At 46.1% G+C, this 144,179-nt stretch overlaps 4 long non-coding RNA genes and 1 pseudogene across 5 annotated transcripts; 3 read left to right on the top strand and 2 right to left on the bottom strand.

Moving 5' to 3' along the window:
* Positions 1–47,781: 47,781 nt before the first annotated feature.
* On the top strand, positions 47,782–53,382 carry LOC139052632 (uncharacterized). Of its 2 annotated transcripts, none has more exons than XR_011509998.1 (3): positions 47,782–48,024; positions 49,922–50,049; positions 52,076–53,382. It is a non-coding gene; the product is annotated as an uncharacterized lncRNA (long non-coding RNA). The 2 variants fall into 2 exon arrangements; XR_011510000.1 differs by lacking the exon at positions 47,782–48,024 and adding an exon at positions 48,897–48,998.
* A 13,690-nt stretch (positions 53,383–67,072) lies between these two features.
* Positions 67,073–69,621, top strand: LOC139052643 (uncharacterized). Its single transcript, XR_011510008.1, has 3 exons — positions 67,073–67,152; positions 69,289–69,363; positions 69,428–69,621. It is a non-coding gene; the product is annotated as an uncharacterized lncRNA (long non-coding RNA).
* Positions 69,622–69,926: 305 nt separating this feature from the next.
* Positions 69,927–72,295, bottom strand: LOC139052638 (uncharacterized; annotated as a pseudogene).
* A 14,996-nt stretch (positions 72,296–87,291) lies between these two features.
* LOC139052630 (uncharacterized) lies at positions 87,292–88,128 on the top strand. Its single transcript, XR_011509996.1, has 3 exons — positions 87,292–87,512; positions 87,612–87,791; positions 87,994–88,128. It is a non-coding gene; the product is annotated as an uncharacterized lncRNA (long non-coding RNA).
* A 9,620-nt stretch (positions 88,129–97,748) lies between these two features.
* LOC139052641 (uncharacterized) lies at positions 97,749–113,084 on the bottom strand. The gene is made up of 4 exons (XR_011510006.1): positions 113,017–113,084; positions 111,519–111,627; positions 103,255–103,313; positions 97,749–98,733 (listed from the first exon to the last, which is right to left on the bottom strand). It is a non-coding gene; the product is annotated as an uncharacterized lncRNA (long non-coding RNA).
* Positions 113,085–144,179: the final 31,095 nt, after the last annotated feature.

Below are 144,179 nucleotides of genomic sequence, written 5' to 3'. Positions count from 1 at the left end.
TAGCCCTTACAATTCCATTGCCAAAGGCGAAACGTTTCAGTTTGCACAGCCATCTTTGTTGTTGGCGTTGGGTGGCCTTCGTGAGGCCACGTTGTTGCTATGTCTATCGAGCGACAACGCCCGAGGTAGCTTGGTGATAGTAGGCTGTGACGCCACAGACGGGTTGTCTGCCATTTCTAGCGCGTTGAGCCTTGCACCATGGATGTTGATCGTCTCCATCATGTGGTTGATCTGTAGCGTTACCCTGTCGTAACCTTCCTTGAGGGTCCCTACTGTGATCGCAAGTTTGTCTTGCCCTTCCTTTAGTGACGCGACGGTAGTTGCAAGCCCGTTGAGCAGTTCCTTGATTTCCCTAATGTCGCTGTACGTGCTCGATGGATGTGTGTTTGTCACAGCTTTTCTCTTATGCGGATTGCGCGTGGATTCCGCGACCGGTACTTCCACTACCATGGGTTCTGATGTGACTTCCGTTTGATTAATGTCGGGGGGTGGTGGCGTTGTGAGTTGTCTGATTTCCTCGACAAGTTGTGTGATTGTTTGCCTTAACTCTTTGTTTTCGTGTTCTAGTCTTTTAATCGTATTTGCTATTTCTACTTGCTCTGGCCGTGCCATCGGACTCACCTGGCTGGCGGGCTGCTGTTGGTGCTGCTGTTCTTGTCATTCCTGTTGTTGGTGCTGCTGAACTCGTTGAGCCCACGTCAACCGGTCATCACCACCAACTCGTGGGCTGGGGGCGAATCGTATCCTTGACGAGGATCTCTGGCTCGGTTTCCGGGAGCGTCCTCGTGATCGTGAGGACAGGCGACCGCGGTTCCTCGATCTCTAGCGGCACCACTCGCCGGACAAGCGAGCATCTGCGTTGGCGGCCACGTCGTTGTTGATGGCGCTACACTCGGCGTCCTTGAGCGGCGGGAAGACGTGCTGACTAGGGACGATTGGTCCTGATCTCGTGGTGCTTTTGCTTGCGTTTGCTGCGATTTTTCTTTCAACTCGCCTTCTTCGGACGACGTAGGGGAGTTGGAAGCGGTTCTTGCAATCCTTGCTTGCCGTGACATGATTTCGCTCGCAGAGCGCACATTTGATCGAGGTGCACACATGATCTGCCTTAGGGTTAGCTAGTCCACAGCCTTTGCAAATTGCGTCGTCGGGCGAGGGGCATACGTCGGCACGATGGCCTAGTCTGCCGCACACATGGCACATGGCGATCTGCTTGCGGTAAAGGGAGCACTTGATCAGGGCGTTGTCGTATCTGACATAGTTCGGGACTCGAAAGCCGTCGAAGGCGATGATGACCGTGCCAGTTTCCTTGATTCTCTTTGCCGCCAGAGAGAGTGGGTTGTGTTGGTTGAAGATCTTGCGGTTTACGGAGGCCTGCGTCTCATCGAGCGGAACCCCTCTTATAACGCCTTTGCATGTTTCGTGCGGCGCCATCCTATATGCAGTGGTTTCAAACATTTGCTCTCCTATGGAAGTGCTGCGGATCCTGAGGTATGTTGCTGCGTTCGCGTCGGACGGTGTGCTGACCACCATGATGTTCTGCTTCAAATTGGGGCATATCGTGTCCTCGATTCGGTCGGTAGATTCGATGCAAGAAGCCATGCAAATTGCTTTGGTGACCGTAAGTTGGCCTACCTTGGCTATGTTGATACCGCCACGTACGCGAATCACGATCTTGATGTCATCTTGCACACTAAACAAAAATAACGCGAAACGGGAGTAAACCGCTCGTCCTGTATCGCATTCCAGTGTCTGGGTATTTTTTACTACGTACCAGTCGAGGTAAAAATTTACTACCATGCTGACCAAGTTTTTTGTATGTAGAAACGAGAGTAATTTCTTAATCTGTGAGAAGGTTTTTAGGGACGATAGTGGGACTATATTTTTACTTCCATCACGAAGTTCTAGCGGCTATTCCTGAGAGTTATTTTTCAAGCTCATTCGCGAGTTTCTTGCGTCTGATGTGAGAGTATTTTTTTACCTCTTTCATTAACTTTTCTCAGCTTTATCTGATAGTAATTTGTCAAGCCCATTCTGGAGTTTGTTGGAGGTGATGTGGGATTACTTTTTCACATCATACATCCAGTTTTCTGGGCTATTCCTGGGAGTTATTTTCAGGCCTATTCTCGAGTTTGTTGGTACTTATGTGGGGGTATTTTCTTACCTCGTTATCAAGGTTTCGTAGCCCTACCTGAGAGTAATGTTTCAAGCCCATTCTGTGGTTTGTTGGAGCTGGTCTCGGAGTATTTTTTTACCTCGTTCATCAGGTTTTCTCGGTTCTTTCCGAGTGTAATTTTTCAAGCCCGTTCTGGACTTTTTTGAGCCTGATGTGGAAGTATTTCGAAGACAATTGAAAGATTACAAGGATGATTTCATGGATCCCAAGCATGAGTGATTGTTTATTAGTTCTGACATGTTTCTTATATAAAAGTCAGGCATGTGTTAATCATCACAAAACTATAGCCTTATAAAATGATGTGATAAGCATAATAAATATTTGTACTAATACACAGACTGGGGGCTGGTAACTGCCCATTAGATCTCTCATAGCAAAATAAAACACAACACAACACATTCAATGTGCAATCCCACTAAAGTACAGTGAAAACAAGCAACATACAATATAAAATCTAACTGATAAATATACAGTAAGTACTATAGACGTTCACATTAAACCCACTGAGTATGCAGGTCATTCCTTCAAACAGGCAGTTGTCCAGAACATCGGTGTGCAGTGCATTCAATGGATTAGTATGAACATAACTATGCAACATAAAAATATTGCACTTAAGGCCAAATGGCATCTGCTGCTAACGGCCATTACTGCGCCAGACAAAATGAAACAACCATGTGGTAAATACAGCAAGCATTCGTACTATCACATTAGTGCCGGCCACTGCCCACCATATCTCTCACTGCAAAAGGAAAACTATCAACGCATTCACGATATAGTGAAACTAAAGCAATGAAAACGAAATGACACACAATACAAAATCTAACTCACAAATACACAGGCAGTACTAGAGATGTTCACATTAGACACACTGAATATGCAGATCATTCTTTCAAACAGGCAGTTGTCCAGAACATGGGTCTGCAGTGCATTCAATGGATGATTATGGACAAAACTATGCAACATAAAAATATTTTACTTATGGCCAAATGACATCTGCTGCTAACGGCCACTACTGCCTCAGACGAAATGAAACAACCATGTGGCAAATACAGCAAGTATTCGTACTATCACATTAGTGCCGGGAACTGCCCACCACATCTGTCATGGCAAAATAAAAACTTTCACAACACATTCAAAATGTAGTGAAGCTAAGTCAGTAGTAGAGATGTTCACATTAGACCAACTGAATATGCAGATAATTTCTTCAAACAAGCAGTTGTCCACAACATGCGCGTGCAGTGCATTCAATGGATCATGAACAATACTATGCAACATAAAAACATTGCACTTAAAGGTAGCTAGCGTCTGCTGCTAATGACCATTACTGCCCCAGCGAAATGAAACAATCGTGATAAATACAGCAAGTATTCATAGTATCACATTAGTGTCGGCAACTGCCCACCATACCTTTCATTGCAAAAGAAAAACTATCACAACACATTCAAGATGTAGTGAAACTAAAGTACAGTGAAAATAAAGAAGTGACACAATATACAAAATATAACTCTTAAGTATTGCAACAAGCAAATGAGAGGGCACTAGAGATTATCATTAGACCCATCGATAGCATACTGACCTTCAAACAGCTAGTTGCCCAAGACATGGGTACACAGTGCAATGAATGCATAGTTAGGAAGGAAACTGCAACAACCATGAGCAACATGTTCTATAAACTTTCAAACTTTCTAAAAAATCACCTCACTCAGATAAGGAAAGTGGCGATTGCTAATACACACGACAAAACATATATGTGAAAACAGCCATTAACTGATACTAAAGCCCCTCCATACACGTTTCCGCCGACCAGGTTAAGTACCGCCAACCTACCCTCTTCCTCCACGCTCCTCTGCCACTCACCCCCTTAGCTTCCGGCGTCAAGCGGAACTTCCGTAGCTGCAGCTTCCTGTTCCGAGTGGAAGTAACGCTACGTTTTTCTTAACGTTGTTTACTTTCGCGTAGATGGAGAGGCTTTAATTGAACCAGCTGCGGCTTAAACTGTGAATGCGATTCCATCCAAGTACCACCGCCTATTGTAATCAGCGATCTGATCGTGTTCGCTGTTTCGCGTCAACCTGCGACGGGTTGTGCCACGAGAGACAACGTACAGTGGAATGTAGTGCCTGGGCGCTTGGAGACCATTGCCGTTTTTCGAGCATTTAGAAAACAGCAACCACGAATTACTACTTCAGCGGAATACAACAGCTTGTCGCCTTTGCATTCTTCTCATGGTGACTCCCACAGCTCTGCTAAGCACGCGTGGGCGTTTGACCATCGGCAGTCAAAGCGGAAATTCCCGCAGCACAACTCCAGGAAGCGGTAACGCCGGAACCGGAAACTTTGAAACCGGAAATGCTGGAAGCGGTTTTGGTGTGAGGGCAAAAGGCGGCGCACAACAAAGGTTGTTGCTACTTAAGAAAGCGGCAGTGGCGCGTGGATGGAGGGGCTTTAACTGATACCACTCCCCCTTGTGCTCAAAGAAAACGTATGCAGCCCTTTTTACACACAAGAGGAACATGTTGCACAACTGTATTGCAGTACTTATGGGTACAAGCCAGATTTCAATTTCGTTGCCTAAAAATTGTAGTGCTTCTTAGATAGACTAAAAGGTAATTGAGTGGGTTGCCCTTGTCTGTTCTAGGCATGCAGTTGTGATGGATGCCATATGCTTATGTGACAAATTGAACATAGTGCTATAGGTACGATTACAAGGATGTATATTTGTAGCTGCCCTCAAACCCCTTCATGTTGCCAGTCAGCATGTATGGTGTATCTTTGTATTGCTCATCTAACACTGTTTACACACAGAGGGCATGTCTGAATACTAAACCACCTTATTCTCCACAGTTACTTTAAAGTGAATGCATTGTGACAAAGTGTAATGTGAGAAGTCCACGATAAAGAAAAAAAAGAAATAAAAATAGATAATTCAACTCCCCCCTGAATTACCAATTTCTGGGCCATTAAGTTTTGCATAATACACTTGTGGTGATTAACACAGAGCCACGTTGGCCTAACCCTAGTGGCACAGGACATCCTTCAAATTATCAGTTGGTACTTCATCATTGAGCATGCTGCTGGTGCTCTTGCCCCCGCTGAGAATACCTGTGTCATACTAACACACATTTTGTTGCTAAAGGTCCATTACAGAGATACTAAAGAGAAACAGTAAATCATTTTAGACTGATGAAACAATCTTTCAGAACTGTATTCATGAACATTGTGGCAATAAGCGGATTAATAGATGAGAAAATGAAGATTTAACTTTCATTTTTCAAGTTTTATGCAGTGCCCGCACATCAGCGTGGAGTCATACTTCAACTAAGTATATTCTTTGACGCCTCTACAACAGAATTCATCAATATTGGCCAGTAGAACATTAGCTAGACCCGAACAGACACCATCAAATTCCATATCACAGCGAGCTGGTGCAGGAATCATAAGGTGGTGGTGGCGACACCAGTTTTCGTTTTTGCAAGTTATCTGGCTTACCAAGCCAATTCTCATGGTGGGAGTTGTTTTTTCGGTGTTGTAGAAGAATGATTTAATAAAGCTCAAATAAATTTTCTCTTTCGTGTCCCTTTAAAGCAAGCACTGCGCTACATGGCTTGGGCAACCTGCCAGCCACAGAACCCACGAGTGCTTTTGTTAGGCAAAATAATTTTTACAGAAACTTTCTTGAGAATATGCATCTGAAAAATTTTTTGCCTAGCAATAGTTCTTGTAAAAATTCACTAAATCCAATGCTTTCACCTGCGGCTTTGTGTAGCTCAAATCCAGAAAGCAGTGCTCAATAAATGTCAAAATCCGGTGGGCCTTTTTCGAGTAGATAACGTGGAAGGCCCAGAACGAAGCGAAAAGGCAGGCCAGGCCTGCCAGCAGTGACGATGTCACAAACAATCGCTGCGCATCCATGTGCAGCGCCTCCCTTCAACCTCTTCTTTTGTAAAAGGAGCCTTAAGGAGGCCCCCCGCGAACTGAAAGCCTGAGTTGTTAGCATCCAGGCGCAGCCTCTTCAGCAGGCCCTTTTCAACATATACACCGTCGCCGATGTCTACCTGTGAAACAATAGAAGAAGCACAGATTAATTTTCTACGCTTTTGATCAAGGAAAGGTTAGGAAATAGGGTAAGGTTTGCAAAAACGGAAGTAGCTGCTTCTTGTTGATACGGTTTAAAGAACAAGGTACCCTTACGTATACCATACATGCGTTGTGCTGAGCTGTGTACTTTCACCTAAGACTAGAAAGTATTGGGAACTTCAATGCGAAAGAAAGACATTCATCTGCCTAGCTCTACGCGAATGCGTTCCACCCCTTGGCACAGAATGAGATCTCGCGATTAGCAGGTATTGAAAGCTTCAAGCCTGATTGAGTATTAGGCCAAGGGTCAAGCTGTGCTCGATTATAGTCGGATACAACTTTAGAAAAACAGGGGCGTTTACTCCTCCGAGGCGGATGCACACGAGCATCCACTAATGGGTGCGCACTCTGGACTGACGTCATGCGCCGGACGGCCGGTGGCCCACCGTCGGAGAAGATGGCCGCCCGGGCTTCGAACCGGGCCAAGTCGCGTCAGCTGTGCGTGTCAATGCCTCGTCACAGTGAATTTCCAAACAGTTTGTCATTGTCTATCATGCCGGAAATATTACTGCGAGCTTAGGATGCGGCATCTGTGCCGCGTGCGTTTATTCTAAGCCGTGATCCGGCGAAGAAACATTGCAGCGAGCATCGCTGATGCTGCGCTACGCTTTGCCTGAAAACAGGATGCCTCGGTGACTGCTGCAAACACACATCCTGCCTGTTTGTTCCATGTCTTTTTTATTTCGCTCCCGAGTGAAGTTAGGGCAAGAAATGTTTGCCAAAGTCTGGTGCCTGCTGTCAGCGGCGGGTGAGTGCGTGTACCGTGTCGCTGCATTTTTCGTGGGACGGGGTAAAGTGATGGAGCAAAACCATTCTGAGGAGAAATTAGAAAAGCGTGCGCGCGTGAAACAAACCTACGAGCGTCTCAACAGAAAATATTTGCAAAATAAGCCTCCAATGCAAAGATTTGTCGCCGTCAACTTAGCGTCAATGATCGTTGTCAGCAGTGAGATAGCCAAGCGTCTAACGGCGGTGTTCGAGCGTTGTGTATAGCACCGTCGATTGATTTCTTTCCACCAGTGCTCACCGCGCACGCAAGCTGTAGAAAGCGTGGTAAGGCACAGTCATGCATAAGTTGTGTTGCCAGCGTTCCTGCTTCCATGCGTGTTTGCACTTACTCATATTTGTCCTTTTATTTTATATTAGCATTTGTTTTTGCTAGTTTTCTTTCAGCAAAGTCTTTACACATTTTCATTAGCCAATCTCATTCAAAGGACTAACTCCTGTACACTGCAGGACTGGCCTCTTCCATCTCATTAAAACCTTCCTCACTGGTCTACCTCGTCTTCTCAATCTGCCTACTCGCTGCGTTTTCTGTCCTTGTTTCTTGTGTTGTTGCTGCAATGCGATTAACCAACTTGCTCAAAACAAATTTTGATCGCCTATCAAAACAGAAAGGTTCAGAGATACATTTTCTTAAAAGAATCATGTGGGTTGCACAGTAACTTTGCCTCTTAGCTCTGTTCATGTTTATGCGTCAGTGCATGTGGCAGCTAGGCAGAAGTGCACATGAAAGGCTGCATATTGTGAAACACCTTGCTATGCTGTTGCATTATTCATGCATTCAGTCTTAGTAAACAAACGGTTCCGCTGCCTATCACATATGATGGCGAAAATTTTCAGCACGAATAACAATGTGCAGTGGGGTGTGATTTCTGTCTGACGCTTTCGCCGTTGCAAAGACATTTTTCAGTGAATGGAGCCCAGCAAAGCAGTGCACTGAGAGCTTTTGCAACTTTCACCATTTATTACTTCACAAATGACATTGTCTGAACCTGGCCGTTGATCGACATGCCGATGGCTTGTGAATTAAATATTTGCCTAAAAAAAAACCCATTCAACTTCACTCAGCATTTTTTAGCACAATGCTAGCAGAGCTATTCAGGGTGAATAATTGTGCTTACATTGGTGTTACTTGTTCGGTCCGATAAACAAATACAGCAATGGCTGCGGTATGACTGTGATTTGACGTGCAGACTGCTAAAGGTGCCTTTGAAGCGTGCCCTGGCTGTTATTTCATCACAGGGCCCGTCATGATCATAGGTGGCTGCCAAATAGAGTATTTTGGGCCTTCTGACATTGGCATTATTCATCTCAACGGGCTGGAAAAAACAGTAGGGGCAGCACAACTGCACGCAAAGCACAATGTGCTTTGGCGTGCAGGCTGCTAAGACTGGCTGTCAATTTCATTCACGTTGCTTACTGCTTTTTCGTGTGAAGCTGGACAGTGGCTGCCCGAATGAGCATTTCGGGCCCCACATAGTTATTCAGGGTTAATAACTGCATTTGCATTCTGATTTTCCGGCATTTCAGCACGTTTTCATGCCAACGCTTATATTCAGCATGATCTGTTTGATCTGTTTTTTTTAGAATTGGGCTTCCATTAAAAGGAATATGTCATCAAATGAACTGCTTATTTATTTGAGAGGTCACGGGAGAATGCTTGGCTGCTGTGCTTGACACACAGTACACCGCTTCAGTGATGGTATGTGTGGCTGGCAAGAGGTCTGGACCTCGCTTCACGCAGAGTCAGAGACGAGGAGAGTTTTCTCTGCGAATAATTCTTTATACAATCTTTACATGTTGTCGTCGTTATCAGGGCAAAGACCAACAGAGCAGCTGGAAGCTGCTTAAATAACACCCCTCAGTCCAAAGATCCCCCAGACAGCCCCCAAGGGCGAAACAAGGTCGAGAGAGAGAGGGTCCGGGCAGCCTCCGGGGTCCTAACGCCGCTCTCGGTGGCAGGCGCTTCTTTGAACCACGCTGCGGCGTCAGGACGATTTGGCGGTTGGTCAGAATGGTGCGCCGGGCAAGTTTTATGGCCCGCATAGGACAAAGGGAACCAACTGCAAGGCACCGGGTCGAAACACAGCCCTCCTTTGGAAACTGTCCCAAACACAGCGGGAGTCGTTTGTGGTGCGGGCGCCACCGGACGAACGAGGGGGAGGAGTTTGCATTGCTGCCGGGACGGGGAGGAGCCGAATAGCAGTCCGTGATCGGGTGGCTGCTTCCATCGTGGACGCCGTGCAGCCGCGAGGAAACCAGAGCCGTGCACGTAGTCGTGTCCGAAGCAGGCAGGCACCATGCGGGGATGAATGCTGCCTCCACGGTCGACAAACCACAGCACTGGCCTTCCGCCAGGCAAATCCCAGCGCACAAACATAACACTATATACGCTTCGAGAGCTCGTTAGTGATCTTCTCGATCGTCGGTATCTCGTTGTGGTGAAAGAAATCGTGCACATGACCTCAGCGCACATGTGTCCTACTTCGTGCTGCATCTTCTTTTTTCCACATTTTGTGGGTGTTTTCGCGAGGGCGTCGACAGTTTGCCACCCGAAATATGCGAAGCTTTGACCTCCCTCCTCACCTTTAACATGGTGCTTTTGCTGACACTGAGCATCTTGGGTTTGTAATGGTTGCGATAAATGCATTGTTTTATATAAGTACTTGTACAATAGCAACTGATTCATTTGAAGCTCGGAACAGGAGTAGTAAATGTGCCGTGTACATGTAAACAAGCACAAATGCCATGCAGAGTTGCTCTTTCTACTTTTGCCCCTTGCAATGAAACTAAAGAACAGACGACGGGCAGCGTTGTGGAAGGCACGGGGTTATTTTTCTGTCGCGATCTGACATGTGCTGTACCACGAGAGCTCTACTAAACCAGTCATCAAAGTCTTTATTTATACCGAGAATTGCGCGTTTCCGGAGCACGATTTTTTTAGCGGGATTATTTTAGTCGCGGAGGCAATCGGACGTCGCGCTTCGGTCATCTGGGTGGGGCCTCCCCTTTTTTCTAAAATTGTATCCGACTATAGTGATGCACAAGTGCTCGAGAACTATTGAACAAGACGCAATTGTTTTCGATTTACTGACTGCACTTGGGTGTAAAGCTTTTGTATGAGAAATGAATAAACCACATACGCAAGCAGCATTTTCATAGTTAGAACAGTCTTTAATAGGTACTGATGCCTTCAATTTGGAAAGCCCTGTATATTGGGCCTCATCAAACAAATTTCATAAAAGGTTTGGCAAGGTAGAAGCATATAATTTTAGAGTCATTACAAGACAGGTGAAATGAGTTATTTATTGCAATTATTACTCAAATTTGAAATTTAGACCACTCATCCCAATGAGAAATTGATGCAAGCAGTTTGTACATGCCACATAAGCATTTAGATATGAAAAATGGGGATTAGAGAAAACCTTCCCTCGGAGGTTCATTATTGCAAGCAGTCATGCCCTCGAGGAGAAATAACCTCTTTTTCAGTAGGCAGAAATGAGGCTCGAGTATTTTATTGACACATATATATGCCCACGCATATATGTTATCTCTGTTGTAAACCTTTTTTTCATGTATATGCAAGGTGTGTGTGTAACATGTCATTGTGCAAAAAATCAAATCCATAAGAACCCGACAAGAAGCTAAACAAACAAGAGAGCAATCCCAGTGACAAGCCATGCTAAACAAACGAGGTAGCCATCCCAGTAACAAATCGTATCAAAAATTTTACTGACATGAATTCTGACCTTTGAAACATAATGTGTATATGAATACTATCTACATTAGGGCGATGGGCAACCTTAAACAATGGTTACGCCAACATCAGAACGTTGTGGATGAGAAAAGAGTGGAATCAAATGCTTTGGCAGAGCATGCAGCAATGACTAAACACAATAGTGACTGGATAGTGTCTAGCGTAATCGGCCAGGAAAGAAATTGGAAGCCATGCCTGTACCCGGATTTCCTGGAGATGCAATCAACAGGACACACGTTTATCTGAAACCAAGGAGCCCACGCCCATCTTATGCTAAAAATTACTTAATTAAATATGCACTTCCACTTCTTTTAGCCTTATTGTGAACAAGGCTTCCACATGGAAGCCAAAATGTATTGCTTTTAATGTTGTATTTGGTTGGTCTATGTCTTTCTTTGTCATGTTTCATACCAACCACACAGGCTTCTATGAAACTCTTGATGATACAACTTTTGTGCGAAAGCATTGCTGAAGGCACTTTTGCCTAAACCATTTCTTTAGGTGGTACAACGAATTTTTCTAGACACTCTAGAGCACATTATTCAAAGCACGAAACCTCAATTCATGATTCTTAAAAAGGCATTTTGGCTAGATTAGTATAGTCTATATTTAGTATATAAGGCATAATTACTCAAGCGCCCAATTATATTTAACTCAGAAGAGGCTACTTTAGGTAAATTCTTTAAACTGAGGGCACTCCACCAAAACATAAAATTCGTGATCAGCCACTAGAAATCCTGAAAATGGCAATACAGTAAAATGATTGCATATTACACAAATGTATCCTACAACTCGAAAGGCAGCGCCAGTTTTGTACGCACCTTTGAGAAAGCACACAGATCACGTGCTTTATTGTCATGCTGTCCAGCTTCCAGCAGTGCAGCAGGTTCCTGCTCGATGTAGGGATGCCTCCAGAATCCGCATAGCCTTCAAAAGTAAGAAATGTTTAATTTATTGTGCTGTGAACCTGGGAATTTGTGATTCACCAGTGTATGTGGAATTGCAAAAAGAGCCTCACGCAGCCAGCTGCATGAATTTGCGTCTGGTTGCACAAATGTCTCTTTGTTATATCTAAGGAGGTTACACTGATATTTTGTAACAAGTGAAGTTTCAGGAAGGAACGAAATAAGCAACAACAGGCTACCAGGACAATCAAAAGCAAAACTCTAATATGCACTAAAACGTGGCGCATTGGATTAAACAAAAATATTGAGCACATGAAAAGCATTCTGAAAGCTAGATCGCGATTTTGTAGCGATGCTATTCCTTTTCGTTATTCGTTAGTGGTCTGACCGCCGCCCCGGCCCGTGCTACGTACTGGAACAGCTGGCCGTTTCGGTGGGCGACAAGAGTGGTATAGAATCGAGGGGTAAGTATCGCTACAAAATCGCAGTCCTTACTTTATTACGCACTGCCGTGTAACCTACGATTGCAAGAGCTGGCATCCCTTTCGTAAGAATTGGTTGGTCTATGTCTTTCTTAAAGGCCGGTGTCTGAAATGTCTCGATTAAAAATAAACTTCGTTACTGTAATATCGGCCTATGTCGGGTCTGCAACATAGAAGACAAATACGTGAAGACACTCAAGAACATAAACAATACACAGGTTCTCGCGACGTGGTCCTCCAAACGAAACTGTATACATACAAAAAACTTCATACAAGCTTCTATCTGCTTAAGCGTCAAACATAGGAATCGTGTGCCAACGCGCGAAGCCCATGATACATCGACGGATACATTACACATGTACTGTACTTGCGGGAATGCATATATAACGAATAACTTCTTGCCAAAAAACTACCGAACGAACAGCAACTTTCAGTGTTTTCATAATTGTGTGCCCATTCAGGCATAGCAATCAAGGCGGGTAGCATATATTTTACAGCAGAATGCAAGCACGCTGTAACATCAGAGGAAGCCTTCGTGAAATTGCTTGCTAAATGTGCACAGCAAGATGGCCAACCTACGATCAGAAAGCGCTTTGCTCTAGCTAGTTACACAACGTTCATTACATAAATCATAAGTTCAAGAATGCGCGCAAGGGCTAAACTTGCTTACCTTTCAAAAAGCCTTGGCCAACGCTCCTTCGTCTCAAAGGTACCGAGGCACCGACGTTTTTCTGGCGCAAGCACTGTAGAACTTCCGATGAACTCCAGCTCCACAAAAGCACAACCTTCAACAGTCTTCCCTACACTACGATTTGAAGCTCCAGTACCAGACTTTTCACGAGAGCGCGGGCAGGCAGCTCGGCAGAACAAAGGCAGCTCGGACGGGCGCTGTAGAAAGACACTCACTGTCGACACTGGTAGATCGCATGAACCACACGGCGTTACACGAGTCCGCAGGGTTTGCGATGGTTACTGCACACGACAAGGTGCACATTTTGTCTAGGCACTTCTAAAATATAACTCAAATACCGCCTTACTGCAAGGTGCATTCTCTACAACCAACGTGGTATGTCCACCAAACAAATACTACAGTGGCGCCACTCTGCGGTTTTTAGAAAAATGTATCGTAAATGAGAAAATTACGTGTTTTTTCCTAACAACAATTGGTAGGGACACTTTAACAAATTTCTTGGGTCCAAAAGTGTGAACTTTGTATAAATATGCACTTTTTTATACGAAGTTTAAGAAAATGTACTGTATATATTAAAAAAGAACGAAGTAGATGTCGCCTTCAAGATTGGCAACCGCTTCAGTCGCATGCGGTTTGCAAAAGCACGGCCTTCGAAATCAGACTTTGTCGCTCAAACGAAGCTGTAGCTGGGAGGAGGGCAGGCATTTAGGCCCCAATTGTTGGGTTTACAGTGCCTAGGTAGGCTTCCTTATTTATGAAGAATATACAGGGACTTACGCCGAACCATGAGCGAGCTTTAAGCAGGGGACACACGGTACGACTCGGCGTCCGATCCAACGTGCGTGTATCCGAACGGTCGAGCGGCGCGTAAGCTCCGCCCAGGTCCCCCCCCCCTCCCCCCTAGCTTGAGTTCAAATTCACTGCACAACTGCTTCGCTTTACGTGAACACTGTGAATAAAATTATGCCCCTGCAAGTGACAGAACCAACAGAACACTTCACGACGGCGCGTTGTCCCCTGACGGCTCCGGTAAGAGCCAGCGATAAGGCCGGCAGGCATAGCTAGGCGGACGCTGCGGCCGACGGCGCTTGATTCAGCCCGAGCTCGATGAAGAGGGCTTATTTTTGCCAAAACAGTTAACGCTGTGCACTTAGGTAGCCCGTAATCAAATACAATTGGTTTACTCGACGCAGTCGTTGCGAAGGGCAAACGTGCAAGCGAAGCGAGCAGCCTCGCTCGGACGGTCGGTGCATAGAGATCGGTGTGTGCTGTTTGTCCGCGGAAAGGCCCTCGCGTCGCGGCTCCCGATTTCGACGGTAGCTTAGTGCTAGTGTACTAGGCGCTGTTTTGCATAATAAACACATATTTGAGATAACATTATTGAACTGGTAACTATTTCGTGTCGGCAACAAACTGCAGCAGGCAAGGGGGAAAAAAAAAAGACGGCGAGAAACTGGCCTGCCAGCGCCGCCTCCGTGGAGGGAACGTCAGAGAACATCACGTTAGCTGCGGCCAAACGACTGTGCGGAGAGTGCGGTTGTCGGACACATCGCACGATGAAAATCTGCCCGGTTTGTCGCACGCCAGACGTCCGATCCGGCGCTTCGGCACGGCAAAACACCTCGATTCCGGCTGCCGTTCAGGCGCGTCGGACGCCGGATCGGACACCGAATCGGACCGTGTGTCTCCCGCTTTAGTTGGCGAACACGAGCCCATCAGCGCGCCGTCCGTGCAGCTCCGTCTGCTTGCAATGGTGGATGGCCTACGGGCTTCTTTGACGCCTACTGAGCACAAGTTCATGGTCACCGCTCGTATACAGGCTTCCTACAGCGCTAGCTGTCGTGTTTACGAGATTATGTGCCCTCATCTTGAATTGGTGAGACCGCTCGACATGATCGCATCTATTTCTAGTGCGTGAGGCTTTCCATTAACTGTCACTACAACTAACCCACGTTTTGTTTATTTTGTGCTACAGTGGGTCGTGACGATTCCGTTCACAGCTTCAAAGTGGACAAGAGACGGTCGTTTTCTCGCTCGTAGAAGCATGAAAAAGTGGGCTTGTGCTTGGCAATGAACTTTGACCGACACGCTTGCCCCCGGCTGGAGCAGCAGACGCGACAACTCGCTGCTTGTAGGCTGCCGGCCGATGGCGGTATCCCTCGCGAACGGCAAGATATTTACCTGCCGTAGAGAGGATCGGTCCAGGAACGATTCTTGAGGCGGTTTTTGTCGCTGAATGCGAGCATGCCCACGCCGGTTCGCCGTGCAGAGCGGAATCGGAACATTATTTTTCGATGAGTTCGCACTGACGCAATGCAGTCGATTGGCTCGTCGGTCGTGCAACGGGCGGCGCGCCGGCAGGAAGCCGCGTCCACTTGAGACACCTCTTACGCGACGTATGTAGTACATACGTTCCAAGTTTCCAACGTTCTGCCTTTCCGCTGGTGGATGCACCGCCACGGCATCGATCCTTGCTATTTCTGCCGCGGCCGTGCCTGTCGCCGAGCATAGGCTTAACTGGATTGGGCGGAGCTTGCAATCATCGAGACCTTGGGGAGTAAAGCGGTAGTATTTAATCACGTGATCTTCAGGTTGGTTCCAGGACACGTGGTTTTAAACTCTCAATAGATGGTTTTGGTCACGTGGTCTAAAACTCTGTACGTCGTAAAGCCGGCTCATGACATCTTTACTACGTTTCTCAGAGATGGTGGTAAAACGATGTAATGTAACGCATTTTACTGCCTCATGCCAGAGTAATTTTCTGGTGCAAGGTAGTCTTCAAAGCTCATGAGCCGCAAAAACCCCAATGTCGGCTAACTTTAGCTTACAGTGTGCGGCAGCGCGGGTATCCTGCTTGCTTTGACCAAGGAGTTTCTGGCTGTTGAGACAGTTGCGTTCGTATTTCCTCCCTTTCGTTGGTGGTTAACGAGGTTGGGCTGGCTCAACGCAGTCTTGATTACTGACGGGCGCGGCGCCATGATAGTCCACCCTGCGTCTGCGGTGAAGTCTTCCGGGCTCATGTCTTGGCCATTCACTTCGTATGCCATCGCTGTAGGGTCGTTGTTGGGTGGAAGGCTCGTTTGTTGTGATCGCTGGAGGCCACCACAGCCGGGGTGGGCGCGGGGACGTCTGGGGTCGTCGGCGGCTTGGTCGGAGTCGAGACGTGCGTTAATGGCGGCGGCCGTACTCGCCGCTAGGCTTAGAGCCCGAAGTGGGGCGGCGAGAGCTGAAATCACTCGTAAAAAAGTCCAGAGGTCACGCACTTGCCGAAATGTGAAGAATTCTTGAAGAACTTCAAGAATCCGATTCCGAGTAGAAAAGGCACAAAACTGGGCAAAAGGCACATTTAAATTGGCGAGAAAGCGGGAGCTGGCGTGGACGCGTCCGCAGCAAGTACATGCTTCTTCTTCCTCCTCCATTGAATATGTGCCACGCACAATTTCATAAAGACGCAAGACACCTTGTGAAATGAGGAAAAATTCACGTTTATTTTATTCTTTGTAAATGCTCGTCGCGGGCTTTTTGTGCATTCATCCAATGTTGGCACCAGGTAAGCAGCAGTAGTTTCCGCAGGAAGCTCCACCAGACGACGTGAGCTGAAAAAATTACAAGCGTTATTTTGGTATTAACATGTAAGAATAATGCCTGTAGAGGCGAAGTGTGCGAAAGTGGTTAACGGGTGGCATTATAAACAAAACCAGTTCGTATTTACACACACGGCGTAGAAAATACCCGACTCATCCCAAGCAATACCGTACACACCACGAACATTCTAATTCTAAGCATTCCCCTCTTCCCAATACTTATTTCCTGCACTTTAATAGCACGAATGCGCGGGCAACGGCGCGTTTCGCGAACTTGGCTACAACCGACGCGATAGTACGCTACGAATACACAGAGGTGGCCACAAGATAGGCTCTCAACCAGAGCATGCTGGACGCTCGCAGAATTCCTTCTACTCGCACTCAAGACAAAATGCGTGGGTGCCGTTCAGAAGACAGTATTTTCGAGTTACTAGTTCCTGACGTTTGAGCTCCTTGGCTTATCTCTTGTGCGTTCTGCAGGCGCAAGCAACGCACTCCCGTGTCATCACTCTTGACGATTGCTCGTCGCGTTATCGACAAGCGTGGGTACCGAAAGAAGGCTTAAATTGTTGCGGGGACATAAAAATTGCCACAAACTTGTCGCAGTAGGATTCAGCTCGCGCCAAACTAACTTTGTCCCCACGGCCGAGCTGCTTTTCGCTGCGTCACAACAGGCGCGGTGAGCGGGCCTCATAACATAAAAGTACCGAAAATAATTTTCAACAACGTTGGGCATCAGAGAAAGAAGCGCCATGAACTTGTCAGTGCATTCAAGCGCGAAACTGCGCACCACGGCCGAGCTGATTTTCGCTAACCGAGTCACAGCGCCAGGCACGCCCACTGCGCTCGAAAGGTAGCCCAAGAAGTAATGAAATTAGTTTCATTAATGTTGGCAGTCAGAGAAAGCGCCAAAACTTGTCGCAGTAAATTTCAGTACACGCGAAACTGCGTCACAGCACTCTGTGCGACTACCGTGCCCAAAAACTACCGAAATTAGTTTAAATAATATTGGGTCTTATAGGAAGCGTCGCAAACATCTCCCAGTACGATTAATTAATTCAAATTAACTACTCCACGACGGCCACGCTGTTTTTCGTTAACTGCGTCACAAGTCTAGCCTAGGCGCCAGGCAGTAAGCCTAACTGCTTGAAGTGCGTCTCATACTGTCGAACAAAGTTTCTCACTTTGACGTAGTCCAATTGTGCAGTGCTGCCATGTCGAAGTTCCGAAAGAACGCAATGATTCGCCGGGAGGCCACCAAACCAGGCTAAATCCCAAAATAGACAAACAGGCAGACGGGTGTCCGAATAGTCCAACGCTCAGAAGCGCGGCCGGTCCCTCTCACTTCGGCGGTGTGTCTGACGAATGACGCAAACATTTGGCTCGTCATTCGCCGGTTCGCCTGTCGCTAGGCAACGGAAGTAAGCCGCAAAGTTTAATTGAATTTGGACGCAGATATATTTATATTTCCGGGAAAGAATAAAAAAAATGAAACAATTTCTGTTAATCTCATTTCACATTCTTTTTTTTCGATGCCAGCGGCCCCAATTCGTCGATGTTAATACTATAGCGTGACATGTTTCCTCTTTCCAATTTTCGCCGAGTGTCCGCTCTTGTTCAATTCCTTTCTCTATGCTTGTGATCAGTTTCAAAGGTAACGCTTAGGCCGCGGATGTACTCGTCAAATCTTTCGAGTGCCCACGTCAGCGCTAGCGCTTCTTTTTCGATCTGGGAGTGTCGCCATTCCGTGTTCGTGAGAGAACGGGACCCGAAAGCTATTGGTCTACGGTGACTACATTTCTGCCTTTGAAAAAGGGCAGCTCCCAGTCGGAGGAAGGACGCGTCCGCTGAAAGGATGGTAAGAAGCGTTGCATCGTCCATGGCCATATACTGCGCAGAACAAATTAGCCCTTTCAGCTCGTTCAGCGCTTTTGCTTGGTCACACCCCCAAACCTATTCGCTATCTTTGTGCAAAAGAACACGCATCGGAGCCGTAGTTTGTGCCAGGTGAGGTCGACGCATACCCTCAGTTCCCTCGACTGTTTAGTTACCAGGACTATTCCTGCACACCAATCCGTGAGGCCGTCTACTACTCTAATTATTCCCATGCCCACGAGTCTCGATTTCGTACTTTAGCCTTTCCATGAGCGGTATCGGCACTTGCCGCCGAACGGTTATGGCATGTGGAATCGCGCTCGGTTGTAGCCTGCTAGTGTATTCTCCTGGCATAGTGCCTAGACTACGACCCATGCGCGGAAAGTGTCTCATACCGTTGCTTGTCTGCAGTAAGTGAGTCGGCAAATTGAACGATACCTAAATCCACTAAGGCTGGCAGCCGGAGAAGTACGTCACAAAGAGGGCTTACGACATAGCACGTTTGACGAGCAGTCCTCCGTTTGTACGCAATCTCTGCGACAAATTTGCCTAGAACATTGAGCTCGTTGCCGCCAGCCCCCTGTAGTACCTCGTCTGCGTTATCCAGGAGGATGGGCAATCCTGGAAATGTAGAAGGTACAACCGACACTTCTGCACCCGAATCAACTTTAGCAAGGATAGGCACACAGTTTATCAGAACCTGCACATAGCGCGCTATCCCAGCGGCGTTAATCGCGCCAATTAACGTTTCTAAAGAATTAATCGTTGCGCCAAAAAAGGAAAATAAAGACTTGGAAAGGAAGAGTACGAAACGAAAGATTGAGCGCTCAATCTGTCGTTTCGTACTCTTCCTTCTCAAGTCTTTATTTTCCTTTTTTGGCGCAACAATGTATTCTTTAGATCCCAACCAACTCGCCCAGCAATAAGTTCTACTCAATGAAAGTTTCTCCGGTACCATATTCGACAGCCGAGACACGTACAGTCGCGATCAATTTGAAGGTAATCGCGCGAGCATCGACCGGCGGGCCTGCCAACAGCATAGCGGCCGATTTCGGAACTGCGAAGATAAAAATTGCGTGGCCTTCTTCCCCTATTATGCTCTTCCAGGCTGCAACCATCACCCCCAAGACCAACTCGCCACATTTTTGTGTTTGTTTCCCTTTCATGTCAATGATCTGTGTGCGTCGCTTCCTCATGCATATTTTAGCTAACAATGACGCCTCTGCGCAAAAGCTCATAACGCAATCGAAATTAATTCGCAGGTTATGCCCTGAATGGTGACGGGAGTGACAGCTTTTCAGGGAACACCAAAAGAGAGAGAGGGGAGCTATCTGATGTTTCCCCCTCGACTGACGGTGATAATGTAACGTGGCGCTGCTCCTAGTTTTGGTCACCGCTCGAGCGATCACCTTCAAATTGATCGCGACTGTACTTTTCTTTCCGCTGCCCCAACATTCACGAGACAGGCTTTCGCAAAATGTCGTTTGTTACCACAGTAGTGGCACTTGAAAGCTTTGGCTGGGCACGTCGACCTCGGGTGCGCGTCGCCGACGCAGTAGGGTAACCATCCCTCTTTGTGCTGCGGGTGTTTCTGGTGGACCAAGGCGTCTACGATGGCGCCTTGGTCCTGGAGTTATGGCGGGCTCCTGATGTGGACGCCTTCCGGTCGAAGGCTCTGCTGCTGCTGTTGCATGGTTTCCTTGAGGCTACCTGTTAGGCCGCTCATCTCTCGAACAGGAAGAATGGACGGCGTAGGGCTGCATGATTGTTTTGTATATACTTTTGAAGTGCCGCTAGTTGCACGTGCGTTTTGTGAATGGAGAAGCGTCCACCCCCCAGCGCCTCGGGCGGCAAACGATTCTGTTTGTGAGGGGTCGGACGGCCCGCGTGGTGTCGGTAACGAGCCGAGGCGCGCGCCGCCGCGGGGGGCGCGGTGCAGAGGCGCAAAACGGATTCGGAGCAAATGCTTTTGCGCGGGCTTTGTTGACATTCCGCCGATGGTCATAATAGGGCCACGCGGACAAAGCTCGAGCGGGACGGTTGTATACGCGACGTTGTGGCGCCGGCTCTTGAGTCCCCTGCTAATTGGAGACGCAGCTGCTAGCAATGTTGACCACGTCTGGCGCGTACGGAGCGGGGGGTTCGCGCCCCTCGCATTCGGACGGCAGCCACGTGCATCTTGTTTTGAGCACTGGGGAGAGCCCGCTTTGTGTCGTGTTGCAACATGCAGTGCGCGCCGTAGAGAGGGGCGCGGTGTCGTTTGAAGAGCACCCGAGTCCGGATGCCGCCAGCGGTAATTAGTTTTCTACCAGGAAAAACCTTGAGGGGGACGACGGTACGCGGTGTTGGGACACCAGCGCCCGAGCCCCCCCCCTTGCTGGCTAGAAACGCCGCTGAGGTGCGAGATGGCCTCAATAAATCATGCATGCCTGGCGTGTTTGAAGAGGCCGTCACTGACCACGTGGAAATAGGAGGGGGAGAAGAAGATGTGGGAAGAGGGAAAACAGGGTGGTTTTCCAATAGATTCACTTATGAGAGTAAGCCCATCCCTTTGGGTCGTGGCTTAAGAAACTGTCAACTCTCATTGGCAATTGCTTCCGTGGGATGGGCTAACGACCCTACCGCCCTTTTTCTTTGTCTCTTTCCCCTATAACAACCGAGACGAGGTGCTTGTTCCTCAGTCTAGGCTGTAATCACTAAACCTGATAGAACAGTAAGACTCCGTACGATGCAACGCTAGTCTGGGCCGTAACCACTTAGTGGTAGAACAGTGAGACTCGGTTGGTCGTATGTAGTGACAGTTGTCCTAGGCTCTAACTTAAGTGAAAGTAGAAGAGTAAGGCGCTGTTTACTTGTGTGTTTTGTATCAGTGTTCTTTTGCTCACTGTGTATTTGACTGTGTAAATATTTCCGTTGCAATATATCTTCAAGTTTTGTTACCTCCAACCTGCCTCCTGCTTCATCAACGCCGATAAACACCTTGAAGAGACTTTGGTCGACTTCAAGGAGAAAAGAACACAATCACAAAAAACTTAACTGGCGCAGTCGACAGGATCGGCGAGCTCTACAACATCGAATCCTGGACCAGTGGTGAAGGGATCAAGTCATCCAAAGAGCACCTCCTGCACCTTTGAGAAGATCCCACAGCAGCCAAGCCCGGCACCGTGGAGGAGATCCGGAAACGACAGTGCATTCAGCAAAGGGTGAGCAGGATTTCTTGCGTCTTTCTCAAGTTGGCATGGCAGTTGATGTGTAGAGCAAATGGTGAGGACACGCAGGGGCGCAGAGACAATGGAGTCTAATGGAGTTGAGGGTGCGACTGTGGCGGAAATGGATCGGAATCGGGAGTTATCAAATGACGATAGGCTAAATTCCGATAAGTCAAATGAAATGAGAGAACCCAGTCAGAGCCAGGAATTTTCGCAGCAGGCATCTCAGCCTTTGCAAATTCCGAATGATACAAGAACGCTTGAACTTGAAATTCAAAGGCTCAATGCTCAGACTACCTGTATACAACTTCAGATTGAGTACGAAAGGCTGTTGCAGGCAAAGACGAATGCTGAACGTCTCAATGGCACGTCGTCCAGCGCTGAGTCGGAGCGGGGCGATCGGAGGCGAATGGGCTTCGACTCCGTCGAGCAATGCGCAAAAGTGCTGAAAGGGTTCCGCCTGCCGTGTGACGCGGATGTACCCTTATGGTTTGAGGAGGTAGAAAGACTTTTTGCTACTTACGGGGTACCGTATGAGAGTCGCGTGCATTTAGTCATGCCAGCTCTAACTGAGCGCGTTCGCTACCTACTGCGTAACCTCAACCAGGAAGAGAGTACAGATTACGAGTCTGTTAAACAGGCAGTGTTGATGGAACTGAAGCTTTCTCCGGCAGAGTATCTGCAAAGGTTTGAGAGAGCAGTGAAGCGGAAGGAGGAAACGTGGTCACAGTTCGCGTCGCGAGTGAAAACGTATTTCTCCTACTACCTTCAAGTAAGAGGAGCCGACACTGTAGAAGTGATGGCAGAACTCATGGTTGCGGATCGTATAAAAGCGGGCCTTAGTATAGAGGGTCTTGAATACGTGATGCTACGAGAAGGCGAGGAATGGCTTAAGCCGCCTGAGATTGCCAAAGTACTGCAAACTTTGGAACAAGCGAAAGGCAAAGGATATGCCTCAAAGCCATCAGCGGCAGAGATGGGGCAAAAGCCGACGCGAGTGGCGAAAAGCGCCCTAAAGTGCCACGTATGTCACAGCTCAGGCCATTTCGCTAAGGATTGCCCGAAGTCTAGTGACAAGGGAAACCAGCCAAAGAAGGCTACCGAGCCAAGGCCGAGGGCACAAAGGGTGGTGATAGTCGACGAGACGGGAAGTGGGATACCTGATGGAGTCCTTACTGCAAAGGTAGAGGCCTTGAAACACAAAGGTGAAGGCATGACTAACCTACAGTTGATCCCGATCTCATGCGGAACCGTATCTACAGATGCGATTCTAGATACGGGGAGTGAAATAACTGTCATACGCGAGAGTCTGCTTCCGCAATGTATTGTGGAGCCTTCAGGCACGATACGATTGGTGTCTGCATTTGGTAAAACTATTGAGGCAAAGCTAGCAACGTTGCCGGTAAAGTTAAATAGCCCGCAAATGGCAGCGGAACCTCAGAACGTTGACCTACTCTGCGCGTTGACTAATGAGCTCGTCGAGGGCACAGATTGTTTGTTGACCAAGGAAGATTGGGAACATTTGTTGAGGGCCAGCAGCTCTCTGAAATCCATTGTAGCACCGGCCGAGCCTGCTCAGATCATAGAGCGATCAAATGAGAAAGCCGAGGCAGTGGCCTGCAACGTTACTTTGGAAGAGGAAGGTGTTTCTGGAGAAGTTGAGCTGATTGGTGACGAGAGGGATGCGTCAATAAGCCAAAGAGAAGAGTTCCGCAGATTGCAGCTAGCTGACGCTACCTTAAAGAAAGGGTGGGAAGATGCTCGGAGTGGGAAATCCGGCATGTTCGTCTCTGATGGACTCTTATACCACTGGGACTCAATAGTAGGCACCCGAGTGAGACAACTAGTTGTTCCGAAAGACAAGCGCAGTGAGGTGATGCATTTGGCTCACGAGTCACTATGCGGAGGGCACCTAGGCCCGAAGAAAACTAAAGCGCGCATTAGGTATAATTTTTTTTGGCCTGGCATGGAGAAGGAGGTATTAGAGCATTGTCGCTCATGCCATGACTGTCAAATTCGCTCTGACAGGCGTCGCACGGACCGAGTGCCTATAACTCCTCTCACTAGGCCAGAGCACCCTTTTCAAATTGTCAACGTAGATATCATTGGACCCTTAGACACACCGTCAGCGAGAGGCCATAGGTACGCGCTATGCTTGGTGGACATTTGCACAAGGTGGCCAGAGGTTGTCCCACTGCGCTCTTTGACAGCTAAGGCGACTTGCGACGCGTTGATTGAAATTTTTAGTCGTACTGGCGTTCCGGAAATGATCTGTTCCGACCAGGGCACTAATTTCAAATCACAGCTCACACAGTCGATGCTCGAGAAATTAGGTTGCGCACCAAGGTTCTCAACCCCAGAACACCCAGAGAGTAATGGAGTCGTAGAAAGATGGAACAGGGTATTGAAAAACATGTTGTTCCATGTCATTCAAAGAGACTCGAAAAATTGGGACAAATTGATCCCGCTTGTATTATGGGCTTATCGGGAAGTTCCCCATGAGGTTACCGGAGTGGCTCCGTTCCGTCTGTTGTATGGAAGAAACCCCACGGGACCGCTTCTAATACTACAGCGGACGTGGACGGGAGAACTGACGGTACCTGCAACTTTAAGAGAGAACCCCGCTAAGTATTTACAGCAACTTCGGGAGCAACTCGAGACCGCTGCTAATATCGCTGAGCTAACTAGTGCAACACGTCAGGACAGCTATGTTGGTGCGTATAATCGCAACACCAGAGACAAAGCTTTTAAGGTTGGCGACAAAGTGCTGGTATTCGACAACGATCGGAATGGTAAGATGGCACCTAAGTGGCTGGGCCCGTTCACAGTGGTTGGACGTGAGCGACGGCATTCTTATCGGGTTGAAACAGTAGAGGGTAAAGTGAAAAGTATTCACGCCAACTACATTCGACCATACTATGCAAGAGTCAGCCATATTGGGGTCATTTTCGATCAGGACCATGACTTTGGGGAGGTAGAATATGCTCCGCAACCTACCACTATAAGGCGCGAAGAGTTGGCGGTGACAAGCGAAAAGGTTGCTCATCTAGATGCTGATTCCCAGACGGAAATACAGGCTGTATTTCAAAGGCATCGTGCACTCTTTGACGGCATTCCGGGTATGGCAAATGTGGGTCAACATAGGATAGAATTAGAACCAGGGCACCAGCCAAGGAAGACGTTCCCTTATCGGATACCTGAGCTGTTAAAGAAAGAAGTCAGCCGGCAAGTTGGTGAACTTTTGGCTTGGAAACTGATCTATCCTACTGAAAGCGAATTTGCGCATCCGGTAGTATGCGTAGGGAAAAAGGATGGGACAATCCGCATGTGTGTAGATTACCGCGCGCTAAATGCCGTCACCAAAGTGGATGCGTTCCCTATGATGAATCCTCAAGAATTGATTTTCAGAGTGGGAAGAGCACAGTTCATTACGGTGATAGACCTTAGGCGCGGGTACTGGCAGGTGCCGATGGAAAAGGAGAGTCAGAATTTCACCGCGTTTGTAACGCATGAAGGTCAATATGCTTGGAAAGTGATGCCGTTCGGGCTAAAAAATTCAGCCGCGACCTTTCAGAGAATGGTGAACAAGCTCTTATCGCAACATCAGACATACGCCACGGCATACCTAGATGATATTGCCATTTTCTCTAACACGTGGAAGGAGCACTTAAAGCATCTCGACATTATCCTTCAGGTCCTAGAAAAGGCTGGGCTGAAAGCCAGTCCGGAAAAGTGTCAGGTTGCACAATCCCACATTCATTACCTCGGGCATATTGTCGGTTCAGGGACGCACGCACCAGATCCAGAGAAAATAGCTGCAATTAAGAATCTGGTGCCACCACGCACTAAAAAGGAGCTACGCAGCCTGCTAGGACTGTGCGGCTACTATCGCGAGTACGTCAGAGAATATGCAGAGGTGGCGAGCCCGCTCACGCGGTTAACAAAGAAAGCGGTACCCAATAGCATACCCTGGCCGGAGGAAGCTCAGACGGCATTTGAGACACTGAAACAGTCCCTGTGCGAGGCCGCTGCGCTCAGCACTCCGGACCCATCTGAGCCCTACTGGCTTTTCACAGACGCATCAGCTACGGCGGCGGGCGCTTGTTTGGCGCAAATGACAGCCGAGGGAAAGGAGGGGCCTATTGCCTTTGCCAGCCACCGCTTCACGCCGACTCAGACGCGATGGTCGACAATTGAGAGGGAAGCGTTTGCTATTATATGGGCCTTAAAGAAGTTTGACTACTGGCTTTTTGGTGCCGAGATAAACGTTGTTTCCGACCACAATCCATTGTCGTACCTTACAACTTCGACTCCACACGGGGCAAAATTGACAAGATGGGCGCTGGCTTTACAGCGATATCACGTGTCAGTGCGACATCGGAAGGGTGTCAGTAATGGTAACGCGGATGCTTTGTCCAGGCTTCACAACAGCTCATGGAAGCCAGCGTAATACTATAGTGCCATGCCAACTGGGTGGGCGTGAATGTTCCTGCTCACTTGGCGCTGTATATTGCGGACTTTGTGAGTGCCGATTCAAGACCCAGAGACACTAGAGTGCTCTTACAGTTTGGAACTGCAATCGTGTGCTTAATAGTTTGATGACATGTATTGTGTATTTCCTTTTACTCTCTTCTTGCTTTGTTACTTGAAAGTGTTTGTTCTTGTGATGTAATTAGGCTAGGGTGTGGTTAGAATGTTCATTACGTAATCGCGGCAGTGATTTATCGTATCACTGAGCGAAAATCAGCCCAGTATACTCTTTAGGGGGAACGTGTTAGGCCGCTCATCTCTCGAACAGGAAGAATGGACGGCGTAGGGCTGCATGATTGTTTTGTATATACTTTTGAAGTGCCGCTAGTTGCACGTGCGTTTTGTGAATGGAGAAGCGTCCACCCCCCAGCGCCTCGGGCGGCAAACGATTCTGTTTGTGAGGGGTCGGACGGCCCGCGTGGTGTCGGTAACGAGCCGAGGCGCGCGCCGCCGCGGGGGGCGCGGTGCAGAGGCGCAAAACGGATTCGGAGCAAATGCTTTTGCGCGGGCTTTGTTGACATTCCGCCGATGGTCATAATAGGGCCACGCGGACAAAGCTCGAGCGGGACGGTTGTATACGCGACGTTGTGGCGCCGGCTCTTGAGTCCCCTGCTAATTGGAGACGCAGCTGCTAGCAATGTTGACCACGTCTGGCGCGTACGGAGCGGGGGGTTCGCGCCCCTCGCATTCGGACGGCAGCCACGTGCATCTTGTTTTGAGCACTGGGGAGAGCCCGCTTTGTGTCGTGTTGCAACATGCAGTGCGCGCCGTAGAGAGGGGCGCGGTGTCGTTTGAAGAGCACCCGAGTCCGGATGCCGCCAGCGGTAATTAGTTTTCTACCAGGAAAAACCTTGAGGGGGACGACGGTACGCGGTGTTGGGACACCAGCGCCCGAGCCCCCCCCCCCTTGCTGGCTAGAAACGCCGCTGAGGTGCGAGATGGCCTCAATAAATCATGCATGCCTGGCGTGTTTGAAGAGGCCGTCACTGACCACGTGGAAATAGGAGGGGGAGAAGAAGATGTGGGAAGAGGGAAAACAGGGTGGTTTTCCAATAGATTCACTTATGAGAGTAAGCCCATCCCTTTGGGTCGTGGCTTAAGAAACTGTCAACTCTCATTGGCAATTGCTTCCGTGGGATGGGCTAACGACCCTACCGCCCTTTTTCTTTGTCTCTTTCCCCTATAACAACCGAGACGAGGTGCTTGTTCCTCAGTCTAGGCTGTAATCACTAAACCTGATAGAACAGTAAGACTCCGTACGATGCAACGCTAGTCTGGGCCGTAACCACTTAGTGGTAGAACAGTGAGACTCGGTTGGTCGTATGTAGTGACAGTTGTCCTAGGCTCTAACTTAAGTGAAAGTAGAAGAGTAAGGCGCTGTTTACTTGTGTGTTTTGTATCAGTGTTCTTTTGCTCACTGTGTATTTGACTGTGTAAATATTTCCGTTGCAATATATCTTCAAGTTTTGTTACCTCCAACCTACCTCCTGCTTCATCAACGCCGATAAACACCTTGAAGAGACTTTGGTCGACTTCAAGGAGAAAAGAACACAATCACAAAAAACTTAACTCTACCCTTGGCCAGTGCCGTAGCCAATGTCAGCTGCGGATCCATCTGCAAGGCCTCGGATAGTTTCACGCCCCGGAGCCCGACGACAAACCTGTCCCGGATGAGCCTCTTCATATCCCCAAAGTCGCAGCGATATACCAGCACGTGAAGAGTGGTTGCGAACTGATCCCCCGATTCTTCTGGCCGTTGATGGCATCTATGAAAGCAGGTACTTTCATAAACAATGTTCCGCTGTTTGACGAAATGACTGTCGAACTTCTGCTTGACGACATCATACATTTTTGCTTCATCGTCGGTCAGCTCAAATGTAGCAAGGACTTCGCGGGCTTGGTGTCCCATTGTGTAAAGTAGCGTGCGTACCTGGGCCTCTCCCGAACTTTCGTTCAGAGCTGTGGCGAAGCGGTAGTCATCGAAGTCGTCGATCCACGCCGGCCACTCTGACGTTTTGTCAAAGTCCAGCGGTGGTGGCTGCTGGAGCCCCGGGATTACCGTTGCGGGCTTGTTTGCCATTTTCTGGAAATGCTACCGTCCAAGGCCTCAGCGAGATAGTTGACCATCGCCCACTTTTGACACAATGTGATGACACTGCATACGAGCGCGACGCGTGTGCCTGTCGGAATAAACAATCGACGAGCCGCGCTCAAGGTGAATAATGGAAAAGGCCCTTTGTTTATTGTGCTGGCCGATAATATATACTCGCGCGGGGGGGGGGGTGTGGACGACGTCATGTGGTAAAAGTAGCTTGGCGCACGCAGTTGTCTACACAGGCAGGCGATAACAGCACAACTTCTTAAGATGCGGTAAGACATTTAAAGATGAATACAATGTACCCTTCACCTCGTTCTTCCCATTACCATCCCCCATCGTGACCCTTTTTCTTCCCCTTCTATTATGTAGAGTAGTAGGCCAGATGCTCCATTTTCCGGCCGACCTGTCTACATTTTCCAATCATCAAACTGCTTCTTCTTAAAGATGATAAGGAATAATGGCGAACAGAGGAGTTATACGCATGGCCGGGCTTTTTAAATTATCCATATGGTATTAGTTATAGTTGGGCTGTCTATAAAGGCCAAAAATCTTTAAAAGACTGAATCTAGGTTTTAAAATTTTTTTCTTGGTGTTTCACAAATGTACTTGTTCTTTCAAAATTAGTAGTCGCAGAGCTTTTGAATTTTCTAGAAGGAGGACAGTTGCATGGTACATATTTGGAACTAGAACTATGCAGAGAGCTAACAAGATTAGAGCTAGAAACATTATTTCTTTTTTGTCATGGTGCGACTGTCACTATGGCATGTTCTTTGTTTACTATAAACTGCCGTTAGGTTCTCGCTTTTCATACTAGTTGTGCGAGACCCTAACTCACATGACCAGAAAATGTCACTCGCGTGCAGCAAGCAAGTGTTTGAAAGAGCAACTAGAGTGTCCTGAATCGCGCTTAGAGAATAGTAAAATGTCAAATTGCTTGATTTATGAAAAACATCATATGAATGTTGTCATTTTCGTGCCACGATTAGTGTAGTCTTTCTATCTGTGTGTGTGCGGTCCTTCCTTCGCTGTTTTGCTTTGGCATTCAGTTCGAAGTCACTTTTATTGCGATCGCAATTATATTGACACTCCATGCGCACTTCCGCCGACATCGTCGCCATCGCCGTGAAGTGCCGTATAAAGTCTAAGGGTGATAACACTGTGGCCGCGCGCTCTACGTTGTATATGCGAGTGAAGGCGCACAAGGGCAGTCGACAAACACGGCTCAATCTCGCCCGCGCGAGAGAGATGAAAACGGGGAGGAAGCTCGCCGTCTTCCGTCGTGCGCGAGAAACCCAACGTTTCGAGGCACCGGAGGGAGGGGAGACAGGGGGTCGGCGTTCTGCTCCCGCTGCGACTGCGCATGTGGCGGCTGCTCGCGCTCGCGTGGCCGTATCTTGAGAGCAATCTGCGTCGGGGGCAGTCTAGCCTAGGGGCGCTATTCTCGACACGCATGGCGGCTGCACGGCCGCCATTATCCGCCATGTTTACTCTCTGATTGGCAGTCGAGAGGTCACGTGTTTTGAAATTTTTGCCGGGAAGCGGAAGTATTGCAAAATGCAATTTTGTGTTTTCATCAAGATGAAACGTGACGTGGAGCTGCAAATTTTATGGACTAATACATTTTTTTGGTCCTTGGCAGATATATGGTGATGTTAGCCCTTCAAAAAGAATGTGGGCGGTAGCGTGCAAAAGCCAGTGCAGTGCATCTGCAATTGCGGGAATATGTGGTGGCGCTCCAAGATATGCGCCATGCCAGATTGCTGATTGGCTGAAGGAATATCTCGTGCGGAGCGTCACAGGAAGGGCTGTTTCGTAAACGTCATTTTGACGATGCGTGACGTTGCGCAGGGCCGCCATTGCTGAGATTTTCCGCCATAATTTTTGCTGCGACGAGCCGCGCGAATTATGCTAATGGGCAGCCATATGCAATGGCAGCCGAGAGGAATGCGTATCGCCACATTTTCCCCGTCGTTTGGCGCCACGAAAATCTTTTGTTCATAACGCGTGCTCATAGTATTTGCATCGCTCTCGGGTGGTGTTGACATTTGTGTTTTGGGCCATCGTTTTTTAAAAGAACGCGTTTATACGAAATAATATTGGTTGAATATAGCAAACTTTCAGCAATGTTGTCCACTTTTCACTGCTGCATTTGTATTGTAATCGAGATTAATGCCTTTTCGCACAATCAAAAGTTATGACAACGGCCTTTTTCTAACTTACAAAAAGAAATGTACGCAAGGTGGCGCCTTGAAGTTTCCTCCCGCGGTGCGAGTAACCAGCGAAATGAACAAGAGATGGCAGCGCCGGCGCTTGGGTCGCTCTAGTGGATATCTCTGGCGCGCGCAACGCTATCGGTGATATTCGGCCGTTTCTCAGCCAGCCGAGTCGGGCTGAGTCACTTGCGTTTCACGAAATGGCGATAACGTGGCCTAGAACGTGCGCGCATCACCACTGGTAGGTCGCGTCGCGTATGTTGTCTCAAGAAAGAAAACAAGCGCGTTGGCGCCAACATGCGATGACTCATTCCATTTTCCAGGGACACGCATCCGAGCTAGTGAAGCAGACGACGGCTTGTACGCAGCAGACGACGGAAGCGAGAAGCGTTTTCGACAGAATAATCATACGCTTTGAGATAGCTGCTTTATTTTTACCACGGAGTAAGACATATAGGAGGTGAAACTCCCGTCAGCGCGAGCGAGCGCGGGCGACCAGATAAAGTCACAATCGTTGCATGTGCCGACGCTACCCTATGCAGTGGCGGCACCATGCGGCGCGTCGTAGAAGCCGCAGCGGAAAAAAAAAAGCAGCGCCCGGCAGGCGGCTTCGGCAGCTCCGGCGCTCACTCCGACGGCGCCCGCTCAAAGCAGACGACAACCAGAAGCTACGTATCATCTTATAGCTGTCATGGAGAACGCGTTTTATTTTTTACTGTGCTCAAATGGCTGAAGCGTAGCAGCAGTTGCTCTTCGGGCTACAAGCGGTAAAGAAGCGCGCGACAGTGCCCTCAGTAGAAGTCAGGCGCGCGCGGCCGAACGGGAGCAACACACTCGACCGGTTGCCCTGGCAACCGAAACGGCGGTAATTCCTTGCCATGCCGCCAGGTGCCGCCAGCATGAAAATATATCCGCGGGCTTGTGACCTCTTCTGGTCGCCGCAAACAGCGGAGTTTCCACTCCTAAAGATTTCTTGCTCCGTGATTTTTACTGCGGAGGAAAACTGTTTTGCTTTACCGATAACGCTACATTCAGTGCCTTCATTTCAGTTTCTTAGGCGAAATGTCAAGTTGGCGTCACGTTACGTAAGCAAAACCGGGCCACCAGCGCCATCTTGTTTGCGTCGCGCCTACGTCACGCATCGAAGAAAATGGCGGAATGTCCAGAATAGCGCCATAGGTGCGATTTTGTAGCAATTCTATGACTTTTTTATGCCTTTTGCTGCCATTACCGCGCAGCCATTGGTCGCAAATGACCGGGCCGCACCCATTTTGTCTGTCAATCACGCGACGTCAGGAACCCGCAACAACCAGAAACGTCATAGTGACGTTGACGCACTCATTATGCGGAGCATAATGCATGGATTTTCGGCACGGCCAGAGGTAGGATCGTTTCTAAAGGAATAAAAAATGGTGCCCCTCTCATCGCTAGGGCCGTGGCTCTTCGCCATCGCCGACGTGAACGCGGCGAGCCAGACGACGCGTTTTACATGCCGGATGACCATTTTCGACGGCGTTTTCGCCTCCAGAGGGAACGGGGCGGTTGTTGTGCGAGGAACTGGCGGGGGAACTAGAAGCGGAGCGAGCAACGGGACTGTCGGTGGAGCGGAAAGTGTTGTGTGCGCTGCGCTTCTTTGCCACCGGGAGCTTCCAAGCGTCCCTTGGGAGCGAGTAGACGATCCGTGTGTTGCAGTCGATGGTCAGCGAGTGCGTGCGACGGGTAGCAGAGGCTGTCGTGAACATAGGGGCCCGCAACAAGTGGGTCCATTTTCCAAAGACGGCCGAGGAAAAGGCAGCCGTGAAGGAGGGCTTCCTTCGGCGCGGCGCTATCCCCGGCGTCATCGGATGCGTCGACGTCAGCCTCTTAGCCGTTATGGCACTTAAGGGTGAGCGCAAGGCTGCATTCATGTGCCGCAAGGGATACTACGCCCTCAACTGCATGTTCGTTAATAAACCTCACATTTTCTCGTGTCGACCCTTTCTGAAAGTTATGTTGCTCTAGTCAACGGGCACTTTCTCTGTTTACGTTTTACCTGAGATCTGCGACGCGGACATGAAGATTTTGGCCTTGGACCCTCTGCGACCGGGGTCGGACCACGACGCTTTTGTCTGGCAGACGACATGGTTGCGCCGGCGGTTCCAAGTGGGGCGCATCGCGAATCCCGAAGAATACCTCCTCGGTGAGACAAAACGTTTTTTGGCGCAGTCACGCTTCAGTAGCGCAGAATGCCGTGTCCACTCCAACCCAAACGTTTAACCAAACTACAAGAACCTGAGTAAGTCGGGAGTAAAAAAAGAAAATGAAGACATTGACTGCCACAATTGGCATTGTTCGAAGTCTTAAGTTACAAGCAAATTATGTACCTGCGAGGAGCAGACGAAAGCAACACGTATTAGTGCTGCTACTGCACCCAGTGCCTGCCAGATGCAGAAGAAATGCACACATTAGTGCTGCTACTACTACTACTACTGTCATTCATAGCACCAACAGGTGTTGAATTCTTCTGCTTGTGGCAGGCACCGATAGTGCACTTGTATATTGGTTAAGTTTGTGTCGGGTATGAAGATGCTCAAGTCATGCTTTTACTTGGGACTCACAACCTCTGAAGTCTACCTTTGTTGAAGGATGCTGTAGCTTTCCTCAGTTGTACTACTGTATTAACTATTTCCATCTGCGTGCAGGTGACAGTGGCTAGCCCTTGGAGCCGTGGCTCCTGACCCCAGTTCCCGGCCATCCTCCAGTGCAGACAGCCGAGGGGCAGTACAACACAGCACATGCCGCCATGCGCGCTCTATAGTGGAGAGGTGCACTGGGCTCTTAAAGAGCCGTTTCCGCTGTCTTCAGCCATATCGCACCCTCCTCTACGAGCTGGAACATACAGCCAACATTGTCGTGGCATGTGCTGGGTAGCACAACCTTCGCTTTTCTGAAGGCGACATAGACTCAGGCGACGACAGCGATGACGACCGCAGCAGCGGTTGTAGTAGTGAGCTCGACGGTAACGGCGACCCCAATCCGCACGGTCTGCCCCGAAACATGGGGTCTAGAATGCATTATTTGAGAGGGCGGGCTGTTCGTGACACTGTGGTTGGGCTGTTCGTGACACTGTGGTTGGCACGTTTGACACAACCCGTGCGTAGCACATGGTTCCCTGAGGAGTGTGCAGCGGAAGCTGCGACGTTAACAGCAGCGTCAGCGTCGCTAGGTGTATGCACACAGTTGTAGTGTAACACATGCCAAATAATAGCATTGTGCATTTCATGCTGTGAAATTGCAGACACATTTCGCATGCCAAGTTGTAGTTGATGTCTACGTAATGCAAATCATTCATGATTTGTTGAGAAATGTAAAAGTTATGTAGTGAAGGGTTATGTAAAGCCTGCATTTATAGTAGCTGAAACAGTATCTTTAGTGGTGACATATAAGATTGAAAGCAAGCTAAAAATAATTCCATTTTCAAAGTGTCTGCCGTGATTTGCTTGTTGCTGCTGTCGTCACCTAGATGCCCTGCGTGCCATGCATGTAGTGCAGTTGTCATAATTATTTTTACTCGTATCGGTGAGAGTTTCTTGTTCTCTTACGCATTGACGGACATAAGCGCCTGTCTCCTCGCTTTCTACTCGCGCAGGGAAGCTCACAAAAGCCAAAATGTACAGTGCACGTCACGCCTTACGCTCCATAGAATGTGCTGTTGTACGCACAGCTTCTAGGTCCTCCACCATTTTGTCTCGCAACAACCGCAAAGTTCCTTTCTAGTGACGAAAATGCCATCCAACTGGTCATCCGACATTGTCAAACGCTGTGGCTCCCGTGAAGTGTGTGCACGCATGAGTAGTTGATAGATTTCAACAAAGTGACCTCACTTGTAAATAGCAGAACACAACAATGTTATACAGTAATATTTGTACAGTGAAAGCTAGCTCTAGAAATGTAGTTGCGATGTGTAAATAAAAGCACTAGAGGAAAACTGCACCTTTTTGTATTATTTCAGCATTCAACATACACTTTTGTTACAGTAACACTTGTTTATGTACACATCACATGCGACAGTCTCTGCATTGAAGAAGTGTGAGAACCATGAGTACTGCAGTAGTAGATACATTATACAACATATCAGAGACACGTTGGAATAAATATTGCATCACATTGTTCTTGTATCTAAAATATTCACAGGTAACTGCATCATAAAATATAACAGGTAACGGCATGCATCGTTTAAGAAAACTGTTGTACGCTGCACAAGTACAAAGTAATAGCAACTGGCTTAAACTGCACCAGAAAAACAATGTGCAGGTGCTTAAATCACACACCAACAGAAGAATATTTCTCGCAGCGAAATGCATAGGCACATCACTACATGTGAAAGGAACATGCTGTTGCAGCATTCTGAAACTGAAAGAGCCATAACATCGTACTTTGATATTCAGTAAGAGAAACTGCATAAATATTGCACACAAATTGCACTACAAGGGCTAAACATAAAATGTATCACACCCTGAAAGATCACTGAATTACAACAAAACATTTGATTATGAGACCGATGTACAAGAAAAGAGACATTCCAGCTCTGTATGTAGCGACACAAACAAATATGCATATGCAACAAACAAAAAATACACAGTACAAATGAAATTAAGGAGCATAGGCAAGGAATGTTCGAACCTTTTTCTGTTTTTTGTTGTGCATATTGACAGGTTGCTTTCGACATTGTATTAAGGCCTGAAGCTTTCACCATTTGATGACAAGGATTAAATTGTAGAACACTTGCAGTGTGGCGTCGTGCTTATATTGTCATGGCAATACCTCGGCACCTCAAAATTGCGGTGCCACAGCCAGAATGCCCACATACACCAGGCCTACTGACACTTGTGCAGGTGAGCCTGGTGGTGTGGACGCTCTTGCTGCTGAAGTATAGCTTCAAGAAAAAATTAATGCTGCAATGGCTATGCTTCTTGTGGTTGCATTAAAGGGTGACTTCAGCAAATATTTCTTGCAAACTAGCAATATTCGCCCTTCATATCATCATTAATACATCAGCAAATTTTAAGGTAATAAGTTACAAATTCCTTGCGTATGCTATCTTTGCTTCCTTTAATTATGTGGGGTTTGAGAGGGGGGAGGGGCTTGGCCGCTACCATGCTCCAGTGCAGCCAACAGCAGCTGAAGCAGGTGCTCATTAGTCTCATGCGACTGACGCGCCACTTCGAGGCGTTGCTGCTGCACTTCCCGCATACCCACCACCTCCTCCCTAAGGTGCCGCAGGCTCTGCATGTGGGCCTTGTGGTGCTGTTAGCAAAGATGTGTAATTAGTTTAATTACAGAAGCTCAGTAACAAGGCCTTCGTGTGTTGCATTCATCCGCATTCGCAGGCTATTGTCTTGTCATTGTATAATCAAGCACTAGAAATATCATTTCTGGTCCATCAAACTTGTGGCGTCTCCTTCCATTAAGATGTGTTACATGGCTATACCTCCTTCCTTGAACTTAACACCACTTTATTTCTTTTGGCCATATAATTGCGGAGATATTTAAACATGTTATATCATGCGAGTGCGTGCAAGATATCACCACAGCACTACACGTATACATTATGCTTGTTCACTGAATAATATGATTTTTAGAGAGGCCATATGTTCATCAATTTCATACGCAGAAGAATATACATCTGTGGCCTTACACATACCTACCGGTTTTGCTCCAGCATTTCTTGGTGGAAGCGGGCCTCCTCTTGAGCTCTGGCTTCCGCCAACTGGCCCTGTCGAATGTATTCGGCAGTAGCCATCACCACGGCACCCTCGAGCTCCTGCTGCCTGGGCTGTCTACGGGATGTTCGTGGCTCTCGAGGGGTAGGCTGCGGCACTTGGGCGGTTGGCTGCGGCACTTGTGGGGTTGGCTGCAACACCTGGGGGGTCGGCTGGGGCACCTGGGGCGCAGGCTGTGGCTACTGGGGGGTAACCGGTGGCTCTTCATACAAGACAAAGGCAAAGGCTGCTCATTCACTATTATCCGACCGACACAGCTTGATTGTACTAACCAGTCACTTTTAAATGTCAGAATAGCTGCACAGCTACAATAATGATGCACAAAGCAGGTAGTTAGAGCAAAAGATGCCACAGAAAGCTGCTGGTAACAGTAACGTATAGGAAGCACAAGGAATCTCTATTACAATATCATGTCATTTGTAGGCTTGCATATCTGCTCCATGAATAAGAGCTGTTATCCATTCTGGACACAAAAGTAATAACAGGCACAGTGGCGTATTTCACACCAAGATCATACAGAAACTGCAAACAATGCTACTACAAAAACTAGGTCACTGCCTTACGTGTAAGGCCACTTGGCCCAGCAACAGCTCCAGGGCCCGACACCACAAAGGCAGTTGTCGCTGGTGAATGCCTGCGGGAACCGCTGGGCCCTGCAGCTTCCTCCTAACTTGTGTCCTGCAGTGAAAATAGTGTTCAGACATTGCGAGCACTGAGCGCAATGCGCATCATTTACACAAGTTGCTGCTCAGAGTACATAACCTATATTGTCACTTGCACAAAAAACGAAAAAAAATGGGTCAAAACATTTTGCAACATTGTGTTACAATGTAATGCTGAAAATTTGTGAGGACACAGTAGGTCACACAAACAGCACTTTTTAAACCCAATGTACGCACCTCGCTATCGGCGAAGAATTGAGGGGAGGGGGAACAAGGACATCATCTGTCCTCGCGAGAATGTCAAGAAGGCGGCCGTCCACGCCACCCGCTTTCCCGCCTCCAGTAGCCCTGAAAACACGGCAACAACAAGTACGTGAAACGACTTTACTGCCAGCATCATTAGAAAGCTCTCCTCTTCTCGCTCGCAGCCTTGGCCGCTTCTTTTTTAGCTTTATGGGCCATTTTCGCCCAATGGTTCCTCCACCAGCTGGTGGACTTCCCCGCTGGCCCTTGTCCGTTCAGGACTGCCGCCACCTCCTCCCACAGCTCGTTCTTTCGAGCAGCAGTCATACGTGGCGAGAACTGTGTAGAAGCTCTCGCCAGGTATGGGTGCTGCTCGATAAATTGCACGAGAATTTTCGCCTGCTCTTTTGACACCCGTGGCCCGTTTGCTGCCATTTTCTCTTTGTCAACTTGGGAATTTCAGCCGGCCCGCAGTACAGTAGGAAATGTAGAGGCAAAGATTCTGTATAAGCTTTGCGCCTGTATAAAGTGCTCACTACGACTTAATTATTTCTGCCTTTTGTACCACTAATGTAAATAAAGGTGAAGTCACTGCTCACATTTAACGTTGCAGCACCTTCTTTCTCGGAGCGTAATCAGCAGCGGCTGCCCACAGGAAGTATTACCGTTGCTGCGATCACTTTGACGAAGCTATTGTTCTGTCATGGCGGTGCCCTATTCAAAGGTGCTGAACGCCTTGACAGTTCTCGATCCACTAGGCTGCGAAGTTTGTCCTCGGGCGTTACGGATAATTCTTGTTGGCCTTTCATAAAGAAGAAATTATCACACGTCAGATATGCAGCGAAAACCGCACGACAATGCAAGTACTACACGAGCAATATTTACCCCTCTCACTCCTGTATCTCACGGATCCTACAAGCAGCGCAGATTCTTCTCAGACACAAGTATACCACTGTGGGTTGCAATTAGTTGCGCTGCGTTACGGACACGCTAGGGGCTGTCAGCTGTACGGGTAAACAAAGGCTGCATTTTGCGTCCGCTCAATGGCATGGATTGGATTCGCATTCGACTATTATGTGGCTACGGCTTAGAAAAAAGGTGTAATTGCGTTTGCATTGTTTTGTACGCCGTGGCAGCATTTGCGTTGCAAGGTAACAAAGTGAATTTGCTTTACGCAGCATGGAAGTCTGCTTTTATTGAGTGTCGTTTTACAAAACAAATTTGCTATACAGTGCCGGAAAAAGAGAACACAAAAGAAACGTCCGGCCAAGGAAGGGAGCTTCTGATTGGACGATCAAGGAAACGTCGTGCTTACGCAACCGCAATTTCCAAAATCGCTGACGTCACGCGAAAAGGCATCGGCATAAAAAAGGCATATCTACAAAATCGCGGCCTATGTGCGTCGGCAGCTGGTAGATTGGTGCGTGCTGTGTGTTCTTGGCGCTCACTTAGCGTTGAAGCGATAGACAGTGCGAATGTCACTTCGCTCGATGCTGCTGCCGCGTTTCTTTACGCCAGCGTCTTCACAGCGAGTTTCCGCGGTCGTCGAGAGAGAGAGATGGGTTCATGTTTGCTTCTGCGTGCGTCCCGCCATGTTTGCTATTTAGTTAGTGTGCGTATGTTTACAAGTTTATACGGTCGATAAAACTGCTAGCTTTACTTCTTATCATCATCATCAGCCTGGTTACGCCCACTGCAGGGCAAAGGCCTCTCCCATATTTCTCCAACAACCCCGGTCATGTACTAATTGTGGCCACGCCGTCCCTGCAAACTTCTTAATCTCATCCGCCCACTTAACTTTCAGCCGCCCCCTGCTACGCTTCCCTTCCCTTGGGATCCAGTTTGTAACCCTTAATGACCATCGGTTATCTTCCCTCCTCATTACATGTCCTGCCCATGCCCATTTCTTTTTCTTGATTTCAACTAAGATGTCATTACCTCGCGTTTCTTCCCTGACCCAATCTGCTCTTTTCTTATCCCTTAACGTTACACCTATCATTCTTCTTTCCATAGCTCGTTGCGTCGTCCTCAATTTGAGTAGAAATCTTTTCGTAAGCCTCCAGGTTTCTGTCCCGTAGGTGAGTACTGGTAAGACACAGCTATTATATACTTTTCTCTTGAGGGATAATGGCAACCTGCTGTTCATGATCTGAGAATGCCTGCCAAACGCACCCCAGCCCATTCTTATTCTCCTAATTATTTCCGTCTCATGATCCGGATCCGCCGTCACTACCTGCCCCAAGTAGGTGTATTCCCTTACGACTTCCAGTGCCTCGCTGCCTATTGTAAATTGCTGTTCTCTTCCGAGACTGTTAAACATTACTTTAGTTTTCTGCAGATTAATTTTTAGACCCACTCTTCTGCTTTGCCTCTCCAGGTCAGTGAGCATGCATTGCAATTGGTCCCCTGAGTTACTAAGCAAGGCAATATCATCAGCAAATCGCAAGTTACTAATACCCGTGTCACACGGGCGTTTGGAAGGCCTTCCAACCGATAGTCAGTTGACTCAAAGGTCAAGTTCGAGCTGCCACACGGACCGTTTCGAAGGCCGCCGAGTCAATAGACTATCGAGTCAACGGAGCACCTTACAACTCTATCGAAATCTCGATGGCCTTTGAGCAACGGAAGCGGAAACAGCGCGAACATGCCTTCTTGTTCACATTGTGCTCGTACTCACGGTTAGAAAGAACAAATCAAACCAAATGCTCTTAAAATACTATATATGAGTGTTACTCATTATTCAATAAACTGTTTTTGCCACTTAACATGTGCGAACACACACCAGAACGGCAGCCTCATCGAGCGGCGCAAACGTTGCCGCAGTTTCGCTACTCAGCAACTTAAAAACTAAACATATATGTATGGCAATGTATAAACAAATTTTTTAAAATGTATAAACAAACATAAAAGAAATTATAGTGCTTTTAAATGGTTTTAATCTTGTTTACCTTTTCGTGACAAGAAAACGAAAATAAAGATCCGCAGCGCCACACAATTTTGCGAGAAACGCCTGAACCACTCAACGGCCTTTCAAAAGTGCCGTGTAGCAGCGTGACAACTCCTTTGAGTCGATAGAGTTGTGGCGCTTGAAAGGCCGTTGACTGGAAGGCCTTCCAAATGTGCCCGTGTGACACAGGTATAAGGTACTCTCCATTAACCTTTATCCCCAATTCTTCCCAATCTAGGTCTCTGAATACCTCCTGTAAACATGCTGTGAATAGCATTGGAGAGATCGTATCTCCCTGCCTGACGCCTTTCTTTATTGGTATTTTGTTGCTTGCTTTATGGAGGACTACGGTGGCTGTAGAGCCGCTATAGATATCTTTCAGTATTTTTACATGCGGCTCGTGTACACCCTGATTCCGCAATGTCTCCATGACTGCTGAGGTTTCGACAGAATCAAACGCTTTCTCGTAATCAATGAAAGCTATATATAAGGGTTGGTTATATTCCGCACATTTCTCTATTACCTGATTGATAGTGTGAATATGATCTATTGTTGAGTAGCCTTTACGGAATGCTGCCTGGTCCTTTGCTTGACAGAAGTCTAAGGTGTTCCTGATTCTATTTGCGATTACCTTAGTAAATAGTTTGTAGGCAACGGAGAGTAAGCTGATCGGTCTATAATTTTTCAAGTCTTTCGCGTCTCCTTTCTTATGAATTAGGATTATGTTAACGTTTTTCCAAGATTCCGGTACGCTCGAGGTCATGAGGCATTGCGTATACAGGGTGGCCAGTTTCTCTAGAACAATCTGTCCACCATCCTTCAACAAATCTGCTGTTACCTGATCCTCGCCAGCTGCCTTCCCCCTTTGCATATCTCCCAAGGCTTTCTTTACTTCTTCCGGCGTTACCTTTGGGACTTCGAATTCCTCTAGACTATTTTCCCTTCCATTATCGTCGTGGGTGCCACTGGTACTGCATAAATCTCTATAGAACTCCTCAGCCACTTGAACTATCTCATCCATATTAGTAATGCTATTGCCGGCTTTGTCTCTTAACGCATACATCTGATTCTTGCCGATTGCTAGTTTATTCTTCACTGTTTTTAGGCTTCCTCCGTTCCTGAGAGCATGTTCAATTCTATCCATATTATACTTCCTTATGTCAGCTGTCTTACGCTTGTTGATTAACTTCGAAAGTTCTGCCAGTTCTATTCTAGCTGTAGGGTTAGAGGCTTTCATACATTGGCGTTTCTTGATCAGATCTTTCGTCTCCTGTGATAGTTTGCTGGTATCCTGCCTAATGGAGTTACCACCGACTTCCATTGCACACTCCTTAATGATGCCCACAAGATTGTCGTTCATTGTTTCAACACTAACGTCCTCTTCCTGAGTTAAAGCTGAATACCTGTTCTGTAGCTTGATCTGGAATTCCTGTATTTTCCCTCTTACCGCTAACTCATTGATCGGCTCCTTATGTACCAGTTTCATCCGTTCGCTTCTCAGGTCTAGGCTAATTCGAGTTCTTACCATCCTGTGGTCACTGCAGCGCACCTTGCCGAGCACGTCCACATCTTGTATGATGCCAGGGTTAGCGCAGAGTATAAAGTCTATTTCATTTCTTGTCTCGCCGTTCGGGCTCCTCCACGTCCACTTTCGGCTATCCCTCTTGCGGAAGAAGGTATTCATTATCCTCATATAGCTGCCCCCTAATTTGCTTTCGTGATCGATGCTTCGCGTTTTGGACGAAACTGCGGCTTTTTTCAACATACCGCGAGTTCTTCTATGGCGTGCGCATAGAAACACAAAGATCAAGGAATGAATCTCAGGTACATTACCACCCTTGCCATAAACCACTTGCCAGACTTCGGTTTTCTGCATCTGCAACACTGAAGCAGGCAAGAAATATGTCCATGGCATGGGCGAATTACTCTCCGAAGAGCATGCGCCAACATATCCAAAGAAAAAAAAACGAGCGCACAACAGCTAGAGATCTCCCTAATGAGTGTAAGATCCACTACACAGAAAAACAAAGTGGTGACACTGAAAGCGAAGCTTCTGTCGAACAGAAGTTGTTTTCATTTGATGAAAGCTTCATGACGTGGGGGTGGGGGGCGAAATCGAGATTCGACGATGGGGCATGCCCACTTTCCGGCCAACGCGACAGCTAATCTGAGGAAAGTAAGCATTTCAGACGTGGCACCTACTCAATTGCTATATTATTTAACAGCTACAGACATGTGTTATCAAAATAGCACAAAATAAGAAAACCAATATTTTGAACCACAGAAAGTTTCACCACCTTAAAGGCTTGAACAATGTTTTGATAATACATGCATGAAGTTGTTGTAATGTGTTTTTGAGGATTAAGAGGAAACGTTTTCGTGGACTAATTAGTTATGTATATTTATATTTTCCTACGTTATTGATACTAATTGTTGACTGGAACCACAGCTAACCGCGTACAGCACACCGATGGAGTCATTAACCAAGTGCTTCTCTTAGTGATTGTTAGCACGCATGCAGTCGAAGATGCTTGCTGATGTTTGGCTTTGTGGAGTTGATCTGTAAACCTACTTATCGGGTTCATTCGTTGCAACTATTCCGCAGCCCTCTTTAAAGTACAAAGTTGCAGAGCCTTTCGGCGCGTGGCGCTCAACACAGCGGGCTCGTCCGCTCGCGTGAGCCAGTGAGACAAAAAAAAAAATCTGTCACAATAGGCAATGCTGTCCGCTTTCAAGGCAAACAAGTTGGAAATTGCGTAAACGAGGAGCGCGTTTGATCAGGCAGTCCGAAAAGATTGCCGTTCCTCATCCGCATTTCCCTCAGCGGCTAGGTAAGTATGATTTCAGAATGTAGGACTAAAATTCAAATGGAATAGTTTTACATTATAGCTGCCCTGGCTTTGCGGCCACAGCTGAGCCATGGATGTTTTCGGGCCACAACAACTGCGGCACTGTAAAAGATAGTGTGAAAAGAAAACCATCAAACAAACAAATTATATCTTTAAAGTAGGGAATGTGGAAGAAGCGCAAAAAACGAGGCCAGAGACGTCGAACACACAAGAAAAATTAGAAAGAAACCTAAGAAAAGGAAAGTGCCAAACAAGGTGTCGACGCTAAAGACGACAAAGTCGACGTTACATGGTTGTTCGATTGATTTGATCAATAACTGTAGTTTATGTCTGTATTCTATCTCCTTGTTGCATTTATTATCCACCTAATTCGTATTTTAACCCTGTCGTGTATTTCACGGGCAATTGCGATGACGTCCATCGCACTGCAACGCATACGGGAGGCTCGCGTTCAGAGGCCTCCGCAGCCACGAATCTGTGTTGGGCCACTTCCTTGCGCTAGGGGCCCCGAACGTTGCTCCACGTCCTGCGATTCCTTGTGTACTCGATACGAACCACCACATATTTGGGTGGGACGGGCCTCGCGAGTTCCGGCGGCCTTATTCGTGTGGCCGGCTTCGCGCATGCCGAAACTCTCGTTGGCCCGTCCATCGAGCGCACGCCACCTCGACGCGATTGCGTCTGCTCCCTTCACCGTCGACGAGCTCTCTTTCGACGCGGCAGCGTGTCGCCATACAAAATCCCTCGGGGACAATTCGGGGACTGGCGATTTCAGCGTGCCAGGCGCAGCGGCTGGCGAATTTGGACATGGGATGACCACGACGACAGAATCGCCCAAGATTTGCCCCGGTATACTTCGGCGCGTTGTAAGTGGCCCGCAGCAACATTACCTTGGTTCTGTCCTGCTACGTGGCATTTTCGTATTTTTAAATCTCGTTGCATCAAAGCTGGGACACCCCGAATAAATATAATATAGTCCAAAAATAAAGTTCTTGGCGACTGCACAGTTATGTGAAGAAATCCGCGTTAAAAAACAAATTTTTATTTGACGTGCCGGCCGGTGGTCAAGCGAAAATGTCGAAAATAAATGTGATATACCTTTTAACGTGGATTTATTCAAAAAAAGTACATAGGAGATTTGAGGATTGTCATTGCTTTAAAAGAGGCTAAAAAACGCATCAGCTAGAGTTATCTTTGGCAACCACACACTCGATAATCAATCACGCATAAACAACCATTACAATCTAGTGTAGCCAAAATTTGTTGAAGCGTTTTGATTAAGTGAGACAAACAGGTCATTAAAATATCCTAGAGCTCTAAGGTGAATTTTCAGTGACGTAGGCATTTTAGGACACCATTTATAAGCTAACGTGAAGTAAATCATTTATCTAGACGTTTCAAGTTTGTCTAATGTCCGTGAATATGTCTCATATTCACGGACATTAGACACTTAGAGCTTGCAGCGTCGGTATAATTGCTATGGCAATAAAAGTACGACTCTCAAAACTTGAATAAATCAATAAAGAAAGAAAGAAAGAATACACAGTGAACTTATCTACACGGTGTAGAGGATAGTGGTATTATAGGCAGAATAAACTTGGAAACGTTCGCTTGCTAACTGAATTAACAAGCATAGGGCGTCAGCGCGCACGAGCAAACATGAACAAACCACACTCGATTGGCGCGGACACTCGCTGTCAAAACGCTGGTCTGAGCAAGCGCGGCAGCAGCAGCGAGCGACGTGACCTTCGCGCCGTCCATCCATTAAACGCAACAGCAATGAGGACACAGCGCGCACAAAGGTGTGAGCCGTCTGCAGATTCCTTCGAAGATACAGCGTGCGCGACCGCGGGCGGCCGTACAAAGTACGCTCTTGCTGGTGGAGTCAAAGCATGCTGCCTCCCCGCTTACCTCCATATATGGCGTGCGAGATGGAGCCGCGATCGTTAGTTCCCCTTGCGTCCGGTCGCGAAATACGCACTTGCTGTCCGAGCACAACGCCGCCGCCCCTCCTTCCCTCTACATCCGCTCGCGACCTTTCGCGTGACGGAAGACGGCGCGTTTGCTCTCCGCTTTCTTCGTTAGCGCGCCACAGATCGAACCGCGACCGTCGGCTTTCCTGGCGTGCTTTCGCTCACACACACAGCATACGACGCGCGGCGGTGGTGTTATCGCCCTTGCACTTTATGCGGAACGTCACGGCGACGGCAAGAATGAGCTTGCAGCGTCGGTATAATTGCTATGGCAATAAAAGTACGACTCTCAAAACTCGCTCGACTGCACCGCATATTTTCTTTTATGTTTACCATAATTCTTGAAACTCGCCTTTTGCATTCAGTACAACCCTACATATTGAGCTGGAATACCCGAAGAAGTATTGATTTCTTACAATGTAAATTAGTACACATAACTGAATAAATAATAAAATTCACTGACTCATTTTTCAACAAATTAATTTTGCGCCCATACTGTAATACGAGAATTGAAGCTCGTGGTTACACAAGGCACGTCCACTTCGAGCTAATTTTGAAACTATCGCCACTTTTGAGATAAGCGCAGTCAAACTTGCGGTAAAAATGCACTGTTGTTCCACCTACTTTTTCACAAAACTCCTTTTTATGCATTGAAGCTCATAAGTTAATGCAACGCCAATGCATTTCGTCGCAAACTTTGGGAACCCATATCTCGAAATTGTTGTCATCCTCACAATTCGGTCCAAGTAGATACGACCTTAGAAGTCACAAGCTCCAATTTGTAGGGTGTGAGACCGAGCTAGTTGGTATTCCACACACTAAACATTTTACACCCTTATGGGTGTTAATAGGGGTGCTTTCGGCATTTACACCCATGCCCACACCTTTTTAGCACCCTTTTCGGCCAAAGCACCCTATCACAAGGGTGGATACCACACATAAGGTGTGACTTTGCTCAAAGAAGGGTGTTAAATCGACGCCTGAAGGGTGTTGAACGTATTGATGCATAAATCTGAGTAACGTGTACACGTCCACGCATTGAGCAATGTGTGTATGTATTGTATTTTTAATGCGAAAGCGTTTCATGGCCTTTCAGGTAGGAAAGGTGGCGTTCTCCGCAACAACAATCCATACGGGACCCTGCTCATGCCAATCTTGTCATTTCCCTTGAAAGCATTCAGAACCGCGCCGCCCGTTTTATTCTCTCAAATTATTCACTTCATTCTAGCGTCACGTCCATGAAAAGAACACTAGGTGAACCTGACCTTTGGTTACGTCGCAAATACTTCCGTCTCTGTCTTTTTCATAGAATATGCTAATGTAACCCTTCCCGTAAAGAAAATATTTTCACCACACCAAGTTCTCGTCTCGCATCGACCATCAACACAAAATTGATGTGCCATTCTTCCTTTTTGCCAAGAACAGCCACTGAATGCAACCGCCTTCCCGCCTCAACAGTCTCAATTTGTGACACCACTAATTCAAGGTCACCGTTCAAATTATCTTATGGTTTGATTTTCTATTTTTGCGCTGCATTGAAATTATTGCATATTTTCACCACTTCTTTCTGTTGTGCCTACTAGGCCTTGAATGTATATAATAAATAAATAAATAATATGTGAAGTCATCACCGTCTTGTATGACGTCAGTAGTGATACAGAAGGTAGTAAATATAACAACGTTAAGTATGAGCAATTATGGGTAAATAATGTGAAATAATGTGAATAAGGGTGGAATAAATTGCATTAAGGTTCGTACAAACTATAGCACGGTGGATTACGGGAGATAAAGGTAGTATTGTGAAGAACACGTGACAATGTATGAACTAACGTATCATGGTCACGTGACAATTGCAAGTGTAGATGCGTGAAGCGATTAAGTTTTCCCATTCCTAAGTGACTGTCGATATGTCTTCAAGGATTCTGGTGTTACTGGCATGACGGCCGCTCCAAAAATGTATCATCCAGAAAAAGAACGCCCTTTCACTTACAATTCCATTATCATTATTTTTCGTGCTCACAGGAATATTAACATGCAATTAAACACTTCTAGAAAAACTGCAGTAGCAGAGCGAAAACACGAGAGCAACTTGCGCAATTCTGCACTAATATTTCGGTGCCCTTAATAGCCCAACAAAAAGTGGTGAAATGGAAGAAGCTGTTTGGATACATTGCTGAACAAACAGGGACGTGCTGTTGGACGAGCCTCTGCTGTACAATGGCATCAACATACAATTTGCATGGTGAATCCATAAAGAAGACTTATAGAGGCGAGATCACGTTGGAAGTTCTCAAAGCCGAATTTCCACGTACGTTGCCTAATTCATTCAGAGGCTTACTAAGCTACTGATCTGCTTTCTAAGTGCATCCTCAAATACAGCTTGTAAGGCTGAGCCTATATATTAAGGGCTGGTGTCGTCAAAGCTGTAATTTCTTATCCAGAGCATACGCACTTGCAAACGCAGTCTTCAGTCTCCTCATGAATGTTTACGCGTCGCTGTCGCACGACCAAGATGTGAGCGTCTTTATCGAGCGTCTTTATCGCTGAAACTACGCTGTGACCTCGCAAAGTTGCTTCGTTCGGACGCAGCGAATAATCTAATCGCACCAGCAGAAAGCGCCGATCGTCTCGCTCACGGTCCCGATTTGTGTACTGTACCCTCAGTGATGCAGCACAGACTGCGCCCCCCACACCAAAATAAAATGCCCCGCACGAAACGTAGTAGTAACTACCCGCCTCACCGCTCTAGTTAGAGACCACAACGAAGCAGCAGCAAACAGGCGGCCATGCGAGCAAGCAAACCTGTCAGAATAAACGTTCAATTTGCGCGGCCACCCCATGCCCAATGAAAAGCGACCGGAAGTGACGGCGCTGTACCATCACTTCGGCGCGTGGCAGGACGGGAAGGCGGAAGCTGCGCCATCATGCTCGTTTTCGCGTGCGTTCGCGTCGCGCGCTGTGCGAAGTAATTTTAAACGTGTGATTAGTTTTGCGCGCGGGGTAGAAAAAGATGTGGCCCATGCTTTGTGTATTACTCGTGCCCCACTTCAAAGCAAAGCGTTCGTACGCACTGGAAGATGGATCCACGAAGGCTGAAACGAGAAGTTGCAACGTGCCCGGTCGGTAGTACTGGCATGATGGAAACTTTCAGGCAAGTGCCCGTTTATTTGGTATTTGTTTTGTTCGCTTTAGAAATATCTCACTGTGATCTCGTAGCATAATTCATAATTCGCTAATGTAAGAGCAAGAGCAGCTGCACTCCTACTAGGGCAAGTTAACTACCTCGATCGCGTCCCGTGTGACTAATGTTTGTCAAATCAACATCGGGCGTGGTGCGCCTGCATAGTTACGCTTTGTTTCTCAGCGCTTGAACGTTCATTGATGTGATTCTCTTGTGCGTTCAGCGCGGCTGCTTGTACAACGCCTCCTTTATTAAATAAAGGAGGCGTTGGCTTGTAATACGGTCGTTCGCACTTCAGTTAAATGTGGTCGACCACTTTTGCGTCGCGTAGAAAAAGGACTGGCCTAGCCACCTTTCGAAGGAACCGGCGCGGTATTGGTTCTCCCTGATGCGGTCGCGTGCTGCTGTTGCTGTTGCCGGACGCCTTCAGCATTTTTTCGGCTCGCTTTGTCTGTGCGTGTGCGCGTGCTCGCGCTCGGCTTGATTTGTGTGTGCGTGTGTGCGCTCAGCTCAGCTCGCTTTGTGTGTGTGCGCGCGCGCGCGCGCGCGTTCAGTACATGCCGGTTTGTATGGGCCGGCGTGTTTGCGCGTGCTAGTGCGTACGTGTTTTGTGAGTGTGTTGTCTGTGGGTCGCTGTGTGTGCGTGCACGTGTTAGCGTGTCTGCCTGCATGCATGTATGTGTGCTTGTTTCTGTTCATCAATGTGCGCGTGCGCGCTTTTGTGTCTGCGCTTTGAGAGTGCGTATACTTGTGTGTGCGTGTGGGTGCGTTTTGTGTGCGTGCGTGTGTATTGCATGAGGCCGGTAGAGTTTTACTCGTAATAAAACTCTTCCGATTTGGTGCAGCGAATGTTCCCGCCTGAAAGGTGAGTTTGGTTTCAAGCCACCCTGGACAACTGCTGTATGAGGCGCCGTTTCTCGGGAGGACCAGTGGGAAGGCGCCAAGTATACGCTTCGTCCTTTTTCCTCCCATGCACTGATAAATCAATAGCCTTGTTTTTTATTGTGAAAGGCACGGTACATCCAGAGCATAAATAAATGATTTCTTAATCTGGTAGTGTGTTTTAAAGACGTGGATTTCCCATTAGCCCACATTTCTTTTGATGCAGACAACCGCTGAAATTGTTAGCGGCAGGTTATTCGAGACGTTCTACGTATATAGCAATTGTCTTCAGGAGCTTTAATGAATTTTGAAAATTTGAAGTGTTGTGCTTTAGAGGTATCATATACAAGCTTTAGGTCTCCGAGTAATTTGCATGCCCTTCGAGAGCTGTCGCCTATAGCCCTATTGAAATTCGTAACTACAGTTTGGAGCACTGGGGAAGCTAGAAGGCTTGTCCTGGCTCTCGAGAAAGTGTTTAAGCTGGTGGTGTAGGTTGAGGAGTTTGGGGTTGGTAACACAAAGGATTTTTTATGCCTTAGCAGTAGGAGTGAAACAGGATAAAAAAAATGTATGTGTGTCAAGCACAGGAAGCTGCTCATATTGTAGAAGGTAGAAGCATGTGTGTGCATGTGTGTGTGTGTGTGAATTCTCTCCTCAAAAGGGAGTATGTGTGTAAGTAGCTATTTCATTGCTGGTCTGTTGGCCAAGAATTGGCAAGAAAACACAATAATCAATTTAACTTGAAATAATAAACTTCAAAGCATACTGGCGTACTGGCGACAGCAGCATACAAGCATGCAGCTGTGTGACAATCTTAATGCATGACTGCAACATCTGGAAGGAGGCTTGCTTCTTCAGTAAGCAGCACAAAGTCCATATTCTTGGCTTTTCTCATTCAAACCAAAACGAGGCTCATTGCCAATGATCTTGTCTTTTGCTCTAATAGCATTTGTTTATCTTGTACTTAGAGCGTCGTTTCTCGCAGGTCATGCAGATGGTAGCAGCAATTTCACAATGCCCAGCCTTGGCGCCCCCCATCAAGAGCAAGCCACTTGCGTTCGCCTTCAGACAGATGGTTAATGTCTTCTTGAAAGCGGTTGAGAAGACAACATTGTAAGTAGATATAGTTGTGTAGTGTAATATAATAAGTCAAGTTATAATTTAAAACTCAGGCTCCTTGGCCGCCTAAGCTTGATATGATGTGTGGTTGTGTGTGGTTGTAAATATTGCCGATGGTACAGTGCATACTGCAGGTATGACTGCTGATCCAAAGTATACATTTGCATTTTCTTGATGGTCTTTCATAATGAGGATTTTCTTTGTGCAAGAATATTCACAGAATGCCGGGGCATTGTAGCATCATATTCTTTATTGTGCATTCACTGCTAATTTCGTATGACCTTCCTGCTACCAATTTATTTGCAGGAAAGGAGTATTTGTTTACTCTCTGCAATGAGCTTGTTATTTGCTCATTGCATTACACTCTTCTACCTTTAATTTATTCCCATATAATTATCAAAACCTTAAAATTTCAGCTGTTTTTATTTTGAATACAATATCAAAATCAAAATGCACCGGATTGCAATCTAGACTGCAAGGGATTTGAAGAAATTACAAGAAACCAGGACCTCTCGAGAGCGTTAAAAAACGTTTCCGCGGGTAATGTGCCTAATTGTACTAAGCTAGCTGCTCACGAAAATTGCAAGCATATTTCATTTCACATAGTTTTGCAGGATATAGCAGGCCTATCATAGTCTCTGAGCACAACCTTACCTCATTTGCATCAAGAAAATGTCTCGTGCTGAATTTGGGACAAGTTTTGAAAAATGAATGTATCATAATTTTGAAACTACACAAAGTATTGGTTGAGGCTAGACAGTTTTCAAACAACTTGACCATGTTGAACTTAGCCATTACAGGACGGAAAAAAAAACATGCACAGGAGCACTCAATAAATGAAATGTGAGGCTTGTGGTTATTTTCCACATGCAAAATGTACTTTTAAGCGAGAGAGGGCAGGTAGCCAATTTACAACCATTGTGACTCATGCGGATAGTAGCAACACAGGATGAGAAATGGTTGTGTCTCTGAGGTTCATTGAATATGTGAATACTCATATACAGTACACCCCCCCAACCCCTATGAGGGGTAACCGTGCAATATGTTTTGGGCAAGAAAAACGATTGTTCTAGGAGACAAGAAATTTCAGGCTCTAGTTGAGAGGCTACAGAAAGAAGGACCATGTAAATAGTCACAGATTAACATAAACTGCATCGGAGTGGCATCACAGTTTAGAGCATGAAGTGGGAGCATGAGGAAGGATCATAAGTTTAAATAAGGGAATACTACTTTTCAGTGCATTGCCAAGCTAACCCATTGAAAGAAGGGGGCGTGCTCTAAGAAAAATAGTTGATCACACGCTAAATTTTCGAGGAAAGCATGCCCAAATGCCCATTCTTACTAAATTAGTAAATAAGAAATACACGATAAATTTTAGGATGCAGAAAGTGTCTAATAAACTGCATTGTAGAGTTGGATATTGTTGGGCTGGATGCATGTATTTCAGGGCAAATGAGAATGCCAGTGGGGATTCCCTCATTTTCATTTTGTGTGCAGACTCTGTAAAACAGTTCTCTTTGTCTCCTAGTGTAATAATGTTGTGTAAAAACAGTCATTTTTTAATGCCTTGTGCATTTGACTCTTAATGTGCCATATCCCGTAAGCTTCTCACCTGCAGTACTTATAAAGTGTAATGCAGATATATTGCAGATTTCATAATGTCAATGTTGTATTAAGGTCACATACACACTCTTGGACAAATGTCTGTTGTTGAGAGATGTCATTGGTAGTCTTTAAACTTTATTCACTCTTATTTTCTATGGTGAAAAGGCTACTGTAAATTTATGTTTTTGCTGCTGTATGTACCTTGTGTTCACAATGACATAGTGGTTTAGCATTCACAGTAACATGCAATTCTTTAATTTGCAAAATAGAAACTTCTCCTACCTTTCACTTGTCTTGCCCAGTTGCCTGAGCGGTGCATTCTGCCCAGTCACATTAATTATCATTTTTATGCAAAGTACGTGTGTAATTGCACGGGCTGAATTCTCATGATTCTCTTCTTATTTTGCTAATGCAGGATGCAAGATTCCAGCAATGCCATGCGCTGCATTTCTTGGTGAAGATGCTCAGAGAATGGAGTCCCTGCACCTCGTGGTTAACCGTGAACATTTCTTTTTCTTTTGGAAAGCTAAAGGCCATTTGCTGCATCACTTGCATTTTTGCAGCTCAGATGTGTACTATATTTTTCTAATATTGAATCAATATTGGCTGTTCAGTATAAAAAATGACGTACAGCGTGAAGGACAAGGACTGCGAGAGACACACTCCACTGACTTTCAACAATATTTTATTGCGTTGCCACATCGTGTGTGTATACACAGAGGGGTCATGCGCAGAAAATGAAAGCAAGTCGCAAGGGGTGTTCTAACAGCAAGTCATTGTAAAAAGAACATGGTCACTTGAAAAAAAAAACATCACAATTTCTATCTGTTTAGATACAAAATTTCACTAGGGGTCAGCGTGATGGAGGGGCAACTAACGCACACACTACCCAGTTTTCTGGTGAAATCAGCTTCAATAATTTACCGGGTGAGCTGTGTCTCGCTGAAACTTCCCTATCTTAAAGAGGGGCATGCAGCCGCAGTCCCGGCAATGAATGCCCAAGTGGCCTTGAACAGTGTTATTGACGTTGTTATAGTGCTCTCTTAAACGATCATTTAGGCGCCTGCCTATCTGTCCAATATATTTACTGCCTCAAAATGGGAATTTGGGAAACCACATTCGTTGCACACATCGCAAAACGTTTTCTGTGCCCGGCAGAGCAACAACTCTGACGTGATTCAGGCGCGTTTACACACTTACAGAGCCTTGCCAGCTTTTCCGGGGCTCAGAAAAGGACTGCGATTTCTGTAGGTTCCCTAATCTTTTTTAGCCTATGGGAGACATCATGAACATACGGTAGCACTGCAAACCTGTGTCTTTCAACCGGCTGGTTCCTTGACCGAGCGCGCTCATCATGTTTTGTGCACTTCAGAAGCTGTTCTGCTATGCCTGAAATTAAGGCCAAAGGGTAGCCAACCCAAGAAAGGCAATCAGCCTGTGCAGCCACGCTATGTTGCATCTCGTGTGAGCAAGATTTATTGAGACTGTTAAGGAGGCAAAGCTTTACAATATCTCATTTGACTTTGTTGGACAGAAGGCAGGCGCCTAAACAATCATTTAGGAGAGCACGGTAACAACGTCCATAACACTGTTCAAGGCCACTTCGGCATCCATTGCTGGGACTGCGGCTGCGTGCCCCTCTTTGAAGGTACGGAAGCTTTAGCGAGACACAGGTCATCCGGGAAACTATAGAAGCAGATTTCACTATAAAACTGGTTAGTGTGTGCGTTAGTGACCCCTCTATCGTGCTGACTCCTAGTGAAGTCTTGTATCTCAACAGATAGAAATCCTAATGTTTCTTTTTTTCAAAGGGCGATGTTCTTAGTACAGTCACTTGCTGTTAGACACCCCTTGTGACTCATATTCTGCGCATGCCCGCTTTTGTACAAATACACATGACGTGGCAACATAATTATTGTTGGAAGTCAGCGCAGTCTGTCATCTCTCGCAGTTCTTGTCATTCAAGCTGTACGTAATTTTACCTCATTAATTGCAAACTATCCCAAGAAACTACCCTTGTTCAGCATAATTATAATGTTTGATACGACCATTTGCTGGCAAATGTTAACAGTGTGATATTTAACTTGAACTTTTGCATGACTGCCTATGCCTGTGTTCTTTTAGTAACCAGAGTATGGCTAATTTATTAAACCATATTTGCTAATTTGCATGCTCACATGCTATAGCATGCCTTAATCTTGAATTGCTGCATCTAAGTGCAAATAATTTAGAAATTTACTATGTATTTTAAAACACTGTCCACATTTTGTGCTCAGCAAAATCGTTTAATCAACAGTGGTTTGTTTTTATCAGGCCTCCTACTGCACTTTGCACCCAGGCACTAGTAGATGTGGAATATGCACTCTTTTGATTTATAGTAAGAAAAGAACCTATTTTCAAAGTACATATTGTATATGTACCAGTGCCTTAGAGTTACAAAACAAAAATTTACAGAAACTGGTATTGTAGTTAGAAAAACCGCTATACAGCACCTTTAGCCCAGAGAACTCTCGTTTCACAAAAGAGGACCAACTATGGAGGCACTAAAAAATTCTACGTATTTTTTGTGCTCAAGTAATCTTGTTGGAAATAGAAAATTAGCAATAATGCTTCTGGCATAAACCTCACTTAAAGCATGTCTATGCTTGGAAAGTATTGTTTCAGTCTGAAAAATGTTGGCCAGTTATGCTTTACATCGACTTTCCAAACTTTTCATAATGCTTTGCGATTACATTAGTGTACAAAATAACACGTGCCTTTCTTGTGCGTTTGCTCTGCATTTCAATTGCTTCCCTAATTCACCTTTGCAATATGCCTTTTTTTAAGGCATCAAAACTTGAATTTTCGTTCACTGGAGCCTAATACTAAAATTTATTCCTTTATATGGCCCAAAACACTGCGAATCAACCCAGGCTCTTTCAGTGCCGCTATACATAGTTTCTTCTCTAATAACAGATTTGATCAATACATATATTTTAGGTACCTTTGTGGGGAATGTACATGTTCTTGTATTTACCGATGTGTTTGGTGATTGTGCATGTTTATATTTCATGTGATTTATGTATATGTTGTACTCTGTATTGCAGCATGCAATAAATATATTTGCGTTTTCTTGAAAATGCAGCATATATCTTACCAGTCTGTGTTGCATGTTATTTGGATATGGAAATCGTGATAACCTTGGTGTTGATATACATGCTCAAAAGTGTCAAGTTTGCTAGGTTGTATTTGTGCAGCGAAGACAGGTTTTTCAATATACACCATGAATTACTAATATGTAATGTGATCCACACGTATAGGTGCTGTGTATGCCCATCGAAGCTTCAAGGCCGGCTGTTCGACAGTGCGTTTGGTAGCCGAACTTGAACCTTCTGGCACACGCAATAGTTGCGCGAGGATCGCTGTACATAGTAGTAATTGAAGGCGTGTACTGCCGAATCTGCCTTCCATACACGCTAGAAATAAAAGGGTGTACACCCTTCCAACACCCACACAGATGGGTGTTAATTTGGACGAGCACCCTTACACCATAAATTTATTTTGCTGGACACCCTTCCTTTAGGGTGCTATAGTGGCACCCCAACTGTAGGGTGTAGACAACAGCACCCTTAGGGTGTTCGTCTGGCGACAAACTGATTTACACCCTTAAGGGTGTTAAAATGTTTAGTGTGCATGCTGAAGTGACTAGCGCAAGAGTGTACGCGGTACATTAAAAAGGCAAGGACATGCACTTGTGCTTGTCGCTTGTCGCCGGTAAAATTTTGGGGGGGATTTTTCACTTAGGAGCGATGTAATCATCAGTTCAAATTGCGCTGTCACTCCGCCCCCTCCCCCCCCCGGCCGAGCGCCGCGCGCTGCTGCTCACGCTGTCGATGCGAGCGGATACCGGAAACCGGGGCGTAGTGACGTCAGCACTGGTGTTCCGTTCCATCGCAATCTCACCGATCGTGCCTGACCGCGCTCGTTTCTGCGTGCGTGCCGTGATAATCTGCTTCGCTCAACCCTGCATTCCTTTGTTTGTGTGTATGTAGAGTGGTAGTTGACGTGCGCAGCATAAATTGAAGTGGTGGGCCGATCATGCCGGCGTTCGGCGCAGCCTATGGTTGCACGAACACCAGCGGCCGCGATGATGTTCCGATGTTCCATTACTTCCTGCAAGACAAGAAGCTTTCAGCTAAGTGGGAGGCTGCTGTGCATTGAGAGAATTTCAGGCGCTCAAGAAAAAGTGCTGTGCTCTAACCACTTCTGTGACGACGATTAATACCAGAATTCATCACTAATGCGTGCATGAGGGAGAGTACGACTTCCTGCTAGCAGACTTTCTAAACGCAGTGCCGAAAGGTCGGGGCAACGAACACACCAAGACGGGACGGGCGCGGGTGGACGGATGGTAACTGGTCTTGGAAGACCTTATGAATACACGAACTCGTCATAATCTGGATTTTTATTTACTGCTAGCTCCTTCGTGCTAGAATGCAGAACGGAAGGTACATGTTTATCTCCCACCCTTAACGCAGGTTTCGTACACTCTAAACATTTTAACACCTTAAGCGTGTAAACGACTCATCCCATGGGTGGCGCCCTTTTTGGGTGTATTGCTACACCCCGGACAAATGGGTGCAAATTAACACCCCACAAAGCAAGGGGTGTTAATTTGACGTCACCTTGCCTATGGGCGTAAAACAAACAACACCATTTCTATATGGGGTGTAACACAGACAGCACCCTTACATCATGGGTGTAGCATGGACAACACCCTTCCAAAAGGGTGTTATTCCTACAAGTATTTTAGCGTGCACTACAGCCATGTAGATAATGGAGAGACTAGCTGTTGTGAATGCTGCCTAGCCTTAGCTATGGTACTACCTTGTTCAGTATGAGCCAGTATCTGTGAGGCGTCGTCATATGGCGCCTCTGGTCTGTCATGTGGTAGCATAACGTGCGACCCTTTCAGGCAAAAAATTTAAGTTTCAAGATCGCAGCAATGCAAACACCCTATGCTTTTCGTAATCTTCCTCTGTAGTGATAGTACACTGCCGGCAGGATGCAGAGCGCAATAACAACGCGCGCTGCACTAAGCACACACGATCTCCCGCACCTTGGTGCACCAGTACTTATCCCTCCATGGAAACAGCACACAGCCAAAAGCATGATGTTACATGGATTTCAGAAATAATTAAAAACCTCCACTTTTCTTGGTCAAACATTTTCGCAGCAACACCAGCCCGACCAGGAGGGAAAGACACCACAGCTCGTTGTTGTAGCTCATATTGAATGCTATAAGCGCAAGCAATGCATGGATTGGCGACGGTAACAAGTGCAGTACTACAGAAGCATACGTTTGCCTGTCAAGTAGTTTTTTGCCGTTTTAAGCACACATTTTATACCTCTATTCATCAAAGTTGTCATTTATCTCCACGGGATGCTTCCACTAGTACTTTCAGATATGACTTAAAAGGCAGCAATGAAAGCTAAAGAACAAAGTGCAACAAAGCGCTTCCACATCGAATGTTTGAGCATTTACGAAAAAAACCATGTGTAGCTGTGCATGCTGTTCAATATATAAGCATGCACTATTTCCTGAAATTTATGCATGCTCCACTTACTGCCAGCGACCTGCTTATACCCAATAATTCAGTTTAGTTTCACCATGTGCTTGCATTGAATATCCCACAGGCATTGTAAGTTAAGCTACCAGAATAACAATCAGCTAGTCTAAGGTTACCTAATTCAACAAAATCATTGTAAAATTTGTGACGAAATGTCAGAAGAAAAGCATTTATTATTTCATTAAAGAGAAATGGTTACATAACAATGTTTGCACATTTTAAAAGCAAAAAGGAAGATAAGGAGTAAAACCATACCAATACAAAGACATAAGCACCGAATATTAGCACAGGTTTGCTCAAATAAATTTTAAGCGGAACAGTTTTTTTAAATAACCTCACTACGAACTATCACATGTTTTCATTTGAAAAGCACTGCATCTTATTATAACGTACAAAAATAACAGGTCACATAAGAAAGAACAAGTCTGAGTGTGTCTATGTGAACACAAGGATAGAAAGTTGGGCGAGTTGGTACAGTAACATGATCTTGGATTGTAGCGCGAAGTGACACGGATAAAAACTAGAAGCAGACAGGATGAGCGCTAACTCACAACAAAATTTTTATTGAAACGAAGAGCACATATTTATATATATAGGTGATTGCAAAAAACTGCAGCATAAGAACATGACAAGGTATGAAGACATCAGTTAAACATATCAGGAAGTAACGAAGTCAAAAAAGGAAACAGCAAAAAGACTATTTCAGATTAACACACGTGTTGTGAAGATATTGAAATTCGCATTCTAACAGAGACAAAGATGCATGGCTAACGCAAGTCTTTCCTAATCTTTTAACGTGGAATGCCTCTATCTATTTGTTGTGAAAAACATTGTTTCATATTGTGTGGACATGATTAGTAATGGCAAACTAAAGAGCTGAGTAAACTAGTCACGTCCACACTATATGAAACAGTTTTTAATAACAAATAGATAGGCTCGAGAAGGCTAGTTATCCTGTGCATTTATTATCACTAACCTGCGAAAAACTTTCAAGATGGGTAAAAGGCCCCGCTAAGAAACAAGAAAAACAGAAAAAAAAGGTTTGCTGTGGTGCCCTATGTACATAGATTATCCCATGGTTTATGGAACGTGGCCAATAGATATGACGTGGATAAAGTTTCCTCGGCCCCGCAAGTTGTCTATCATGTGCCTATGATAAATAGGAAAGTTGAAAGGGGTGGCAAAACAGAAAAGATGATTGCGGCGTTAGGTATGTGTCCCTTCTTGTGCCTTGTAACACTGGTATAGTTTATCAGGTTCCTCTCAAGTGCGGCTAGACTTACATTGGACAGAGCGGCAGGTGCACTAATATTAGACTAAAAGAACACAAACATTCACTTTACAACCCTAATGCTTCACATCTAGCGTCACTTTGTTTCAATTGCGGATGTAAACCTTTGTTTGAAGACACAAAAATTCTTTCGAAGCACAAATGCCAAACCGCACGGGAAATAATCAAGGCATTCCACATTAAAAGATTAGGAGGGACTTACGTTAACCATGCATCTCTGTCTGTTAGAATGCGAATTTCAGTATCTTCACAACACGTGTGTTAATCTGAACTAGTCTTTTTGCTGTTTCCTTTCGTGACTACCCTACTTCCTGGTATGTGTTTAACTGATGTCTTCATACCTTGTCATGTTCTTATGCTGCGGTTTTTTGCAGTCACCTATATATATATATATATATATATATATATATATATATATATATATATATATATATATATATATATATATTCTTCGTTTCAATAAATATCTAGTTGAGAGTTAGCGCTCGTCTTGTCTGCTTGTGGTCTGTGTCCATGCCACTTCGCGCAATGATCCAAGAGCATATGTGAACAAAACATGGCTAGTTATAAGTAGTGAGCACTGCACGAAGGTTGAACTTGAGAACTAGTTATAGGAAAGACATATACTTCGCTCAGTTGAACTGCAAAATATTGCAAATATCACAAAGAAAGCATAAAAACTGGGCAGGACAGAGCACTGACTGTTAGTTATAGTTGCAATATGCACACCAAATCTAGGCATAAACAGTCAAAACTAAACTGCCGGAAATGCTCATCTTTCGAAGAGACTACTGAGGAACAAAAGTATTCTTTTTATAATTCCATCTCATAGTTTACTGATCTAATTAAACTTGACACATGGCCCTTTGTTTGTCACAAATGCCCTGTTCTCGTTACATATGCATGATTACCAGCCTTGGTGAAAGAATGACTTGCACTAATGTTTTCAACACCGGTAAAAATGCTGCTTGTTCTCAACTTTCTGTTGTGACAGAACACTTGTGGGCAGTTGTGAACGCAGTTGCCTATAGGGCTCAAACACCATGTTTTGGCTGCACAGGTACTGTCTACCAAACACCTGGTTCAAGATAGCTTGCATCTCGGAGTGTGCAGCCAAACTGGTGGCACAGCATTTTTTTTTCACCTCGCCAGTTGATAAAGCCTCAGCAGCTGCAATCACCTGCGATTGCTCGTAAAGGTGCCATAAGGTCAGGCAGCAAACACAGATACCACGTAGCAAAACTTTCAGAGTGCATTGTGTGAGTCGAGTTGTGTAATTTGTGCTTTACTTCGGCAGCACTGCCACATTCACAACTATTCATTGCAGCTCCTAAATTTCAACCATATCAACAAAATAAATTAGGAGAGTTCCTTCAGTATGGTGGCAGGTGCTCAGCTGCAGGCTTTCTAGAACCATGCATTATCTTCAGACAGTGCCAGTACAGCCCGTAGCACATCTTTCAAGCACTCCAGACAAGTACACCGATTAGACTGTACACAGAGCATCTGGTGGCCATTTACCTATAGAGGCAAGGTAGCCTCTAGAACATGTTTTGTGGCAGGCATGCTGGGCACTTTGTCCACTGAAATGCTAGTGCCATTTGATGCTTCAGTGCCTGTAGTGTCTTTTACATCTAAATGAATATTGAATACATAGTAGTAACATGAAGACGACAAAAAAAGCCATCAGCCACTAACTGTGTGGCAAATCTGGGTGCAAGCTATTCTCTCATCAAATATACCTGTAGGCATTCCGACCAATGTGCTCCCAAGATGTATGAGGCATTAGCCATTGCAGAGCTGTAAGGACATGACAATCGTAGGATGATTATGTTCTTGAGGCTTTTTCCCCACTGTCCATCTTTTGAAACGTGTATACTGTAGTCATGAAAACAAAAATGCTAAACTGGCGTGTGATTAGTTTTGCGTCTTGTTGTTTGTTTGTTTATTTATACTGTCAGTCCAAGGATGGACCATTACAGGAGTGGATAGAAATACAACGACAAATATACAAAATATCGGTACGTGTTGAACAAAGAACAATACAATAGCAGTATCTGTAAAAAAGTGACATGCAGTGATCAAAGACAAAACACTCGTAATATACGCATCAGAAACAAATGCTATGATGCAGTCATATCCGGAAAAATAAGATTCTCTAAACGAGCAGTAAAAGCACTGACAGAGGAACATGTGACAAGTGGATTGGGTAATTCGTTCCATTCCTTGATCGCCCTTGGAAAGAAACTATACTTGAATATATCATTCCGTGTAACTGGCGGGTGTATGTATAAACTGTGCTTGTGTCTGGAGCGTTGATCTGGTGAAATTATACAGAAATCAGTGCAATTACGTTTAACCTGGTTATGAACAATTAGGTAGAAAAATTTCAGCCGGTCAAACTTAGTCCTTAGTTCTAAAGCGGAGAGGTTTGCGCGTCTGCATAGTTCAGTAGGAGAGTGCACGCGCTCATACTTCTTAAATATGAATCTGGAGAGGAGTCGTTGAACTCTGTGCAATTTATGACGGTTGGTTATAGTGTGTGGGTCCCATACAATGTTAGCGTATTCAATAATTGGCCTTACTAATACCTTATATGCCAAGCTTTTCACTTCTGGAGTTGCGCTGTACAGTCTTCGCCTGAGACCCCATAAGACTTTATTTGCTCTGCTACACACCTGATTGATATGCGCATTCCATCTAAAATCTTGGGTAAATATTAGTCCTAGATATTTATATTCTGTTACTCTTTTCAGTTCCTGTGGACCTATGCTGTATTTGTACCGCAAAGGCACCTTCTTTCTTGTTATGGTCATACAAACTGATTTTACTGTGTTCAGTGACATTTGCCATTCATTACACCATTTTAATATTCTTTGTAAATTGTTGTTAAGTCCTAACTGGTCACTTAAAGATCCGATCCTGTGGTAAATGACGCAGTCGTCTGCAAACAACCTTAGTGGAACAGTTATATTGGAAGGCAAATCAATAATAAACATAAGAAATAAAAGGGGACCCAGGACACTGCCTTGGGGTACTCCAGACAAAACTAGTATGGGCATGGATTTAATTTTGTTTATTTCAACATACTGCTCACGAGGCTGAAGGTAGGAATTAAGCCACTTAGTAATATTTGGATTTCTAAATATTTCATCCGTTTTTAAAAGGCGTTTAGGATGTGATACTTTGTTGAACGCTTTGGCAAAGTCTAAAAAAAATTAGGTCGACCTGTCCTCGGCAATTTAAAGTTTTTGAAAGATCGTGAATGGTTTGAACAAGCTGCGTTATTGTAGACAACCTCTTGCCAAAACCATGTTGTGCTGGTGATAATAACTTGTAAGCTTCCATGTCATTTGACAGATGTTTACAAACTATATGCTCAAGTAGCTCCGAGCAGGTACTCGTAAGAGAAATAGGCCTGTAGTTTCCTACCTCAGATGTGCTCCCACTTTTGTGAACTGGAATTATTTTAGCTTGCTTCCAGGCTGTAGGAAATGTTCCCTGGGTGAGCGAAGATTGAAAGACTATGGTAAGATATTTAGCAACCCATGGAGCATATCTATACAGGAACTCATTCGGGATGCCATCGGGGCCGGGGGATTTCTTAATGTTAATGCGCAGAAGAAGGTTCAGGACAGCTGCCTCGTTGATGAGAAGGTCAGATGCTGAAGGGCGGTCAGAGGTGTCACGAAAGTACGGAAGTGTGCCATCATCATTGGTGAACACGGAGAAAAAAAAGGAATTGAAATTTTCTGGACGTTCTTGGTTAATCCTTTTATCCTCGTCTTTGTGTAGTTTTTTAGAAGGGTTCACATATCTCCAAAATTTACTAGGTGCGTTATGAAGGAAATTTTTCACTGTTACATTAAAGAATCTCTCCTTGGATTCCTTGATCAGACGGTTTAATGAGCTTCCTAGCAACTCATTGAAATGAGCCACGATGACAAATTCAAACGCTGTTACCTCTTCAGACATTCAAATTTCTTAAACACTAACAAAAGCCGGTAGGCATTAGAGTGAGCATCACCTAAATACATTACACTTATTTAAAGTTATCGCACCACGTTGTGCCAGGTAAAAATGTTAGAAACATAAATGTTAGGATTCTACAGCCAGCCATGAAAACTAAATAAAAAAATGATTAAGCTTTCTTAAACGGGTACAGGAGCTTTACAACTGGCCGTCTTGGTGATGGGCACGCAGATAGATGAGCAGCAATTCCACTGAGACGAGAATGTTGAGGGCTTCGCATGGAAGTGTTCGAGACACTGCAGAGTAGTTCTTGGTCCACATGAAGGACGTTGCTTGCGGTTGCGGTTGTGGTAAAAAAAGCACGGTTAAGTTTATACGATATTTAATACGCAAGAAAAGAGGTGAGGCATGCAGACAGGACACGAGAGTAGAGAAGTGAACACGAACGCGAGAAACATGAAAAATTTCATTAAATTGTTTTAATACATAAAAATTTTCTACTATGTGTCATTCATTATGAGGCTTCATAACCGCAAGATATTTCATATATAAGGTGGTAGAATTATCAGCTTGGTCAGTTTGTACATGTACAAGCTCGTTTGAGGCAAGAAATCAAGTTTCGCGAAGACAACATCAACATTCTTGATTGAAAAAGGAACACCTTACATGACATGCAGTCCTGTGAGTGGGAATCGCACAGTTCAAGAAAAACAAATTAAAACTCGCACACCGATCCTCAAAAAGGATTAAGCACCAGCTACTGCAAAAAGCTAATTAATTGATAGGTTTTAGTAGCACAAGGGCATCTTTGGCCAAAGAGCGCGAAGTCTGTACTGCAAAAGACAAATTTAGCGCATCGTTACAAAGCAAATATATAAAGAAGACTAATGCCTCTCTGCGCTACAGTTGCTTTACTCTAGCATGAAGTCATTTTAATGCATGCACACGTACATACATACACACGCTACACCCAAGTGTAACAACTGCAGAATTAAAATTGGGCAGCAACGAAGTCGCAACCTTTAACCCTTGATCCCAAGCTGTACTAGTGACTGGAGGTAGTACCAATATCGCCAATGACGAGTCGCAATCTTTCTGCCCGATGTTATGCTGCTCTGACTGTCAAAGATGAGTTACAGTCGGCATTGAGGGAAAGCTGCCCTCAAGAGCAGCTTTTATTTTTGTGTTATTTCTAACCAGAGACCAATGAAGTAATATATTTTTAGAATGAGAATGACACCGAAAAATTGAGTAGGTAAAAATTTTGGAAAATTTTGTACATTTTTCCGAAATTAACTTGGGGGTTAACAGGTAAAGCGGCAATCCAGGAACCAGAACAAGTTTTGACATGTTTGCTACCAGTGGATGCTAGAAAATATGTTGGCATTCTGTAGTTTTGTCCAACAATGCAAAATGGATTCTTAATAACTGAGGAAATAAATGGAAAGGTATCATGAAGTATATTTCGTGAATGCAATGCCGAAGCACTCAACTTCTGTTACTATATATCTCCACTTGATTAACCTGCACTTTCTGAACTAGTTCAGGAGGTGCTGCATTTTACTACTTGTTCCACCAGTTCAACGTGGCAGCAACTGCACGTTGTGATTTGTTTTACTTAGTGCAAGCTTTTGTACAGGGCGAGTTCACAGCATTCCCTGCACTTGGTCGAAAGGTAGTGTATGTTTACGCAGCAGGTGTCGTGTCGCTTCCACACGAGCGAGGTGCAGAAATCATAGAGTTTCATACAATAATTACTAGAGGGAACTCTGACGTTAGTGTCTACAGGAGACCAAACAAGAACAGTTGTACCAGCATGGAAATTGTGGGAAGTACATGGATTTGCCTAAACTTCGTCTGTTTGGCTTCAAACGGCTTTGTGACTTTGTAAACTAGTCATTTTCAACAATATGCTGTGTAATAAATAAATAAACATTAAAATCGTCCGACGACAGGATTCAAACACAGGAACTCTAGAACAGAAGTCTGATATCAAAACCATTGAGCCACGGAGGCATGTAACGACAATTGAGTGGAACGCCCTGATGAATTTATCGGGGGCATACCAGTGCCTTGAGACACTTGGCGCGTTTCGATTCGGCCACTTGGACAAGCTCAATCGTTGCAATTAATAGCAATTGTGCGTGTTGGCGGCGTCTTCTGCACTTCGAAGAGTATAGACTGCGCTGAAATATACGATAGTAAGATTTATATAGCGTATAATATACGAAGCCACAAGAACGTCTGAATTCAAAAGCCCGAATATCAGAAAAATCCATGTGCTTCGCATCATTCCCATGGTGGTACGACTGCAGCGCCAGAGTTCCCTATAGTAATTACTGTAAGAAACTCTCTGGCAGAAATAACCGAAGTGACTGGCATTTTGTTCTGGAGTAATAAACTAAGTTTTACTGTCCCATAAATCTTACTGGTCAGTAATTCCAAGTTTTAGTGCAGTCACATGTCTAGTAGGCAATTGTGGTATTTTGCATAAACATTGCAAAGCCAACTGTCATGAAAGTTCACTCTGGTAAATTGGTTATGATCGAGTAGCATAGACTACTGAAGCAATCTCTGGAAGGCAAGTGAAGTAATTTTCTTATTACCAGCCTTTAAACAGCATTCGAGCATATGACACATGTACCTCGGATATGCAGATAACATTTCCTTGACTCAATAAGAAGCGATGCTTCATGTTCCACGAGGCTACTTCAATCAAAGCAGTATTGGTGCTCTCTAAAAACAATGCCAATGCAGATGATCCAAATACTTTTCAGGGGCAACAGTTATGCCTGAAATCATGCTAGATTAGTTTTTTTAACACATGATCAGACCATCTTAGAAGTGCTTCTTAAAATCCTCCTATTTATTAGACTAGTCACATATCTGTACACAAAGGCTACTAATTAGGTCCCATGCTATATCGTCATCTTAACAAAAATTTCACTCAGTAATACACATGCTGTGATAAGATTCGAGACCACATTGAGATGCTGAACAAGGTGAATTCATTATATTTAAAATGAAGCTCCTGTTCTTCCAAACGAGAAGAACGGATACTGATGGTCAAATTTTTTCTTAATCGCCACTGGAAGATGCCAGGGAAGGCACGTGAAAACTTATTTGTAATTTTCTATTTAAATGGAGAAATAATAAAGGGAAATGAAAATGGTCAAAGAAAAACCAGCCATGGGGGCAGAACGCACCTACAGCCTTTGCATTAGGCATGCGATGCACTAAGCACTGTGCCACCGAGGCAGCATTCAACCATCCACAATAGCCCCTCAGATTGTCGACGCACGAACACGGCCATAGTACCACAGTGGTTAGTATATCACATGCGTAATGTGAAGGTTATCGGTGCGTTCCCCACCCACAGGTGGATATCTTTTAATCCACTTTCATTTACCTAGAATTTATCATTTCTATACTTCATATAAAAACTTAAAACATGTTCCTGTATGCTTTCCTTGGCCTCATTATCTGCTGGATTCTTCCTGTTCTGTTACTTCCAACACATACATATTCTCATCTGGTAAGTAAACAGCTTTCAAGCCAGTTTTCTAGCCTTCATAACGCCATGAACACGACCAAATATCAAGCGAAGCAACTGTCTGCTCTCGAAAATTATTACCGTTTCCATTTACATACCTATCGCAGCCACAAGCAAAAGTCAATGGGCTAGCTGTCCACAAGCCGCAGATTAGACTGACAGCAACATATTACGGTAACGTAAAACAATTTCCACACTGACTTAGCAGCGCGGTGTGCTCTAAGTGCCACAGTTCTCGTTTGCCGGTCGAAATTCACACCATGATGACGGGCACTGCATCTTTCATGTGAAATATTGCGCGCTTTGCTCCGGAGCTCAATAGGAGGGCGAAACGCATTTGCACGTACCTGAAATCCGCATGCCGGAAACCTGTCGAGGCTTCCGAGAACGGGGCACACAGCCATACACCCGTACGGCGGCTTGACTTGGACGTGAGGCACTTCTATCAAATATTTCACATGCGACATATCGCACACCGATTGCGCGAACACGAGAAAATGCCGCAGGTCACAATGCGACGCCGTGCACCCGTGCATCTAGCGAAGAGCTGCGTGCGCGGACTTGTAGAAAAACAAAACTATGACAAAACGGCAGGCGCGAAGGGATGGCGGCTCTCGTTGCGGAGACGAAGCGGACGAAGCAATGAAGCGCATAGAGTTAGTAGAACAACTCTAGAGGAAAAGCTGGGCCGGAAAAGTGAGAACCTCTAGGGCGCCGCCCTGTTGCTACTGGTCAATGTGGCCAGCGCAATTACTATTGAAAGAGCTGAGAACAAGTACAGGTCACCTTATGCTTTGTCACCTAAAAACGCATACCTGATGGCTTTATGAAGGTGGTACGTTAATATTAAGTTTACAGAAAGCGATCGCTAAGTCCGTGACTTATGTAAATCACGATGTACGCATTCATGCAATAAAGGATGACGCGAATTTCGGTTTCGAATCTGTTTTTTGGATGCGTAGTAGTTTCGTTTGACATGCGATCGCGCGTCGACATCGGACGCTATGACACACTCGTGCCTTATGTGCCACCGAAGCCCCGAAGTGGTCTGGCGTATACCTTCACATGTAAGTAAACGAATGTATCTCCTTGTTGAGAATATCACGCGAGTAGGCAGCTCTTGTGGTACATCACAATCGTTCGAGAAGCGTCACAGTAGAGCGTTTTTCTGCATGCGGAGCGCTGTTTTTATTTGCAGGTTTCCCTTCAGTAGGAAATTGCTGGACAGGCGGACCAGCGCACCGGAATTGTATTGGCGAAGCCACAAGCAACTCAAAGAATCTGTTTAATTGTTGCACTTTGAACAATCATGCTTCTACAAAGGCCACAGCAGAAAAACAGCGTGATGAACGAGTATTTCTGCGCCACGAAGTAATCAAGAGGCGAGTGCCTAATGCGGACGAAATAGAGTGCATGGAGACTTAGAACGACAGAAAGCTGAGCTAGTTCGTAAGGATTCATTATGCAAAACAGAGGTGAGGCGTGCAGACAGGACACAAGAGTAGAGAAGTGGGCGGCGCGCGTGTTGTTTGCTTGTAAATACTCTACTCTTGTTTCCTGTCTGCACGCCTCACCTCCGTTTTGCATAACGAGTGCATCAACCCACATATTAATAGCTTAGGCGTTTTATTAACTGTGGAATATCTTCAACACTTCCTTGCATGCCATTTCATGTCACAAATTTGTGCAGCGAATCTATTTGCATGATCGACTCCGGGCCTGTGGGACCGTTCACTTGCACTTGATGCTGAGTCTTTTACATGTATCCATAAACTGCAGATATGCACATCAGATCCCTGCGAGCACTTTCAAAATTCAATTATTTTCGACAACAGGCACATATGCAATACTGACATAATCTGGAATACCACTAAGCAGCTGGGACACATTTTTGTTGACCATACTCGCAGGTAAAATAAGTACATCATGTGGACAGCTCCAGCTCATTTTCCTTAAGTCAGTGTGTACAAGGGTTATGCAAAAATAATTTTTTTTTTCTCGCGCACCGATTATTTTGCTGTATAAGCAAGAGAACCCACCACGTTAGTGTAACGTATCTTGTGCATCACACTAATATGGGCTTTCATTTACCAAGTAAGATGAGTTACTTTTATGGCTCATTCAGTCATATCACACTGCAAGCTGCATTCATCAATCTTCAATGGGATTTTGCAAACGTTTAATGAAACATCTTTCCCTTTTATGCAGATATGCAATGGCAAGCCTTTCCATGTGTTCCAAAAGTAAAATTTAAGCTCTAAATTAAAGAAGATATTTCTAGTCAGAAACAAGCAAAAATAGTGAATGCAGAGTATCAGAAGCCCAAGGTACAGAAATTATGAGAAGTGTCGAATGGTTTTAAGGAAAGAGTCGTATTTAAAAATGCAAGACCCTTTAGTGGAGGTCAAGCAAGTCAATATAGGTAGAATACTCTGCAAAATTATGCGAGTGAGGGGATGTCAAACAATGGGCCAGGAAATGCATTGTTTTTCTGCAAAACAAAAGCTGATTGCCATTACATAAGTCACTGATAAATCATGAGTCATCATGATAAATTCAGGAATAAACCAAAAAAACAAGACACGCAAAAATAAAACATTTAATGATATTTCAGCAGAACTTTTTGTTGGGCTAGTTGGTGCATATTACTGAAGTACTATAGCGCCAAACAGACGACACAAGAAGAAGAGACACGGACATCAGCGCTCGTCCGTGTCTCTTCTTCTTGTGTCGTCTGTTTGGCGCTATAGTACTTCAGCCATTTAATGATGCTCTCTCCACACTGGGATAAATAAAAACAAACACATCACATCTAATGTGGACATATCAGATGCCTTGTGAAACACTAAAGGAACAATTCAGTTTCGAGCTATGGCACTTGCCGCATAGATGTGAGGGGGCCTTGCACCAATAGTGATAGTTACCACTGCATTTAGAAATTGAAAGCATTCGTGCAGACAAGGATGATTCTTTATATTTTTGGCTACCACTTCAAATGCCTCCACCAAGTGTTACAATGCTGCATGCAGCCATACTAAGGATCTCGCAACAACACCTGCAGGTAAAAAGCAGAAGCAGTCAAAGTGCTGGTGTGTTCTGGACACTATGTTTGAAAACTTTTAGACAAGAAGAGTGCAAGAAGCAGACATAACTGCATTTATTTCCATAATTCCTCATTTAAATGGCCTTTTCTTTTTGCTTAGACAATGCCTACGCCTAGCCACAGCAGCTCCCTCATACAGACTCCACAAACCAAGAGGCCGTGGAGGCAAATGCAGGTAAGAGACAATAAGCAATAGCACTGGTATCGACATTCATCTAATTTCTTTTTATTTCATTTAGGCAGCCAGCACACCTCGAACAGCCACCTTGACTGCGGGTGTGTCACCCTAGTCGCGAAGGAAACATTTGAGGGAAAGTGACAGGCAATGTGAACAGCCACTTCTCCATGTAAACAATACTCTTTCTCTCGGATGACTCCTACGCCTCACCACGCCAGCACACTTGTGCACAAAGATGCCGCAGAGGCATGTGCAGGTCAGAGGCAAGAAGCAGTGGCACTGGTGTCGACATTTACCCAATTTCTTTTTCTTACACTGAGGCAGCCAGCACACCTCGAACAGCCACCTTGACTGCGGGTGTGTTGGTTGATTCCTGTTGTACATATGCTCATAATAAACTTCAGTAAACTTGAGCTTCATAATAAACTTGAAGGCAAATGGGACATTGATGCATTGTATTTTTGAACATTTATTGTACACATACAATATATGTTATACTTTGCAGTGCTACAGAGAGAGAGAGAGAGAACAACTTTAGTGAAACTGCCTGCAGAGTCGGTTAGGCTCCCTCCACGCAGGGAGGACAAGCTTTCACCGCGACGCGGCCACTACGTCAGTCTCGTGCATTGTGCTCCTCGAGGTCTGCGTGCCTCGCTACTTCCGGGGATCCGAGAGGGTCGCCGCCCCCTTCCTGGGGGTGCTGCTCCCTTCTCCTCGGTTTCGCGCGGTCGCTGCCTCTCTAGAGCTGCCGAGACCTGCTGGACGGCCTTGAGTTGTGTCTCTTGGTCATAGCTCCTCGTTGCAGCCTCTAGCTGCGGCGGGATCGTTGTCTTCTCGCTGGCTTCTCGCGGATTTATACTACAGTACCAAAGGATGTGGGCCGCGGTGGCTCTCTCCTTAGCGCACAGTCTACACACGTCACTTGCGTACACGCTCGGACACACGTTCTTAGCTAGCACCGGGGTGAGCAGGGACCCCGTCTGTAATTGCCTGTATAGCACTGCCTCCTTCCGGGTAAGCCCCGGGTGAGGTGGCGGCATAGTCTGTCTGTTAAGTCTGTACCACTTCACTATTTCGTTGAAGGTGGTCATCTTGTCCTTGGCACTGCACCACGACCAACACTCCGAGTCGGCCGCGCTTGCAGCTGCGCGGTTGGTTAGTCCTCGCGCGGCTGAGTTGGCCGTCTCGTTGTGGTTCACGTTCCCGCGTTCCGACACGTCACTGCCCATATGGGCCGGAAACCACTTGATCACCACAGCTCTTTTGTGTTCGATGTGTTCGGCATTGCGCAGTATGCGCGCGGCTTCACTACATACCCTGCCCTTGGCGTAGTTCTTCACTGCCGTTCTAGAGTCACACAACACTGTAGTGCATCCGGGGTCGGAGATGGCCAAGGCGATGGCCACCTCCTCCGCTCGGTGTGCCTCTCGAGTCCGGACGCTCGCCGCGGTCTTCGTTGCACCCGTCGATGCCCCGACAGCCACCACCGCGTATGCGTCGCTGCTCCCTCGATATTCCGCCGCGTCCACGTAGACGGCGCCTTCTTCTCTGGCGTGGAGGTCCACGAGAGCCCTGGCCCTCGCCAACCTCCGCTCCTTGTTGTGCTCGGGGTTCACGTTCCTCGGGATCGGGTAGACCCTGAGCTTTCTGTTGATGCTATCCGGTATAGGTACGTCTTCCTGCTGGTTGCCTTCCCTCGGCTCGAGGCCAAGGTCCCGCAGTATCTGTCTTCCGGTTCTCGTTTCAGAGAGACGCTCGAGTTGCGCCGTTCTCTGTGCTTCGGCTATTTCGTCCAGCGTGTTGTGGACTCCCAGCGCCATGAATTTTTCGGTACTCGTGCTCCCGAGGAGGCCGAGTGCCGCCTTATATGCCTTGCGTATGGTGGCGTCTATCTTCTTACGTTCGCTCGGCCTCCAGTTGTGGAAGGCGGCAACGTACGTTATGTGGCTAACTGCGAAGGATTGAACGAGTCTAGTCAGGCTCTCCTCCTTCATCCCCGCTCTTCTGTTGGACACCCTCTTGATGAGTCTCATTGCCGCGGCCGCTTTGCCCACGAGCTTGTTGACAGTTTCACCGTTAACACGGTTTCGCTGGATGAGCAGCCCGAGCACTCGAATCTTCTCGACCTCCGGTATTACCTGTCCTCCCGCTGTCTTGACCGTAATCTTGGGACGCTCGTACTTGGCTTCCATATTCTTTCTTTTCCTGCCCGCTCCTGTCGGTGGAATCACCAGCAGTTCTGACTTGGCCGGAGAGCAAACGAGTCCAGACCCGCCCAGCTGTTCCACGATGGCGTTGACCGCTTCTTGCAACGTTGTCTCGATGTGTCCGTCGCTTCCTCCCGGTACCCATAGCGTAACGTCGTCGGCGTAGATGGTGTGCCGGACTCCCGCTACTCTTTTTAGCCGGTTGGCCACCCCGATCATCACGAGGTTGAAGAGTAGCGGGGAGATCACCGAGCCCTGCGGAGTTCCCACGCTGCCCAGCTTCTTCTCTTCGAGCTTCAGGTCTCCCGCGCAGATTTCGGTGGTCCGTTCCGTCAAGAAGTCTTTGATGTACTGGTAAGTCCTTCTGCCCATGTTTAGCCTGGATACTTGGGCCAAGATAGCCGAGTGCCTCACTTTATCGAAGGCGCTCTGCAAGTCCAGCCCGAGTATGGCTCTGTTGTCATTGGTGCCCGTCGTATCGTCGATGATCTCGTTCTTCAGTAAGATCATGGCGTCTTGCGTCCCGAGCTTCTTACGAAACCCGATGATGGAATTTGGGTAAAGCTCCGATTCTTCCAGGTAACGCTGCCACCTGTTCATGAGAACGTGCTCGAGGACCTTTCCCACGCACGAAGTCAGCGAGATCGGCCTGAGGTTCTCTATGTTGGGCGGCTTGCCAGGCTTGGGGATGAGGATCGTCTTGGCTGCTTTCCATTGCTTGGGCAGCCTTCCTTCTTGCCAGCACTTGTTGTAGAAGTTCGTGAGCGCTTCGATGGCCGCTTCGTTGAGGTTCTTGAGCGCTCTGTTGGTCACTCGATCGGGACCCGCGGCGGACCTGCCATTGAGATCCTGCAGGGCAACTCTGACTTCCCACGTCTGGATGTCTCGGTCTAGTGTCTCGTTCTCGTTGCCTTGGTAATCTGGGTGTCTTTCCGTGGGGGTGGTCGGTAGGTACTTGGCGTCCAAGCGCCTCTTGACCTCGTCCTCCCCGTGTTCGCAGATCGCCTTGTGTAGGATCCTGGCCAGGTTGTTTTGTTGGTGGCCCTTGGTCTTGGTTTCGTCGAGGAGGTGCCGCAGCATGTTCCACGTCTTGCCCTTGTGCATCTGTCCGTAGCACTGCATCTGTCCGTCGGCCTGCAACGAAGCCGACGGACAGATGCAGTGCTACAGAGCGTATTTTGAAGCTTCCCCCTATATTTTGCACCTTTAATTACGTATGTGTTGTGTGGCCCTCAATGCAGTTCATGTTGTAGCAGCTGCTTTGTCTGTGTATCGCACATTGGCTTAAGCTCGTGATATCCACATACTTCTCTCACATATACAAAATAAAGTTCTATGTAGTCCTCAGTGTTACAACAAAAAATGAAAGTAAACAATCCGATCGTGGAATTATGTTTATTACAGTGATTCCTACGACAGTTACTGACAAGTTGACAACTTGAACTGGTCAATCGGTCCATAGCCGCCTCTATTTTTCAAAAATAAAGGAGGCTATGATCCGTCATGGCAAGGAATTGTATGTATACATAAAAAAAGGGGGTATGTGTGTGTTTGTAGTGGGGGTATAGGATTAGGGCGGTACGAAAAAATGTACCAACACCGTCCTCTAGACCCATTCCGTTGAGGTACCGTAACAAAACGTATTATGCATAAAGTTCATACAACCAACTCTGATATTACTACAGACGCCAGGCAACGCGAGCTACATTTGTCATGATGCATTAGCGACTGCACCGGATGCCTTCCACATTATTCTCGTTAATCGTGCTCACTGCGCCGAGGCAAAAGAAAGACAATGGGCGCAGGTGCCTTTAAAGTATCTCGACCTTGCGAGGCACGGCTGCGCGTGCCTGGGGAGCTGTCCGTGCGAACACTCCCTGGCACACACCTGCCTCGGCGGCCCCAACCTACGTACCGTTCTGCTTCGAGCTTTGATCCCCCCACTGTCCCTCGGGTGCCCTGGAGTTCCTGCGCCGCCTGCTCTACTATCATCTCAGGTGCTCTCCTGAGACTTCCGTTTGTCGGTTACATGTGCCCTACAGCTGGATCATTACTTATAATAATAAAAAACCCGATCTATCGTCACGACGATAGATCGCGAAAGCGGCTTTTGCAACATACCGCGCCCGTGCAAAGATAATTACGGAACGCCAACGAGGAATCTGACCACAGCTTCGAGCTCGTAACGTCGTCGAGTGACACTCCTGCAACAGGCGTGACCGCTGAAAACCGCATACCGCCAGAAACTTGAACAGGATCATCCCTCGGTTGCATAACTGCCAGCTGTACGGCCAACATGGACCACACCCACACCATCCCGCAACATAGAATAAAGAACCGACTTATAAAGCCCAAACACACGGCTGCACGCACACATCACAACATCACAAGCGAGACGCCATGCTGCTACGCTGCTACTGTTGCCGGATTAAAACTGACTACTGTCACCAAGTCTAGCAAGCGTCTCAGGAGCTGGCAACCTCGGCGCGTAGCAACATGGCGGCGCTCTTGAGGTTCCCGATTTTAATGCATGGGCCCTATGGGTAGCTTGTCCTCTAGAGTCAGTATAGTAACTCTATGATGAAGCGCGAATGAATGTTGCCAACTGTTGGTTCCGCGTTATGCCGGCGGTGGTGGCTTTAGTGGCGTGTGTTGCGGCTGTCTAATTTTTTATTCCTTTTCCCCAAACAGTACAGCTAAGATCAGTTCTTTGTTTGAATATATAACTGTGTCGTTTGGCATTATTTTTTTTGTATTTTTATGCTATTAAGCGGCCAGTTATGGCCTCCCAGGTTCGCGCGCGCCAGCTTCACGCGCAAATCTCGGAGGCCATAAGACAACTCGTTAGGAAATGACGTTCTTGTCGTTGTTAACGTTTCATCATCGTTTCTTCAACTGAGATAGAGAGGTAGTGTCCCTTTTCCCGGGGTGGGGAGGGGGCGATCAAGACGGCATCGCTCAGCGGGGGGCAGGGGAGTAGGTTGGTGTTGGTTGTTATCGCGAAATTCGCGAACCCTGCGATTATTTTATAACGTAAGCATTTCTATACATACCCAACGTGAAAAAAGAAAAATCATCCGTCCGTCAGTCCGTACCGCACGATATCTTTCAAAATAGAACCCGCAGCAGCGAGTGAATTCACCTTCGTGCTAGCTCTCGCTTCAACGCGACCGAAGCGGCGAGGCTTTCAGCTCATGCCGCACTATGCGCTTTTCGCAGATCACTTTCAAGATAGGTGTACGCACGTCTGTTTTCAAAGTGAAGTAAACGGTGAGAACACAGCCCGTGAAGTTTTCAGAAGTGGGCACAATCTGTCCGCATTGCAATTCGCTTTTAGATACGGTTCGCGCGGCCGTGCCACAAGCAGCCGCCGCCGGAGAACGGTTGATAATGGTTAGACGTGGAGAGAAAGGTTAAAGAGCGATAACGGCTCAAAACGAACGGAACGTCACTAGCGCTCCTAGCCCGCCACCTGCAGTACTTTGCTTGCGCCATTCACTTGGCGCCGCCGACCACAGCAGCTCGTGTCGCCGCAGCGCTGTCGCTTATACTCGTCGGATCAAGTCTCATAACATTGATAACGACATGGACTGCGTGTAGATGAGGAGGAGTCACAATGCTTACGCATACTCAGACAAATTGCAGAGGAGTTCCTGTGTGATCTTTTTTTTTTACCGGAAATGTGTAGTCAGCGCTGACCTAGAGTTGACAATGACTGTAAGAGGGGTGCCAAGCTTTTCTTTTTATGAGAGTCTTGCCCAGCTCCAAAAGATCTGCTCAAGCTAAGACTTGCTGATGGCTGTATGTGTTTTTTTTATTGGCGCAAGCCCTCCAACCACCACGAATCCTACAGTGTAATGACATTATTCTCTGCCGTCCTCGACTGTGCTTGCCTTCCCTTAGCACCCATTCTGCAACTCCAATAGACCAGCAGTTCTCTCCCTTACGCATTGCAATGTCTGCCCAGCACGACTTCTTCCTCTTAATGCCAACCAGAATATCAGCTACCCCATTCGCTCTCTAATCCACATCGCTGTCTTCCAGTCTATTATCGTCATGCCTAATAATTTTCATTCCATCGCTCATTGCGCGGTCCTCAACGTCTTCCCAAGCTTCTCTGGTAAATTCCAAGTGTCAGCCCCATACGTTAGTAACAGTAGAAAGCAATGATTAGCAGTAAGCTCTCTCGTCATGATTTAGTAATGCCTGCCGTAAGCTCTCCAACAATTTTTTATTTTTGTTAATTTCTTTGATCAGAGGCCCCTGTGAGTAATTAACCTCAATAAACGCATTTCTGCGCAGGTTCTAGAGGCTGACTGCCGACCATGACATTCGTTCTCTCGCCAGGCTGCGGAACATCACTTTTCTCTTCAGCATACTAACTCTCAAACAGACTCTTACACTTTCTTCGCCAAGGTCCTCAAACGTTTGTTGCAAATAGTCTGCAGCGTTGCTGAGTGTGCCAATGTCATCTACGAACCGTAAGTTGGTGAGCTATTTACCGTTAGCCCTCACTCCTAACCATTCCCAGTCTAACTGTTTGCACACCTTTAAGTATTCAGTGATAGCATTGTAAATATTTTGCTATTGATCATATGAAGCCTTTTGCAGATATCTGGCTATGCAAAGTCTGCGCGTTCGTGTCATCCGTTCAATATCAACATTCGTGGGAAACTTCATTTTTGACCGCTGTTCGGAGCCAGTGCGCTGCTGCCTAGGTGCCCCGATCTAATCATTCCAGCTACCTGATTCAAGCGCAGGTAGCGCGCGTTTCATGTACAGCCAATATCAACGCCTTAACTGGCAATGTTCATTCATCATATACTGTAAGCTTGTTCACTTACTCCCTTATAATTAGGGTGTAAATTAGAAAGACTGGGGTGTTCCAAGGGTGTTTTCTTGTTGAACACCCTTTTTCGTTAAAAAGGGTGTTTCAAGGGTGTTTACGAGGGTGAAAAGATGAATACACCCGCATTACACCCATAAGGGTGTGAAAATTTTAAGAGTTTAGAAATCGCTGTTAATTTTCTATTTGCACGTTTGTCGTGAAACAGCCTACATGCAGCTACCATAACGCAGTGCAAGTGCAAAGGTTGCATGTGTTCGAAAGTCAGCGCACGCCAGGACGCTGCGCTGCCTTTTCTCTCGCGCACAGATAGAAACCGGCCTTCTCACGTACCTGACGGAATTCGCCACCTTTACGGCTCCGGTTACGAGTAGCGTGCAGATGGCACGCTGATGAAGGTCACTACACGTGCTACAAGAGCCGGAAAACTTTTCCCGCATTTAAACCATCTGTGTAGATTGCCGACAGCTTTGGGGTAGCGCGCAAATGCCGACGATCGCATCCCCACTTACGTTCCACGAGGAGGCATGCAGGAACATAACAGTACAGTTGGTTGCCCAGAAACGAGCTCACTGTATCGCTGAATGCAGCTTTGCAAAAAAAGGATAGTTATCAAAGAACATTTCTAACACAAGGAGATGCTAACACTTCGCTTTCATTCGCGTCGAAAGCACTACTTGCTACCAGTATCTTTTGTTTCTTGGAGAGGCCAGCTCCTCGCAATCGGTTCGCACATGCAGGGAGCAATGCCGAACTCCTCAGAGAAACGTAAGCTCTCAAAATTTACCATTATCGTCTCAGCAAAACAACAGCGCCCAACCACCTTGCAGCATGCACGATCACCATTGTTGACGTCACAAGGCGCTCGACCAATCACAGGCGAAAATGAGGCGCGCCAAGCTGCCCGGAGTCTGCTGCTGCACTTTTCATCGAAATAAAATCTGTTTGCGCTTTCTTTCGCTCAATTTCGATGCGATATTCGAGTTAGGAGTGCTGAAAGCCATTACGTACAGCTGTTCACTCATTTTTTCTGGAAAACCCTTCAGCTTCCCTTTAAGCAAGACGCAGATTGTTTTCAGAACAGCTAAATTTTAAAGGTTATTGCTTTAGACTAATAATCCTCGAAGAGTCTTTTCAAAATTGATTTTAATTTGCCGGAATCGAGACCATTCGATAATCTTCAGGAAATCCTGATTCAGCATGTGTTGGTCAGAAGCACTTTTTCTCGAGTAAATAACAGAATCAGCGTACAATTTAGTCTTACGCTGATTATGAATATTTGTATCTATACCAATAATGAATACAGGAAATTAATGCAGCTCACGCACGGATCTCCTTATGTCAGAGTCTACTGAAAGTCGTTCTAAAGCGTGGACTTTGTAATTAACCTATTGCTACCGTTTCCTCACGTAGACTGACAGGCACGTTGTCAATTGTATATTTTGAGGACTTCTTTTAATTTGTAAAGTAACATTTTGTGGGAACCATCCTCGAACGCTTAGCTGAAATCGATAAAGTTTGCAACAGTGTGGTTGCATTTATTTGTAACTGCGAACTCATGAAAAGCATAAATTAGCTGAGTATATCTAGAATAGCCTTTTCTGTACCCGTCTTGACATCTTACTAATATATTTACACGACGGATAATGACAGCTGAAAGGCTGCATTTATTTTTATATTGTAAGGTTGCAAATGCAGCAAGATTAAAAAAAAGGAAAATAAGCAAGTTTTTTCTTGCACGAAACGGTGCTAACCCTACATTATCCTTAAACTTTTTTTTGTTCTCGAAGTTCGTAATAGGAGAAATAAATGTTTCGATTCTTCGACGCATGTTTTAACATGGCAATGAGAATTATCCGACCTTTTTAGATGTAAAATGTCTACGCTTCTGTCGTTGTTCTACGTGAAATCTGACCTGAATATTAATTGGCCTGAATGACGCGAATGGATTTGTTCCATTTCACGTGAACGAACTGAGCCGCTCCGATATCTACGCTTTTTTTATACAGTTCAATAGAATTCTGGGATTTTACGTCCCAAACCACGATTTGATTATGAGGCACGCCGTAGTCGGGGATTCCGGATTAATTTTGATCCCCACGTGAACTTTAACATGCTCCCAACGCACGGGACACGGGCGTTTTTTTTTTCTTTTAGCCCCCATCGAAATGCTGCCACCACGGCCGGAATTTAGCCCCATGACCTCGTGCTTAGCAGCGCAGCACCATAGCCGCTAAGCAACTTGGCGGGTCAATTTCATACTGTCGATGTCTCATGCCCCTGCTGTTTTCTAAGGTCGAGCACAAAATTTATTCCAATTGGTTTCGATAAATTTATTTACTTCTACACTTCCGGACGTCTACCAATGGAATGCATTTAGTGATACTGAAGAACGAGCAGCGTTCAAACGCAATCAAGTCAGTTTTCTAGATAATGAAAATAGAAAAAAATACATCAATTTTGTGAGCAGAATGTGAAATCTGCAATGACTACTGTGCTGTGAACAAAATTACCATGTGAAGACTAGCAATGTGAACGTGACCGTTAATTCATCATGGCCGGTGCGTCGTAAACCGTGTTTAGGCCAATACAAATACCTTTTCTATAAGGCCATTCTTTAAGCAAGTTTCCTAACTTTGAAATGACCGGTGGGTAAATCACCGGTGGCTAGATAGAAAAGTTTGCCGCTATAAGCATACAAGTCTCTTAATCTAGCAGCAAGATCGCTAAAATGGCAACGCTAATTACGGACCGGTATCGGGGGCGAGGAGTTACGGAGTCGCCATCTGTCGGAAGCGTCTCCCTTGCGTAGTATGAGGGATCACGAGGCGCGCTCCTCATAGGTTTCGCGTACGGCGCTCAATAAAAACACCACGCGGCAGCCCTCCTGGACATTTATGCAGGTACTCTCAAAACGAGGGAAGTTTTTGACTGTCGATATAGTAAACTTGGGCAAAATGGAAACACAGAGTCGTTTACAGACGCTATCTCTTTACCGAATACATACAGTGAACGCCACTGCGCGTGGTCGCCGCGATGGAGTCTCCCGAACCGGCCTCTTGCGTGAAAGGTAGGTAAACGCTGAGAGTAAACTATGTGAAATATGTCTTTATAGGGGGCTGTCTGTATAACCAAATGGGGCGTAACAGAATGAAGCCTCAATGCAGCGATCGCACGGGTTCGCGGCGACCGTGCCGTGAGCTTTAGGCCACAGCATGTGAGCATTTGACAGTACACTAGCAACCATTGTTGCGTGGACGCTGTAAGAACTGTTCAAAAATAATTTCGTTATAGAGACTTCGACGCCTACGGTGACTGTGATGTGCCGTCGCGACGATTCAATCTTTTCGTGTCTTCTAAATTCTTGGACGTTTCAATATAATTTCTCAAGCTGCGTCACATGGTGTTGTTTATTGGTCTTCTCAGCGTGCGATTTCCCTCTGCTTCTTTTTCGTAATCCAGTGCATTAATTCATAACACAAACATGGCCCTATGTCATGCCTTTTTAATGTGCGTCTTACAGCTCCCGTTCCTTTCCAGTCAACTTGCCAGTATCTAGCATAACAGGTTCATAAACCAAACCTTCATGACATTAGTCGGGCAGCTGGGTGCGGGCGAGCGTCTCAGTGCGCGTTTTCTGCTTCTCACCGAACATCTCGCAGTCGCGGAACCGTAGGAGAGATCTTCCTCACGTCTGTGCTTGCTACATACCCGAGTTGTAGCCTATGGCTGTCTGCTGGTTCTAAATTTCGCCAGCCAAGCTTCACGCAGCTCCTTGCCCTGCGGCTGCGTGTGAATAAGGCTGACACCAGGCTCCGTTGCGTAGGTACGGCACTGCGGCACCGAGCAGTAGCTTACAATGCTGCACGTCTCCAAAGGTTGCCACTACCTTGCTTTCTTTATTTGTTTCCATTGCTAAAATACAAAGACGGGGGCTAAGATAAAAGCTGCAATGAGGCAGCTTGAGGTGCCCTTAGCCCCCGTGTTACATGGTGGCAGTGAGTACCGCAATCAACCGTACGCAAAGAACATTACATATAAATATTAGGTACAATCATTAATTATTTCAAGATAATTTTCTAAAGCGGAACAAACAAAAAAGGAACAAAGCAATGGGATAATGATTAATAAAAGCAATGCAGATAGTACACACCGCCACATTACATACGCTTGGCAATACGCAAATAAAAGTGAAAATGGCGTACACTTCACGATGCATCATTAAAGGTGCAAAGATACGACGGTCGATAAATATTGGAATAATTAAGAGAAAGAAAAGGACGAGCAAAAATTATGTCATTACAAACATTTAACAAGATACACACGTGTATACAGGTGAAAAAAAATTACGCTTGATTCATTATTTAGGAGAACGTTCTGGTAAGTAACGACAGTTCTGACCGTGTTTTGTTCATGATGTCAATGCCAGCGTCATGTAATGAATTAGGCAGTCTGGGTAATTTATTATAGTACTTTCAAATGTTGTCAAGCAGACACTGAAAGCGGTAAAGTCTCACCACTTTATCAGAACTGCGGCGCAGGCAGGACTTTTAACTTTCGTTTTCAGCTTGCTTCGGCGCTTCCGAAGCAGCCGACGTGGCCGCTGTGTCCACGTGATCACTCATGCCACGTCACGCCGACGGTAACGCCAGCTTTCCCAGTGGTGGAGCTCACCTACAGTATTATAAAAGCAAAGCTGATTTTTGTGATTTTCAAGAATGTTAGCTTAAAGGGGACCAACAGGCACGGGATGATGCAAGCGGTGGAAGGTGAAACTTCTTTTGGACTGAACTGCGACAATCTCTACAATGCAGGTGGCCAAGGCGCGTCCCGCAACGGCTCTCACTGCGAAGTACAGTGCCCTTAACTGCTTAGTGTGGCCGGTCGAGTGTCATCTGCTGCAGCGCGTGTTGACGAGACCCGATAGACAAGCCTCGCCACCTAAGTAAGCAAGGGGCACCTAGTAAAGAAAGCATAATCAGGTGGGTGCTATTATTCCGATAGCAATTACATGGACACTCCAAGCGTATTTCTACCGTTGCGTCGCCGTGAGGTTCCGTATAAAGTCCAAGGGTGATGAAATCGTCGCCGCGCGTACTACGCTCTATGTGCGAGCGAAATCAGTGCGAGGGTGAGCCGGCGATCGCGTGCATATCTCGCGCAATCAAGGGAGGAAAGCGGGGAGGAAGCGCGCCGTCTTCCATAGTGCACAAGACTACGGGGGGCGGGTAGGGACGGGGGCGCATTCTACTCCGGGCGCCCCGGGCGGCCGCACGTCACCGGCCGGGCAACTGTATCTTGAAAGCCAACTGCGACAGAGAATGTACGCCGCGCGCCGTGTTTAAGCGGCTTAGTTCGCTTTGATGTGAGACGCAGTGCGATGGTCAATTCACTCGCTGCTGCTGCCACGCTACCTCACCCCAGCGTTTCGACAGCGAGTTTCCGAGGTCATTGAGCGAGATGTGTTCATGTTGACAGGGTAGCGATGGGGAGGGGGGAGGGGCGTCTACTCTGGGCGGCCCGGGCGGCCGCGCCTGACCGGTGTTGTGCCATACTGCGAGCGCCACGTGACGACCACGAGGCGACGGGAGCTGCCATACTACAGGCAGCACGTGGCTACCACGAGGCAACGAGAGCTCCTATTTCTCCGCGACGAATCAAGAATTCGACACGGGAGAGGTCTTCAAGAAGCGCCCAGCCATCTCCGCCGCGAATCAAGAATTCGACGCGGGCAAGGTCATCACCCTGCCCCACCTGGTTCCTGCTGACGAGAACTCGCCCAAACCAGTTCCTACCGACGAGGGGTCGCCGAAGGGATTTAAGGGAGAACCGGCCTATTGTGGAAAGAGAGAGCCGCTTGCAGCCGCCCAGTCAGTCTGACACACTCCTATACGCTATGTTCCACTATCTCTAAATATTACATAAAGTTTTTCGTTTCTTCTTCGTCTACGGAACGAGTCTGTCTTTCGTCCTCCACCCCGAAGTCACAACAGTGGATGGCAAGCTGTGGGATTCGAAGCCAGATAACGCCCGCTACACCGCTCAACGAAAGCCACGAGGACCACCGGCGTCAGCTACTTTGGAGGGGGTGAGTGCCCGACGTTTGCCTTTCGCATCGCCAGACCTTTGTCGCACACGTAAATGCTAAGCACCATTGCTCAAGTATTCTGAAAGGGTTGGTTTTCAGTTAGTTCGCTTCAGGCCCTGCATAGATTTCCGGCTTCAGAAGCAAAGCTAATTTAGAGGCAAAACCGGAGACGAGCCGTCAGACCGCGACGGAGAAGCCCAGAATACAGTACCTTCTCGATGTTTGTCAGGAGATGGGCATTTCAGCGGCTGCGGCAAGGCGAAAGAAAGCCATTCTAGTCGTTATGAGGGCAGAAGAGGTAACTGAGGAGGTTTGGGGGGAAATTCTTGTGAGGAGAAGCGAGAAAAAAATGCGCGACGAGGCAGAGGAAAATAAAAGGCGCGAAGAGGCAGAGAGAGAAAAAGGCGCGACGAGGCAGAGGAGCAGAAAAGGCACGGCGAGGCAAAGGAGCAGAAAAGGCTGGAGGAGGCAGATGAGATAAAAAGGTGCGAGGAGCAAGATTATGCTCTCCAAATGAGAGAACTGGAAATAGAGCAAATTCGAATCAGCTCGGCGCTTTCAAGGCCTCTTTCCGGTGGAGACGATACGCCTCAACTGAGAATACAGGAACTGATGTTACCGTGCAGGATAGGCGGTGATATCGCACTTTTTCTCGTGAATTTCGAACGCACCTGTGAAAAGATAGGGCTGGACGAAAGCCTTTTGTCTCAAAAACTTCTTTCGGTTGTCCCAGGAGAGGCACGCTTGTCTAAAGAAGACTACGAGAACTATGGAAAGGTAAAAGCCACGATCCTTCGCCAATACCGCCTCTCTGCCGAGAAATTTCGACAGCCGTTTAGACAGGCAAAAAGGGGCAGCGAGTCGCACACTGAGTTCGCGTACGAGTTAAAGCATAACTTAAACGAGTGGCCCAGAAGTGTATGGCAACCACGCCAATGGGCTTGAATGCATAGCACTAGAGCAGTTTTACCGAGTTCTTCCAGAAGTTAGATTTTGGCTGCAGGACAGGCTCCCAGAGGTAGACCTAGTGAAGGCAGCGCAGCTCGTGGAGGAATATTACACGCGGCGAAACTTCCAAGGAAAACCTGTTCAGGAAGATAGGCTAGAAAAAAAAAAGGACAGTTCTGGAAAGTGGTTTTCCCCTCGCAACCCAGTTTCGCCGAATAAGAAATCGTCCACGAGCAGCGAGTTCAGCAAGAGAGTATCTATGAAGGCTGAGGTGGGCGAGGGAAGGTCTAGCAGAGACAGTCCAGTCAGCTGGGGCCACTAGAGCTAAGGCAGATGTAGAACGCGCGTTCGAGGCCCGGAGAGCAATTGTCTGCTTGCGTTGCAACAAGGAAGGATATTTCCTCAAATTGCAAGTAGCAAAGCGCGTTCGCCAGCATTAGCCAGTCGGACGAAAATCTGAGGCTGCTCGAGCCATATATATGCAGGATGTTGTGGTAAACGGAAAAGTGTGTAGGGCACTTCGCGATTCCGCCGCCACCATGGATGTTACACCTCCGTCCTGTGTTTCTCCCGGAGTCTGTGGAGGGGAATGCGCCTGGATCAGACAAGTCGCAGAAGAGAAGAGTTCGTGTTTGCCAGTTGCTAGGGTAGTCCTCGAGGGCGCGTTTGGAAGGTTGCAAACGGAGGCAGCCGTGAGCCCAAGTTTACTCGCACACTATTCATATTTTTTTCAAACAAATAATAATAATATTTGGGGTTTTACGTGCCAAAACCATTTCTGATTATGAGGCACGCCGTAGTGGAGGACTCCGGAAATTTGGACCACCTGGGGTTCTTTAAGGTGCACCTAAATCTAAGCACACGGGTGTTTTCGCATTTCGCCCCCATCGAAATGTGGCCGCCGTGGCCGGGATTCGATCCCGCGACTTCGTGCTCAGCAGCACAACACCATAGCCACTGAGCAACCACGGCAGGTTTTCAAACAAATCGGAGCAGCTTTTAGAAAAGGAGGGCCGGTCGTTCTCTGTCAGTGTTGCTTGCATGGCCTTAACGCCATCGCGGTCACGCGCCCTCTCAAAGAAACGTGAAAGCACATCTTCAAAAAGGAAACTGACAATGTAACTTCCTCACAGCGGCAGTCTAGGCCGGGAGATACGGGTTGTGAAAAGCAGATGACTCAGAATTGTCATGAATCAATTACCAGATCAGTGATAGTGGGTTAGGAGTCTTTCGAGACTCGGGAAAATGGGGCGCCTACGGCTGAAGTGGAAGGTTCACTGATTAGTCCTACCTCCTATTGCTGGGAGCAGCTTAGTAGGGTTGAACAAAAGGCGCTTATCGCGGCACAGAAAAGTGTCCCTTCGCTAACTGTGCTGCAGGCTAATGTAAATGAAGGAGTGGCCCGAAAATACATCTCGTTCTACGCTAGGTCAGGTCTCAAGTACCGGAAATATCAGGATCCCAAGAGTCGCACATACAAGCAACTACTCATGCCAGAAAAGTAGCGACCACAGCTTTTAGACTTAGCGCATGGGAATGTTTGGGCGGGTTACTTCGGTATCAAGAAGACAAAGGCTAGGCTAGCGCAAGATTTCTATTGGCCAAGAGGCTGGAAAGAGGTTAAAATACTTGTTCGGTCATGCGATGCATGTCAGCAAGTTGGTAAACCCAATGAGAAGTGACAGAATTTTACTCGGAGCGAGACAGGGCAAAATATAAATTTTCTTTGATCACGTCAGCTGTGTCTTGCCTGCCCGAATCACTGTTAAGAATAGCTTTGCAATCTATTCTTTAGCTGTTTATCCTCTTTGAATGTGTCTTTGAGAGCACTATTGGTGGAAGTCTTTGTCCCCGGCTCTTTATCGGGTGCGTGTTTCGTACAACAACCGTAATGGTGCTGTTGAGAGCGCAGATGGGGTTAGAGCGTTTGTTATCATGGAGTTTGGTCTTGCGTTGGAGAGCATTGGGAGGGTGCTCACTTTCACCGTAGTGATTGGCATTAATTTTCGGTCACTCCTTGAGCTTTCTCACATCCAAACAAAAGAAAGACTACCGGATGAAAGACCAGTAAAGCCATTTTCTTCGCCCCATCAAAGACCTCACCCAATCAGCACATCGCATACGTCGAGCCGCGTCGAACAGCTCGACTTCTGGATGTATTATCTGGCGGCGGTGGTGCTGTTGTGCCGTACTGCGAGCACCACGTGGCGACCACGAGCCGACGAGAGCTCCCACTTCTCCGCGACGAATCAAGAATTCGACACGGGAGGCGACTTCAAGAAGCGCCCATCCATTTCCGCGACGAATCAAGAATTCGATGTGGGCGAGGTCATCACCCTGCCGCGCCTGGTTACTGCCGACAAGAACTCGCCCAAACCGGTTCCTGCCAACGAGGAGTCGCCGAAGGGATTTAAGGGAGAACCGGCCCATTGGGAGATGAGAGGGTCGCTTGGAGCCGCCCAGTCGGTCTGATACGCTCCTACTGCTACCTATGGGGAACCAGCGCTGGGGTTTTCACGACGCCTGCAGCGCGGCCCTGGCGTTCATAACGTGCACAATGCAGCCGCTCCCGCGGACGAAAATTGCTACTGGTAGCGGAGTTGCGTGCCCTGAAAGTCGAAGGAAAACGAAAGGATGCCGACGATACTGTTGTGTATACAAGTGCCACAACTACGTCGGGATGAGGGAGGATGTATCCTTCTGCGTCTTTCCATCTAAACCCTAAGAACAAGAACGGAGACGGCGTTGGATCCAAGCAGTCAGGCGAGCGGAGTAAGTTCCCGTCTTGTCGCCCTGTCAAGCAGTGTCGGGCTTGTTTTTAAATCGAATTTCGCGTTTGTGCTTGGTTTATTCGATAGTGAAGACGGTCAGCCATGGCAGACAGTACCAAACAGCAGAATCTGCAGTCGGCATTTCGTCGGAAACAAAATGAGCAATAGCATGCACCATCCGGCATGTGTACCAACCATTTTTCCTTCGCAATACCACCGCCAAGCCCCTTCCAACGCCACCGCACCAAGCGAACGATACGAAAGGTAAATATTATCCATTCATTGCCAAGAATTATGTGGGAGGGAAGCTGCCTTGTAATACGAGTTGTGTGCGCATACTGCCGGCGCACGCACGACTACGCCGCCTATGTGTTTTTAAAAATGCGCATGCGGATGAGGACTCGGCTCTGAGATGTATCCGGTAAATTTATGTAATTAGTGCAAAATGTAGCCAGCGTTGTTACGCATCCAGCAGCGGAGCACTCAAACCTTTGCTTGCGCGAGTCAGCTGATGCGATAAAGCTTTCTTTTCCATTGACTGCTGTGGCGAAGTAACATCAGAATTTTTTTATGTCTAGCCAGAGAAATATGGAATGCCTTCAGGCCAACTAGTACTTCCGAAACCATAGCGCAGCACTACCGGAGCCATAGCTGCTAGATTTGCGAGGCAGGCTGCCAAGCAAGCGTGGGAACGGCACACGGCGCAACCGTTAAAGAAACACACGTGTTCGCCGCGACACACTGTGAAAAATATATAAAGCTAAAAAAGCTTCCTTCGTCATTTCTTCACTTAATGGCGCTAGCTTCTTTACGAAAACTGCTCACTTGAAGCGGCACGAAAACGGAAACATACTAAGTATAATACGGCCGCGCACGTGTGTGTCATCTGGTCGAGCGGCTGGAATATGCTGCGTTTCGTCGCCAGGGCGGCGTGCAACGCACTCTTTTCGACGCGCCGCCTATCCAGCGCTGGTTCCCCATAGGCCTCGAGCGCTGCTGTTTCAAATGATACATGCAGCGCCACTGCGGCGGCGGCTGGCGAAATGTCCCTGTTCCCTCCGCACAGCCGCGCCTAGCCGCAGCAGGTGGACGATGGCCCCTAGCAGCGCAAGCGTGTGTACGCGGCGAAAACAGTCGACTTCTATCTACTGTTGCGTGTGCGGATGTCATAACAGCTACATGAACACGGCCAGGAAACTGCCGAAGGTGCAGTTTTATCATTTTCCTTGAAAATCGTACGAGGCCGATCGGCGACAACGTTGGATCGCTGCCGTTCGGCGCGCCCGGTAAGCGAACGCGTCCTGTCTTCGCGTGGTTTCTATCGCTTTCTCTCAAGGTAATATTAACACAGTGTTGGTTCCCTTGTTTTATTTTATTATTTTTAGCCCGAATGGAGATTTGTGGCAACCAGTGCAACGCAAGACAGTCATCTGCAGTGCTCACTTTGTCGGTAACAAATCGAGCACGATTGCCGGCCATCCCGTATATGTGCCAACTGTGTTTCCGCCGTGTTACAGAAGATGTGATCCAGTACCACCGTCGTCAAAGCACGACAGATATGAGAGGTGAGTGTTATAGTAGAAAGGTTACCCGCGAAGTGGGTAGAGTCGGTTGTGAGAAAAATTGCTGCGATGCTACAGTTCTTTACGACTTTGAAGCGCGGCTAAACCGATAGTTCAAAGAAATTGTTGCGCCTCCATTAAAACCGAAAATGTATTGCGGTATTCATTAAGCGTGCTTACAGCTGTTATTTTTTATCGGGTTTAGCGACGTCGCGCAGTGCTTCAAGCCCTGACATCCAAGAGCGCGATCACGGCGACTGCGGGCTCCTTTGAGAACTCCTCGACTGACCTCGCCGACGAAATCATTGCCTCACCGGAAGAAACTGGCACATCCGCATCCGTGGTGAGCAAAAGTGTTATATATTTATTATTATCACGAGAGACTAGCTTTCAGGCATGTTTCGTTTGCATCAGTGGCCTAGCGGATGAGGCACGCCCTTGACACGGAATAGGTGCTGGGTAGATAGCTGTTTACCTCTCGTGCTCTGTGTCCGATAGTAAACAGAAAAAAAAATTCTTTGGGAGTGACACTTGCCCTCATGTACTACCCTCTGGCCACACACCAGTTGTAAGTGTTTGCTGGAAGCACTGCGTTGTGTCTGAATTCAGGCAGTGTTTCGAGGCATTACATTTCATGCACCAAAAATCATAAGTGGCCCTAATGGCAGGGAACATGTACTCGATCGCGACTCCATATAACTAATATCTCTTTACTTAATTCTTCCTATCTACCAATATATTATTCTTTTGCTCGAGATTAACGCAGCATTTCAATGCGTTCAAGTTCATTCCAAGCACTTAAAACGAAACTTAACGAGATGCTTTTCTACAACTTTTCAGATGACCCAGACAGATGCGGATTTTAACGGAGATGTTTGCACTCTCTTCCTCTCTGTGGCAGCAGAAGGCGCCGCATCTACACAAGTTTGCCATACAAACATTGTTGACAAAGGCGTACAAGCAAGTGCCTCTGTGAAACCGACAGCTATCGGACCGAACGAGAGCAGCTGTGCATTTTTTGCCTCTTCATTTGTGCGACGCATTTTCCTATTATTTCCGACGAACCGACGGCACTGTGTAGTTCTTCTCTCACGCAGTAAATGTGATTAGCGGAGTACAAGTCGCCACCACGAAGCAAACTACTTTGTTTGAAGTATTCCTGAATGTTTGCTATTGGTCCGTAGCCGCAAAACAGCAAGCGGGGCTCGTTTTGCGTTGCCATTTTCACGCACCGACGTTCACCGCACACAACTTCGAGCTGCGCGCCGGGAAGGCGCCGCATTGGCGCTGCGCACTTGGAGAGCGGTGGCGCCACCGACTGAGCGCACGAGGAGTGTACGCTATCTTAATCCGCTCTCTGCAAATATTCTATAAAGTTTTTCGTTTCTTCTTCGTCTACGGAACAAGTTCGTCTTTCGTCCTCACCCCGAAGTCACAACAGTGGCCAGGCCACTGTATCTTGAAAGCCATCTGCGACAGGGACAGTCCGCCGCGCGCCATGTTTTCGCGGCTTAGTTCGCGTTGATGCGAGACACAGTTCGATGGTCAATTCACTCGCAGCTGCTGCTACGTTTCCTCACCCCAGCGTTTCGACAGCGAGTTTCCGAGGTCATTGAGTTATGTGTGTTCATGTTGGCATGGTAGGGTGTGGGGGGGCGTCTACTTCGGCCGGCCGCGCGGACCCGGTCATGCCGCTGTATCTTGAAAGCCACCTGCTACAGGCACAGAGTCCGCGCTGCGCTGCGTTTTTGACGCGACGGTCATTTGAGGGATCACCCGATGTTTGTGCGCAAGCGCGACTAAGAGGGGGCGCGAAAGAGAAGTTGTGGGGGCATTCGCTCATCCTTGAATATATGACTCTCCCTAGGCACTACGGATGAGGTTTCTTAGCGCTTGTTGTATGCATTTGTCCCTAGGCGTGGCGGCATTGCTGAGTGGAGTCGTATTTGTTTACGGTCGTACGCTACCTGCCGGCGCGGTAACATAGATGAAGCAGCGGGCCCTGACGTCCCATTTGGTGACCGCTGTGTCGGACAGACTGCCTTGCATCTGCGGCGCTCGTGTTAAGTCAGTCGTGGCGGATCATAGCTTTCTAGCGCCTTACGGCGATGTACCTTGTAAATAACATCACATATGTTTCCGAGAGAGCAGTATGGACCGGAGTAGATACTAGGCCGCATATACTGAAATCCCAGAAGGCACAGCGGAGCGCCTTAGCAACCGCGGTTGATCGCAAGTGGCTGAAAGGCCACCGCTGACGCTCGACGCCCCTGCAACCGCTATGAGAATACGTCACGCTACCCTAACAGCTCTTACAATAATGTAATCTACCCTAACCAAATCTAACATAACCTAACGTTAAACTAACCAAACGTGGCCGAGACGCAAAGACAAAAATTCGTATGGCGTAACTGCTGTGAGAATGCGTCGCGCCACCGTAACGCCTTTTACGCTAACCTAACCTAAGGTAACATAAACCTAACCTAAACCTAAGCTAACCTAACCTAACGTGGGTGAGATGCAAAACGAGTAATCCTAACGGCGTGACATCAGACAGTGGCGTTCAGCCATGGTTGCTAAGGCGCTGTAAGTTTATTTCAGTCAAAGGGGGACCACTCAAAAAGCGCTCGTGAAAAGTCGCGGACAGCAGCATACGTAAAGCCTGCGAAGAGCGAAGATACTGCACCACGAGAGCACGCCGGGCCTCTACTACGGTCCCTACTGCATCCCCTGAAAAACCAGTGATCAGTTTTTAAAGGTAGATCGCCGTACGGGGCAATATATGTTTAACCCAGCATGCTTGACTCAACACCAGCGCCGCAGGCGCGAGAAAGTCTGTCCAACGTACCGTCAGACACAGCGATCACCACCTAGTGCGTCAGGGCCCGCTGTCTCACCGCGCGGGCAGCCAGCGTTGGAGCCTAAACAAACTCGACCACACTCCGCAAAACAGGCTCGCCTATAGGGGACAAACGCGTGCAAAACGAACCAAGAAAGTTGTCAGGCGTAGTGCCTAGGCGAAGACAGATATTCAAGGGGCAAAAGCTCCAAGATTTCCTCTCTCGCACCCGCTCGTACTCGCACCTGCGCACAGTGGCGTAGCAACAGGGGGGGCCGGGGGGCCGTGGGCCCCGGGTGCGAGGGGCCAGTGATGGGGGGGGGTGTCATATACGTCTGAAGACACCCCTCTTTCCACCGGTTACACCCGGGGAGTGGGGTGACAGAAGACCTATGGGCCCCGGGTGCCAGACGACCTAGCTACGCCACTGCCTGCGCACAAACGTCGGGCGATCCCTCAAATGACCGCCTCGTGTTTCGCGGCTTAGTTCGCGTTAATGGCAGCGGCAGCACGAAGGCCAGTTCACTCGCTGCTGCTGCCGCGTTCCTTCACTGCAGCATTTTGACAGCGGGTTTTCGCAGTCATCGAATAAGATGTGCTCATGTTTGCTTGTGTGCGCGTGACACCGTGCTTGTTAATTTAGTTAGTATCTCCTACTGCAAAACTCAATATCCAGTATCCAGTGACATGCCGGATTATGGGCCCAGTGTCGCGCGCTGGTTGCTGGGGCGCTGGGCAGGCGCGGCCTACCAGGAGGCGCTGGGTACTGGTGCGAAAAACAGCTCTAGCACGTTAAATACGCGGTGCCTGGCCACAGTATATATATATATATATATATATATATATATATATATATATATATATATATATATATATATATATATATATATATATATATATATATATATAATAGAGAAAGCAACTGAGACCGTTCTAGCGCAATAAAAAAAATGCTTCGACCAGGCTTCGATCGTCCGACCTGTACACATCCCAGTCCCGGCACCTTACCACTAAGCCACGGCAACTATTTATTTTAGTTCATGGGATTTAGTACAGTAGCATTCAACCCGACATTCACCACTTGTGCATAGTCAGAGGATGTCGGGCACAATGAAAGTCACACAGAGAAAATCATCATTCGTACGGTGGGCATAAATGTTGGTTTCAATTTGGAAGACTTGTAAGGATAGGCACTTCACCAAAATGGTGTACCAGTCCAGATCTATATTAAGTCCATCATAAGCCTGTTTTAGGTGTAGTGTCATTTGGCAAAATGTACCCTTGTGGGTACAATCGTTTCGGCGTTTCGGTCCATCATTCGCGTTTTCCACAAACTGTGCATTCCGATGAGAAAAAACATGCCGAAAAGTGCACTATTATTAGAGGTCAGCAACAGCTATCGCAGAGTATGAGCGTTAATTTCAGTCTTCTATTAAGAGGAAGCTTTAGCTCGGGTGATCCTATATAAATACATGTAAAAAAAGAATTCGTTTTTCTCGGCAGCCACTGCACCAAATTTGACGAGGTTTGTTGCATTTGAAAAAAACTTGAAATATAGTGACTGTTGGTTTTGAATTTTTGCGGTAGGTTGTCAATTTTTTATTAAAAATTGGCTAAAATTGAAAATTTTCAAAAGACGATACTATCAAGTTGACAACTCTGTAACTCAAGAACGAAAAACGATAATACATTTCTGCATACATTTCTAATACATTTCTGTATTAGATAATACATTTCTGAGATGCTTCGGTGTAGCAGATGAGTACTCAGCGGCTGCCTCATTCGCTGGCTGGGCAGCAACTTGCGGCGTGGTAACCGGTGCTTCTTTGAGTTGTTGCTTGGGCCGATCATCTTTCTCTTCGCTACTTTCCTTTTCCCCGGGCAGTTCTGCGATGCAACTTTTTTTAACATGTAGAGGGGCCTCACTGACACAGCTGCTGTCCGTGGAAGAGCGAACGTTTGCAGTCGCGTTGACAACCTCAGTAATATTCATTATGTGATCCTTCAAGCTTGCATCCGGAGGCCTTGTTCTGTGTCGTAACTTATCGGCGTATGTTACAATGCATTCTTCAGCTCTGTGGCCAAAGTGCCTGCAGGCTTCACAACGTGGGGTTCTGCAGTTTCGACAAATGTGCCAAACCTTGTTACAGCGGAGACAAAGCGGGGGCCAGCCTGTAATCGACACAAGGCTCTGCAATCCACAAACAGGCAGTAGATGTGGAACGTTCCCCACGCCGGTCCCATCGGCAAGAGTGAACACCACGTCATGATTTAGGGTACGCATTTGTTCCATCTCGGATACTCACCAGCTTTCTTCTGATATAGACTTCACTTTCCCGTAAGCCTGGAGCGCATCTCAAATGTAGTCGTCTTTCAAATGCTCAGGAAGCCATAAAAGCTTCATTTTTACTTTTTTTACTTCCGTGGACTTAGGATAATAACGACGCAGCGTTTACTTTTTACGGATAATTCCCCGCACGTGACTAGCTTTCATTTCGTCATTGCTGATTTGCACGTCGCTATCCACGTGGCCGACATCTGAAATTGACCGATGGAACTTATTTCCTTTAGGCCAATACCGTTCCAAAGGGTGTCTCTGAAGTCTTGGGCTCTGTATGGTCGACCACATAAGTCAGCATGCAGGAAAGCGGAGTCCACAACTAGCTTACCAGTAGGAAGACGAGGTAGCACAGCACGGTAGTCATTGCTGCGGGCTGAAGCCTGAGCAGCACCTCGGCCACGGGCCGATAATTCCTTTGAAGCGGAGAACATGAAAAAAGCGACCATTCGGAACGCCGTCTTCTTTCTCACTGTATACGCCACGCCAGCAGATGGACATGGGTTGATAATTTGCCATGTCAAGATCGACAAGCAGTTTTAGTTTCACAGAGATACCTCTCGCACAGAAATGGTAGATGCGCTATCGCCCAGCAACTAAACGTCACGCCTATACCAGAAAGAAAAAGTAACTGCCCGTAATCAGTAGTATGCTTGGAAGTGGCACAACATTGATTTTCACTGGCGATTGGTATTTTAACTTCGAAAAAAGTCCTAAATAAGCCGCCGACCCGGGAATCCTGTATGGGCTGCTACTGCCGATTTCGATAGCCGTTTCTTGCTCTTCACGCAAGGAATATGCAAAGTTTTCTTTTTCAGTGATGCGTTTTAATCGACACTTCTGTCTAGTCATATGTCTTCAGCGCAGGCTAGTGCTGGCAGCCTTCGGTGACAGCACATATACCTGTGTTTATGACGCGTCACATCGGTGCTCATTGCTACTTCTGCTGGCACTGTCGACACGAAAAAATGGTTCATTTAGGAACACCAATGCGAAAGCTGAAATATAGAGTAATTTATCCTCGTTAGACTTGTTGATTCCTAAGCCCAGCCACGCCGATAGCATGCACACGGACTCGGTGGATACGCTAGGCCTAAGCTTCTGTGGAGACCGATCTCGGCGCGGGTAGCTGGCGAAAGCTAAAATGTGTGTATTTGAGACTCAGAACTTTTTGTTTAGTACAAGAGGGAAAGCGGGCGTGCATGAATCGCTTTAGCACAATAGGGAAAGTGGGCGTGCATGAATCGCCTCAGCTTTGTTATCGGTGCGATAACATTGCCACGACAAACTTGGTGACATTCAAGTTGCGCGCCCTTTGCATTGGACACTGCGCACGCCGTACAGTGGTGTTGTTCAGCAACAACAGGCAGCGATCTTCATGGCACGGGCAGCCAGTTGGACCCGGCTCGCATGCGCCACGCGCACGAGGTGTCACGCGAGGAGAAAGAGGAAGACGGTTCGAGCCCAGTTTGAGAACGCGACTGCCGCGGATTTCTTCACGACCGCAGTGACTTTTACTTGTGGGCACAAGTTCGCCTTTAATAAATATTGTTGTTTTACTAACATCGTTACAATATCAATAATATTAAAAAACGAAAGTGATCGTCAGTGTCAAATGTGCATGCATAAACTGGGCAGCTCACGCACCTTTATTGCAAGCTACGAGGTGTGACACAAAAGAAACGAGACTGGTCTAATAACTTATTGTACTTACTGAATCAGTTCTCTGTGACATTATCACCTTCAATGTCTTCCCCTTCAGCATTCACACGCTTCTGCATTCGGTGCTGCCATTGCTGGTAACAGTTCTGGAACGAGGTTCTTGGAAGGCCCTTCAAGAGATTCTACGCGTTTTTACCTGAACCTCTTCAACCGAGATAAAATGGGTTACCTTTAAGCAAGATTTAACTTTAGGAAGTAAAACAAAGTCGCATGGAGCCAAATCAGGTAAATAAGGAGGATGCACCATCACAGTAATATTTTTGCTGGTCAGAAACTGCTTGATAGGGCCGTGTTAGTGGGTGCATTGTCCTGGTGCAACAGCCATCCATCACTCCACAACTGTGATCTTTTTTTTCCTAATTTTTTTACGAAGTCTTTTTAGTACTTTAATGTAGTTGTGTTGATTAACAGTATGACCACTGGGAGCCCACTTAATCATTACAATTCCATTAATGTCGAAGAAGACGATTAACATTGCCTTGAATTTTGATTTAGACGTGCGCGCTATTTTGGGTCTTGGGGATCCTGGAGACTTCCGCTGCATTGACTGGCGCTTACTTTCTGGGTCTTAGGTAAAAATACATGTCTCATAACCATGCTACAACATATTCCAACAAATTTGGCTCGTTTGCAACGCGTTCTAACAGGTCCGCACACACGTCGTTACGGCATTGTTTTTGGTCAACGGACAGAACATTTGGAACAACATTCACGAAAATCTTCGTCATGTGTAATTCGTCCAATAAAATGCTTCGAACATCTGCCTTATCCAAGTGAACCAACTCTGCCACTGCACGAACACTTAATCTTCGGTTACCACTGATCACATCACGAACTTTGGCAATGTTTTGATCGGTAATCGCCGACCTTGGGCGCCCAGCACGTTCATCATCTTCCACACTGTCCCTTCCCCCTGAAAACCGCCTATGCCATTCAAACAAACGTGCACGAGATGAGGTTACATCTTCATAAGCCTCGGTTATTATTTGAAATATTTCCGTCGCTGATTTCTTAAGTTTCACAAGAAACTTGATGTTGATTCGCAGTTCGGTTTTTACATCAGAAATGTTTCTGGCAGAATGCAGTTGCTCGTGTTCACGCAATGACGCAGCACTCCCAACTGACGTGATCGGTTCCGTCGAAACTGGAGGCGTGTATAAAGGAGGTGTGTGGGATTATGTCAGCAAAACAGTTGTTGCCAACTCCACTCTTTTTTCAAGCTACACACTTAGTCTCGTTTCTTTTGTGTCACACCTCGTATGACACGAAATAGAGTTTTATGACCCCAAGATATAGTGTTATTTAGGACAAAAGACTAGTATGAAGCGATGGAATTGTATAAAGCATTTAATATTCAGCAACGCTCCTCCTTGCGCAAACTGGAACCAGTGCGGCACAAACACAACCGGCGCAGTTTCCAGTGCGAACCAGCGAACTGCAGCCAGAACCAGCACCTGTACAGAACAAACCAGTGTGTCCCAGCTTCATGGCAGTGGAACCAGCGTCTCGTCCAGTGTGACCCTACTCTTATCCAGTGTTCTCACTGGTGTTCCAGTGAGTCCCAGCAAGCACAAGCGTCCTCAGTGCGATTCAGTGTCAAAAACAAAAACGGAAAAACGCGCTGGTTTCACACTGGAGGGCACTGGAAGACGCTGGTTTTCGCAATAGGGATACCTATCTTTACAAGTTTATGCGGGCGATAAAACTACTATGCTTACTTTTTTATAGCAGTCCACTAATTTGCCGTCGCAATCAATGCTTCGCTTTTCGGGCGAAACTGCTACTTTTTTTTATCGAATAGCACCGTGAACAAGCTGTGGCCCACTCTACACTGTAAAAAAAATTTCTTCAGTTTACGGTCAAAGTTGCAGGTAAAACGTTGCCGGACACTTTTCCGTTAATGAAAAACGGTGTTTCCGTAAAACGGACAGGCCGTAAAAATTATTTCCGTTAAATGGAAAATGGTGTTTCCGTAAAACGGACAGGCCGTAAAAATGTTTCCGTTAAATGGAAAACGGTGTTTCCGTAGAACGGACAGGCCGTAAAAATTATTTCCGTTAAATGGAAAACAGTGAGCTCCGTAGTTGTGATCACAGAATTGACCGTATTTTGCAAATAAGAAAAACGGTGAGTTCCGTAAAACGGAAATGCTGTAAATTGAGCCCCGTACTTGTGATTATAGTACATGACCGTACTTTGGTAATGAAGAAACGGGGACTGGAATGCTTGTGTTCTCGAGCCAAATTGTTTCGTTCATTGGAATAAGTTATTTTCGGCAATGAACCACCCAAGTCGTACATTACAACGTGGATAACTTGCAACATCATTTAAGATATAGCTGGAAATGGGGCAGAAATCATAGCACACAGGAAATACACCACACAGAATGTGCTGTGTTTGCATGTTTCCTCCTAGTGTCATTGTTTTCTACGCCGCTTATTCTTCGTGTCAGTGTTGTCATGTTGCACTTGGGTTCTACACCCAACATGTACACAGCATACACACAGATTTGTGTTCGAGAAACAACAAGCCACTTGAATCTGAAAAAACCTGTGTTTATTCTGCTTTACTGAAAAAAGCAGGGTGAGACCGGGCTAGTTGGTATTCTATGCTGAAGTGACCAGCGCAAGAGTGAACGCGGGACACTAAAAAGGTGACAAGAACAGGTGCGAACTTCCAATTGGTGTTTATTACGAAAAGGCATGTATATATACTCTTGTGCACTTGATCCTAATCAGTTACAAGAGCCCACTAAGGCTGCCCCACATCCTAAGGCGGCCTCCCACATACAGACCCCAGGTATGCAAATTCTTTAATGTCAACGCTAGGGATAATTTGCTAATGCAGTTGCCTTATGCGTTATCTGCCCCCTCAATGATGGGCCTAGTGCTTTCTTGTGCAAATTGCTTGCTATTATTTCTGTTTTTTCAGAGTGCATGACATTTGCATTGGGAGTTGTGGATTCCAAGGAAATCCTCTCTCCCTTTTGTACTTTTGTGTTATGTTCCTGTAGTCTCATATTTAGGCACCTTCCCGTTTGTCCCACGTAACGCTGCCCACAGAAAAGAGGTGTGCTATTCACTGCTCCCCCTGAGCATTTCGACGAAACCTTTTCTGTGAGCAATGTTGCATGAAATTGATTGTCTGCTGACAGGGCTGGTTTTGGCACATAACTGAGATAACTTGTTGGGTGCGAGAAAAACGACCGAAACTCCCGCCCTTTCGCCTATTTTCTTTAGTTTATGCAAGATAACGTGAATGTATGGGATGACTGCTAGATTCCTGCGAACAGTATCACATAGGTGTAACTAAAGAAAATAGGCCAAAGGACTGCAGTCTTGGTCATTTCTTCCGCGCCCCGCAAGCTATCTAAGTTATGTGCCAAAACCAGCCCTGTCAGCAGACAATCAAAATCATGCAACATTGTGCAGAGAAAGGGTTTCATCAAATGCTCAAGAGGAATAGTGTATAGCATACCTCTTTCCTGCGGGCAGCGTTACGTGGGACAAATGGGAAGTTCCCTAAACTTGAGACTACAGGAACATAATCGGAAAGTACAAAAAGGGAAAGAAGGTTTCTTTGGAATCCATTGCTCCCAATGCAAATGTCATCGGCTGTTTGAAAAAACAGAAATAATAGCAAGCAGTGTGAAAGAAAACACTAGACTCATCATTGAGGCAGCGGCTATTGTAGAATGCAACTGCGTTAGCAAGCCATCCCTATAGCACTGACTGTTAAAGAATTTGATTATCTGGGGTCTGTATGCAGGAAGCCGCCTTAGGCCTTGGTGCGCTCGTTTATTTGTGATGGCCATGTTGACTTGCACGATTGTAACAGATTATGATCAAGTGTGCAAGAGTACATATACATACCTTTTTGTAATGAACACCGGTTGGAAGTTTACGTCTGTCCTTGTCGCCTTTTTAGTGTCCAGTGTCCACTCTTGTGCAAGTCCTCTCCGCATGGACACTAGAAATTAGCTGACTGGAGGAAGGATTGGTTGAGACTTGGAATGACTGGCTGCTTGCAGAGGCTTTCGGCTTTGCCTGGAAAGAAAGAAACACCAATCAATTAAGGCTGTTCAATTATTTACTATCATCATCACTATTGTTTTTCAGATAAACAATGATTTCGTATTCACAACTGTCACTACAAGTGCTCTTGTCAAAAGAAATGGTTCAGACTCAGCCATGTTGGTATATATTCATTCGTAGCCTTATAGCATAAAAAGCTTCAGATAGAAAGGACCCAAGTCAATTGATGGTTTGCTTGGATGTCACGTGCACATTATGACATTCGGAGATTACATCTCCCATATTTAGGTAGAGCTGCCATGGCCACATACTGCAGACCATAGCTTTCAACTTTCACTGCTCCATTGCTCCATTAAACAACCTTGCAGATTTTACTGTTTCCCAAAACAATGAAGTACTCTTGAAACAAGCGCAAACCATGCATGTTGTTTACTTCCGACCCAGAACAAGCAAGCCAAAGATATTGTCCAGCTGATAGGCTGGTAGAATAGCAACAATAGCAACAATACAAAAAAACCATGCTTGCACCACAACTGTGTCACAACAGCTGTCAGCCCCTTTCGGATATGGTTTGTGTCACGGAATAAGTATCAATGTGTAATATTCTTTTTACTCAAGCAGTGAAAATTGAAAGTTACGGTCATGAATGCATCAACATACCCTTCCCATCTTCATAAAAAGTTATAATATTGCACTGTGTTCACCGAAAAATTTGCCCTTTTTGTAACGAAGCCTGCAATTATGCCTGGACCCCATACATGGCTCTGACAGGCAGTACTGTTTATTCTGTCCGTTTCTTGACTTGCAATCCCATAACGAAACAAATAATGCAACATATTTTTCCAGATTGCATTGCTTCATGTGAATGTGCTTAATTTGGGAAATTTCTGAAATGAATCAAGCCTCTCCTAAAAAAATTTAAAGTAGAGTAATTCATTAACGTGCCTAAACATGAGCACTTCCCGTGGATTTTGAGAGCCAATGAGGACAGAGCTATTTGCTCAAATTTCTACGACTCATGGCAACAGGATGGCCAAATTCCGTGCTATTAGTAAATGCAAAGAAAAAAAACTTTGGTAAATTTATGCAATGTTTCTTTCCAAAATTTTTCTTCTTTATACCATAGTGGGGATACTCTGTGATAATTAGTTGGAATTAATGCTATTGGCCTGCAGTCTGGTACAAAATATTTTTAAAACCGCAGCGACAACACTATTTCCTTAAGGATCTATTAAAAATGCAGATTCGGTAAAATCCAGGGAAAATGCTTTTAACTAAACAGGTAATTCTATATTGTTTTTTGCAGAGACCCCTTTTTTTTCTTGGAAAACTTAGGTTATTTTTATTGTCGCCAGGCTCGGGCAGCAAAATAAATTTTTAAATCAAAATTAAAAGTGATCGCCAGGCATGTCCAGTTGAATTTATCTGAACATGCCCTACTGTCCGCAGTACACATGTTGCCACTTTAAAGGCCCGCAAGAAGGCACCGGTTATATTTTCTAGGGCAAGAAGGCAATGAAGTATGTTACTTAAGGCAATTAGTCACAGGAGTCCTGGATCAGTAGAAAAAAATTTAAAGACTATAAATTGTTTAGAAGACTTAAGTCACATAAAGGTACCATCATTTCATTGTGCTAAAACTAACCTAAGAGACTGAAACCTGACATGATAAAAATGGAGCTTGAGAATGAAGGCTTGCTCAACAAGCAACAGAACGACAAAAAATGATGCATGATAAATTTTAAAAAACGCGCTGATGAGGACGGTAAAGAACTAGGCACCATGACGAAATTTGTAAATATGCAAGCATAGGATGGAGTCAGTTGGCGCAAGCCATATATATTTACAGATTACTAGGAAAGGCCTTCGTCCCGCAGTGGACATAATGTATGTGAGAGCACTGTGCCCCTTCGATTATGCAGTCCCAGACTGTCCGCAAACCACCTGCGGCTTCTGGTCTGGCTTGCATTGACAGAAGGGCACATCACAGTCATGTGATCCCGCTGCCTGGGACTGTCCAAGGTTTTTTTTGAAAGCACCGTGATTGGAAGTCGCTCTCCTGGCTGCTGTTGTCTGCTATTAGCTACTTAAATTATGGGGTTTTACGTGCCAAATCCACTTTATGATTACGAGGCAAGCCGTAGTAGAGGACTCCGGAAATTTCGACCACCTGGGGTTCGTTAATGTGCACCTAGATCTAAGTACATGGGTGTTTTCATATTTTGCCCCCATTGATATGCGGCCACCGTGGACGGGATTCAATCCCGTGACCTCGTGCTTTTAGCTACTTGTAGATAGCGCCCTACCCAGCAAATTCAGTAGCGTGGTCATCAAAATGGTGCAGTCTCAGAGGCCATGCCGCCGACACAACCATAAAGCTTGCATAATGGAATCGCAGCCTGAGCACATTGAACATGTCAACAAAGCTCAGTTTACATCGTGCTCTCGCTCTTCGGGCCCCTTAACCGCTGTATTCAAGCCAGCTCATTCATTTCCTGTAAAATTTAAGCGTCATTGCCACACAAAAATAAGCAAAAACACGGTTGTGCCACATCACTGTTCACCCACAAAGCACAGGCCGATATTCTCTAAGCTCGTGAAACCGTCTACTAAAGGCCTGACGTGTGTCTAGGACAAAGCGCGTCTACACTGTCTACTAATCCTGCACATCCAAAAGCAAAATTTCGAATTTGGGTAACAGAAGGAATCGGCACACATGTCAACGGCAATTGGTGAAGCTCTGATTATACAGGTTGTCCCATGTAACTTGAGCCAAACAATAAAAATATGCAAATGTGACGTAGCTCGACAGAACCAAGGTAACATTGTTTGCTGTAACTTGGAGATACTTAGATATTTTTTCATTCCACCACAATAAATATTTTATCTTCATTAATTAATCAACTTTTCAAATATTATAATTAGATTAGAAGTGTCCATGAGAAAATTGTAAAGCAACATGAAAAGCTCCCCATACAGCTTTCTGTTGTCCGAAACATGCTGCGTAGAAGTGTTTTTTCGAGAAAGAAACTTGCGAATACACGCAAAGTGCTGCAAATGTGTGTATTTAGTGTGTATTTGCAATTACACGCAAAGTGCTGCGAATGTGTGTATTTAGTGTGTATTTGCAATTTAGTGTGTATTTGCAGGCTTCTTTCACGCTAGGAAAAACACTTTTATGTAGCATGTATTAATCATAATATTTGAGAAGTTGATTAATTACATAATACTAATGATTTAACCTGGCAAAATAAAAAAAAATGAGTATCTCGAAGCGAGGGCAAACAACATTACCTTGGTTCTGTGCAGTTACGTGGCATTTGCATATTTTCAACGTTTGGCTCAAGTTACGTGAAACACCCTGTATGCGACGCCAGCTACCAGCATTAAATATCTACATGCAATATGATATGTTTCCTCGTCCACCAGTTTCACTCATCTGAACAGCGAAATCTACCTGTTTACTATGCATATAGCAATGAGCATGACAGATTTCACGAAACACATCAAGAAAAGCAAGCATTTGCACCTGATCACTGTGCTTTGCCCTAAAAAAACACAAGGAATAAGGTTGTAGCAATTCGACCACTCATGAAAACCTCGCATTATGGCACACAAAGCATCGGTTTAACGGAAGCAATAGCTGAGTGCATGATATTTTCTGTCTGGAACGCGCAAAGTACACATAAACACACAGCCTCTTTTAAAACATGGCGTCAAGCCCCATGCATCTTTTTAAGACAGCCGCCGTCTGGTAGCTACTTGCATATGTCTGAACAAATATCTGCTGACAGCTCCGAGAGTCCGCAGAGTCTGTGACTTCTGGTAAAACGAATGCGATACTGGCTGCCCTCGGACTGGTGGATGGGGCTTCGGAAGCTGATTGAAAAAATCGAATGCGGGACAGCAGTGCTAAGCAGTCCAGGACTGTCAAGGACTGATAATCGAAGAGGCCCACTAATGCTTTGTGTTCCTATCCTATGTAATCTCTTCATACTGATCAGCTCAAGCTGCATGGCAAAGAAGTCTCTTGTTAGTGCTGTCAAGACAAGGCTCTTGCCCAAACATTGGCTATAGAGACGACCATCGTTCGACAACTGTTGATCTGTTCATAGAAGTGAGAATTCCACGACAAACTTTTCAATGAAGTAAGCAATATGATGATGAACTTGTTTCACAAAACTTCATAAGTACACCTGACATTTGACTCACTTTTGCATGTAAGTAAATATTATGAAATTGTCGCTGTGAACAATTGTCCCCGACTGCTGTACACTTGTGATAAAAAAATTAACCGTATTTGAAAGTTTGTATAATTAGCCAGGAGAGCCGCACTTGCTGGATGGCTCATCATTTAATTTGGAAAAAAATTCAGCAGTGAGCAGCAATTGTATCACTAATGACCTTGAACATCTCTTATAATTATTAATTTGTAAACACCTGTTGTCGAACAGCCCACCTACTGAAGTTTTGAACACATTGTACACAATTATAGCACATACTACACGAAATAATATCTATAATAGACCTTACCAAATACAATATTAGTGTGGCGGCAGGTCAAATGGCTCCTTGCAATGCTTGCGTCCTTCCTGGGAGAACAAGAAACGACATTAGGCTTACACTGACAGCACCAAACCACATAATTTAAGTTGCAAACAAGTGCCCGAGAACATAGGAAGTTCTAATTAGATATGGTCAACCTGCTTAACCATGTCACAGACATTGAATGACAGAATGTACTTTTATGGAGCCTCAACTCCATGAAATACATGCTAATACAAACATGCTAGTACACAGAATCAAATTGGATGCATGAAAATTCTCAGTGAACTTTTCTTTCCTAGCAACCACAAGTTGCTCTTTGTGAAGTGCAACAAGTGAGTGTCTAACCTACACTAAGAAGGTGGAAAATTCGGGATCCTTTCTGGTGAATAACTAACCATATCTCTACGGGTACCCAGCAACACAAAGGTGAATTGTAAGTATTATATTGATTAAAGAAACAGTTCAGTGCTACCAAGCAAGTACAATAAATAAATTATTTCAAATTCATCTTCATGTCAGGCTAATCAAGTTAATTTTCTTTAGATCACATGAGAGAATGGTTCGAAAAAAATATTGGAATCTGTCAACAATGTTGAAGCAATTTTATGACGGCCTGCAGATAGCAGTTGTTGAAATAAGACCTGGGGCAGGGGGAGAAAAGACAAAGTGTGATAAAACAAAATGGGGCCTGTGCTGAGCAGCTACTAAATGCAGTTTTATTAAATTATGATGTGCAAAACAGCAGATGTAAGAGATGCGAGACCCTCAGGTGGCATTTTGCAATGTTGTTATGATAAATTGTTTCAAGGAGCATGACTCCTTAACCCTTCGAGGGTCAATGACGTAAATATACCGCACCGCGAAGTACAAAAATGGTCAATGCCGTATATTTACGGCGCTGTCTGTAGGTTTAAAAAGCGCGACAATTTCCTAACCTTTTCTTTTCTGTCATGTGCTGCCATTATGTGGAAATACAGGGAATTTCTTTAGCACGCCTCGCTCTCTCAGTTTTCGTTGCATGGTTTGTTTTAGAGCTAGTTTGCTCCTGCGCGTCTATGTACTACCGCTAGCGCATTGGCACGCGCGCGGGCGGGTGGCGGTTTGGGTTTTGTTTTCGCAGGCCGTTTCGGCTTCTTGCGCTTGCAAAACTGATAACTATCTCGTTACTCGCTGAAAAGGCTACTGCTTGTTTCTCGCTCATTTAGTGCTTGCAGGGGTGCGCATAGGAAGGTTGCTGCCGTGCATGCGCTTCTGTTGCTCCTTTTCTTTTTTTTTTAGACTCGCGAAAACTAATTGCATCTGGTTGGCGATAAGATGAAGATTAGTGGAAGTTTGTCACACGTTTTGATTTTTTGATGGGCACACAACCGCACAGTTTTCTTGAGTGCGTGCACCTACACAGTTCGATTACGCTATGGATATACTATCATAAGCAATATGAAAGGGAACACAAGAACGCATGGCAAACAGCCTTGAAACAGACTCGGAGCAATACACAGATGGCACTGTGAAAAACGAAGGGGGTAAGGAGAGCGCTCTTCCACTAACTGTTGGCACTCCCACCACGCTGGCATTTCTACAAAGGAGCAGCTTACGTCATGGATCGTCCAACAGCCGATAAGACGGTGATCGTCGCCAGTGACCTACACCGTTTCACTTTCTTTTCTTTCATTCTCTTTTTTTGTTCGTGCAACCGCTTGATAGTACCCCGAGAAGTTTGCCCTGTATTTCAAACCAATTCTTTATTTGAATCGACGCACTCGGTTGTCAGTGGCACCTTGAACAGCGGCGACGCTCGAACCAATGACGACAGAGGAATAGAATAAAGAAAAATTTTAAAAAGAAGAACATTGACAAACTGTCTCTCATGCGACTGTTGCACGAAGTTCGTTCAGAAAAAATTCACGTCGCACACTGCAGTGGCCCACACAGAGCAGTCAACTCCGAATTTGTAGCCTCAAGATGCCTCGAGTGCCTCTTAAAGAGCGGGAAGATATAATAGAAATGTCTAAAAGAGGTTATACGCAGCGCAATATTGCTCTCGTGACAAGCCGCCCATTGAAAACGGTCAACCGGATTATCCAGGCTTACCGAGACGAAGGACGCATAAACGATGCACCGCACTGCACACGACCTCGATCAACAACGAACGACCAAGACCTTTGCATCGTGGCTGCCATCAGCGACAAGCCATTTCAAAGTGCAAAAGACGTTCGAGGTGCTCTTGGCTTGAACAACTTGAGCGACAGCACGGTACGACAAAGGCTTAGAGAAGCAGGACTGCAAAGTCACATCGCCGCAGAGAAACCTCTGCTCACCGCAGCCAACAAAGCGGCTCGCCTGAGGTTCGCTATGAACACCGCAGCTGGAGTGAGAGTAAGTAGAAGTATGTAGTTTTCTCTGATGAGTTCACATTCTCGAGCCGCTGGGACCAACGAAAGAGAGTGTGGTGGACCGCTAACACATGCTTTAGTCTGCAGAATATCCAGGAGGTGGCCGCCAGTGGACACGTGTCTGTGAACGTCTGGGGGGCGATTTCCCACGCAGGCCTAGGCCCACTGGTGAGAATTGATGGGAGGTTCACCAGTGCTGCGTATTGCACTCTGCTCGAGCACCAGATGATCCCCTATGTGTTGAACAGGCCGCACCCGGATGGGTGTTATTTTTTCCAGCAGGACTTGTCTCCCGTTCACACATCGAAGGACGTGGCGCGCCTTTTGGAAGAGCGAGGGGTAATGCAACTTCAGTGGTGTGCGAAGGGTGCCGACATGAACATTATAGAGCACGTTTGGGGCCGTATGAAAGTGAACCTTTCGAAGAGCTCACTAGAACTGGCGAACTCCGACCAACTATGGGAAGCAATAGAACATGAGTGGAAGCCCGCCTTCAGCGTGATACCGCATTCATCGAGGCTGTCTACGCGTCTTTGCCTCAAAGAATGGAGGCCGTCGTTAAGTTGACGGCGGCATGACGCATTATTAGGACACCAACGAACAAAGCAAAGGACGAGGATAAGCTGCAATAACGCTATTGCCTTATTTCATTTGCTTCAATATCTTTTTAATATTCAGCAAGCGCCAATAAATTTATTTTGAACTCCCCCTAAAGACAATTTTTTCCCGGTTTAGAAGATTTACCACAAATCAATATAGAAGTCCGGAACAGTGCTATCTTTTGTAATGATTCGACGCAAAAGGTTACCAGTGACGCAATATCGAACAGTGTTATCACTGTCTGCTGGCGATGTGAAATTCCGCACTTTGCAGACGCATGGCGGGAGTGTGAACAATTGTTACAACAGCGTCCCCCTTTCCACTTTGTTTCTGATGGTGGCCGCTGCGTATCACCCATATAGCTGGGTCTGAGGGTGTTTTCTACGTGTTCCTGTGTTCCCTTAGATATTGCTCATAATAGTATGTATTAGTGTAAGAGCAGGAACATTTGAGTCTTGCAAAGTATTCTCATGTGCACATTTTCAAAGCCTTGAACTATAACAATGTAACAAATTTTTTACTCTTATAGGTTTATTTCCTTTTTTATTATTGTTATTCATGAATAAAGAGTACATATAGTATACCAACGCAAAATAATTTTTTTCTGGCTTTACGGAAACCCTAGAAAAATTACGGTAAATTTTTTTCGAAATAAGTCCCTAAGAATTGGAATCTGCAATAAAAAAAAATCGGCCCTGGGCGGTCGAATATGGCGAAAAAGATCGACCCTCAAAGGGTTAATTATATTCATGTAATCTTTAGAAACGGATGGCATAAAGGACATATACTTGTTGACAGTTTCATGCGAGTCATGAACGCGATGCACGCGGGAGTTAAGCATCTTTAAAAAATGCTCTAGAAACTTGCAAAAAGCAAGTTTCTATAACCTCTCACAACACCGAGCTTCACCTTCAAGTGTTGTAACATTTCCTTGCAACGTGCAGCACTGTTTTCACAGACATAGTTTGAATCACTGTGTCACAAGCTCTGGAAACAAAAGTGCATACGTAAGTGCTAAACAAGCACATATGATGCCCTACCCCTACCCCTACTGCACAGACACATTTATCTACACCAACACATGTAGATGGATTATGTCATCCATTTGGTAGCTTCTGATCATGTTCCAAAGCATGAATCTCATAACTGCAAATTCTATAAGAATGTGACACCGACTGATTACTTGGGGACAACATGAAAAGACAGTAGGCCAAACAACACGAGTGCAGGCTAAGACTTTTGGTTAATTGCGCGCGCGCGTGCTCACACACACACACACACACACACACACACACAAAAACAAATATTAGGCCTATTTGTCCTGCCTAGTTGCAGTTGCAGGACAGCGGGATGTTGTAAACAACCACACAGTTGAACTGCTGCATGTGCCTCTTGCTACTTTGCGTCAAGGCCTGGTCTGATTCACCTTTTTGAACACAGATTTTGAGACTATGGCTGACCTTCTGAATGTGATCTAACAGTGGTCACACCACTGTAGGCCAATGTTAGACCTAGGTATAGAAGTTCTCGACTTGTTGAGGATGCTATTTCGTGCTTCTGTGACAGAGCTTCAGTCGAACAGTGCACTGATGTGAAAGGCAGAATTCTCTCCTTAAAAGACAGGGCATAGATGCAGTGCACATGACACTCACCAAAGAAAACAATGAGGTCAAGAAATGGAAGATGACTGTCTAGTGGTAGTTTTCCAGTAGAACACGTTGTGGGGCTACTTGGTGAAGGGCTTTCAGAAGATGAAGCGCCAACAGAGACAACACTGTAAGAAAGAACAAAGACAGGACAAGGTGCTACTTGCAACTGTTTATTGAGGTCAAAAGCAGCTGAATATATAGCCATGGGGAGAAGGGGAAGAAAAAAACAGAAGCATTGCTTGTGTGAAGGTGCACGCGCGAGAACACAGAAGATGAAGGGAATCATAAGATTAGCCAAAATCTAAAACTTATCTATAAACATGCATTCATTTGTGTAAATATTCAGACACAGGCATGCTGACACAGGCATCCCCTCTATTCTTAATCTGGTTGGCCTCCAACAGTTCACGTGCCACAGTGTATTTGCTTTTAAGCACGATCGTTGTATCCTGAAGCCTTGCTTCACATACTTGCTTATTCTCATTCCTGCAGGCCTTGCAATGAAGTGGCAAGTTTGAGCCATAACTATTTTTCAGCGAAAGCTTGTGCTCCCACAGGTGTTCGCTGATACATGAGCCAGTTTGTCCGATATACTCTTTCCCACACTTCCACGGTATACGACCGCTTCTTCACACTTCACAAAAGGATTTGTATGTTTAATAGAACACTCTACTTTTAGAGTCATGAGATCCAATCAGGAGGCACGAAGTAGCAAGCTTTCGGGGCGCAGCAAAAAGTACAGGAATTTTATATTTAGCGGCGACATGTTTAAGATTACGCGCCACTTCGTGAGAATACGGTATCGCCACTGGATAAGGCAGAAATTCCTTGTGGGCATGAGGTCGGTATACCGACCCTGCAATTAATTGTTGCAGTATAAGTCTATGCACTCCAAGACTGTTAAACGTGCGATTGCCACTATGTGCCTTGAATTTACCCTTAAAAAATTGTGCTGTCATAAGGCACACAAAACCTTTGACGAACAGATTTTGAAGTTGAAGAAAGCTGCCTTTCCTTGTTTGGTTTTGAGCAAAGTTTCAGAGGCGTTGTTGAAAAAGGTGCAAAAAGAAAGAAACTGAAGCAGTGAAGAAGGTCAAACATTGGAAAAGAAAGCTAAACCAGTGGTGATACCGTATTCTCACAAAGCAGCGCATAATCTTAAACATGTCATCGTGAAATACAAAATTCCTGTGGTTTCTTCCGAGCCCCAAAAACTTGCTACTTTGTGCCGTCTGATTGGATATGATGACTAAGAAAGTAGAGTGTTCTAGTAAACACACAAACCCTTTTGTGAAGTACGGAGAAGGGGTCGTATACTGCATACCGCTGAAGTGTGGGAAGGAGTAAACCGGACAAACTGGCCAATGTATTAATGAACGCCTGCAGGAGCACAAGCTTTCACTCAAAAATGGTTATGGCTCAAACTTGCTGCTTCATTGCAAGGCATGTGAGAATGAGAATAAGCAAGTACGTGAAGCAAAGCTTCCTGATACAACAATCATGTTTAAAAGCAATGACACTGTGGCACGTGAACTTTTGGAGGCCAACCAGCCTAAGAAAAGAGGGGACACCTGTGTCGACACCCCGTCTCCGACTATTTACAGAAATGAACGCATGTTTTTAGATAAATTTTTGATTTTGGTTAATCTTATGATTCCCTTCATATACATTTTACATATTTTTGCACATGCGCGTTCACATAATCAGTGCGTATTTTTTTTTTCTTCTCCCTCTCTTCATGGCTATATATTCAGTGCTTTTGACCTCAATAAACAGTTGCAAGTAGCACCTTGTCCTGTCTTTGTTCTTTCTGACTGTGCTTTCTCTGTTGGCACTTCATCTATTGAAATGTAGTTTTCCCCCTTCCATGAGCTCATCTAGCACTGTAAAGAAGACAGAAAACAAATCACTCAACCCATTTAGTAGCCTTACTTCACGTCATATATGGTAAAAAGTTTCCAATGAAGCAGAATACCTTTACTACGCTGGTTCTTACAGCAGCTAGTGTTTTACGACTAGCTGACAGTGTTCTCGGCAGTGAAAAGTCGCAATTAAAGTGGTTGAGCAACTTTTTAATGTCTCCTACAAAGTGCCACGCATGTTCAAGTAAGCAATACTACTGAAAGGCAAGCTCCACTATCTGGGCCTGAAGATTTTCTGTGGTGAGCATTGAGCTGGAGCTATTCCTTGCACTCAAAGGTGTTTTTAACTTTTCTATTGGTGCACCTGAACACTGAAGCATGTTGTTTCTACAGGAACACCAGAGAGCACATTTAACCTTTGGTACCACCCCGACGTGGAGGGGAGCTTCCATAACCAAGTACAATGTTTGCTTTTAACAGTGCGTTCGCACTGCCTTTTAGCATGCATTGCCAAGAAGCATTTAATGGAGTTGAACGTAGTTGACGTCTCAGGTCAGACAACTTCGAGAAAGCCAAGGCCTATGACTGTTATGCAATCTGTACACAAAGGCAACCATCAATTCAAGCAAATTGCTCAGAGAGTTGAAACTACCTTTTTATTTTCAGTGCCAAGCAATCTGGGCATGTACAAAATGTTAACCGGACCAGGGCAACACGTGAAGTTTACATCATAAAGTATGTGCTGGAGTTGTTCATAAACAGCACCACTACGGTTGGTGCTGTTTACAATATCCCACTGTCCTGCAGCCACAATTATGTAGGACAAACCGGCCGACGACTCAAGGATTATCTTACAAAACATGCACAGACCCTTGACACAACATGGGGGAGCAACATAGCTATTGATGCTGCTTTGTGCAGTTGTACACCAAATTTTTAGCAGTGAAGCATCTTCATGACACATTTTCATAGCAGACATAACTTTCAGAATAGCTCCCATTATGCTAGCGTGCCATCACTTAACCTGCTTGGCAAATTGAAGTATTCAGATCAACCTGCCGAACGTTCTGAATTGGGCTGCTTGGTGCATGTTTAGAAGGGAACCGAACAGGGCTACAGACAGGACAAAGGGAATATGTTGCTGTGTACAACACTGTCACTTCATACTGGCAGTAGCACTGTTCGTTCCCTTTTAAATATTCATATCTTTTGGTCGCCTGACCACGCAACACAGCTGTGAGCTCAGGCTATAATTTTACATTGCCTTCTAATGTTGCACTTAATTACATCATCGCATACTCACCTGTTATAGTTAGCTCAACACTAGCTCACAGTGAGCTTATTCGTGGCTAATCTTAGTTACCATGGAGCCCATGCATGACAGTGCTAACGATCAGTGTGCAGTGTTGTTGCATACTCATTAAGCCAACACTAGACAAACAGTTATTTTATTGGTGCATGTTTTATCTGTTGCCTCAAATCTTGAACTCTGGCACTATAAGTGTTTTTTAAACACCACTCATATGTGCAACCAAGTCAGGTACGAAACAATATCCCTTTCAAGTCGACGTGCTCATACTGAACCAATTTGTTGCCACAGGAAAACAAATCATCTATTATCCTTTGAATGCATCTGCAAAAATTACTCTACTTGCATAGGCCTCGTCATTCCACCAACATTTGCAATCACTGTCTATTAAGACTGCATATGCAAGACAGATATACAATAGAATGGCACAGCTTACCAGAACAAAGAGCACTACTCGACAGACTGCTCTGGCACACTTTCTCAGGCCCACTGGCTGAGAAACTGAGCACAAACCGGCACACAGACATCCTTCAGTGGTGCAATAGCTGCAATTGAAGCAAATATTATCAGGTATTTTCAGACGGTCATCCACAGTAAAGCAAAAACATTTTCATATACAAATGCTCTTGCACATAAGCTTGTCACCGAATTACCGATTGCTGTGGTATTGTTTGGTGTCTTCAATTGTATCATTCAGCTCATTTAAAAAAAGACTTCATGAAGCACCTTCTATTCGGCAAAACAGCAGACATTTTGCTCTACATAACTCACAACATGTATTTTAGAATAATTATTGTATTGATGCCTATATGCTGAAAATTAGTCTACGCAACTAGAGACAGTCAGTATTAGAACCAGCCTTTAACATCAGTGTTGACACATCTTTTGATTTTCTTATACCAGTTTGGAACATTTGTAATTTTGGATGTCCATTACACACTTTTGGGCACCGCTATTCTGTGTCAAGGTTACGTTAAAAATTACTTATCACATGCACTTGCTTTACAATTATGGCCGCAGATGGGCAAAATTTACGTGGCAATCCACTCCCAGATTACGTTAAATGCTGACGTATTGCGTCAGAACGTTGATAGTCAGCCTGGTAGCTGTATGAAGTAAAAACAAAACAAAAACAAAAATTCGCGAGACTTCTGATGCCGATTACCAGCTAGCAAAATAATCAATTTCTTCTCCAGCGACCCTTAATGGGTATCCACGCGGACACTTTCAAGTGCGATCGCGCACGATTGCTCGGGCTCGATCCCAAAGTGTTCCAAGGCACCGTGTTACACCAGTGTTACGTAACACTGCAGATCGCACGAGGTTACGGCAGCAAGCACGCTACACCGTCCATTCATTGTGATGTAGAAGCATCGCATGCAACATGCTCTATGAGGTCTTCATACACAAGCAGTCTTTCAATTACGCATATGAACACAGCGATTATGCACGCCAAGCACACTGCGTCCTAAGCTTAAGGAAAAATAGAATTCCGCTGTGATGCAATGCGTCGCCGAATACGGCTAACATAGTGTTACACCGCGCCGTGAGAGATTGCTAAGGGGAACACTAACTGCACTTTATTTTGGAATGCCAAGAACACATCACAACACATTGCAAAACTGGAATGCCAACGTCAGTAAACCAGCTGGCACATACAGCCGATAACGAACTGCTACAGACGACATCTTCGCTGATGTTGCCTATGCGCCTCAATGTACTCTATATGCAATCAGCACAACAAATGCTACACCGTTTATCACAGTCTCGCAATGCCGCGGCTTTATCAATCCTCATGGCCAAGCGGGAATGTCGTTACAGGGCATTGACAGGGCATGCTCACACAACACAGTTGAGCCCGTCACCGGCCATCGCGGTGCATTTCGCACGCGCGACGTGCACCAACAACAAAAAAGGACACTTAAATCACTTACTTGCGTAGCAGTCCATCGTCGATTCCTTCTTATTCTTTCAGTGAAATCCCAAATGCAACAGGCATACCCACCACCGCACACCGCCATTTCCAGCCGCTGTCCACTCTATACTGTTGAGGCGGAGAAATGCAACCCGTCGAGTAGAAGCGATGAAGGGTGGTAAGCAGCGCCACCGCTGAAACCTCTTCCGTTTGTGCGTGCGTACTACGATTCGCCTATGAATAATGTTCAAGCAGCGTTACTTATGGTGATATTATGTAACTGCTGGTAAACGTGGGTGGTGTCTTTTCTTTATATTCGTTGCGTGTTGATTTTTCGCTCTTAACATGCTCAGTTGCCCTCCACATGAAATTACGGACGGTTCTCCGTATTTCAAAAAACAGAGCTCACGTCCGTTTTTTTACGTAGAATTCCGCCGTTTTTCATGAAACTGAACGGTCTACGTAATTTTTACGGCAGGTTTGACCGTAAAATTACGGAAATTTTTTACAGTGTAAGCCTCGCTATTTTAGGAATCCGCCCGCGTTTCTAGTGGCATACTTTGATAGGTGGAAAGAAAACTGGTCTGACAATGCGAAGAAATGCTATTCGAAATTAAAATGTGAGCACCGCGATAGCTTAGTGCTTATTGTGTGGATACAATTTCTGCTACGACTGCGCACAGTGACCCGAGTTCGATGCTCAGTACTACCGACGTGCGAAGCTGCCTCATCTTTCTTCTGAATGCATGGTCATGTGAAGTTTTAATTGGATTTCCTTTGAGTTGCCGTTAGACTTCTCGTTGAATGCTAAGAATGTTGTTTTCCAGGTGGATTCCGTGCTTGGAAGAATGCAAAATGAAGCAACAAATAACTTCTTTCTTTAAAAAGCATTAACATAAAAGCGTGGTGATGATATGTGATGCTCTACTCTATTTAAGCCGCTTTATTCTAGAGAGAAAGAGCTTAGCAACAGTCGTTCGAAAGTACTCGGTTCAATTTCGTTTCGCTCAGCTGTAAAACTCGAAGGGGCATCTAATCACCTAATTAAAAGCAACGCTGGTGAAGTAATCAGTGTGTCACGCGCGAGCTGTCAAAGTGAGCGACATACGAAACTACACACTTCCGGTTTATCCGCGTCACTTCCCCGTCATGCACCTTCAGGAAGTTTTATTGCTCACATTTCTCGGGGATGTGCTTAATATCACGATGCTGTGGTTGTCATCCTTCGCCTGCTTGCGAAAACTTCCGCATCCCACTACAACATATTTCATCGCCGTATCAGTCGGAAAACAAGCGGTTAACTCTTATTTCTGGGGCCATCCAGCCATCATGTTTGCTAGGGCTGAGCCATGTACGTATATTGAAGGACGTAATAACGATAGTGAATGGAATTTAATTTTCTATAGAATAGATACCTTGATGTGTGATTCACTCTTGTTTTATTGCGAGGCATTGCGGAGCGTGGCTAATTAGTAAAGGGTGCCGGTCTGAAACACTTGTGTCAACCGAGAAAGGCTGCGAGCGCTATTCAGTAACTAGAGAAAGATGTCAAAGATCGATTGTTTATTAGAACAAGAAGTTTAAAATAAAATAATACCTTACAATTTAAAATTTGAGATGGGGCGAAAGGTATAAGTCAAACCATATAGTAAGGCCGGTTAATTGCACCCACTCAGCAGAATCATCTTGGTTAATTTCGACGACTTTATAAATCATTATTATTTTATGTATACGATGCTGCTCAGAGCAGTTGTTTGTCTTCTCGCAGAGCGCTGATAGCGTACAGAAGCGACGCACGTCACACGACCTAACCTAGTTCGCACTTCTGTTGTCAAATATACCTAATTCAGATTATTTGTGACGTCATCACTGTATACCACCTGAGCAGCTTTGTCAGCTTAAGCTGCTAGTTGCAGCTTTTCAGAGCGGTGTGCCTCTTCTAGAGTGTTTGTGGACTAACGAGTCGGAATTGAGTTGAGCACTCGTAACTGCGTCGCCGATGGCGAGATGTGCGCCGACAGTGGTCGCTGTCACCCTCCTCCAGGAGCTCTTTGTAGTATGCGGCACGAGAAGAAGAAAGAAACACGAATGATTACACGATTCAGCCTGCTCCCCTGTAGAATGAAAGTACAGTACACGATGGAAAATAAATCGCCGGGATTGACGTAAAATATGGTAAACTTTGGGGGCAAACCCGAAAGCAAGAAAGCTATGGGTAAACAAATAAATAAAAAATAAATAAATAAAGGAAATCATAACTCATAGGGTTTGGAATGCACCAACGAAGAGAAGTCGTGAAGGAATAAACTTGTATATAGTTCATCAGTGATCGCAGTCCTCGGTGTCTTATATGCTAAATGGCCGTCATCTTCGTGGTGATGCACAGGGAGTAGTACACGAAGAAACGCTGTGCCGCACAGGGCTGGAAATGTGCCACCCGTGAGGCTAGCATCTCGCTTCGTCGCAAAATACGAGGGCTCATGCTGCAGCCCGTTTCTCAAGAATTCAGAAAAGGACTTGACTAGAGGGATGACTATTTGTGCATGCGTTCTCAGTTAGTCACTCTTCGCAAGGACTAATTTTGTCGGCGTAACCTGTGCTCTGCCACATGGTTGAGTTCTTGGACGTATCTAGCTGGGCAAAATTTTTTCAATTAAATTCTGGCATTTCGCGTACCAAACGTACGATCTCTTTTGAGCCATGCCTTAGTGGGAAGCTCCGGATTAATCTTGACCACCGGGAACTGTTTGACGTGTAGCTGAGTCTAACTACGCAAGAGAAACGCAGCTGCCGCGGCCGGGACTGAGCGCACGACCTCGAGCTCATCCATAGAACGCCATGGCCACTAAGCAAGCTTGGCAGGTACATATCTTGGTGTCCGGCTTCATTAATGATATAACTTAAATTGTTGCAAGCACTCCTGTTAAGCTTGGTTAGTGTGCCGATTGTTGCATCGTTTACTGTAACGTTAACGGCGCGTTGAAAATACGTTGAATAACGTGTTTGGTTTTGTTAATGGGCGTCAGATAGTGCGTAAATAAACAGCGTCAGAAATGACGCTTATCATTAAATAGCAGCTTCTATAGCTTAAGAAGGGCAACCACCTGCATGGATCAGGCTGTGCCAACGAGTTCAAATACATCGGCATCACTCTTTCGGCAAACCTCAATTATCACAGCGACGTTGGTCAAGTATGCGCGTAGATAGGCGTCGAGATAACCGCGTTATCTAGTAACTTAAAAGGTACGGCTGCAAAGTGCCGAGCTGTTGAGGTAAAAACAAGTATTGTGCATCCAATTTTGAATCTGGGTGCCCCGGTTGTGCGGTCACGCGATTTTTTATAGGAGGTGCATGTGCTCGATTCTGGACAAAAGTCGACTATTAGATTGATTTTTCATATATGGTACGACTGCGAGTTTTCGTCATCATCATAAGTTGCCAGTTAACTGCTTTGTTAAGGCCGATACACACGATGGACCAAATTGCTCTTTTGAACCACGGTCCGCGCATCACGTGATAGGACGTCACCAGTTCGTGCGGACCGCTGTTAGCCCGCGCAAAACCGCGGCCCTCGTCGTCCAACAAATCGCCGTGGCTTTTCCCGCTTCAGTTTTGGTGGCGGGCAGCTAGCAAACCATAGCGATTTTGGCGTAGCCAACGAATGTTGTCCGGCAGCAGAGTGTCTTCAGCCAAATCCAATCTAGTTTTCGGCTCAGCAAAAGCGAGTAGTTTCATGTCCGCCGTTCCGCCTACACATGCGTGCAGCAGATATATTTTTTAAACACCATGTCCGCTTGGAGTGGCGAGGAGGTTTTTCATTTTGTATACCTCGTTGAGCAGTTCCCGGCTTTGTGGGACTCGAGCCGGAATGATAACAATGATAACACTCTGGCCGAGAGTGTAGCTGGGTTGGACTGCTCTGCCGTCTGCTATGGCGGTCCACCATGTGGATGTACTCTGCACCGGACTGCACCGCGGCGGGCCGTGATGTCACAACACATGACCGAGCGGCCGGCGGACTTGGTCCGCCATGTGGATCAGCCTTTATCTGCGTCACTGGTACGCGTGCAGACCTACCTCTATGCTGCAAATGATGGTAAAGTTAGTATCGGCCATTACACCTTTAGCTCTTTTTCCAGATCTACCGATGTTCTGCGCATGCTAAACCATGTGTTCTTAAATTTCACCCTGGACTACTTATGAATCGAGGGCCGCGCAACATGCAAGGAGGAAGAGCATACGACAACACAAGCGCTTACTCGCTAATGGATTTTTTGCCAATGAAGCAAGCATTGAAATGAAGCCAGTGTTAACTACAGAAACGCCAAAATTGAAGAACCTTGATAGTTTTGGATTTTCCTTTTCATTTTTCGTTCACCATTCAGTTGTGCGATCTTTTAGATTGCTTTCTGGGTAATTTATTACTAAGAGGTTTCTCTATAAACCAGGTAATAGGGATGAAAGGATTTGCTAACACCAAGAACTTTCACCGCTGTGCTGTGACACCACTGCGGTTAGAGTTATTCAAGCACTTCATTCACTGAAGTCACTTTTACAATGACCCATCTATTTATCATTTTTCAGATATTTCTACTTATAACAATACTTATTCTTTGAAAGTGAGTACGCTTAGAAAAAAAAGAAGGCTAGAAAACCGTAGAATATGTTGCGTGTCTTATGGACAATTAATGTGAAAATTCGGATGTCTCATAAGTTTCTCAAATAAGAGCCCATATTCACAAAAATCTATTGCGCTAGAACTGTTCGCAAGCGAAAATTCGAACGAATCCTCATGCTGCACATAATTATAGCATGGCCAGTTAATGACAAAAAACTAACGAACGAGAAAGTTTGTGAATCAGACCGCAGCATGGCATACTTAAGGCATGACGAAACAATCTAAATCATATCGTGGAAAAGACGCAGTTCTGCATTGCACATAGTTAGTTTCGAACATTAAAAAAAAACAACCTGCCAGACAAGCTTACGTGCTTGGGCGTTTGTGGGTCGCCAAATTGTGTGAATGGTGTGAAAGCTTGGAAGAACTTAAAGTTGGTGTTACATGCCATCAATAAGAGAAGTGCGCTAAGTGAAGTCATTAGAAAGCAAAACGTTGAGAAGTGCTTCTCTCGCTAGCACTTATAATGATTACTGCGAGAGAGAGAGAAAGAGAGAGAGGGAGAAATAGAAGACAGAAAGGCAGGGAGGTTAATAAGACGCATGTCGGGTTTGTTACCCCGCACTGGCGGAAGGGGGTATGGGGATGAAGAGAAAGAGAGAGGAGGGAGAGAGAGAGAGAACACAGTTTTTCGCACAATGGAAGGTTCGCACCGAGTCTACACACGGTTCCCAATATAAAGCAGTCTTGCAGCGTCGGTTCTTGATAACGGGATTGGAACTGGTTGGGTATCCAGATGGGCAGGCCGGGCGGCTTCGTTGGGGAGGTCATTACCAGCAATACCGGGATGTTCAGGTACCCACTGGAATATAATTTCATGCCCTTTAGCAATAGCTTGGTGGTGATCTCTTATTTCATGTCAGCGGCTCATGAGTCCTATCATACATGGCAAAATACAGACTCTGAAGCGCTTCCTTAGAGTCGCAAAAAATGACCCAATTCTTGCAGGAGATATTTGACAGCAGCACGCTGGGCAGCAAGCTCTGCCACCGTTGATGTTGTCATGTGGGACAGTTTAAATTTGATTGTGGTTTTCGTAGTCGGAATGACAACGGCACCTGAAGAGCTGGTAGGTGAGACCGAACCATCAGTATAGATGTGTATCCGGTCCCCGTATGTCTCATTGATTAATAGCAGCGTCATCTGTTTCAGAGCTATTGTTGGGTGATTGGCCTTCTACTTTACACCCGGAATACTTGGGCGCACCTGAGGCTGTTGGAGACACCACAAGGGTAATGAAGGCCTTGTTGCTGGTATGTATCCTAAAGGAAAACAATCTGTATGGGTGATAATACCTTATGAAAACGTTGCACGCGGTCTCTGCGATGGCAAAACTGCCAAGTGATTATAAAGGACGCGGGAAAGGTGCCGGATATGCGTCGTGAGATAATCCACAGCAACCTATGTTTGGATGGAATGATCTTTGTCGAGCACGATTGTTGCAGCTGTTGGTGCGCAGCGAGGATGTCCTAAACACGTGCGCAATTCTTGGCCCTATAAGCTCTCCAATGAGCCAATATTTGGCTTGCACGTACTGGACAACACTAGAAGGCTTTAGTGTAAATGGTACAACTCTGTACAATGACTGCGTCAATGCAGTAATCTTGGCTTCTAATTTTACGCTCAATTGTCACCGATGCTTGAGCACGTCAGCAGCTTTTTTTCAAACACTAAACGAAGGAGGTGGAAGCACCGTTTGCTTTTTGTATCATTAACAACTGCAAGATTCGTGATGTAGATAACTTCACAGTTATTCGAAATAAACTTCGCATTGAATTATTAGTCCCGGCGTTATCATTCATTAACAATATTTCACGGACTTCTGGTGTTCTTCTGGAATTAATGAAGGTACCTAGGTTTACTTACTTAAATGTTAGCAATAGTGTGACCATCATGGGAAATAGTAGGCCCAATACAACACTGTCTAGCTATTTCGCATGGTTTTCATCAAATCGCTTCAAGAGGTTTTTAATTTTTACCCACGGTCCACAGGGTTTCACAAAAAAAATTTATGGGGAATACGCTCTTCTCAAAGAAGGAAGTAATCATCACTAATACTGATAACGAACTACTAAAGTTGGCTATACACGTAGACTGATAGAAAGCCTTTGACAGTACCCGCATCATAAGACCCTTAAAAAAAAGTTGAGTTATGGCATCAGATGGCATGCATTAAATTTGTGGAGGTCTTACTTCTTACTTTGCAAGCAATTTGGGCAGCTAAATAATTTATCTGCCAATGTTAGAAGCACCGAAATATGCGATACTCAGGGGAGCGTGCTGGAATCGCTTTCATTTCTTCCATTGGCTAAGACATTCAGTATTGCGTTTTTTAGTGACCCATGTTTGAACACGCTGACCACTCATTTAAGTTCGGAAAAGGTACAACATCTGAGGCTATCATGGAAACAACAGAAAGTATGCTCTGAGTATGCGGCGCTATGCAGGCAGACCCGAGTTTGGCAAAATTTTCGATCACTATGAGCTGTGGCGACGTCCTCAGATGAATGAGCAAATGGTATCAAGACATAGAATTCAACTCTCGTTATGTCTCCAGTTTCATTGGCTTTTTAAACCGCAGCTTTCTTTGCCTCTTCCTTCGACTTTCCCACTGCTCCTGTGGACTGCTGTGGGCTGCTGTGGGCAGCTGGGGCTAATGCTGTCGCGCAGACCGCCTCGGAGGGTGGTTCAGAGCGCGTATATAGATGACAGGTGCGAGTCAGCGAGGAAAGGTGATAGGAGAAACTCGTTTTCAGCCCACCGCGTTGAATGAACACAATGTCAGCTGGAGCTCCCTTGTCGTCGCCACGTTAGTAGCTCGACAACTGTATTTATCCATGACTCCCCTCAGAAGCATTGCAGAAACTCCAGTCCTTCCCTTTCTACTAAAGTGTGAGGCTAGAAGGGGCGCAGACGGAACTGTACAAGGAGAGTGACGAGTAGAAGCAGTTCCCATACAAAAGAGGGGGGGGGGAGGGAGGTGACGTGGGAAAGCAAGGAAACTCCACTACTATACGACAGCGGTTGCGGAGAAACAGGATAAGTTTAAGTTTAAGGTATGGTACAGTACGTTGCTGCTATTTCTGAAAAATAAGTGCCATGCAAATATGTCAAGCGGGCAACTTACGCAGGCCGTGCAGAAGCAGTGCCGCATTAATTAAAGCGTACCGCAGGCTCCACGAGACACTACGGAAGCTGTCGACCGTCAAATCAACACTTATGTGCCCGCCGCGTTAGTTTTACGGCTATGGCATTGCTAGAGGTCGTAGATTTGATCCCAATCGCGGCAGCCGCATTTCGACAGGGGAGAAATAGAAAACGCACACGCACTTAGATTTGGGACATGTTAAAGAACATCACGTTGTCAAAATTAATCCACAGTCCTCCCCTACGGCGTGCCTCATAATCCGAGTGAGGTTGTGGCACATACAGCCCCATAATCCAATTCAAATTTAATACTTCTGCCATAGTGCGATGTGCCATGTGAGGCAATGACAACGCTCAACCCTCTCACAGGTTATAAAATATGACGCACAACAACGCCTCAAGCAGACATCTCTCCGTGTGTGTTCTGTGTACTACGCAGACAAACATCAGTGTTGCACGCAACGTTTAATATCAACTCACCACTCTCGTGTTCGCCTAAACCACAGGCGCCGACTACGAAGGGGGGGGGGAGGCAGAGCAAATGTCCGAATCCCGCCCCCCCGGGTAGTGCCGAAGCCCGCACACCTAAAGTGCCATTGTCATTGTTGCCCACATCATTTGAGGTTTCTTTGGACTTTCCTCGACCTAATCACTGGAAATTTTAGTGGGGCTAATAGCTCACTGCATCATTGTTGGCGCGGACGTGCACGGCTTTTAATTCATACTTTCGCTTTATTTCTGCAAATCCTAAAAACGTGCATTAGAAGCAGTGGCGGCGGCTGCTTCATCCGTATTTTCTCGCCAAAACATTTTCTTAAATTTCCACTATAAACGCTATGCACATACAGAATATATGTAAATCTATACAGAGGAGAAAGATTATTATATTATTACGATATTATGGTAGATACCCGAGAGACGAGCCGCCGCGAGAACGACGCGACGAAGTGGGTTTGTGCCCTTGGCCCGAGAAAATGTCGGCCTGGCACTCTCTACTCATCGAAAACTATGTCTAGAAATTACACTTCAAAATTTAGGATTACCTTTAAGTAGCACTGTTATACTCTCCCTTGGAGCAACAGTTTTAGGATATAGCCACAGGAACGTTAGCCTAGCCATTTTTAATTTTTTATGTGGCACGAAAATATTGCCTTGTTAATAGTTTTTAGTTTCAAGAATTGCACCTAGGCGGGCCTTTGGTCCTCCCCACCAACTCGCAGGGCACACAATAAAGTTCTTTCCTCCTCCTCAAGAATTGATTTATTTCTACTGCAGTTTAGAAAATTCAAACTAAAAGCACAAATTCACATTTGAAATCTTACTATTATTATTCATAATTTACCTTACTCAAGTTTAATTATATCTTTTTTTAACATTCCTTATCTATTATTAACATTCCTACTGTCTACTACTATCTACTATTAACATTTCTTATTCCTTATCTCATGTATTCATAGTTTATTTTGCATCTTGGAATATTTGTTTTCTTTTCTTTTTTCGGGTTATTTATTTATTAACCAATTTATTTTATATTATTTATTGAATCATATTACCACCCGATTCGTGGCCTATCTCCCTCAGTGGGTTTGTGCCATTGACTGAGGCTTCATCATCATCATCATCATCTGGCTCCAGTCCAGTGTAAATAGCTTGTAAATAGCCTCTTCAGTCTGTATCTTTCTACACGTAACATTCTGGTGGAGGTGAGCGATCCCCATCCTCGCCATGGAACTCCGGAGTGGTCGGAATGCCTCCCGGTGACGAGACCGCCTCTGCAAAGGCTTCCGCTTGTCCGACTGCTCCCGTCGTCACGGTTGCCCAACATCGCGACCCTGGTGTGTTCTCTTGCCTGGAGGGAAATACGTTGAGGAATGGATCAAGCTATATGAACACGCCAGCGCTAACAACAGGTGGGACCGAACGATCATGCTCACCAATGTCATATTTTATCTCAGCGGCACCCCACGCGTGTGGCACCAGACGCATGACGACGAGATAACCAGTTGGGACAATTTCAAAGAAAAGCTCAGGGAACTGTTCGGTGACCCCATTGGCCGCAAGGTTGCCGCGAGAAAGGCTCTTGCGTCTCGTGTTCAGACATCTACAGAGCCGTACGTTTCATACATCCTCGACGTCTTGGCTCTATGCCGAAAAGCTGACGACGCTATGTCTGAAGCTGATAAAGCGTCACATGTCCTAAAAGGCATCGCCGATGACGCTTTCAATTTGCTTGTTTTCGGCAACGTCGCAACAATAGACGCCATCATTAAAGATGGCCGTCGCCTTGAACAGGCTAAGAGCCGCCGTATCACATGCCACATCACGCGGCTACCCAACACTGCTGCTACGTCGACATGTGAGGGCCGACCACGTCAGGCTACCACCTGTGACGACGTCACCCGTATTGTTCGTCGCGAGCTCGAGGCCGCCTGTCCGCCAGCTTTCGCCGCGACGCCTCCCGATCCGCCAGCAACCATGACTGCGATGATTCAGGCCGTAGTCAGACAGGAATTTGGGAACATGGGTCTGAACTCCGTGGGTACAACGTCTCAACCCAACGTTCCCCAGTTCTCTACTGGCCGTCCTCGTCCCCGACAGTCCTTTTCTGCCATATCTCGCCGCAACCCGTCCGAATGGCGTACCCCTGATAACAGGCCGATCTGCTTCCACTGCTGTCGCATCGGCCACGTCGCTCGTCACTGCCGCAACCTATGGCCACCACCTCCTCGGACATACGCCGCCACTTATTCCCGCACTTTCGGGGCTTCTGTTCCCTATGCCACTCGCCATGAACCCATTGTTGCTGATGCCCCTGCTCCGAACCTTCGCTACAGCCGCTCACCCTCACCTCAACGCCATCAGTCTCGTTCGCCCCAACCCCGCCGCTTCTCTTCGCGCGCCTATCGCCGGCCGGACCCAGCCGTAAAACTAGGCACTGCAGCTTCTGGAGGTGAAGCTGTGTTGTCGACCCTGCCCTGAAATCCTCTGCTGACGTTACCAACGAACCAAAACCTTCTTGACATTGACGTTGACGGCTATCCTGTCACTGCACTCATCGATACAGGCGCACATCTTTCTATTATGAGTGCTGCCTTCCGACGACCATTCAAAAAGCTCCTCACCCCAGCGTCGGCAGGCGTCGTCCGCGTTGCGGATGGAGGAACTGTGCCTATTATCGGCATATGTACGTCGCGAGTCAGCATTGCCGGCCGCCACACTCCTGTCCTCTTCACCATGATTTCTCATTGCCCCCACGACCTAATTCTCGGCCTCGACTTTCTCTCCGCGCATTCTGCCCTTATTGACTGCTGTGCCAGTACCCTTTGCCTCGAGTTTCCGATTCTCGCAGAACCTTCTGACGCACCCCAGTGCAGCCTGCGCCCCACCGGTTTTATTCGCCTGCCACCAAAATGAATAGCCTATATTGAACTCTTGTCTTCCCAGTCCCTCATGGCGAGTACCTCGTCACTCCTCTGCCCGACATTCCACTACAGTATGACGTTACCGTGCCTCACAGTATACTTACTATTACTGCAAACCGCACCCGCATACCTATCTTTAACTTTGGATTGGCAAAGCAAATTCTAGCGCAAGGTATTTGCCTTGCCAATGTTGATTGTCTCGGCGACCATCACGTGGCAGCGTTATCAATCGATGCTTCTTGCGAGCTTAGCAGGGCCATTGTGCCAGCCTCGACCGCCTATCCCAAGATACAGAAAATGGCTGCGACGGACGTGCCTTCTGCGGAGGCTGAAGACCTTTACCAAGTATTATCGTTCTACAGAGATATTTTCGACTTCGACGATCGCCCTTTAGGCCATATGCTCGCAGTCAAGCATCGGATTCTTACTGGCGATGCTACTCCTATCACCGACCACCGTATCCAGTTTCTGCGTCGGAACGCCGAGTAATTCAAAGCGAAGTCAACAAAATGCTAGACAAAAACATCATTGAGCCTTCTTCGAGTCCCTGGGCGTCACCGGTAGTATTGGTTGAGAAGAAGGATGGCACGTGGCGCTTCTGTGTAGACTACCGCCATCTGAACAACATTACTAAGAAGGACGTCTACCCGCTCCCACGTATAGACGACGCCCTTGACTGGCTCCACGGTTCCAGCTATTTCTCTTCTATCGATCTTCGTTCTGGATACTGGCAGATTCCTGTTGACGATATGGACAGAGAAAAAACCACGTTCATCACACCTGATCACCTATACCAATTAAAAGTGATGCCGTTTGGATTATGCAACGCCCCTGCCACCTTTGAGCGTATGATGGACTCCTTGCTCCGTGGTTTCAAATGGTCCACATGTGTCTGCTACCTCGACGACGTCACCATCTTCTCATCCACGTTCGACACTCACATTGAGGGTCTAACAGCTATACTTGATGCATTTAGAAAGGAGAAGCTGTAACTTACCTCGTCGAAATGTCGTTTCGGCCACCGCCAAATTACTGCTCTGGGCCACCTCGTTGATGCTTCCGGAGTACAGCCTGATCCCGACAAAACTCGCGCTGTCCGAGACTTTCCGGTTCCGAAGACAGCCGCAGACGTTCGAAGGTTTGTCGGGCTATGCTCCTACTTTCATCGGTTTGTTCAATATTTTGCGGCAATTGCTAGACCCTTCACTAATCTTTTGAACAAAGGCGTACAATTCTCGTGGGGCACTGCAGAAGCTGCCGCCTTCTCTCGTCTCGTCACTCTTCTCTCCTCACCACCCATTCTCGCCCACTTTAACTTTCTACACGTATCTTTCTACACGTAACATTATTGTTGAAAGCGATGGACGTAGCCAATTGAAATTATTTCTAAAGGTATAGATAGCCTACGCCTAGAGAATGAATATGTTGCTATAAATTCACCACGCTTCCAATTACTTTGTGTGCTTTTTTGACCATGAAAGAAAACTATAGGCTTCAGTGACCCCTTCCGCAGAGTCTTTTATCAATGGTTTGTGAAATGGACGTGAATGTTGTGTGTCTCAGTGTTGCTTCGCCTTCCAGTAACCATTGCTAACGACTCGTGAAAAAAAAAAAACATTTCTAATAATGTACAACATTTTTAAGGGATGGAAACATAGTTGAATGCAAAGGCCGTAAATGTCGTTTCGGCCACCACCAAATTACTGTTCTGGGCCACCTGCACCAAGATTGCACATGCACCAAGATTTAAAAATAGAGCAGTGCGTTACTCGAAGAAAACCTAGTGCATATTGTTTACAGTGCAGTGGAATAGCTGCCAGTAATTTTTTTCGTTAGTGAGATTTAGTAATAGCAAATAATTATCTAACTCGATACGTTGTATCCGAATTATCAAAGAGTCAATGAGGCATTTGGAGACACAGCCGATGGACATGGAACTGCGGTATTTTCAGTGAGGTAATAATTGCGTGCAAACTTTTTTCCGACTGATAAATAAACTCCGCGAATATGGACGATACCACGTGACTGCGTTCCCACCCAGATTATAGAGCAGCGCCATCGACCTGGCTCCCTCTGAGTTCTCCAGAACGAAATCAAGGAAATGAAAAACATTGTGACTGAGCTAGTACCTTACCTACCGCGCCCTGGCCGAACTAACATGTCTCGTTTGGGGTTAGTTGGAAACAAGCTCTCACAGCTGTTGTCTCATCGTAGATCAAATACACGGGTGTCTTTATTTCCCCAGAATACCTATCACCAGAAAAGCAAATCCACAAGGTCAGTGCAAAGGTTTAAAGTTGCGCTTTGTTTCGTCCCATTCGCCATGCCTTTCTCTGATGAGGTGCAGGTAAACATGATCCTTGCCTTGGGATCCGCATGCGGCAAGAAGAGGAAGGCCACAAAAATATATATGAGTCATGGAAGTGTTGCGGTAGACCAAGCGCATCGACAGTCATCACAAATAATGAAAACCTGAGACAAACCGGCACCTTCGAGAAACACCGGCGGAGGACTCCATCTTTGAGTCTTAGCCTACGTACGGATGTTCTAGCATTTATGGCCTCAAACCATCATGCTAGTGGGCGGGACGTGGCTGCCCAGGTACCAATTTCCAAGCCCTCAGTTTGGAAGACTCTAAATGACTTGGTCTTTCCCCCGTACCACATCGACCAGCACCAACACGTAGAAGATAGGGACCTGTAGAATTATCTAGATTTCTCGAATTGGATCCTCACAAAAGCCGATGAGTCGCCGGAATTTTTGATCAACATCATGTGCACAGATGAAGCCAATTTTCGAAGAAACACCTACGTAAACTAGCATAATGCACACTAATGGAGTGACTTCAATCCACACTTGGTAAAGCGCACTTGGAACCAGTAGTACCGGTGGTCGTTCAATGTGTGGTTCGGATTTTACGCCAATGCTATAATCTGTCCCATCATTTTCGATCACACACGGACTCGACAGCATTACGTTAACGAAATCTTTGAAGGAGTGGTGGATGAGTTTCTCAGGGCAGTCCCGCGGTTACGTCTTCCACTTGTGCGGCATCAGCAAGATGGCACACCCGCACACAGCAGCAGCCGAGCACGAAACTGGCTGGATGCGACTTTTCATGCGCAATAGATTGCAAGGCACGGGCCTGTAAATTGGCCGGCTGGGTCACATGACCTCTTTTCACTCTATTTCTTTCTTTGGGGTTATGTGAAAGATCGTGCTTACATGATCGAGATGGAAGTCAGATTTGTTCAAGGCAAGGATGTCTGCCGTAGATTTCTCGCGTCGGTCATCAAGAAAGGCAGTGAAGGTGTGATAAAGCAGTCCGCTTTCTTATTGATTGAGATTATGTTGTCGTTTTTCCAAGGTTCTGGTATGCTCGAGGTCATGAGACATTGCGTAAACAGGGTGGCCAGTTTTTCTAGAACAATCTGCCCACCATCCTTCAACAAATCTGCTGTTACCTGATCCTCCCCAGCTGCCTTCCCCCTTTGCATAGCTCCCAAGGCTTTCTTTACTTCTCCCGGCGTTACTTGTGGGATGTCAAATTTCACTATTTCCTCTCCCATTATCGTCGCGGGTGATTGTCATATACCACTCTCCTGTGATGGAACTCCCTATGTTTCATCAACCCACGCTTACACTTTCTCAAGCCTAACTTGGGACTTGACCGGCCGCCTAGACTCTCCGGTCATGCAGCAGGCTTATTGTGCCGCATGTGGTTGGGCGTCGATTTTATAAGTGCATATTCATTCCTAATAGGAACTGTCAACAGTGCAGTGGTTAATTTGTGCAGCTGCAATGAGACTCTAGATCACCTTCTGTGTCACTTCCCATCCTTTGACACTCAGCGATGTGCTCTACAAGCTGGACTCAGCCTATTCGATAATCGTGAACAGTCGGAGGGAAATATCTTCAAAGCATGGCCTATGCATTCTTGTATGCAAACGGCCACAACAGCCTTTCTGCACTTCTTGAAGCCTACTGGACTGTACTACCGCTTGTGACAGCCGACTTTCCTTTGCGAATGTGTTATGAGCGGCCCTTTATTTTTCTCTCTTTCCTTCGTAAGTATTTGTCTTCCTTTTCCCCTCCCCAAATGTAGGATAGCCAAGCGGGCACTTTCTTCGTTAAGCTGTCTACCTGTCTCTCTTCATTCCCTTCACTCTCGAGCTATCTCTGTCGTGCCGTTCACATCCTGTTGCCATGATGATAGAGGTAAGGCATTTTATGTGCTTGCGGCCGCACCAATCGGAAATTAAAACATACGACAAAATTGCAACAGGTTTCAACATCTTGTCTACATGATAAAAACGACCTTTGCCAGTTCTGTGCTTGCTTTTGATGTGAAAAAAAAAAACGTCTATTTGAGAAACCAATGCTCACACCCTGAACTCGCTCTACGTTCGAGGACGCTCTAAGTACACGCAGGTTCACGCTCACTGTACACGCTAACATACACGCTCATACACACTCACTATACAAGCACGTGGGAAAAAAGGGGCATGCTAGCTGCCTGAGAGAAGTTTGAGTGATGCAGTATCGAGTGTGACGTCTGCTGCGAGACTCTGATGATAAGCGTAACGTGCTTACTCGCTCCATTTAGGCTGTTTGACGCAGCGACTCGGGTTCGTTTGTTTTGGTTTTTGAAGCTACACACTTCAAGGAAGGTTAAAACTGCGCGAAAAAACGAGGACAGCGAACTAAACACAACACACCAACAGCGTGTGGTGCTGTGTGTTTCTTTCGCTGCCGTCATTTCTTCGCGCAGTTTTGACCTCCCTTCCAGTATGAAGCAACAAGCCCTAAAGAACGTCCTACTGAAGCTCTTCAAGAGTGCGAGCTTGTACCATCGATGTACCGAGCCGGACCAGGTTGGTGAAGCTTGCTGCTGCTACCATGTAGGGACAACACGCCTGGGTTGGCAAAGACGATTCAGATTTCAGATTTATTGCACTAACGTGGTACAAATTAACATGTACAGAATAAGCAGCACGGTAGGGTCTCCCAAACCTAAAAACTGTCGGGGGGACACCCACAATTGCAACCACAACAAACACACACGCGCGCACGCGCGTTTATATGCCGCGCGGTCTGGTACCAGCAAGTGACGACGAGAGAGAGAAAATGAACGCTTAATATTATGAACCAGTAAGAAAGACTGCTTCTTTCTTCACGAGCTTTAGGTGACCAGCTTGCGCTGTTCTTCCAAGTGCAGGGCCGCGACTATGGCATCGTAGATTCTTGACGGTCCTCTTCTGTGCGTCTGTCTTCCGTTATTCTTTCTCCGTCTTCATTTTCTTGATTGTTGGGTTCTGCAGGGTTAGGACACCCCATACGGTAAGGAGTATGCCCTTCTTTCCAATTTACAATGCTGGAGGATATCCATATTTTTCTTAGGAATGTCCTTGGACCTCGTCACCTTTCGGAAGCCCTATGGCAGGAATGCCAGACTTGTATCATCTCGGGTTACGGTGTGTGCCGCTTCGTTTCCCTCAAGTGACTCGTGGCCAGGGCTCCCGACGACGTATGTTTCGAAGTCTGTGCGTTTTCATGTTACAGGATTTGCAGAGTTTGTGCGGACATCTTGCCCTTTTGGAAATTACGACGCGCGGATTGCGAGTTCCTCAGTATTACGCCATTTTCTGTGCACGTTGAGGTGGCCAATACTATTTCCACCTCTTCGGACAGGGCCGGATCTCTTGCGAGCATCATGGTTGCGGCCTTTCCTTTGCCTTTGGTACTAGTTGCTGTTATTGCGAAAGCAGGTACCCTTGTATACCTTGTCGCATTCGTGTATCATTTGTTAGGGTCTGCAGATAATATCGTGTGGAGTGCTCGCGCTCTTGACTGTTTTCTTATGAAAGTTTGGATGCATACTGCCGGGTACTGGTGGTGCTGAGATTCAGTCTCGTGTGCGCATTGGGAGTCTCGGTTTGTCGTCCAATCTAGCAATTGGCTCCGCATCTATAACCAAGCCAAAGTAGGACGCTTCTGCGGAGGGAGTCAATTAGAGTCATTTAGTCTGGCTTGTTCTGTGCGCTTCTGCCAGTTCCTCCGACGCGTTGGGGAAGCCGAGTTTCAGTGATGGTGCCGTAGTTGCTTTTTTGGGAATGCCCGATGCAATCTTAGTAGCTGTCATGAAGATGATGTTTAGTTTTTCAATTTCTGCATCGTTTAGAGTCACATGCGGGGTGCCCTACGCGATCTGGCTCGTGATGAGTGCCTGTACGATACGCAGCGTGCCTTGTTCTTTGATGCCGTGTGTTTGGTTTGCAACTTTCTTAATGGGGTGCGTCATTTGGATCAGCGATGTTTGAAGTTTGGGGAGTGTCGATGATCCCGACCCGTCCTTATGTATGTCAGAGAGTTCGCAACGACTCCACTTGTGGCATTTCGATTACGTTAGGTGTTATGCTCGGGTCGGATTGCTCATAGGCTGGTGACCTGCCTCGAGAACTTGCCTAGTGGCGACGAAACAAACATGGAATGAATTATTACAGAATACGCCTTTTCTTTCCAGCTACTCGGCGCACTTAAAGTCGAAGGAACCTCGTAAAGTTCTTTATAAGCGTCCGCTGTTTAACGATGCAGTTACTCTATATGCTTTGTCGTTTTAGGGTTAAGGCATCTGGAAGACGCGTAGATACATTTCAGAAGAGAGAAAAATAAGAAAAAGATGAACAGTGATCTGTAGACCAGATATTTACCTTTATTTTGCAATAGCAACTTCAACATCATCTTGTCTCTTAAAGAGAGGTGACGGAGCCATTTAAATTTGCTAGTAGAGTCTTTTGACCTCGAGGAATTGTTATTTTGAAAGTTAAGTTATCTTTGCCTGTATTCATGTCTGTCCAGTAATTGGTTTCTTGCTGAGCATAATGCAGGTCGATTCACGACACAGTGGTATAGTAAACCGAACCAATTATGGCCCCAGCGGTGCTATTTTGGAGAGTGTCCTATTCAGCCATAATGTCGGATTCCCTTTCTTGACAGCTCTAATTGGCCCTGGGCGCTTCTAAATTCCCTCTGATTGGCTCAAGGCACCGCCATTACAGCATTCAAAAATACAGAAGAATTCGACGGTGTCCAGAGCAGTACCCCTTTAAACAAAATCGGTGCTCGCAGGCATTTCAAGGTGGCTTTTAAGGTGAGCCTATCCTGGAGGCACTGCCTGTAGCTGTAATGCCATCGCAATGCAGTCGCTCAGGGAGAGCATGTGAACCTATCGGTTGTGCCTTTTTCTGCAGATTTTGGGTCGGTACCTCAACTAGTAGACGTCGTAGGGGCTCTACCATTCCACTTTGCCGCAGAAAGGTGTTGCAATCGCATGAAACCTGCCTATCATGCTTTTTTGCTCCTTTGCTATTCAGTGCCCAGACTATGCGCGCGCATCGTTTGTTAGCGCTATTGCCTTTAAGAGCGCTGCGACGTTGTACTGCCGTTAGATATAATAAACAGCCTTTCGACATATGTGTCTCCGTTGTAACATTGGCGACGAGGGTGGGATGAAGCCACAGAAACGACGCAGAACCTATGGCCACCACGTTAGGGAAGCTGCCGCAGTTCTGCCCGGACACAGGCAACATTGACGTCTACCTGGAAAGGCTCAAACTATTTGCGAAAACAAATGGAATAAATGCTGGGAGAAGCGTGAAGTCTTCTTGTCCGTCCTAGGAGAGAAGGCCTGTGTTACACTGCTCAACTTATTGCTGCCAAAGCGCCCACCGAAGTCATGTACGAAGATGTCGCAAAAGTGCTAAAACAGCACTACGCTCCAAAGTGGTCTCCGGTCACCGAGTGATACCACTTCTACCGACGGAACCAGGAGTCAAGGAAAATCATCGCGCAGTTTCTCGCGGAATTGAAGAGGCTCGACGAGACATGATCCTTTGGCAATTTCCTGCCAGAAGCTCTACGAGACCATCTAATTGCAGGATTACGGAGTGACACCATACGGTGCTATCTTGTCGCGTGCCCGACGACGAGGTGGCATGGGACTGGGTCTCCAAGGTACCCACCGCCATGGAAGCTGCGCAGAAGGATACCCAGGACATGCTGGTCAACAGCGCTAGTGCCAGCAGCGCTGACTTGCACTGGCAAGGACCCTCACTTAAGCCAGACAAGCAGAATACCGCAAGGCAATGGTCATCTAGCTGCGAGCTTACCGCTACAAGCAAGGGGCCTGAAAAAAAAAACTATACGCGAAAAACGACCGCAGTTTGTCATAGGTGTGTAGACACCATGCTCCTACAAGGTGTCCATTCTTAAAAAGGGCTTGTTTTATGTGTTCTAGACGTATTCAAGTCGCAAATGTCTGCAAAACGCCAGTCGTTCACGCTGTTGAAGAGCCGGAAACAAAACAGCATTTGGCACTTGCCAAACGAAAAAAACAGGTTGTCCGCCTCCCATAGTAGCAAAGGTGATCATTAGTGGTCGCGAAGTGCCAGTGGAATTGTACACGCGGGATTCCGTAAGAATTAAGACTGAAAAGGACTTTGCAGAGGACTTTTCTGGCCTATCGTTCAACAGTGAGGACGTAAATCTGGGTGTGTACAAGGAAACCGCAGTCAATGTAAAGGGCGTTGCGCAGGTCAACGTGAGGTCCGGGAAGCAAAGCCACCTCGTACCACTTGTCATGGCCAACTATGAAAAAGGTGCGCGTATGCCGGTGCTTCTCGGTCGCGATTGGCTCACAAGCATAAAAGTTAACTTGCCTGATGCCTTGCAGGAATTGCACGAGGTTGCACTTAATGTACAAGCAGTCATGCCGATGAAAACTCAAGAAGCCGTAGAGTTATTAAAATAGCAGCATGCGGATGCGTTGCAAGTAGGCTTTGGTGCTATCAAGGGGTGCAAGGGTAGCAGTCGCACGAAAGCGAACGCAAATTCAATTTTTTGTAAGGCGAGGTTGGTACCCTATGTCTTGCAAGAGCAAGGACAAAAAGAATTGGTGAAACTACAAAAGGCTGGGGTCATTTACCGGGTGAGGCACCGCACTTGGGCAACGCAATTAATTATCGCGCCAAAGAAAAATGGGGAAGAAATAAGGACATGTGGCGAATACAGAGTCACTGGGAACCAGGCCATCGAGGTGGATCACTTTCCCTTGCCACTTGCAGAGGACATTTTTGCGTCCGTGGTTAGAGGAACAGTGTTCACTGTTTTTGACTTGACTAAAGCTTTCTTACAGCTGGGGTTATATGAGCATGCCGACGAACTCCTAACGGTTAACACGCACATGGGCTGCTTTAGGAACAGGTACAGCAGCCGCCGCCCAAATGCACATTAGAAAGAACATGGGCGGCCGACGCGAGCAGCAAGGAAAAGCGTGGTAGCAGAGGAGGAACTTGTCGCTCCATGGCAAAAGCCGATCTAGGGACTTTAGTGCCAACTATGAAGAAACAAACACGAAATACTAGCCCTTGGATGACTAAAGAAGTTATTCAGCTAGAACGCCAAACAAAAATGTTAAGTGAATCCGGTTGTCCCTTTCGGCGGCTAACAAAACTAAGTTTTCATTCTTACGTACAGAGGTAAAGGACTGTATTAAGAGAAACAAGGACTACCATTACAACGTTACTATGAAGCTCTTTTTGCTCACGGCATCAGATTAGTTTTATCAGCATTTACCCTCTATAAAGAAAACAGCATAGAAGTTATATATAAATGGCGAAACGATAGCGTCAGAACCGGAGGTCGTGGCAGCCTTTATTGATTTTTTTTGTTTGGTATTCGCAAATGATGATGGGAGAATGCCATATTTCAACACAATGGCCCATTGTCAGTCAATTAACAATATTGTATCTGAACAGGGCCTTTTGTCGCTTCTGCTCTACATTGACAGCAAAAATCTGCAGGTGCTGATGGCATTCCTAATGCCTTCCTCGTCCGGCATGCCGAATGGTGCAGGCAGTAAATATTTATGTATTATGTTCAACCTTTCGTTATTCATAGTAGACGTTCCCTTTGATTGGAAATGCAGCAAAGTTGTACCCATACCTAAAGCAGATGACTCATCATTACTTTCGTCTTAAAGGCCAATATCGTTGTGTACATGTTATAAGATTCTTGAGCAGATTATTTTTGATATTTCGATATTTATTGAAAATGATAACATAATCGCCAACAGGCAACATGGGTTCTGAAAAGGACTTTTTACTGTGACGGCGCTGTTAGAGCTAATTCACGCCTTCACAGCAGCAACTGACATACAAAGCCGAATCGACATTATATTTCTACATTTCGAAACAGCCTTCGATCGCGTCTGACACCCCCAGCTTCATCTAAAGCTAAAAGCACTGTGAAAGAATAATCCGCTCTTTGCATGGATCGAAGTTTATCTATGTGGTCGAAGCCAATGTGCGAGAATTGATCAAGATTGCTCTGATCCTGCACCCCTTAAGTCGGGCATCCCATAAGGAACTGTTCTCTGGCCTCTGTTCTTTTTAATCTTTTTTAATGACACAGTTCGAAACCTAGTCGTCAAAATTAAGCTATAAGCTGATGACTACATAATATATCACGACATTCACAATTCCAGCGACGAGGCTGCACTTAAAAAGGCTTTAGAGAAAATTGCAACGTTGTGCTCAGATTTGGAAATAGCAATAAACATTAAAAACAGTTGGGATGACCATATCATGGAAACAACAGTCATTAAGTTTGTCATACTGCATAGATCGCAACCCTCTAGCAGTGGTAAACAGCTATAAATACCTGGGTGTGATTATTACGTCAGATCTGAGGTAGAATGCGCCCATATTGGAAGTTAGGAAGAGGGCCATGCATGCGGAAACTTGGCTACTTACGAAGAACCCTGCCACAGTGCACACACGACGTCAAATCAATATTCAAGTAATAGAATAGTAATAGAATAGGACTCAATTGTTTGGGATCCGTACCCTCGAGGCAATATAAATAAGATAGAATCTGTCCAAAAGACAGCGCTTAGGTTTGTATACCGTTCATATAATTGTCCAGCTTCTGCGAGTGCTATAGTAAAATAAGCAGGTCTAGATTATTTACAAAAGTGTCGCCAACGTGACTGGTTAAAGTGCATATGCACTTGCTATTCTACGCTAAACTTGGTACCCGCCGTGGTTGCTCAGTGGCTATGGTGTTGGGCTGCTGAGCACGAGGTCGCGGGATCGAATCCCGGCCACGGCGGCCGCATTTCGATGGGGGCGAAATGCGAAAACACCCGTGTGCTTAGATTTAGGTGCACGTTAAAGAACCCCAGGTGGTCAAAATTTCCGGAGTCCTCCACTACGGCGTGCCTCATAATCAGAAAGTGGTTTTGGCACGTAAAACCCCAAACATTATTATTAAACTTCGTACACACAAACACACATACATAGAGCCAGGATCCAGACGAACCACCCGATCGCACCATAAAAGAATTAAAGGAATATTCCTGCCGTACTAAAACATTCGCAAATTCTTTCTGTCCGAAGATAATTCGTGGATGGGACCAACTGTGTCAGCCAGTGTTGCGGAATGCCCAACTACCGATACACTTCTACAAGCAGTTCAGTTGTAATCTTTTCTGAAATCAGTTACAATCGTCAGTGCTTCAAACGCTCCGCGTGTGCTTTACTTGTTCTTTTTTTTCTTTGATAAAAAGTTGTAGCAGGTGTTTTCGTCAGTGCGCTTCTTGTCGGTTTGTGTAACTCGTTTGTTGTTTCTTCATTTCCTTTATGCATTAACACTTTGTTATGTTTTTTTTTGTCACCCACTCCTAGGTCGCTATCTTGTACGTGTTCGAAAAGCCGACCCTCGGTTTCACCTCACACAAATGGCCTAGATTGGTCTACACTCTAAGAAAAATCCCGGAGAAAACGGGAGTAACTGCGCCGTTAGTCCTAAAAAGGGCGCTTTCGTTGGTTTAAATAAGGTGCACGATGCAAAGGATCTGGGAAAATAGAGTCCACCAGTGCCGCAGAAATTGCTTTTCGACTCGCAGTGAACACGTACTCCAGGCTGAATCTAACTTTCAAGAAAAGAAATGTGTCAACAACCTCCTTAAGAAAGCCCCAAGGGGCCTAATAATAATAATAATAATATTTGGGGTTTTACGTGCCAAAACCACTTTCTGATTATGAGGCACGCCGTAGTGGAGGACTCCGGAAATTTTGACCACCTGGGGTTCTTTAACGTGCACCTAAATCTAAGCACACGGGTGTTTTCGCATTTCGCCCCCATCGAAATGCGGCCGCCGTGGCCGGGATTCGATCCCGCGACCTCGTGCTCAGCAGCCGAACACCATAGCCACTGAGCAACCACGGCGGGTATCCAAGGGGCCTGTGGGACATCTTTGGCATTTGATGACACTACTATATTAGGAATATAATGAACTAAACGGAGTTGCAACATTTCACGCAAAAATGGATGGTCATTGTCTCGAAAGAAAAACAGGCGTGAAACAATTTGCCTGATGAAGAGGTGGACTAATCCTAGACCACCACGTTCAAGAGGGAGGAACAGATTGTCGCGCCGCATCGATTCACAACTGGAACTCGAAATAAATGTTGCAAATACGCGATGCAGTGCCTGAAGGCGAAGTCGTGAGCAGTGCAGTACTTGCAGCACATACATAAGGACGGGAAGCTAAGAAAACGTTACACACTTCAGCAAGAGAGAACATTGACAAATTCCGCCCTCGCCATGAATTCACTTTACGTTGAATTTTGCCAACTTCTCCCGACCAACGAGCGTTGCTATTTCTATACTGTAAGAGAGGCACACCTAAATAACGCAGATCTTCTTTCCATTGAATGCCTGCGTAATGTGATGGCATTGTGGCCCATAATCCAAATGAAAAACCTGAACTTTTTTCAAAGTTAACGCTTGCACCAGAAGCCGCACAATATTCTTCTGTAATTGCAAGAGCAGTCATCACACTCTCTTTATCTGTACAAAAAAAGGCCACATCGTCTGCATACGCAAGAACCCGAACCTCATTAGTGAGTAATTTAAACCCTTGGAAATTTTGTACTTTAACAATGCTCATACAAAGTGGTTCTAAATACAAGCAGAACAGGAGCGGTGACAAAGGGCATCCTTGTCGTACTGATGATGCAAGCCTAATCGAATCGGAGAGAGAGCCATTCACTATCAGCCTCGTTGAACCATTAGCATAACATATCCTGACGCCTCTAAGGAGCAGGGACCCGATATTTATATGCTCTAGTACAGTAAACAGGAATGAGTGATTTACCCTGTCGAACGCTTTAGCCAGATCTAGCTGTACCATTGCCACCTGTCCAAACCCCTCAGCTACACACTCTAGCACCGATCTCGCAACATGAATGTTCGTCTGAATGGACCGGCCTCTGATGCCACATGTTTGATGATCACCGACCACAGATCTTATTACAACTTGCAAACGGTTAGCTAATACCTTAGCAAAAATTTTATAATCAACTTCGACGTTCTTCGTTTTATGATCTACTTCGACGTTCTAAATCATGGTTTTCAAAGGATAAAACGTGTGATCCACACTTTGGTCAACATGGTACTAAAATCTTTTCAACATCGCTAATTCATCAAATACAGAGATCCATTGCGGTGGATCAGGCTGCGCTTTGAAACCATCTCTCACACACACGACACTCTCAATGAAATTTTCCCGAGTCGGTCGAACAACAATGTCTCCGTTTTGGAATTGCAGTCTAGTTTTCCACATTGCGTGGAGGCTCAGGACCATAATAAGGTCATACGGGACATCCTCGGTGTTATCAAACGGTAAGAAGCGTATTCCATATGGGTCTAGGGGTAAGTGTTTTTTCAATGTTCTCTGCAGAACATCCCAGTGAAAGATGGCGTCCCAGCAGTCTAGGAATGCATGTTCTATTGTTTCCGGTTTTTTGTATAATAAGCAGTCGGTGGTCCAGGGGATGAATATACCCTTTTTATGAAGCCAAGTCTTAACGGGAAGTGTGTTTGTGTGTAAGTTGAAGAAGAAAGTTTTAGCTGACGGCCGTATTGGCATTTTTTTCACTCTCTTTAGGACATCTTGTCCTGGGCCTCCACGGTGTGGAAGATGGTACAAAGGTGCACGGAACATCGTGTCCACGAGATCTCTGTATAGTTTTTTCTTTGTAACGGTTGACAGGTATTGCTGTGAAAAACGTACATTCAACATCCTATATGACCATACCACTTCACGCAGGTAACCAGTCATGTTGTGAACGGTCGAAACAATGAATCCTGGAATTTGTCTACACAGCCGTACCTGTATCACCGTTCGGTGAAACGGATCGTTTTGATCCCGTAAAAACACAAAACGTGACACGACTTGTCGCAGAAACAAATGAGCTAGACCAAGCCCGCCTTTCTTGACAGGGAGGAACAAGTTCGTTCGACTCATCCTCTCCCAGGTAGACGCCCAAATAAATGTAGCGAAAACTCGGTGAATTTTTTGTACGCTTACCCTCGCAGCACACAACACATTCATAACGTACCATATCTTAGATACTAAAAAGAGGTTGCAGACAGTGGCTCTAGAATACATTGACAATTGCTTTCCTCTCCACCCGTCAGCCTTTTCCTTTGCTTTCGAAGCTTGATCGAGCCAGTATGATTCAGGTTCACGGTAACTTCCGAGAGGCACACCCAAATACTGCGTTGGTAACGACGACCACTTCACTCGATAAAGGGCCTCCGGCGTGTCTTTCCAACTACCATGCCAGAAGCCGTAACTCTTATCCCAGTTTATATGGGCTCCAGTTGAATGGCAGAACTTTTCAACGACAGTCGTGGCCTCCTTAATGCTCGCTTTGTTTGTGCAGAAAATCGCGATATCGCCCCTGACACGCTTTTCGAGGCTGCATTTTGGCCATGTCAGTAGTACGACGTGCTGATGCGCTGATGTTTACATTTGCATTTTAAGAGCCAAGATCCGTTATCACTCCACCGCGTCAAGTGCCGCATCTCTAGAAGAGCAAGAGTGTTCGTACTATCGACAGGTACATCGGGGAGTGCTAAAACATCGATTTTGATGTACGCTATCCATATCAAATAAGAAATTCAGAAATAGACAACGTTGACTTTTAGGGTTATTACTCCTAGTTTCGACAGTTTTCTCTCGTTCTTTACACTTTTGAGCGCGCATATAATTCGTGTGTTCAATGCAAAATAGCTACATAAACATTCGTGGATGAGAGTTCTTTCTGACAGCATACTGGCTTCTCACGGCAGCACTGTACCAGATTAATGAGACCCGAGCGAGACAGCTTTTTACACAACTTTGTGGAACAACCCAAATCTTCTTTTCCGCTTCGCATAAGATTGTAAAATATTCCTGGGAAATTAACTAATGTGTCAGTGTAACAGCACATGTAAGTCCACAGGCCTGTGTGCCACATCTTACCAAAAAAAAAAAAAACGGATACGCAGCCATTCCCGCAGATGGTATGATTTTGATCAGCGGCCGATTTTGAGGAGGCCGGTAGGGCGTTGCTGGTGCCGCGTCGTCACGGCACAATTATAACTATTCGCCCCGTCGACTTTAATACCGGTGTCGATGCCATCAGCATTGCCGGCTTCAGAGAAGCGCGATTGAATAGCGCACAAGAGAAAAGTACAGTGTACACCACCGATGCGAAACTAAAATACAATTTTAAAGGGCTGCGACGGAAAGCGCTTCTGTTGCGGCTTCGGAACTCTTGGCCGTCACCACCGAATGTTTCTCTTGCGACGTCAGAATTGGTGTCGTAACGTCGGAGTCGCTGTGAGGATATAAAGCTGTTGTTCCGACTTCAGAACTCTTGTTGTCGCGACAGCACGTTTCTGTTGCGACTTCATAATTATTGGCCTTCGCGACAGAATGCTTCTGTTGCGACATCAAAATTTCTGTCGTAACGTCAAAAATGTCTCTCAATTAAGAAATGTCAAGAACTTCTGTCGCACAACAGAATTTCTGTAGTTGCGACAGGAATTCCTCTTGTCTTTTTCAACTGGGCACTACAGAAGCTTGTCGCATCGCACAATTTCAGTGCACTTCTGTTGTCATCATTGGGTACATGTTGCGACGATAGGTTTCCGTTGTGGAACAGTTCTCTGTAGTACAAAAGAAGTTTGTCCATTACTTCAGGAACACTTCTGTTATGACAACTGGGGGCCTGTTGCAATGATAGGTTTCTGTCGTACAACAACATTTTTCTGTAGTACAACAGAAGTTGGTCACATTACTTCAGGAACACTTCTGTTGTGACAATTGGGGGCCTGTTGCCACAACAGGTTTCTGTAGTATTTCAACAGCTCTCTGTAGCACTACAGAAGTTTTTCGGGTTACTTCAGGAACATTTCTGTTGGGACAACAGGGTGCCTGTAGTGATGACAAATTTTTCTGTAGTACTACAAAAATCTGTTGCAGAGCTTCAGCTTTCTGTTGTAACAACAGACATACGACAGACTGTACTTCTGTAGTCACAACAAGAAATGTCTGTTGTACATCAGAAAAGTCTGTCGCTCCATCAGGAATCTGTAGTTACTACAGAAAAATTCTGTTGTACAACAGAAATTTCTGTAGTACTGAACACAACCTCTGTTGTCATTTTCAACTGGGCAGGCCCTTCGCTGTTTTCGTCCGTGTCATGGAGCGATGTGGCAAAAACGGTATTGTGTGCAAATTGTGAATGGTTCGAAGTTCGTGCATTGTCTATTGAACTACATTCAAAGCAGCACCTTGCCTTTTCGGCAGAAAATTACTTGAAACTTAAAACGGGAATGTGAAGAGCCATGCCCTTCGTGCGCACCCCTTAAGTGAGCGATACACATTAAACGCGCAAGTCATTGATAGACGACTAGATTTTCGTGGCCAATAGTACCGAAGTTCCTTCCGTTCCAAGGAGGGTGGGAACTGAAGTGATGTGCCGCTCAAACGGCACACGCTGAGCGACAGAAAAATTGGCCTTCTCTTTCGTCTTCGGTGCCCCGTTTGAGCTCGCGACACGTATACATGGCGTAGTGCCTCAGTTTAAATCACTCTAAGAATACTCGGGCTGATTTCTTTTTGCAGTCGCTTATGGTTGCAAGTACACTCAACGTTAGACTCTCACTTCATAGCTTGCACAAAATACGGAGTCGCTTTTATATTGCCGCAGTTGCGTTCCCATGCTTAACCTCGTCTAAATAGCCTGTCTTGTCAACCAAACGGTGTGGTGAATACTCCTCTGAAAGTCCTCGCCTACGCCGACGACCTTAGGCTTGTGGGTGCCTCAGGAGAGGAAATCCGCCAAGGAGTGCAGCATGTCTTGGACTTTTGTAAAGGTTCTGGTGCTAAAGTGAAACGAGAAAAGTGCGCGGGTGCATGGCTAGGTGCCTGGGACTTAAAACCAGCCACCTTCCTAGAGGTGAAGTGGACGTCTGGAATCATCAGCTACCTCGCTGTGTGTTTTAATACTGCCAACCTACAGAATGGACAAAATACAATTCGAAGTGGTACCCTCGCGGCAAAAGTGCAACAGTGGCACGGGAGAACGGTCCCGCTTATGAACAGAGCCTTCGTGTGTAACACTGTATTCTTTACAGCTATAAAGTACTCAGCGCAGCTGATGCCCTGTTTACCGGCTCAGGTTAATCGAGTGCATAGATTTTGCGCAGCATACATTTGGGAGCCACGGTTTGAGCGCATGAGGTGCAGTAATTTATACTTAAGTAAGGCAAAAGGAGGCCTAGGGCTGGTAAACGTAGAGGTAAAACTTAAAGTTCACAGGTACCTTTTTTGCAAAAACCAAACTCATCATATTACACGTCATTCTTTCAAACAATTAGGAGGGGGGTACTTAAGCGAGTGGATCGAAGCTGCCCAAGGAGTACCGCGAGCCCGCACCCTAACATTCTACAGGGAGGTGGACCCAGGCAGCTCACTTCTTCGAGCAGCGTTTTTCTCAAGAGTACCTAAAAAATATAAAACGGAAAAGAATGTACTGGAACACTATTGATATGCTATTCCCACCACCATCACTGTATCTGTCTCGAGCTAGAAGCCGTTCCGTTCCAAAAACTTTTATTTTCATCAGAGAAGGAGACCCCCTACTCCCTGCCCCTGGCGCGCAGGCCTAGGGACAGGGGTGGGGGTCTCCGCGACTAGATGCAGGCAAAGAGTTGTTGACTCTTCGCGGCCTCTGCCGCCAGATGGATGGCTCTCCTCTGCATGGCGGGGTCCGCGCTTTGCAGAAGGGTGTCCCAGGCTTCTCTACTATTTATTCCTTCCTTGACACCTAGGGAGTCTACGAATTGCCAGATTATATGGTCGAGGGTCCCGCTCTCCCCGCATCTCTTACATTTATCGTCGATATCTTCGTCCTTCAGTACGTGTGACGCCCATACTGGATTTTTGTAGTTTCCTGCTTGCTGTCTGCGCCAGGCTCTCGCCTCTCTATTTCCGAGCTCCTTGTCCGGAGGAGGGACAGTTCTACGCTGAAGCTTATAGTTTTCGATTATTTCTGTGTAGGTCTGTAGTCTCTCGTCTAGTTCCTTGCAAGCGGGCGGCTCTGTTCCTGCCCGGAAGTAGAGATCTCGGGCTTGGAAGTGTGCTGCCTCGTTGCCTGGGACCGACGTGTGAGCTCGTGCCCATACGAGGCTGATTTTTCTGTCAATTTTCTTTCCTGTTAGTATTCGTATCGCTTCTGGTGCGATTCTGCCTTTTCCGTAATTGTGGATGGCTGTTTTGCTGTCGCTTATTATGTAGCTCGCCTTGGTCCCGACACAGGCAAGCGCGATTGCTACTTCTTCCGCTGCTTCCGGATTGCAGCTGCGTATTGTTGCTGCTGAGACTGCTTCGCCTTGGCCATCTACCACCGAGGCTACTGCCGCACCCAGTTTGCCGCTGGCGGCATCCGTGCACGCCACTATCTCCCTATCTATTTCGCTGAAGCGTCTCACTAGTGCTTCGGCTCTCTTTTCTCTCCTTTCTTTGTTGAAGGTGGGGTGCATGTTTTTGGGAAGTGGGTCTATCCTTAGCGGTTCTCTGATTTCTCTTGGGATGTCACGTTTCTTTTGCATGCCTCTGTCTGTCTGCAGCCCCACCATGTTCAGGATAGCTCTGCCTGTATATGTTTGGCTGAGTCTTTCCTGTTGGGCGGTTTTAACTGCTTCGGCTGTTTCTTGCCATGTATTGTGAATTCCCATTGTTAGGAGTCTCTCAGTGGAGGTGCTTATGGATAGTCCGAGTGCTCGTTTATAGCATCTTCTGATTATCGAGTCTAATTTGTCTCTTTCTGAAGCCCGGATGTTAAGGTATGGTGTGGCGTAGCTAAGTCTGCTGGTGACGTACGCTTGTACTAGCTTAACTAGGCTTCTTTCTCTTAGCCCTCTCCCCTTGAGAGCTATTCTTCTGAATATCCCGGTGACTTGTGCTGCATAACCTTCCAGTTTCCTTATGGTTTCGTCGTTGTATCCATTGCTTTGGATGAAAAGTCCTAATATTTTTTTCTTATCTACTTTGGGTACTGGTTTGCCCCCAACCGTGACGTTGAGATCGCTGTCTCTTTTCAGCCTTAATGATTTGGGGTTGTACATTAAGAGTTCCGATTTTTCTGGTGAGCAAGTAAGCCCCCTAAGTAAAACTCTTGCTTGGGCTAGTTGGTTCATGCTTGAAGTAGGTAAAGGCAAGGCGCAGAAGACCAGGACTTAGGAAGAAGAACACAAACGACAAGACGGGTGCCCGTCTTGTCGTTTGTGTTCTTCTTCCTAAGTCCTGGTCTTCTGCGCCTTGCCTTTACCTACTTTAAGCCGCCTAGTTGCTGTATACTCGATTACTGTGTCCGCGGCTGTTTGTAGTTTGTTTTCCACTTCCGCGTCGTTACCTTTGTGTATCCAAACATTTATATCGTCTGCGTACATGCTGAAGTTTAAATTTTCTATTTTCCTGAGTTTAGCCGGGAGGCCCCTCATACCCAGATTGAAGAGGAGTGGGGAGAGTACAGA

Source organism: Dermacentor albipictus, unplaced genomic scaffold (genome assembly GCF_038994185.2).
Source record: "Dermacentor albipictus isolate Rhodes 1998 colony unplaced genomic scaffold, USDA_Dalb.pri_finalv2 scaffold_28, whole genome shotgun sequence".
NCBI lineage: Eukaryota > Metazoa > Arthropoda > Arachnida > Ixodida > Ixodidae > Dermacentor > Dermacentor albipictus.
Note: the sequence above shows the minus strand (reverse complement) of the source record. Positions and strands in the feature narration are given on the sequence as shown.